Here is a 144,179-nt window from a genome sequence, read left to right as displayed (position 1 = left end):
GAGCTCATAAAGCTTAGTGCAATGATGGGCATCAGAGAGCAGCAGCATTCCAAGACAATTGGTTGGATGTAGATTTTTCTCTAGGAATTCTGCACAAGCATCCCGGATGTCCTGGAACTGCAGCATATCCCCAGCCTCCAGAAGTGACTCTGCATTTTCTTCATTAATGAGAACACGAGATGAGTAAGCATAGTCTAAGAGGAGCTCCAGAACTTCTGGGTGTATGGAATTATGGAAGTTTACTTCATTGTCTTTGCTCTCGCGTAATCCTCCACTGAACATAGCTTCAAAATATCGACTACAGGCAGCCAGCACAGCCCTGTGGCAAGGAAAGGTTTTTTCTCCAGCATGGAGGAGGACATCTGTGAAGAGTCTCTGCTGTCGTAGAAGATTCAGGTGCGTGAGAACACTGTCGGCATACGTCGTTTTGTGGAAGAGGTAAATATTCATTGAACCATTGCTGGCTCTTGATTTCCGATTCTCATGCATGCTGACTGACATTGTCATCAAACACTGTGGAAAAAAATGCAGAAATCCAGTACATTCATTTCTTTCTTTCATGCAAAGTCTCACAAGTTTTTTTTTATTGGAAATAGAAGCATGTATTATGCAAAGAGAAGTTTTAGTAACATTTGTTACAGGTCTCCCAAATCTACCACCAAATCCCACCCCCTCCTATTTCAGCCCAAAGGCAGGGAACTGCTTTACCGTAACTGAATAAGTCAAATTCCAATTCAATTATTTGGGATTCTGGACAACCAGTGTTGTGGAAGATTGCATTCCACAATTCTTTTGGTTTTTCTGCATATACTAAAAACCAGAGGCCTAGTTTTAATGTTCATAAAGATTATTATTCCCAATAATCAGGACCATTGGTTTATAGTGAATGAATAAGCCCACTTTCATTTTTATTACATTGCAAGGTTTTATTAGTGTCTTAGGGATTGCATTTGGCAATGTTTGTACATTATGCAGGGAAAAACCTGTCCAGCCAGTTTCCGCAGCCACCCCCCCCCCCCCCCACCCCGCCCCCCCACCCAACCCACTTCAACTGGAGTGCTCCATCTAGTGGTTCCTTGTAAGAACGATAAAAGGCAGTTGGAGTCTGCGTTTTGCCATCTAATGCCACACTGTTAAAGCTATAATTATATAGTGCTCAACCTTATCGCTAAGATTCCAATATAAAGTAGCAGCAACTGTGTAATTTATGTATTATGTTCACTTGAACGGTACACACAGCAGAACAATTATAGATGTTGCCCTTCCACACCTTGGTTATGTCTGGAGAGATCATATTAATAACAGTGTGCAATATTGATGAGGTCTGTCACTGGTGGTACTGGTGGGAGTAATTAAAGGTGATGAATTGACAGTATGTGCACAAGAGTATTGCACATTATAGTGTATTAAAGTGGCATCTTATCCCTATAATGTATTGATATCAATATGCTGATTAAGCTAGTGGAAACAATTTTAAACCTTCTTCTCAAGATAAATAGTGTTAATAACTCTCAAATGAGTGTCAGCTTTGCATGGTTAGTACGAAGCTCATCTCTGAGCCAGAAAGCATGGGTTCAAGCCTTACTCCAGCATCTGAACAGAATCAGGCTGACACTCCAGTGTGGTGCTAAGGAACTGCTATCCTTTAGATAGACCAAGACCTTGTCTAATGCTTCAGGTGAGTGCAAAAGATCCCAAGACACTATCTGGAGAAGTTGTCTGATATTCTGACCAACATTTTCCCCCTCAATCCATACCACCAAAAATCAATTAACTAATCATTCATCTCACTGCTTTATGTAGGAGAGTGCAGTGTGTAAAATAACTGCTACATTTGCCAACTTTCTGATTGTGTTTCTATTTTGGTTTTACCCCAGAGCTTAAACTGATCTTTTTTCTTTAAAAAGTATGTTGATATTTGAGTTAAAATAGTACTCATATGAACTGGACCAACATAAAAGCACTTTTTACCACAGCCAATTACTGGAATATTTCAAGCCTGCACCAACATCGGTGTCATTAAGATGCAATTCAAGCCATTTGAGCTATTTTGCATCACACCTTTGTACAGTATGCACACATATGTTGGGTCACAGTGATTTTACTCTAAAAAATAAAATGTGAAATACATTCGTGAAACCGAGGTAGATTGTACAATTAAAGAATGAGGTAAATAGATTTTATTTTGTATAAATTTATACAAAAATCAAATAACCAGTATATTCTCAGCTATATGATCTAATGAAGAAAGAACACAAATTCTGTCGTCAAGGCACCTTTTACTCAAGTAGTTGGCAGAAAACTAACTAACTTTTTTTTCAGCTTTTTTTCAGCTTTTCTTGCAACATCTCGCTATTTCTTTCAGGGCCTGCTTTTTTTTTGGAATTGTTTATTTAATATTCCACAACGCCTCTAAGGTGAAACGCCCTGCCCTTCGAAGGACACCTTTTCCATCTAAAAGTAATTAGAACCAGTAACTGTATTAGAGGGAGATCTCGTGTCACATGTATTGTTGCTTTGCATAGTGCGCAGTCTTGCAGCCCATTAATGTCGACCATATCTGGTAACTAATGTGCATAGTGACACAGCATAGTGCTGGATACTAAAGTCATGCCTGCTGCTGTAACTTGCTGATCATCTTGGGATGTAATAGCAAGTACAAAGCGGCAGTCCTTTGCTTACATTACTTAACTATGCTTCATTAAAAAAAAACTTTGCCATTTTTTCCATTTCGTAATGAGGTAAGTTATATTGAGGCATCATTGTCTCGTTTGCAAAGTGATTTTTTAAAAAACTCACTCCTTTTTCCCCACACAGAAACTGTTTGCCAGGGTTTTATTTTTGTGTGAAGGCAGTACCCCTTTAACTTAGTGAATTATGTGTAGCCACCTTTGACTAATGAAAAGCAGAACAGGTACAGGCAGGTGTGCAGATGGTTAACAGACCCCGTTACCTGTCCTGTCATCAACGTACTGCTCTGCATCTCCAAAACAAAGTGAAACGCAGTGGCATTAGGCCGCTTTCCTTCTGGTGGTGCTTCTCTAACGTTTACTTTGAACTGAATAAACACAATCGTCGCTGTTACTGTACCTCAGAGCGCTAGCAGCTGTAGCTGAAAGCAGTCATTAAGCAGGGTCCCTCACCCGTGCAATTTACTGGGGTGCCTTCATGTGTAAAAGACCAGTGCACTTGTAATTTGCAGTCTTTGGCAGCAGTCAAAGAAATGCCTGGACCAATTGTCAGTTATGATCCATTTTCTTCCTTCTACGGAAGTGGCCGATTCCTCAAACCCAACACAATCTTGGCTTCTCACCAAAACCAAATCCCAGAAGAAGTGATAACTTACACGTGTGAAGCGGCAAGTTTCACCTTTGATTGAATTGTATGAATTTCAACCGCACCGAGGGTTGGAAAGAATTCTTCACGTCTCTATGGCGGGGGGTGGAGGGGAGCTGCCTTGACTTTTTAGAAGCTGCAATAATTGTTGCCGGATTTTTTAAAATGAATTTAACAAATTTCATCTATTCCTCCCGTCAAAGTAAACAAGAGATCTGAGTCTCGTCTGACAGGGGTGCCTCATCTTAAAGAAATGGTTTGTTTCCAGTCTGTGCTCCCTCACATTTTACTTCACAGCCAATTAAAATCGTTCTAATGAATTAATATAAAGTCATTATAAATACAATCATGGTGATACTCGCAAGAAAATCATTTGCACTTTTCTACCGGGGATGGGGGAAATGCAGGTTTTCATTTTATGACAGAGATCAAGTTCAACCCTGATACAAGACAACGTGTAATCGTGTCACAAGCATCTGTAAATCATTTAAATCCCTCAATTACACCCACTATCTTCCTACACGGGCAGCTCCATCACTGCATGTTCCTTTGCTGCAGAAACTGGGGCTTTTTGCGTTCAGTTTAACCGCTAACGGTTTCCCAATGGTCCGATTGTACAGATCTTGGATCTTATCCTCTGGCTTCCTTCCGCTCCGGAACTGCGAGCTAGAGTGATGCTCAGTACCCTCATCAAGTTGGAGCATGGAAAGAGCGGGATTAGGACACACAAAAGAGACTCCCGAGTCCGAAATTGACATTAACATGTAAATTACTGTCTGATGTACCAAATGTTACAGCCACAAAAGTCCTGTTTGATGGGGTTTCAGTAATGGGATTTCAGTAATGACATTTTAAATGCGACTTAAGTCCCCAATTTTACTTACATGCAAACTAGTCGATTCACAAAGGGTCAAATGACAAAGTTTGTTTAAGTTTTACAACGTGCATCCGCTCGCCGGCACCTCGGCTCTGTGCTGGAAGATGGCAGAGAGGCAGCGTGGAACAGCAGCTGCTCAGACAGGGCAAACAGCGGCTCTTTTCAAACACGCTGCTGCGCACAGGCAAGACTAAGGAGCAAATAGGCAGCCTCACATAGATAGGATCACAAAGGAGCCTAAAGAGGCAGAGAGAGAGAGAGAGAGAGAGACTGTACTGCAAACAGCCAAGCAGACGGAGCTTGCACAGTAGCTCGGAACTGCTGCATTGTCTAGCCAAAGCCAGACTGTACAGCAACCAACAAGTACAAACTAGTACAACACCGCACACACTGGCCCACCCTGTAACCCCAGTTCACCCTCACTCCCACCCTGTAACCTCAGTTCCCTCAGTCTCACCCTGTAACCCCAGCTCCCTCAGTTCCACCCTGTAACCCCAGTTCCCTCAGTCTCACCCTGTAACCCCAGCTCCCTCAGTTCCACCCTGTAACCCCAGTTCCCTCAGTCTCACCCTGTAACCCCAGCTCCCTCAGTTCCACCCTGTAACCCCAGTTCCCTCAGTCTCACCCTGTAACCCCAGCTCCCTCAGTTCCACCCTGTAACCCCAGTTCCCCTTCACTCCCATCCTGTAACCCCGGTACCCTCAGTCCCACCCTGTAACCCCAGTTTCTCCCTCACTCCCACCTTGTAACCCCAGTTCTTCCTCACTCCCACCTTGTAACCCCAGTTCCCCCTCACTCCCACCCTGTAACCCCAGTTCCCCCTCACTCCCACCCTGTAACCCCGGTACCCTCAGTCCCACCCTGTAACCCCAGTTCCCCCTCAGTCCCATCCTGTAACCCCAGTTCCCTCTCAATCCCACCCTGTAACCCCAGTTCTCCCTCACTCCCACCTTGTCACCCCAGTATCCCCTCACTCCCAACCTGTAACCCCAGTTCCCTCAGTCCCACCCTGTAACCCCAGTTCCTCAGTCCCACCATGTAACCCCAGTTCCTTCAGTCTCACCCTGTAACCCCAGTTCCCTCAGTCTCACCCTGTAACCCCAGTTCCCTCAGTCCCACCCTGTAACCCCAGTTCCTCAGTCCCACCATGTAACCCCAGTTCCTTCAGTCTCACCCTGTAACCCCAGTTCCCTCAGTCTCACCCTGTAACCCCAGTTCCTCAGTCTCACCCTGTAACCCCAGTTCCCTCAGTCTCACCCTGTAACCCCAGTTCCTCAGTCTCACCCTGTAACCCCAGTTCCCTCAGTCCCACCCTGTAACCCCAGTTCCCTCAGTCTCACCTTGTCACCCCAGTTCCCACTCAGTCCCAACCTGTAACCCCAGTTCCCTCAGTCCCACCCTGTAACCCCAGTTCCTCAGTCTCACCCTGTAACCCCAGTTCCTCAGTCTCACCCTGTAACCCCAGTTCCTTCAGTCCCACCCTGTAACCCCAGTTCCTCAGTCCCACCCTGTAACCCCAGTTCCCTCAGTCTCACCCTGTAACCCCAGTTCCCTCAGTCCCACCATGTAACCCCAGTTCCCTCAGTCTCACCTTGTCACCCCAGTTCCCACTCAGTCCCAACCTGTAACCCCAGTTCCCTCAGTCTCACCCTGTAACCCCAGTTCCCTCAGTCTCACCTTGTCACCCCAGTTCTCCCTCACTCCCACCTTGTCACCCCAGTATCCCCTCACTCCCAACCTGTAACCCCAGTTCCCTCAGTCCCACCCTGTAACCCCAGTTCCCACTCAGTCCTACCCTGTAACCCCAGTTCCCTCAGTCCCACCCTGTAACCCCAGTTCCTCAGTCCCACCCTGTAACCTCAGTTCCCTCAGTCTCACCCTGTAACCCCAGTTCCTCAGTCCCACCCTGTAACCCCAGTTCCCTCAGTCCCACCCTGTAACCCCAGTTCCCACAGTCCCACCCTGTAACCCCAGTTCCTCAGTCCCACCCTGTAACCCCGGTTCCCTCACTCCCACCCTGTCACCCCAATTCCCCCTCAGTCCCATCTTGTAACCCCGGTTCCCTCAGTCCCACCCTGGAACCCCAGTGCCCCCGCCACCCCAAGTCCCACCCTGTAATCCCAGTCCCACACTGTCATCCCAGGTCGCCTCCAGCCCCACACTATGACTCCAACCCCACACTGTTACCCCAGACCCACAGTGATCCCAGTGCCACACTGTAACTGCAGTCCCGCACAGCTCCAGTTAATCCCACACTGTGATACCATCACAGTAACCCTGCCTCTCTGTCAAACTTCCTTTTTTTAAAAATTACAACTATCATCATCAGATTACCTGATGCGGGGCGTGGGGGTGGGGAGGAGGGGAGAGGGAGCTCGAGCGAAGAAGCATGGACTTACCGAAACTTGTCAGCAGATGATCCGGCGAGGAACAGCATAGTCTTGTGCCAGTTTAGGGTGTTGTGGTGTTTGGATTTGCTGAGTCCCGGAGCTGGGCGCAGTGCTGCGAGCTGGCTGCTATTCAACCGAGAAATAATCTGCGGGGATTTCAGCCGCTGCAAACTGACTGTCAAAAGAGGGCGAGCTGCCACAGTCAGTGTCTAGCACCCTCTCCAGTCAGTGTGGACACTGTCCAGTATAATGCAAAGCGCCTGGCACCCAGGTGACTGAGAGCAAGCAATACAATGCGCACTGTTCAGATGGCACACACTGACTGAGACTGAGAGTTCACTGGGACTGACACTGGCGAGTAACAGCGAGGCAGTGAATGCGTTTACAACCCGCACATAGCCGGTGCCGTCTCTCTGACACTCACCACGGAGACTGAGGCTGAGAGAGATCACATTGTGATTGCTGCCGACCTGCAGAAACTGCGGGACTCTGTGCCTTTGTTGCCGCAATCAGCTGTTCAAGCGCTGTTTGTGTCCGATTCTGCAGCGCTCTGTCTGTCTGTGAACCGGTTAGTGCTGCACTGACATCACGAGCAGCGAATTCCCAGCCCAAAGCCAGAACAGGAAACGTCCTGAGGACCAGAGCTACTTATTAGAGAGCTGATAAGGAGACACTCTTCTCATAGGCTGTTCTTTCCAAATGTTGAGTACTCCCCTGTTATCTATTTTCTTCCTTTCACAGAAGAAAACGCTGACAGTGAACAGTCTGACAGGAAAGCATCTGCTATGTAAATACATTCACCCACAAGAGAGCTATGCTGGCAGATTATTTCCCGTAGCTTTGACCATTTTGGCTTGAGTATAGCCTTTACATTTAAATATAAGGCGACACACAAACTCTCACAACCTCACTCAAACACTCTCACACTCACACACTCTCACACTCACACACACACTCGCACTTTCACACCTTCACACACACCCTAATACACACACTCTCGCACACACAATTACTCACTCTCACACTCACACACACGCACACTCAAACTCTCACTCTCACATACACTCTCACGCACGCTCTCACCCACACACACACCCACGCACAGATTAATTTTTTTAATTTCACAGATGCCATCTCCATCAATGAATGTCTCATCTTCGTCAGCATGAATAACATTGTATCTCTATTCATTATTGTTCCATGGATAAGCATGAACTATCGGTATAAACACAGTTGTGTCCATATCAGTCACTGTAAACAGTAGCAGTTCAATATTAACCTGTGTGGATAGTGTTGTATCCATGTTAGTTAATGCAGTGATATTTCTCTCAGTGAATGTGTTTGTCCTGTATTTGTGAGCATGAGTAGAATCTATCCATATCAGTCAAAATGAGCATACTTTCATACTCTGAGTAACTCTGCCTATATCAAGGAAATGTTGGTTACAGAATTGGATAAGCGGGAATCACAATGTGCGATTAACCCACGCCCGTTGCTTTTGATGCAGACAGCACGCAAACTTGATGCTGCTTGCTCATTTAAATATTTGCAGCTTGCAGCCAGCGCAAAGCACACTGTTGAGTGGCTGCACCCATGAGCAGGGGGCGCAAAATCCTGAGAGGCTAGCATGAATTCAAACTAGCTGCAATCCTTAAAGCCAGCCTGCACCTCTTAAAGGAGAGGTGCATTTTAGATGGAGCAGGTGCTTGAGGTCAAAGTGAGTTTGACCTGGGAAAAATCCAAGAATGTCATAACATGGTAAAGAGTGGGCTCCAAGATTTTCCAAAGTTGCACTGGAGGCTTTGGTGCAGGAGGTGGAGAGCAGGAGAGATCCTATTTATCCACAGGGGGCCACAAGGCCCCCCAGACAAACAGTTAAAAGATAACGGGACCAGATATCCATGCAGGTCAATGCCAGGATTCTAGCCCCGAAGACGTGGATGAAGTGTCACAAGAAGTTCAATTACCTCACACAAATGGTCAAGGTAAGTAAATGTATTTTCAAATGCCAAATCCCACCAAATCCTCAGATATTGCTCAATGCAGCACATCCCTATCACTCACCTAACAACATTCTCTATCATCACAACTCATACCTAACATTCATAATCTCACCTCACCCTCATATCCTTTGCACTGCTGCGAGTCTCACACCCACAACTCACAGTTTTCACATTATGCCAGCTATTCAACCACAACAGCCACATCATCCAAATGCATTGCACAATACTCACTGACACACTTCCCTCACTCTTGCAGGACAAAGTGGTAAATAACTGGAGGCAGCAGCACCTAACTAGTGGAGGATAGGCACAGATGCAAGCCTTCAACCCAATGGAGGAGACGGTGCTCACCACTGGAGTGGCCATGACTGAGGTATACTCATACCTAACCCTCCTCCTCTTCACATCCCACTTGTCCCTCATCCCACAGTCTCTTCTGAAGCTGCAGATGGTCTAAGCATACACCTCTTGCATTTTACCTTCCCCTCACCACAACTCTACCCTTGTGCCTTTCTCCTTTCAGATACTCAAGAACTGCAACCTGGCTACACAGTGATGCAAAAGAAGGAGATGGAAGAGCAGAAAGACAGTGATGAAGAAGAAACACCATCACTCGCTTTCACATTCACAGCCACCAACTCAGATACTGACTCTGCGCATGCTTTAGAGGATAACTTAGAGATGGGATCTTTATGTGGTGACACACCCAGCACGAGTTGCCTGCAGTCAGTGTAGGGGACAAGGGTAGCACAGGTGCAGTTTGCTGGAGGCGAGGTCGCACATGACTTCTGTAGCAGAGGACTCAGATGAGGACTTCGATGGAGCTGCCAAGAAGGCTGATGGGTATCCACAATGAAATGTTTGCCAGAAACCTGCAGGCCTGCCAGAAAGCTTGCAGTCAAGCTTAAGGAGCATGGAGGAGTCTGGCAGCAACTTAGCACAGGGCTTCATTAAAAGCTTGGAGCCCATCCTTTCCAGCGTCAAAGTGGTAGCGAGCTCCATGAGAGCACTTGCGGATCCAACCATGATGCAGCATCTGATGGCCGACGTCTCAGTTTCTATTGCAGCACAAGCAAAAGTCACCCAATGTTTGGATGCTGCCACACAAGCTCAGACTGCTCGCATGAAAACACAGCTTTAAGATTGCTGAAGCTCCGCCCCGGGGAGTGTTAGAGGGAACGCGGAGCATGAAACCTGCTGTCTTCGCTCAGGGTGACAGCATTCATCCTCTTACCCTTGCAACTTCACTAGTGACCTTGCTGGTGCCTGACAGCCAGCCAGTCCAGACTAGTGGTGCAGTCCCAAGCCAGTGCTTCTAGGGCTACAGCTGCTTGGCATTGTCCTCTAAGGCTCTCTGCAGTCTCCCACACTGAAAATCAGCAGCTTTCCACCAGCCATGCTACAGTCACTGGGGTAGCATTGCATAGGAGCACTAGGACAGGCAAAGGCACATGAAATGCAGGCACTAAGGGAATGCACAAGGGTGATTAGTTGACATTTATATGCAATATGGCATACTCTGATTTATAAATTTGCTTTGGAATGTGGTTGTTTTTATTTTTGCATTGTGGCCAAACAGATGTTTTGATGGTCAGTACCAAGGGATGGGATGGTGTATGACTATTGGTGAATGGGGAATTAGGGTTGCGTTTACTGGTATCACAATCCAATGAGTCAATCACAGACAGCTGGCCAGAAAGACACTTTGTTGATTGTCTCCTCCCTTCCTTCTCCTCCTCAGCTGGTTACTGCATAGCTGGTGGCAAGGACCATGCCCTCATGATGGTGAAGTTGTGCAGCAGTCAGCGGACCACCATGAGTCTTGATACGTGCTCTGCTGAGTATTACAGGGCTCTTCCAGAGCAGTCCAGGCTGCGGAAGCATTGTTTAAGCACCCTGATGGTCTGTTCTATTACATTTCCAATGACAACATGGCTTTCATTGTATGCATGCTACCTACATGGGCTGGGCACTGGAGTCAGCAGCCATGTTGTCAATGGTCTCCCATCCCTTATCATCCAGCAGCCACCCTTAGGTTTGTTGTGATGACTCAAATGCAGATGGCACAGCGGACTGTCATAGAATGAAGGCATCATGACTGCTGCCAGCATGTCAAGCATTGACCTGCATGATACACTGCATATGGTCACACACCAGCAGAACCAGTTGAGGGAGTGGAATCCCTTCAAGTTGCGGTATCAGAGTTGATATGTGGTGCCGACAAAGCTATGTGTGTGCAGTCAATGGCACCCTGCATTATGAGGATGCCTTCAACCCAAATGAATCGTGCTCACTCTGCCTGTTTCTCTCTAGCAAGAGAGAATGAAATGTAGTCAGCTCTCTTGAAATACAGGGTGGCACAGTGGCGCAGTGGTTAGCACCGCAGCCTCACAGCTCCAGCAACCCGGGTTCAGTTCTGGGTACTGCCTGTGCGGAGTTTGCAAGTTCTCCCTGTGACTGCGTGGGTTTCCGCCAGGTGCTCCAGTTTCCTTCCACAGCCAAAGACTTGCAGGTTGGTAGGTAAATTGACCATTGTAAATTGCCCCTAGTGTAGGTAGGTGGTAGGAGAATGGTGGGGATGTGTTAGGGAATATGGGATTAATATAGGATTAGTATAAATGGGTGGTTGTTGGTCTGCACAGACTTGGTGGGCCGAAGGGCCTGTTTCAGTGCTGTATCTCTCTATGACTCTATACCAGAGACTCAGAGATCTCACTTATGCAACAGTGGGACAGCGAACTATGCAATATCACCTGCTCCAGCCTAATAGGAGTTGATGTCTAAACGTTTATGGCCCTGGTTACTTTCACAGCCACTGGCAATGCCATCCTAGCCCTGCTCTGCAGGTATGGCTGCTGGAGGGGACAGATTTTAGTGAGGACCTCCTTTGTGAAGCAGTGACATCTGACATACTGTTCCTCGTGGAGGTAGGAGAAGTGTTTCCTGAACACCATGGGCAGGTGTGGCCTCTTGTTGAGAGTCTTCTCTCCTTCCTCTTCCAGCCGCTTGTCCTACTCTGTGCCATCTCTGCTCATTCTCCCTGCCATGGTGTAGGCCAAGGGGGATGTAAACTACTGCACACATGTCTGAAGTGATTTTTGCAGAATGCTTGAAGTCGGGGCAAAGACCTTCATCATGTGCCACACCACTCTCTATAGATTTCAGCAATGCTAACCAACTCTGGAAACCACCAAAAACTTCTACAATTCTAGCAAAAGCTAATAGAAATCAATCAGCAATTAACTGGAACGTAGTTGATGATCCTTTTAAATAGGGTTGGTGGAGGGGTCATTCCTGCAGCTGAATATATGTACAGCTATGCATGTTTAAAAGATGGCATTAGTTAGAGTGCTGAGCTCCAAAATGGCAGATCTGGCATCAAGCCAACATTGCAAGCTGATTGATGTCACAATCTGCCTATGCTGCATACTTCGATGGAAGCTCCCTGCGCACATGCTATCGCCTTCACCAAAATGGCATCCAACTCAGTTAGCATCAGAAGTGTGCACGTGTGCTGAGGACACCATTTTGGAGGCAAAATGGCACCCATTATGTTTATTTTACAATTAGTGTGAGCAGCACTGGTTCTGTATCAGTGTGTGCACCTTTGCGTCTGCATGAGTCAACACAAATCATACAGTGTCCATGTTTGTCAATGAAAATAATGTCAGTTGTATTTGACAATACAGGCCATATTCTGGGTATGTGCTCCAGGCTTTAATGGTTGATAAACAGAACATGCAGATATTATTTCACTATCCTGTACCTGTAGTCTTAAATACCAATGCTGCAAATTCATTATTCTTCAATACTGAAATTTTCTGCATGTGCATAGTCAATTCATCATTCAGCAATAGCCATTTCCTTTGAAGTGAATCAACATTAACGCTGCATCTCTCTCCACAGATGCTGCCAGACCTGCTGAGTATTTCCAGCATTTCTTGTTTTTATTCCTCTCAGTAATCCATGTTTGCATTATCTCCTATTTATTGCATTTGCTCTCTGCCAGGAGACTGGCAGGTGATCTTGACTCAGGTTTTTTTCTAATGCCATTCCTCAAGTGTGAAATTGTCACTGGCTGACCTGCTCCAAATTTTCTCTGCCTCATTAGAGAGAAGGGCTAGACTTCTATTCAGAATCTCCTCGGGATGATTCAGCAGAGATCAAGAATCTGTGGAAAGATGTCAGTGTGAATCAAGGCGCAATACTTTGGATCACTAATGCACAGAGCCACTTTTCCATTTTGTTATAATGTAAAGACATACCTGTATGCATTGTAAACCACATTTGAATCACAAGATCCTTTAGTTGAAGAATCAGGTCTGTGACAATAGAAATACTGTATTGTAGACATACTGGTTCAGATGTATAGCATCAAAATAGCTTCTAAACATCCAATAATTCTGTCTGTTATTGTGCTAGGCTGAACACATCTTCGGCTAAGTGCACCAAGTAGGACATTTGTAGCATTTGATCACATGTTTATATTCGTAGATTAATGGTGAATGCTGCATTGGATAAAAGATTCATGTAAAGCAACTTTATCTCACATGGATCTCAATACAGTCACATGTATCATTGAAAAGATCACATGGACACATGGAACAATGGAACCAAACTGTACCTAGAAAGTTTCAAGACATTAACTGTTTCCTAATAAAACATTCAACAACATTTTAGCACATTCTAGAACTTAAGAAAATAACTAAGGAGCTTTAACTAAATTATATTTTATCCTTTTGCACAATTATAGTGAACAACCCATCAAGATTATGCAAAACAATGGTGTTTCAGGGGATGAGCTACATGGGATAGTTCCTTAAAACTGGAGGATGTTTGCATCTGTAACTGAATACACTGGATCACATATATGGCTCTAGGTTATCACCATATAATTACACCAATATTAATATTAATAGAATGTCACTATATTTGCCATGCATTTAACAAAATACAATTCATATAGGGAAATAAAAACAAGAAAGGCTGGAAATACTCAGCCAGTCTGTGGAGAGAGAAGCAGAGTTAACATTTCAGGTCAGTGACCCTTCATCAGAACTGACAGAGGCTAAAATGTAATATGTTTTAAGCAAGTAAAGTGGGGGTGGGGCAAGAGATAACAAAAGAGAAGGTGTTGGTAGGACAAGGTCACAGAGAATAACTGACCGGAAGGTCATGGAGCAAAGGCAAACGGTATGTTAATGGTGTGGTGAAAGACAAAGCATTAGTACAGAGAGGGTGTTAGTTGACAGAAAACTGAACAGCCTAACCCCAAGCACAAACTTGATAAAAACATTGGGCAGGCACAGTAGAAACAAACTAAAATACAATAAACACATAAAAAAGAAAAAAGAAAAATGAAAAGATAACTAAAAATAAAACTAAAAAAGGGGGGGGGGGTTCCTGTCACGCTCTGAAATTATTGAACTCAATGTTCAGTCCAGCAAGTTGTAGCATGACTAATCGGTAAATGAGGTGCTGTTCATCGAGCTTGCGTTGATGGTCACTGGAACACTGCAGCAATCCCAGGACAGAGGTGTGGGCATGAGAGCGGGGGAGTGTTGAAATGGCCAGCAACCAGAAGCTCGAGGTCATGCTTTCAGACTGAGCAGAGGTGTTCCGCAAAGCGGTCACCCAATCTGAGTTTGGTCTCCCCAATATAGAGGAGACCACATTGTGAGCAGCGAATACAGTATACTACATTGAAACAAGTACAAGTAAATCACTGCTTCACCTGAAAGGAATGTTTGGGGCCTTGGATAGTGAGGAGAGAGGAGGTAAATGGGCAGGTATGACACCTCCTGCGATTACAGGGGAAGGTGCTGTGGGAAGGGGATGAGGTGGTGGAGGTAATGGAGGAGTGGACCAAGGTGTCACGGAGGTAACGTCTGTTTATTGCTTATCTGGAATATTCTCAAAAAGTGAACAAAGACATTAAAAGCTTCAAAATGAAAGAACAACCTGATTAGTACATCATAGAAAAATGGAACAAATTAAAAGAGGTAATAATTAGGACAAGATAGAAACAAATCACTAGGAAGGATTGTGAGACAGACACAACCACAAAGACAGGAAACAAGAAAAAAATGGTAATGAAATAAATTAAGAGATGAGTGAAGATTTCAGAGAACAATGGAAGACATGAATCTTTGTTCAAAAATATTGTATGTCTTGGTTTGGAAATATATGGATGAAACTATGCAACATAAAACAGGATATGGGTAATGATGTGTGTTATAATTAGTCCCAATAAATATAATAAAGATTGCTTAAGACACTAGAATATGCTACAACAGAATAAACTTGCTCAGTACGTAATTATGTCACTGTCAATTTATAAAAGTTTAATATCCGGGTGCATATTTATGTTTAATTGTATCTGATTACATATGTTTTATAAATAATCTCTGTTTGACAGGGTAATGTGATTTTATTTTCTTTCCAACATTGTCAGGGTGTTTCTAGGTCAACTTTTTGCTTTCATTAGGATTTATGACAAGGTTAATGTTCCAGTTAATAATAAGCGTTGGACAAGTTATTAGATGTAGTGCTAGAATCTTGCAATTTTTGCATTACTGACATCCTTGTAGGTTTGTTAAGATTGATGTGGCTGTTTTGCACAGCCTGAAGAGAACGTAGCATACAACTATGAACCATAATCCATAACTCTCAAATGCTTTATAATGTGCTTACTTTGCATACTCTGTAAATCAATGGATAAATTTATCCTTCATTTGAAAGTCTGTATTACAACTGCAAAGAAAAGCAATGTGGAACACAAGGCTAAGTTTGAAAACTAAATGCATTAGAATATTTTTTCATGTTTTGTAGTAAATTCCCTGTGGTTTCTAATCTCCGTTAGATTAGTTAATGCTATACAGTATATGAATGTTAAAATAATCTCCAGTTAATATAATCTATAAATGCTAAAGCAGCCTTTAGAAATGCAAATAATGACCTTTCTTTAGCATATTTAAGGATAGGGAAAGGTCACAGGGCCTGATCCAGATTAGCATATTTTTATTATTTTCTTCCCATTTTTATTTTTCTCCTGACTTAAAAGGTCATCTTCCTTTTCAACTGGGCAGGCAAAATGGTCTGAACAAAAGAATCTTCCATAAATTTTATTAATATAGTACCATAATTTCCATGGAAGAAATCCAATCTGTGTAAAAAGGAAGCCATACATATTTTTACAGCATAATTTTGCTGCTTTCCCCAAGATGGTCTTCTAGTTTCAGGATTCTTCCCGTTACTTGGCGAGACTGGAGAAACACTTTCAACTGACAACAGGTTTTGAGTGTCAGGTCATTTTGGTAAAGAACTCTGCTGAACTTTTGATTGGTAGCCAATTGCTAAACTGTTCAAGTTCTGAGATAACCAAATGAATATTTTATTTCTTAAAATTAATACAATATTTTCACTAGGAAATATCATGTGAAAGTATACATTTGTCTTTATTTTGCTGTCAATGTGACTGAAAAGACCATTTTTCGCTTCCACTTGCTTCAAAAATGTAAGATTGCTTTACATGTACTTGCTTAGACCTTTCAACTGCCCTTTTTGATGCAAAATAAGGGGAGAAGGTGCCAGCTATACCAAATAAAGAATTTATAATGATCACCCTTTCCTCCGCTGCTTCTTCTAACTTACAGACTAAAGCATAGAAACCTCCTGCCATTCATTAACTTTCAGGTAATATGATCATTAAGGTCCAAAGAGTCCTCACTTATAATCACCCACTAGAGCTAGGAGTTTTCCAGAGACCTAATTGGCTGTAGATGAGCAATGCAACTTCAAGTAGGTTCTCTCAATTGGGCACAATCAATGGTTGTTACTGAAAAGCTCTGTTGTCACCAGAGCCAGTTCAACCCCAATAGAAAGCTACGAAAACGACTTCTCCAGTAAATAAAATGGTAGCAACATCTGTGTTGTGACTTGAGATTTATTGCAGGCTTAGTTGACAACCATAATGATGCAAATAATCAGAGTGCTTTGAGATCAAGAAGATATACATTTTTAAAAGATGGTTCCATTTTAACATATTTCCATCTGAGTGTATAAATGACAATGTAGCACATTGGTGAACTAACATGCTGCGCTGCAGAGTAGCACAATAAGGACTTAACCATTTGCTTCCTTACATATTGGGTATCTGATTTCAGTCATCTTGGAAAGGTATTGAGGCATTTTTCTAGAAGTAAGGAAAATTAAAGAGCTTTAGCAGAAATCAGCATTGTAAACAGTGGGCTCAATTTCTGTTTTTGCTGTTGGGTGGTAATCTGGTGGAGCAGTTCACCTCCACCCTTTACGGTACCTGCCTAAATTTCATTCCACTGAAATCAATGGAATGTGTTCCTTAAAAGGCAGGCAAGATGCTCTGAGACATTGCCACTCAGCCAATGAAGACGAAAAACTACCTCAGTGCTTATTTTGTTGAATGGAACATCTTATTGAAATAGAATGAAGTTCCATTTGTAATGGCCACAAAATCATCAGACATGTCTTGGCTAATTGCACTGTATACTACCAACATTTCCCTTCAGCATTAATCTTTCAAGAAAGACTCAGGTTTGCAATTCTAGTAGGCTTAGTTTATTGTTTTATTAACTAGGTACAAAAATTATAAATAAACCATACTTCTGATACCTCTGTTTCTAGATTGGCATTGTTATAGTCCAATGTCTAAGCTGATGACTCAACAATGAAATTCATAAATGCCTTTTAAGATATTATCAAGCATGTTTCTTTTCTTTGGAGAGTGCTTAAAAAAACATTTCATGTCCTGAAGATGTATTTCAGATGCCTTGATTGATTTGATGATATGGTACAGTTTATTCCTCAGAATATTTGCCAAAGAATTCTGAAAGACTTTCAAGCCACAGTGTTGCCACTCCCCACATGAGTTTTGTACATATTCCAGAGAATAGTTTAAATACTTATCGTCAGTTAGCAGCTGAATGCTACTTGCCTGCTATGGCATGTGTAGCACCAGCTGGGTAGGATCATTAAGTCAAGGTAAGGAGTGTCAGTTCTGTGGAATAAAACATTTTCTGCATTTTATATCCAGGGTCAGTATCATAAAGTCCCAGCATAGGCTAACTATTGCATTAATACCTATTTATACTACCCCAACAAGATATTTTGCTTCCTTCAAACTCAGAAGACCACTCTTTGCGCAGCACTTTAACATTTTCCACATGAAGCACATTTTGATCTCTTTGTGATACTGACAACTTTTAATGCCAAATTGCTGTTGTGTTGGCACATGTCTGTTAAGATTGGATTAAGGTTACCTGACCGCATTTAACTTAGAATGTTTACAGGCATCAGGGAGAAAACACTTTGATCTGGGTTTGAATCTAGGTGCCAGCCGGTCCTTATCGAGGACTGTATTTTAGTTAACAGTATGTGTAATAAATCTCGGATACAAGCTTTGATTTTGTGGATAAAGATAAAAAGAGAAATAATGAACTTGCATTTATGTAGTGCCTTTCATGTTCTCAGGAAACCCCAAAAGCTTCACAGCCAATGGAAAAATTCTGAAATGTAGTCACTGTTGTAATGTAGGCAAACATTAATGTTACTATTGTGACTACTAAGAAAATAAATTTATATGATACACTTGTGTTTTATTTTAATTTCGCCTTTTCTCTGCAGCCACGAATAAATTTCCCTGAATCCATCGAAGAATTAATAATTGTTGATAATTTTCCATTTTCATTTTGTTTGCAAGTCCTTTGGGTAAATATGGCCATTACACACCATCAAATAACCTTATACAGCTGATATAATACAGATTGAGGAATATAAAAGCAGTTTGGAAAAGGAAACTGTTGAGGCACATAAACTGATTTTTTTGATGTTGTCCTTCATGTAATTTTTCAAGACCATAGGAAGAATGTTATGAATTGAATTTTATGAGCAAGTGATAACTTCTTTTTTAATTCTCTTCTTGATTCAAGAACCAGCAAATGCTTCTCCCTGAGTGTGGGAGGAGTCCTGCAAATGGGCAGAATCACCATAATCCATCTCCTTTCTTTGTAGATTGCAATACTGGAATTCGGTCTGACAATATTTGGCATCAGCCTGACCAAAAAGGACTACCAGTTTTCCTGTATCCAGGCATATTTGATAGGTTACCTATCATTAAACAGTCCTTCAGCCTGCCCTGCACAAGAACAATCAGCAGATAAATTTATTGTTCAAACACTATGCAATTTGATGGTCTGATTGTAGTTGTATGACTTGTTTATCAATAGGCCATTATTCACAATGGATATTGATAGTCCTTGTCTCTTTAATCCTCTGACAAATGCTGAAAACATATCTTCCACAGTTCAGATGAAATGTTCAACCATGTCATCTGACAATGCAGAAGAGTTATTACAATCAATAACAATAACAAATTGCATTTAAATTGCATTTCTAAAATAGAAAATCATCCCCAGATGCTTCACATTGGCATATGGAAAATTTCTCCTGTAATGTTTTGAACAACCAAAAGTTGGAATAATTTCTGACTCCCAAATTCCTAAAGAAGCACAATCCCTAACTTGCAGCAGGACTTTGAACCATAGAACCATGGGAGTTTGCAGCACAGAAGGAGATTATTCAGTTAATTGTCTCTTTGTCAATTCTTTTCTGGAGCAATCTAAAACTAATGCCCTCTGCTCTTCCTACAGCCTATATTTTGCTTTGCTTCAAATATGTAACAAACTTTCCCTTAAAAGATATATTGGTCATCTTTTCCACAACTCCATATTTGAACCTGTCAAACCAGTTTTTCCTCCTGGACATAGCACTGAAATGGCCCTAATCAAAGTGACATCCTCTGTCACTAACCAAGGTGCACTATCCCTCCTCAACCATTCTGTAGCCTTTGACATGGTTGGCCACATCATCCTCTTTTAATGCATCTCCTCTGTTGTCCAGCTTCCTGGGACCGTCTTCACTTGCTCCCACTCTTAACTATTCAATCACAGCTGGAAAAGCTGAACACGACAAGTTGTATTTATATAGAACCTTTAATATAAGAAAATGTTCCAAGTCACTTCACAGGAGCATTATCAAGCAAAATTAAACACTGAGCCAAATAAGGAGATATTAGAGCAGATGGCTGAAAACTTGGTCAAAGAGGTAGGTTTTAAGGAGCATCTTAAAGGGAGAAAGAAAGGTAGAGGGGTGGAAAAGGTTAGGAAGGGAATTCCAGAGCTTAGGGCCTCAGCAGCTGAAGGCACAGCCACCACTAGTGGAGCAGTTAAAATAGGGGATGCTCAAGTGGCCAGATTTACAGGAGCACAAATATCTTGGAGGGTTGTGGAGTGGAGGAGATTACAGAGATAGGGAGGGGTGAGGCCATGGAGGGACTTGAAAACAAGGATAAGAATTTCAAAATCAAGGAGTTGCTCAACCAGGAGCTAATGTAGGTGAGCAAGGATAGGGCTGATGGGTGGATGAGACTTGATACGTAAGGACATGGGCAGCAGAGTTTCGAATGACCTCAAGTTTACGAAGGGTAGAATGTGGGAGGCTGGAGTGTGTTGGAATAGTCAAGTCTAGAGGTGACAAAGACATCGGTGAAACATGTTGCTGGGGCGATGGGTGCAGTAGGTAGCCAGGGAATAGATTTTGGAGTGGGGACCAAAGACAATGATTAGTTGGAGGAAATTTGTACTTATCCAGTACTGGATGTTGGACAATCAGTCTGATAATTTGGCGACAATGGAGAAGTCGAGCGAGGTGGTGCTGAGGTACGGCTGGGTGTCATCAGCTTACATGTGAAAACTAACACTATGTTTTCCGATAATGTTACCAAGGGGCAGCATGTGAAGGAGAAATAGGAGGGGCCAAAGATAAATCCTTGAGGGATACCAGAGGAAGAGAAGCCATTGCAAGTGATACATTGATTACAATTAGATAGACAACAATCTCCTGCAATGATTTCTCTTCCTGCCCCCTCACACCATTCGTTTTGGAGACTCGCATAGATTCTATTCCTATCTACATACTGTCCCATGGCAATATAATCCAAAGACATGATGTCAGGTTCCATAGGTAAGCTGACAACATCCAGCTCTACCTCACACATTGTGTTATTTCTGTGCTTTTCTAAAACTGAGCTTGTATGTTGTTGGTGTAGAGAAGCGAGAGCTTTTCTTTACATTGTGTTATATTTCACTGGCAATAATCACCCAATGACCACAAAAATTCACCAAAATATATAAACATGAAGAAAATTACTATGGATATAGCTTTTGTGGCAGACTGAACTGAACCCTGGCAACAATAATGCCAAAAGTTTCAGTGCAGGCTGTTCTTAGCAGGTCCATACATTAAGCAGGCTAGAAAATCTTCCTGAGAAAATGCCTCAGAACAAATTTAGAAATGAATATTAATGATGTGCAATCATTTAAAGGTTGTATAATCAAAAGAAATGTGCATTAGGGTCCTTTCAACACATAGCTTTGCTGGGTAATTTGTTTCAGTTTTTACTCTAATGACTACATTTTAATTAGTTACATCTTCCCCTCCCATGGTATTTTACATTATAAACCTGCAGATTATCTGCAGATTTCCAGCTTGCAAAGTGAGTTTCCATATTACCATAATAGTTGTATGAAGAGATGAAGCATGTGTCGAAATTCAACAGTATGAAACTCATTTAATACATGATAAAGAGGCATAATTTTGTGCACCTTATAAAGTCACCCACAAATGTAATTTGAGACAATGTAATTTACGGATTTCAGTAATGTAAATACTAAACCCATTAAATAGCCTCAAATTTGATTAGTCATTATTCTGGCTTCATTTGCACCTTTCTATGACAATAACAATTCAGAATGATCTAATTAGCACTATTCAACACTGTCTGAACGACGTAACACAGAATAGGATGTCTGCTAATGTAACAGATCTGGCATATGTTATCCCTTGCATTGTTGTTACATTTTGTTCCATTTTTAATTAAAATTTCATCTTGAACGCTCCTGCTAATCACAGACCTTTTGAACATAGGCTTTTATGCTTTACTGAATTTATAATGCACTGTCGAGTTTATTCTATCATTCTAATCCTTTCTGGAGCTCTTGTTTGTCAGTTGTAGTACTGTTTTGTATAGTTTATATCTAATTTACAGTTTGGTTGTATGTACAAAGACAGCATAGGGATTAGCTGTAGTACATGATCAAATGTATAGGTACCTCTACATTTCTAGGTACACAATCAACCTTGAGCAGAGCCCTTCTAATATTATTTGTATTCCCTTCTGTAAGACTTAATTGCCAACAATAGTATTGATAAAAATGTGAACAGATAAATCCTTGAAAAAGCTTTTTGACTCTAATTCTTGGTGACAACACAAAGATATTTTTAAGTTTCTTATTTATTCTGCAATTTTTCCTCCATATTGCTCCCAGGTTTGATTTCTGATGTATATGGAATTAGGGAATCTCAGCCGAGGCAGAAGTTCTAAAGTAGGGGGTTTCACAACATGAAGGAAGACCGTAAAAGACTTTAGAAATTGGTGGAGACATGTGGCAGATTCAATTTACTGTGGAAAAATGTTGAGGTCATAAATTTTGAGAGGAAAAATAAGGAATTGGACTATTCGCTCAAAGGAAAGGTGCTGAAGTATGTGGAAGAACAGAGAGACACTGATTTTCAAATACTGGGGCTGACTTGTCTTCCATGATTATGCTTGAAATCAGTGCTGGCTGCTTCCTTCCCACCTTCCACATACAAATGGCAGCAGGAGTCTATGGCCCCAGTGGACTTCCCTCCCATTTATCTGTGTTACCACCTCTTCCAGATAGGGGCCACCAGAGGAAATGTGCCAGTTGGCCCCAGAATGCAGTGGTAGTAGCCGTGAGATCCCTGCTGGCGGGAGAGGGATTCTTTCCATTCATTTAGCTCCCACTTACCTTGCTTTCTAGGCATTAGTCATTGGCATCTTCTGTCACCTTAACTGCTGAACTGCTTCTTCTGCTACTGAAACGGTTATCCTAATTTAGCACCACCAGGACTTTGCAGCTGGCCAATGATGGGCTCTCTCTTAATATTAGGAATACCACCAGATCACTGTCATGTATGCCAGATGAACCCATCCTAGGACGCTAGGTTGGATCGTGGTGGTATCAAAGGGCAGACAGAAGTCTCATCCCACCAGAATGAGATTGGTAAGAGGAAAATTTTGGGCATAATTTGTTGAAAGTGCAACTGCAGGGAGAAAAGCCATAAAAGGGAAAAATAGCTTATTGGGTTTTATAAATAGTGGCATAGAATACAAGAGCAAAGAGATTATGGTAAATTTGTACATGACAATGACTAGGCCCTGTTAGAGTATGGTGTGCAGTTTTAGGTGTTCTATTATAGAAAAGGCAGTAAGACCATAGACACTATAAATTCAGCAGGAATGATACAAGGGATAAGAAGAGAGGTTTTAGATACCAGAACTATATACAGTGAAACATAGAAAGCAATCTAATAGAAGTATTTAAAATTAATGAGATGTTTTTAATGTTGCCTGGTGCAACATAAATGAGATGTGTGGAGTTCGGTTGATTGAAGATCTCAAACAGGTTTATCAAACAGCAAGACTATCTATTTACAGGACCTGTACAGAACTATCTATATACAGGACCTGCCTCTTGGTGTTACAGTTACAGAGTGAGACTGGCATGTAGTCACATGACTGCATCCTGGCACGTAGCTCATTAGCATACTAAGATCTTAAAGGGACATCACTCTTAAAGGCAATCACACAACATTCCCCTTATTTCCAAAGATACGTCTCATATGCTACAACAATGAAGAATTTTGATAAGGTGAATGGGAAGAACTATTTTCTTGGAGTGTTGGGAGTAACCGTTATGAGGGGTTATTAATTCAAAGTTGTCACTAAGAGAGTAAGGAGAAAGGTTGTAAGAAATGTATTTATTCAGAGCTGTTACAGCATCAAATGCTTTTCCACAGGAGTATTAAGGGAGACACCAATCCAACTTCTAATAGAAAAGTGGATAAAGATTTGATCCCTCTCTCCTACCCTCACTAAACTCCCGATTGCCCAACTTCCCTTCCTGGTATCTATTTTAGCCGATTTTATAAATGATCCCTCTCCTGTCCTCTAATTTTCAAAACCAGTCATCACCACCCCCACCCCCACCCCCCCCCCCACCCCAACCTTTGACTTATTGTGCATCTCCCTCCTTTCACACGACAACATGGGCCACGCCTTCAGCCTCCTATGTCTGGCTCTCTGGAATTACTTTTCTATGCCCCTCCATTTTCCGATCTCCCTGCCATAAAACCCACTCTTGACACCCCTCCTAATCTCTCCACCTTTGGCTTGGCATGTTTTCCTTACACCTCCATGATGCATCTTGGGACATTTTTAATATTAAAGGCACTATATAAATGTAAGTGCTGGACAATTAAACAACTAACTGGAAGAGGAGGCTCCACAAATATCCCCATCTTCAACGATGGGAGAGCCCAGCACATCAGTGCAAAAGACAAGGCTGAAGCATTTGCAACAATCTTCAACCAGAAGTGCCAAGTGGATGACCCATCTCGGCCTCCTCCTGAACTCCCCAGTATCACAGATGCCAGTAAACAGCCAATCCGATTCACTCCATGTGATATCAAGAAACGGCAGAAGGCACTGGATACTGCAAAGGTTTTGGGCCGACAACATTCCGGCATAGGACTGAAGACTTATACTCCAGAACTAGCCGTTCCCCTAGCCAAGCTGTTCCAGTACAGCGGCATCACTGACATCTACCCAGCAATGTGGAAAATTGCCCAGGTATGTCCTGTGCACAAAAAGCAGGACAAATGCAGCCCAGCAAATTACCGCCCTATCAGTCTACTCCCAATCATCAGCCAAGTGATGAAAGGGGTCGTCGACAGTGTTATCAAGCGGCACTTGCTCAGCAATAACTTGCTCACAGATGCTCAGTTTGTGTTCCGCCAGGGCCACTCCGCTCCTGACCTCATTACAACCTTGTTCCAAACATGGACAAAGGAGCTGAGCTCAGGAGGTGAGGTGAGAGTGACTGCCCTTGACAAAAAGGCAGCATTTGACCAAGTATGGCATCAAGGAGCCCGAGCAAAACTGGAGTCAATGGGAATCGGGGGAAAACTCTCCATAGGTTGGAGTCATACCTAGCGCAAAGGAAGATGGTTGTCATTGTTGGAGGTCAATCATCTCATTCCCAGGACATAACTGCAGGAGTTCCTCAGGGTAGTGTCCTAGGCCCTAACATTTTCAGCTGCTTCATGAATGCCCTTCACTCCATCATAAGGTCAAAAGTGGGGATGTTCACTGATGATTGCACAGTGACCAGCACCATTCGTGACTCCTCAGATATTGAACCAGCCCATGTCCAAAGCAGCAAGTCCCGGATAATATCCAGGCTTGGGCAGATAAGTGGCAAGTAATCTTCGTGCCACACAAGTGCCAGGATGCAATGACCACCTCAAACAAGAGAGAATCTAACCATCTCCCCTTGATGTTCAATGGAATTACCATCACTGAATTCCCCACTATCAACATCTTGGAGGTCACCATTGACCAGAAGCAGAACTGGACCAGCCACATAAATGCTGTGACTGCAAGAGCAGTTCAGAGGCTGGGAATTCTGCGGTGAGCAACTCACCTCCTGTCTTCCCAATGCCTGTCCACCATCGACAAGGCACAAGTCAGGAGTGTGATGGAATACTCTCCACTTGACTGGGTGCGGCTCCAACGACACTCAAAAAGCTCGACACTATCCAGGACAAAGCAGCCCGTTTGATTGGCACCCCATCCACAAACATTCATTCCCTCCACCACCAATGCACAGTGGCAACAATGTGTACCATCTACAAGATGCACTGCAGCAACTCACCAAGCCACCTTTGACAGCATTTTCCAAACCCTCAAACTCTACCACCTAGAAGGACAAGGGCAGCAGATGCATGGGAACACCACCACCTGCAGGTTCCCCTCCAAGCTTCACACCATCCTGACTTGGAACTATATAACCTTCACTGTCGCTGGGTTAAAATCCCATAACTCCCTTCCTAACAGCACTATTGGTTTACCTACACCCCAAGTACTGCATCGGTTCAAGAAGGCGGCTCACCACCACTTCCTCAAGGGCAATTAGGGATGGGCGATAAATGCTGGCTTAGCCAGTGACACCTACAACCCACGAACGAATTTTCAAAAATCAGTTGTTATTGTAGTTGCAGAGGAAAATAGAAGGTAATGGGATTAGTTTTGGATTGCTGCAGAAAAGAGCTGGAATAGACAGAATAGACCAAGTGAGCTTCTGTTTTTTTAAATTTGTTCCTGGGATGTGGGCATCGCTGGCTGGGCCAGCATTTATTGTCATCCCTAATTGTACTTGAGAAGGTGGTGCTGAGCTGTCTTCTTGAACCGCTGTAGTCCATGTGGGGTAGGTACAAATACAGTGCTGTTGGGAAGGGAGTTCTAGGATTTTGACCCAGCGACAGTGAAGGAACGGCGACATAATTTCAAGTCACGATGGTGTGTGACTTGGAAGGGAACGTGCAGGTTGTGGTGTTCCCATCAATCTGCTGCCCTTATCCTTCTAGTTGGTAGAGGTCACGGGTTTGGAAGGCGCTGTCGAAGGAGCTTTTCTGCATTGCTGCAGTGCATCTTGTAGATGGTACACACTACTGCCAGTGTGGGTCGGTGGCGGAGGGAGTGAATGTTTGTGGATGGGGTACTAATCAAGCAGACTGCTTTGTCCTGGATGATGTTGAGCTTCTTGAGTGTTGTTGGAGCTGCACCCATCCAGGCAAGTGGAGAGTATTCCATCACACTCCTGACTTGTGCCTTGTAGATGGTGGACAGGCTTTGGGGAGTCAGGAGGTGAGTTACTCGCCGCAGGATTCTTAGCCTCTCACCTGCTCTTGTAGCCACGGTATTTTATGTCTACTCCAGTTCAGCTTCTGGTCAATGGTAACCCAGGATGTTGATAGTGGGGGATTCAGCGAATCAACCTGCAGAATTGTACACCAATTTGGGCCTTTGGGAAAAGATCATTTAAAAATACTCTTAAAACATTTAATATTTAAAATTCATGTGAGGGCTTTTCCAGGGGGAAAAAAAACAAAGGATGGATTCCTACAGGAATTTTGGATCAGGATCAAGATTAAGTTGCTATTGGGTAAAGCGAGCAGCTGACTTCAGAATAAAAAGAAGTAGAAAGGGGATTCATGCTTTAGGAGTTTGTTGTTGAATGAAATTTATTGTAGAAGTCAGACATTCTCTTTCGTACCTTCTTGTGCCTATCCTTATATCAACAAAAAAGTAATGCACGAGTGCCCCCTGCTGACAGAATGTGGAATACATAAATAGAAGCGGGTGCCTTGACTTCAGGTTGGCCCAGAGTGCCCTTCAGATAATGATCCCTTCTGAAGTATGCTCGGTGGTGTAATGTAGGGGTGGAATCGAATGTTAAAATTAAAATACATGGTAGCACAATTTTTACAATCATTTTTATCTAACTGTCATAGCAAGTCCCTATTATAAGGCTTTAAAACTTTAAAACAGTCCTCATCAGGGAACTCCTCTTTGCTGACGATGCTGCTTTAACATCTCACACTGAAGAGTGCCTGCAGAGTCTCATCGACAGGTTTGCGGCTGCCTGCAATGAATTTGGCCTAACCATCAGCCTCAAGAAAACGAACATCATGGGGCAGGACGTCAGAAATGCTCCATCCATCAATATTGGCGACCACGCTCTGGAAGTGGTTCAAGAGTTCACCTACCTAGGCTCAACTATCACCAGTAACCAGTCTCTAGATGCAGAAATCAACAAGCGCATGGGTAAGGCTTCCACTGCTATGTCCAGACTGGCCAAGAGAGTGTGAGAAAATGGCGCACTGACACGGAACACAAAAGTCCGAGTGTATCAGGCCTGTGTCCTCAGTACCTTGCTCTATGGCAGCGAGGCCTGGACAACATATGTCAGCCAAGAGCGACGTCTCAATTCATTCCATCTTCACTGCCTCCGGAGAATACTTGGCATCAGGTGGCAGGACCGTATCTCCAACGCAGAAGCCCTCGAGGGGGCCAACATCCCCAGCTTGTACACACTACTGAGTCAGTGGCGCTTGAGATGGCTTGGCCATGTGAGCCGCATGGAAGATGGCAGGATCCCCAAAGACACATTGTACAGCAAGCTCGCCACTGGTATCAGACCCTCCGGCCGTCCATGTCTCCGCTTCAAAGACGTCTGCAAACGGGACATGAAGTCCTGTGACATTGATCACGTCGTGGGAGTCAGTTGCCAGCGTTCGCCAGAGCTGGCGGGCAGCCATAAAGAAGGGCTTAAATGTGGCGAGTCTAAGAGACTTAGTAGTTGGCAGGAAAAAAGACAGAGGCGCAAGGGGAGAGCCAACTGTGCAACAGCCCCAACAAACAAATTTCTCTGCAGCACCTGTGGAAGAGCCTGTCACTCCAGAATTGGCCTTTATAGCCACTCCAGGCGCTGCTTCACAAACCACTGACCACCTCCAGGCGCGTATCCATTGTCTCTCGAGATAAGGAGGCCCAAAGAAGAAAAACTCAATTATTACCCAGCACAAAATATGACCTATTAGGTTACAAGGTACCCTGTTTATCAACAAGGAAACTCTTTTTCCAACTAAGCTACTGAAATGGGAATACTTAGACCGCAAAATATTTTGTGATCTTTTTAAAAAATGCAATACATAATATTTAAAGAATATCTGAACCAGAAAAACAAGAGAGAAAAACTGGAGGATGTGAGAGAGAAAAACAGATTTGCCTCTGGATGAGGGAGTGGAAGAGGAAAATTGATAAATATTGACCAAACCTTCCCAATTAATTTCACCATGAGTGAATCCAAAAGAATGGTTCTGGACAGACCATTTCGAGGGGAAAAGAACAAGGGATGGATTCCTACAGGAATTTAGGATCAGGATCAAGATTAAGTTGCTATTGGGTAAAGCGAGCAGCTGACTTCAGAAGAAAAAGACATAGAAAGGGGATTCATTCGTCAACTGAAGTTTCGGCTGAAGATAATTACTGTTCAGTTGAAACATTTTCTCACACCAGCTGTGTCTGCTAGTTTGGGAGACGAAAGGAAGTCAAGAGTGATAAGGAGAATGATTCCTGTAAGGAGCCAACAGAAGTCCAAATTTTGGATCTTAAATTTCTGGAAGCAGCTCAAAACAAAAACTGGGAGGTGTTGTGAAATGTTGATGTAGCTCGTAAAATGTGTTCATGGTGTCATGTTGACTTTTGTCTCTTAACTAGAATGTCTTTCTATACAGGCTTAAGTAGATATTTCACTTCTAAGGCACAAAGATTGCAAGAAACCTTTAGGTATGAAGAGTTTGTTTTTCAGTCTGGAATCAAATTTGTTTTTTACTCATCAAAGTAACAACAACCTTAAAAAAAGGGATCCTGATTTAAAAATATCTCTAGAATAATATCTTTTTAGAGAAACAGTGTGAGGAGTAACCCCCAAAGGACAAAACTGAAGCTGAAAATATTAAATAAAACCAATAAATGCTGGCAGGTCTGGCAGCACCTGTGGAGCGAGAAGCAGAGTTAACGTTTCAGGTCAGTGACCTTTCATCAAAACTGACAAATGTTAGAAATGTAATAGGTTTTAAGCAAATAAAGCAGGGGTGGGGCAAGAGATAACAAAAGGCAAGGTGTTGATCGGACAGAGGATCACATAGAATAACTGACCAGAAGGTCATGGAGCAAAGGCAAATGGCTGTTAATGGTGTGCTGAAATACAAAGCGTTAGTGCAGAGAGGGTGTTAATTGACAGAAAAATGAATAGCCCTGGCCCAAAGCACAAACATGAAAAAAAACAGTGGGTAGGCACATGGTAAAAAAAATGAATGATGAAACAAACTAAAATAAAATAAACCAAGAAAAAATATAAAAGAAAAAAATAACTAAAAATAAAAAGGGGCCGCCTTTATTCAAATTATTGATTAAATATTAATATTGGAAGTGGTGACTGTTTATATCATTAAACTGAAAGACTGTTTCATAAGCTGAATGGTAGATTTAGTTATATATTTTGAAATTTGTAATTGGATATTTCTCTGCAGATTATAAATCGAATAACTTTTATCGAAGATTGCAAGGAACAGTGTGCTACTGAGCAACAGGCTTCTATGGCGATTTTGAAAACTATCCTCGCTGTAGTAGCTCATTGTAAATTAGAAAATGCTAGAAATGCTCAGTAAGTCAGGCAACATTTAGAAAGGGAGCATTAATATTTCAGGTTAATGACCTTGGACGGAATTTTATGTTGGGCGGGAGGCCCTGCCCCCGGCCAAAAAGTTGGGGGCAAGCCCACCTCGTTGGGCCTGGGAGCCATGCCAGGATTTAACGTGCCCCAGGCCCTTAATTGGCCTTGAGCGGGGCTTCCACCACTCTGAGGCAGGAAGTCCCGCCTCCAAGAGCTGCCATCCAATCAGCATGCTGGCAGCTCTCAGTCCCAGCAGCGCAACCGAAAGTGATGACCACAGCTGGAACTGCACCCAGCCACAGCAGCAAGAGGGACATGGCCCAGAAATAAAGGCTGGAATTTTAAACCACCCCAACGAGCCGGATGGTGGCAGGGGCGGGGTGGTGTAAAATGAGGCAGGAGGCTCCAGGAGGCCTTCCTGACTCACTCCCGCCTCCACCCCACTTTATGTAGGGCGGAAGGGGGCGACGAAAAACGGGCCGCCCGCCCCAGGCCAATCAAGGCGCTTAAGTTGCCAATTAACGGTCTCTTAAGTGCCTTCGCCCGCCTCCACATGGATTTTAGGCATGACAAGTGTGTGTGCTGGAGCCTGGAAAGGCCGCCCAGGAAATACTGTCGACCTCTCCGCGCCCCGTGGGTGGACCCTGAGAATCAGGCACAGGGTGCCCGATTGAGGGCTGTCACCGCTTCTCCAACCACCTCCAGGACCCAAGATGCCCCCCCCACCACACTTTCCCCCCAAACAACCACCCTTGCCTCACCAGGGCCCGACCAATGACCTCTGGCGAGGCAACCCAAACATGCCTGGACTCCTGGCATCATGTCCTCGGCTGAGCTGCAGTCCCAGCATTGGCCTCCCAGTTGCCATCCCCCTGATTGGCCAGCAGCTCAATGAGGCGGGACTTCCTCCCTCAAGCAGGTGCAGCCTCGGAACAATTAAAGCCTGGGAACCCGTAAAATGCGGGCTGGATCCCCAGGCTAGGCGGAAGCGGGTTCGCCACCGCCTTTTATGTAAAATCCAGCCCTAAGTGTCCCAGGTTGGGCGGGGGACCCAGCGTGGCAAGTGTTGGGGGGAGGTGGTAGCGGGAGTTTCATTGCTACTCTCCAGATCACGGTATTCTAGCAGTTATTGAGATCTGCATACGGGTGGAAATTGGAGGGAAAACTAGACTCTACTTTCTATTGTCCACAAAGCCAACTTTGAAGAAAAGTTATATCTAATAAAGGACATCAAGTGCTGGGTAAAATTCCATTTTGTTTTTAAAACAATCCCACCAAGATTAAGATGGTCTCAAATATTTGTGCATAAGACTACAGGCTATATCAAACTAAGGGAAATTGGAAGAGGGCACTCAGACATTAAAGAATTGGATAGACCATAGAAAGATTAAAGCACAGAAGGAGGCCATTCAGCCCATCGTGGCCGTGCCAGTCAAAAAAACTAGCCACCCAATCTAATCCCACCTTCCAGCACCTGGTCCATAGCCTTGCCAGTTACAGCACTTCAGGTGCATGTCCAGGTACCTTTTAAAAGAATTGAGGATTTCTGTCTCCACCACCACTCCTGGCAGTGAATTCCAGACACCCACCACCCTCTGGGTGAAAAAGTTTTTCCTCATGTCCCCTTTACTCCTTCTACCAATCACCTTAAATCTGTGCCCCCTGGTAATTGACCTCTCCACTAGAGGAGACAGATCCTTCCTGTCTACTCTATCTAGGCCCCTTATAATTTAGTACACCTCAATTAAGTCACCCCTCAGCCTCCTCTATTCTAAGGAAAACAACCCTAGCCTATCCAATCTTCCCTCATAGACGCAACTTTCAAGCCCTGGGAACATTCTTGTAAATCTCCTCTGTACTCTCTCCAGAGCAATTATGTCGTTCCTGTAAAGTGGTGACCAGAACTGTATGCAATACTCCACCTGCGGCCTAACCAGCGTTTTAAACAGTTCCAGCATTACATCCCTGCTTTTGAATTCTATACCTCGGCCAATAAAGGAAAGTATTCCATATGCCTTCTTCACCACTCTATCTACCTGTTCTGCCACCTTCAGGAACCTATGGACATGCACTCCAAGGTCTCTCACTTCTTCTACCCCTCTCAATATCCTCCTGTTTATTGTGTATTCCCTCGCTTTATTTTCCCTCCCCAAATGCATTACCTCACACATATCTGGATTGAATTCCATTGGCCACCTTTCTGCCCACTCAACCAAACCATTGATATCTTTTTGGAGTCTATTGCTATCCTCTTCATTATCAACTACACGACCAATTTTTGTGTCATCAGCAAATTTTCCAATCATGTCTCCCACATTTAAGTCCAAATCATTAATATATACCACAAACAGAAAGGGGCCCAGCACTGAGCCCTGTGGAATGCCACTGGAAACAGCTTTCCATTCATAAAGACATCCGTCAACCATTACCCTTTGTTTCCTGTTGCTGAGCCAATTCTGGAATCAACCTGCCATATTCCCCTGTACCCCATGGGCTTTCCTTTTACTAATCAGTCTGCCATGTGGGACCTTGTCAAATGCCTTACTAAAATCCATGTAGACCACATCCACTGCACAACCCTCATCAGTCCTACTTGTTACTTCCTCAAAAACCTCAATTAAGTTAGTAAGACATGACCTTCCCTGAACAAATCCATGTCAACTATCCCTGATTAATCCCTGCCTTTCTAAGTGGCAGTTTATCCTGTCCATCAGAATAGATTCTAACAATTTACCCACCACTGAGGTCAGACTGACTGGCCTATAATTATTTGGCCTATCCCTCACACCCTTTTTAAACAATGGTAAATGTCTGCAGACCTCCAATCGTCAAGTATCTCTCTTATATCTAGTGAGGATTTGAACATGATCCTCAGCGCATCCGCTATTTCCTCCCTGGCTTTCTTTAACAACCTGGGATGCAATCCATCCGGCCCTGGCGATTTATCCACTTTCAAGGATGTCAGACCTTCTAGTACTTCCTCTCTCATTATGCTTATCGTATCTAATATTTCACACACCTCCTCTTTAACTACAATGTCTACATCAACCCTCTCCTTTGTGACGACAGGGACAAAAAACTCATTAAGAACCCTGCTCACATCTTCTGCATCCATGCATAAATTCCCTTGTACATGTCTGATAGGCCCTACCCTTTCCTTAGTTATTCTCTTGCTCTTAATGTACTGATAAAATATCTTTGGGTTTTCCTTGATTTTACCTGCCAATAATTTTTCATGTCCTCTCTTTGCTTTTCTAATTTCCTTTTTTAGTTCACCCCTGCACTTTGTATACTCCTCTAGGCTTTCTAAAGTTTTCCGATTTTTGTGGTCATCATAAACTTTCTTTTTCTGCTTTAACTTACCTGTAAGCTTCTGGATATCCAGGGGGCTCTATATTTGGCATTACCACCCTTTATATTTATGGGGAAATGCCTACACTGTGCCTGTAGTATCTCGCTTTTGAATGCCTCCCACTGGTTTGCCACTGATTTTCCTTCAAGTGGCTGTACCCAGTCCACATTCGCCAGGTCACCTCTCAGTTTCTTTAAAATTTGCCTTCCCCCAATTTAGAACTTTTACTCCTTTGTCCTTTTCCATGATTATGATAAAACTTACTGTATTAGGGTCACCATCTCCAAAATGGTCACCCACTGCTACTTCATCCACTTGCCCAGATTCATTACTGAAGACTAAATCTATAATTGCGCCTCCTCTCATTGGGCTTGTTACATGCTGGCTAAAAAAGTTCTCAGAGTGATACAGCACCAAAACAGGCCCTTCAGCCCATACTGACCATCAGCCACCCATTTATACTAATCCTACATTAATCCCATTTTCTCTCTCACATCCCCACCTTCCCTCAATTCTCCTACCACCTACCTACACTAGGGGCAATTTTTTACAATGGTCAATTTACCTATCAACCCACAAGTCTTTGGCATGGGGGAGGAAACCAGAGCACCCAGAGGTAACCCACACAGTCACAGGGAGAACTTGCAAACTCCACACAGGCAGTACCCAGAACCGAAACTGGGTTGCTGGAGCTGTGAGGCTGCGGTGCTAGCCACTGCGCCACCCTACTGCACCACTGAACGCAGGTCAAGAATTTTGTCCCCTCTGTGCCCTTCACACTTTTTGTATCCCAGTTGATTTTGGGGTAGTTGAAATGCCCAACTATTATTGCTCTATAGTTTTTGCACTCATAAATTTGCCCACATATTTGTTCTTCTACCTCTCTCACTATTTGGGGGTCTATAGTAGTGTGGCTGCCCCTTTTTTATTTCTGAGCTCCACCCATATGGCCTCATTTGATGATTCATTTAGCAATATCATCCCTCCTCAAAGCTATTGTTGATTCCTTAACTAATAATGCTACACCCCCTCCTTTTTTATCTCCCTCTCTATCCAGCCTGAATACATATATCCAGGGATGTTGAGTTGCCATTCTTGCCCCTCTTTAAGCCAAGTTTCCATTATAGCAACGATATCGTATTGCCATGTGTCTATCTGTGCCCTCAGCTCATCGGCTTTATTTACTATACTCCTTACATTTAAATAAATACCCTTTAACACTGCCAAATACCCGTGCTGCACACTTTTTAACCTTTGCTTTTTCTGTCTTTCAGAGTCACTCGCTAATTTTCTGCCTCTTGTTCCCTGCCCTGAAATTATCCTATCTAAGACTGTGTTCAGGTTCCCATCCCCCTACCAAGCTGGTTTAAGCCATCCCCAACAGCACTAGCAAACCTTCCTGCAAGGATATTTGTCCCAGTCCTGTTCAGGTGCAGACCGTCCGGCTTTTACAAGTCCCACCTTCCCCAGAACCAGTCCCAATGCCCCAGAAATCTGAAGCCCTCCCTCCTGCACTATCTCTCCAGCTACACATTCATCTGGTGTATTTTCCTACTTCTATACTCGTTAGCACACGGCCTTGGGAGCAATCCGGAGATTACTACCTTTGAGGTCCTGCATGCTAATCTTGTTCCTAACTCCCTAAACTCAGCCTACAGGACCTCATCCCTCTTTCTTCCTATATCGTTGGTACCAATGTGGACCATGACCTCTGGCTGTGCACCCTTGCCCTCCAGAATGCCCTGTAGCCGCTCGGTGAAATCCATGACCCTTGCACCAGGGAGGCAACATAATAGATGAAATAAGTCAGTGGACAGAATAATGGCAGAAGACAGTTAATGCAGTCAGTTGTAAAGTACTACAAACAGGAAGAAAAATAGAGGACATACTTTGTCAATGCATGATATTGAAATAACTAAGGATGAAACTGAAAGAACCTTAAAAGTCTTTATAGACTTAATGCTAAACATGCCACAATGAATGCAGAGCAGCAACCAACAAAACTAATAGAATGTTGAACCACATAGCTAAAACAGTAGAGTAAAAGTCAGAGGAAGTAATGAGCAAATTTTATCGTGCTCTGCACTAGATCATACCTTGGATATAATGTCTGGTTCTAGTCATCAAGAAATGAGAGGTATTCAAGTGCCTGGAGACAGTGCAGAGAAGACCACATCCCCAATCTGACTGGAACTACTTGAGCTTTTCACCCTAGACAGACAATACCTGACTGAGACACTTTGGGTCCAATTTTAAGTCTGTAAGTGGATGATTCTGAATGAGTTAAAATCTCGCTCATTTTTACCTGAAGAAATTTTATTGTACTGGATTGTTGAGCTTGGTTTCTACTTGAATGGCAATCCCAGAAGCTTTAGATTATTTTTTGGCCGTAGAGGATAGTTGTGTTTAGTTCCCACCACTCTCTACCCCGCTTCAAATTTAGTCATAATATTTCTTCTCAGTAAGATATCTGTTGTTGATATTGCATTATAAACTTCAATCACATATATACATGCTCTTCTCTTCTATTTTTAGCTTACACCAGTGGCTGATTACACTAAATATTTTCACAAACATGGTATGTACTAGGTGTTGGAGTACACCATGCACAGATCTTACATTTTAGAGCCAAACTTTCTGCCGTTAACATTAGCTTGCAAACGCTTCTCTAAACTCTCTTGCCTAATCTATGGAATAGACCACATCTTGGAAATTTAAATCATTCAAACTTATAGGGACCATGGGATTTTAAAAGGATTAGCAGTGTCCTTTCTGAAGAATGAGAAATAGAGAACTGATTCCCTAGAAAACTGTTTAATTCCTTTCAAAGCTGAATAAATTTTTGTAACGAATGGGATTGAAGGCTGCAGGGAGCTGTAAAGACAATGAATTCCAGAGGGTTGAGATGGTGGAAATTAACACTCTTCTTTGTACTACCGCCAATGTTGTAATGCCTCCCATGTTTAAGTGACTGGAACTGGATGCAGGTGTGGCCTGATCAGAGCATTATAAAGTTTGATAATTATTTTTAATCTAGGGTAGGAATGCAGCCTGAGAGGGTCAGGAAAGGAGGGAAACACCCACAGAGGTGACAGTGTGGGTTTCATGCCCTTTGTCCACACTGACCCCTGCCCGAAGTCAGCAGACGTGTAGGTCCGTGGGTGGGAAGTGATCCAGCTGTGGGCCACTAGGGACTCAAACAATCCCTGGCAATGTAAGTGACAGGCTGGGTCCAAGATAATGGTGGTCAGGGGAAGGGATGCCCATGGCAGATTAAGCCCATGGATTCCTTATGGAGCCAAAGGAGCACTCCTGATCTTCCTGTCCCACAAGCAAACCTTTAAACATTGATTTAAAAGAGCTTACCTGGACTGTCTGTGGCCCTGGAATCTCTCTGCCATCAGCTTTCCCTGGCAACTTTGGGTTTGGGTGTCTGATCTATGATCCGAGGTTAAGATCGAGTCAGGATCTGAATGATGTCATCTGACCCCAATATTTCAATATTAATGAGCCCCTGCCTGCCTGTGACTGGTGGCCTTGATGCTCCTACAAACCTGGAAGCTAAAGTGGTGGGAGGGTGAAAACGCAATGAGTAGTGCTGGTCCACCATTCCAACCCCTAGCCTGCTACGATCCTGCTGGACGGACAGAGTTAAAATCAAGTCTACAGCATAAACAAAAAACTGCAGATGCTGGAAATCTGAAAAAAAAATTCTGGAAATATTCAGGTCGGGAAGCATCTGTATCCAATAGGTGTGACCCATTGAGCATTATGTTTTTCTTTTCGTATTCTATTTTGGTTGTATACTACAACATTTTATTGGCTTTGTTGATTGTAGCTTTGTACCAGTTGGTAATATCTCCTGATTCCTGGGGGTTTTTTTCAACTTCATCTTGGATATTTCAATGCCATTCATAGTATGTATGTAGCTAATTTCTCCTCCCAGTAAATTTTGTCTTTCACCTGCTTACATAATTCAGCAGCTTATTCTGTAGTTGGATACCTCCTCCCAGTTTAGTATTATCGGTAAACCTGATCTGTTTAATTTCGGTTTGAGTTCAAATCACTGATTTAAGTAAGAAACAGTAATGTTCCCCACGCTGAACCTTGGGACACCCCATCAAGTAATTCTCCTCCCCCACTCAGCACGCGTGTGCACACACACACTCCCTAATAAAAAAAAAGTAATATTTCTGGTTGATTGTTATAGTCATAAAATTGAGAATAGAAATTTTCTTTCCACCTTGGCCCTCTTGCACAAAAGGATAGCGTAAATCTGGAATTCTCTTCCTCAAAAAGTTGTTGAGGCTGGAGGTCAAATGAAAATTTCAAAATGGTGAATGACCGATTTTTGTTACGCAAGGGTATTAAGGGATATGAAACCAAGGTGGATAGATCAAGTATTATGTGCCTCCATACAGAAGTATCATATCCAGGCGTTGTTCTGAAGGACAGAATGGTAAGCTGTGGCCCCTAATCCCTAGCCCTCAAAGCCCAAGCAACTTACCTCTATTTACAATTATTTCTTAATTGCAAGTTTATCCTGCTTGAAAATGTAAGCTATTTGTGGGCTTCATCCTCGAGTCTTAAAAGAGGTGGCTAATGAGGTAGTAGATGCGTTGGTGTTAATTTTTCAAAATTCACTAGATTCTGGAAAGGTTCCATCAGACTGGAAAGTAGCAAATATACCCCCTCTATTCAAGAAGTTGGGAGGGGTGGGGTGGAGGCAGAAAGCATGTAACTATAGGCCAGTTAGGTTTTCGTCTGTCGTGGGGAAGGTGTTAGAATCAATCGTTAAGGAGGCTGTAGCTGGGCACTTAGAAAAACTCAAGGTAATCAGGAATAGTCAGCATGGTTTTGTGAAAGGGAAATCATGTTTAACCAATTTATTGGAGTTCTTTGAAGAAGTGACATGTGCTGTGGATAAAGGGGATCCCGTTGATGTACTGTACTTGGATTTCCAGAAGCCATTTGATGAAGTGCCACATAAAAAGTTATTGCGCAAAGTAGGAGGTCATGGTCTAGGGGTTAACATATTAGCATGGATAAAAGATTGGCTGGCTGGCTGACAGAAAACAGAGAGCATGCATAAATGGGTCCTTTTCTGATTGGCAGGATGTGACGAGTGGAGTCCCGCAGGGGTCTGTGCTGGGGCCTCAACGTTTTATAATTTATATCAATGACTTAGATGAGGGGAGCGAAGACATGTAGCTAAATTTGCAGATGGCACAAAGATAGGTAGGGAAGTATGTTGTGAAGAGGACATAAGGAGGTTGCAGACTGATATAGATAGGTTGAGTGAGTGGGTAAAAATCTGGCAGATGGAGTATTATGTGGGAGGAAGAATAAAAAAGCAGAGTATTACTTAAAAGGAGAACGACTGCAGAATTCCAAAGTGCAGAGAGATCTAGGTGTTCCAGTTCATGAGTCACAAAAAGTTAGTATGCAGGTACAGCAAGTAATAAAGAAGGCTAATGGAATGCTATCCTTTATTATGGGAGGAATTGAAAATAAAGGTAATGATGCTATGCTCTAGTTATACAGGGCATTGGTGAGACCACATCTCAAATACTGTGTGCAGTTTTGGTCTCCTTATTTAAGGAAGGATGTAAATGTGTTGGAGGTGGTTCACAGGAGTTTTACTAGATTGATACCAGGAATGAGAAGATTGTTTTATGAGGAAAGGTGGACAAACTGGGCTTGTTTTCACTGAAGTTTAAAAGAGTGAGGGGAGACTTTATTGAAGTATATAAGATACTGAACGGTCTTGACAAGGTAGATGTGGAAAGGATGTTTCCTCTAGTGGGTGAGTGCAGATCTAGGGGGCACTGTTTTAAAATTAGGGATCACCCTTTTAGGACAGAGATGAGGAGGATTTTTTTCTCTTGGGTTGCGTGACTTTGGAATTCTCTGCCTCAGACGGTGGTAGAGGTGGGGTCATTGAATATTTTTAAGGCGGAGGTAGATAGATTCTTGTCAGGCAAGGGAATCAAAGGTTATCGGGGGTAGGTGGGAGTGTGGAATTCAAGACACAAATAGATCAGCCATGATCTTATTGAATGGCGGAGCAGGCTTGAGGGGCTGAATGGCCTCCTTCTGCCCCTTATTCTTATGTTCGTATATTCCCTCATTAGTGGATAAATCCTAAATCTGAACACTAGATTTATTAATATGCACAATTTGATATGTATGTAAATGAGTGGGAACATATTTAAACTTTATATATACGTACAGGTACTCAGCATTGAGACTGCTAGGAGTGACAATATAATGAAAGAGTGAAATCCAGACCAGGGCACCACTGAGCAAGGGACTGTACAGGAGGGAACAGCAAAATGTAGAAATGCCATTGTTATAGGAGATTTCATAGTCAGGGGGACAGACAGGCATTTTGGTAACCATCAACGTGAATCGCGCATGCTGTGTTGCCTTCCTGGTGCCAGGGTAAAGGACATCATAGAGAGGGTGCATGATATTCTGCAGGGGGAAGGGAGTGAGTCAGAAGTTGTGGTACATGTTGGTGCCAACAACATAGCAAAGGCAGGTACTGAGGTCCTATGTTCAGATTTTCAGGAGCTAGGGATGAAGTTAAAGAGTAGGACCTTGAAGTTAGTAACTTCTGGATTACTCCCAGTACCACCCACTAGTGAGAGTTGAAATAGGAAGATGAGGGAGGATCATTGCGTGGCTTGAAGCATGGTGCAGGAGGGAGGACTTCAGATTCTTGAGGCACTGGAACCAGTTCTGGGGCAGAAGATGCCTACTCAAAAGGAATAGGTTGCACCTCAACAGGACTAGGACCAATGTCCTCGCAGGGAGGTTCACTAGTGTGGTTGAGGAGGGTTTAAACTAAATTGGCAGGGGGATGGGCAATGGAACAATGGATTGTCTTTAAAGAAGACATGCTTCAAGTACAGGCTAGGTACATTCCAACAAGGGTGAAAGGTAGGGTAATCAAAAACAAGGCTCCTTGGATGATGAGGGAGACAGCGATTATGATGAAACAAAAAAAAGATAAATGCTGCATATCAGGTGAATTGTTCAAGTTAGAACCTAGCCAAATACAGTAAGTTGGGAGAGGAGGTGAAGAGGAAAATAAGACTGGCAAAGAAAGAAAATGAGAACAGAATGGCAGTCAACATAAAAGAGAACCCAAAAATCTTCTACTGGCATGTAAATAGCACATGGGTAGTAAGAGGTGGAGTGGGACCTATTAGGGACAAAAAGGATAATATATGCTTAGAGGCTCTGGGCAAGGCTAGAATACTTAATGAGTACTTTGTATCGGTGTTTACCATTTCCACTTTATTTCTTCTGCTCTTTTCTGTCTCTATCTGCATGTGTATATTACGTACGCATGCTAGGGTGGGCATATCACGTTTTATGTAGGCGTTATCCGAATTAGAGTTTAAGTTTAATAAAGTGCAACCTTTCTTCTTTAAACCTAAGAAAACCTGTTTGGCTGGTTTCTTTGCCTTACAATTGGACAGCAGTGAACAAGGATTCAATAAGGGGGAGCTAAAAACACAGTCTGTTTAAAATTAAAGCCTGTTACGGTAAGACCAGGTGAAGGCTAAGAGGGAACCCTAGACCCCTTCTCACTGGTCGTAACAATACCAAACTTGGAGGAGTGGCAAACAGGGAGGATGATACGAACCGCCTGCAACAGGTCATAGATAGGCTAGCAGAATGGGCAGACAAGCAGCAGTTGGAATTTAATACAGACATAAGAACATAGGAGCAGGAGTAGGCCATTCAGCCAACTGAGCCTGCCCCGCCATTCAATAAGATCATGGCTGAGCATCCTCTTCAATGCCTTTTTCCCCACACTACCCTCATCCCATTACGTCATTGGTAAATTTTAAATTCCAGCAGCTGCTGTGGTGGGATTTGAATCCATGGCCTCTGGATCACTAGTCCAGGGACATTACCACTATGCCAACATCACCCCATCTAAAGTGGATATTGACACAATGGCCTCAGTCTGTTCTGCTACTGAGTGCTTTTTTTCTTTATTTGATTGCCTTAAATGATAGAAAGCTTGGATATTAAGGCACATTTGTTGGTTGTAGTATTGTTGTTATGTACATGCTCATTACATGTATATATTCATCGCATGTATGCATTTCTCGCAAGTATTGGACACATTTCTTGTGCCTATACATTTATTTCTTTTTATTTATTTGTGGGATGTGGGTGTCACTGGCTGGGCCAGCACTTATTGCCCATCCCTAATTGCCCTTAAACTGAGTGGCTTGCTAGGCCATTTTAAGAGTCAACCAAATTGCCTTAGGCCTGACCAGGTAAGGACAGCAGATTTCCTTCCCTAAAGGACATTAGTGAACCAGATGGGTTTTTACAACAATCGACAATGGTTTCACTAGATTAATTCCCAGATTAATTGAATTCAAATTTCACCATCTGCAGTGGTGGGATTTGAACCCATGTCCCCAGAGCAGTAACCTGGGTCTCTGGGTTACTAGTCTAGTGACAAGTGTGAGGTGATGCATTTTGGCAGAAGGGAAAGGGTGAGGCAATATATATTTAATAGCACAGATCCAAAGAGCGTACAGGAACAGAGTGACCTGGGGATGCATGTGCATGGATCTTACGGACATACGAACTAGAAGCAAGAGCAGGCTATTTGGCCCCTCGAGCCTGTTACAACATTCTATAAGATCATGGCTGATCTGTACAACTCCACTTTCCTACCTATCCCCAATACCCTTTGACTCCCTTGTTTGTCAAGAATCTGTCTACCTCTGCCTTAAAAGCATTTAATGAACTTGCCTCCACCACTCTCCGGGGAAGAGAGTTTCACAGACTCACGACCCTTTGAGAGAAAAAAATTTCTCCTTATCTCTGTCTTAAATGGGTGACCCCTATTTTTAAACTGTGTCCCCTAGTTTTAGTCTCTGCCACAAGGGGAAACATTCTTTCAACACCCACCCTGTTAAGTCCCCTTAGGTCTTGTTTCAATAAGATCACCTCTCATCCTTCTAAAGTCCAATGAATACAGACCCAACCTGTCCAACCTTTCCCCATAAAATAACCCTCTCATCCCAGGAATCAGTCCAGTGAACCTCCTCTGAACTGCTTCCAGTGCAATTATATCCTTTCTTAAGTAAGGAGACCAAAACTGTACACAATACTCTAGATGTGGTCTCACCATTGCCCTGTACAACTGTAGCAAAACATCTCTACTTTTATATTCCATTCCCCTTGTAATAAACAACAATGGCACAGTGGCGCAGTGGTTAGCACCGCAGCCTCCCAGGGACCTGGGTTCAATTCTGGGTACTGCCTGTGCGGAGTTTGCAAGTTCTCCCTGTGACCGCGTGGGTTTTCGCCGGGTGCTCTGGTTTCCTCCCACAGCCAAAGACTTGCAGGTGGCAGGTAAATTGGCCATTGTAAATTTGCCCTAGTGTAGGTAGGTGGTAGGGAATATGGGATTACTGTAGGGTTAGTATAAATGGGTGGTTGTTGGTTGGCACAGACTCGGTGGGCCGAAGGGCCTGTTTCAGTGCTGTAACTCTAAATATAAATAACATTGCATTTGCCTTCTTAATCACATACTGTACCTTCATACTAATGTTTCGTGTACTAGGATACCCAGATCCCTCTGCATAGCATAGAGTTCTGCAATCTCTCCATTTAAATAATATGTTGCTTTTCTATTTTTATGGCTAAAGTGGACAAGTTCACACTTTCCCACATTATATGTCATCTGCCAAATCTTAGCCCACTCACTTAACCTATCTATATCCCTTTGCAGACACTTTATGTCCCCTTCACACCTACTCTCCTACCTATCTTTGAGTCACCAGCAAATTTAGTAACCATACATTCTGTCCCTTCATCCAAGTCATTGATATAGATTGTAAATAGTTGAGGCCCCAGCACTGATCCCTGTGGCACTCCACTACTGACAGCTTGCCAACCTGAAAATGACTCATTTATGCCTACTCTCTGTTTCCTGTTCGCTAACCAATCCTCTATCCATGCTAATATGTTACCCCCTAGACCATGGGCTCTTATTTTGTTTAGAAACCTTTCATGTGGCACCAAGTGCATCACATCCACAGGTTCCCTTTTGTCCACATTGCTTATTTCTTCCTCAGAGAACTCTAATAAATTAGTTAACAAACTGACTCCTGACAATGCAGTCGAGTGCCGATGTCATCAGAGCGTTCCCAGCTGCACACATGTGCAGAACGATTTCTTCCTGCCAGTGTGGTGCTGCACATGTACAGCCTACATCAGCACCCGGCTTGCTAGGACTAATTCATGCATGCGCTCTAAAATGCACGCTGGAATGGGGCCGTTCACTTCCCACCTCACTGCTGCCTTCCCTCAGCCACTCGCTCACCGCTTCCCCCCCTCCGGGCGCTCACTTCTCACGTTGCCGCTTCTCCCCCTGAGCCACTCATTCCTGCCCTTGCCGCTCCCCCCACCCTGGCCTCTTGCTCCCTGCCTCGTCGCTTTCCCCTTTGGCTGATCGATCCCTGCCACGCTGCCCGAAAAAGTGGCGGGGAGAGGCGGGGAACGAGCTGCTGAAGCGGCAAGGCAGGAAGCGAGCGGCTGAGGGATGACTCAGAAGTCAGTGGCCAAGAAGAAGGAACTGGCGAGGTCTGGAGTGAGAGGCCATGGTGGGGTGGGGTGGGGTGGGGATGAGGGGGGCAGGGAGTGGGCAGCAGAAAGTGGGCAGTGGGGAGTGAGCAGCCGAGGTGGGGAAGCGACGAAGGCAGGAATGAGTGGCTGAGGGGGGAGAAGCGGCGAGCAAATGGGCGCGAGAGGGACCGGCGAAAAGAAGCGCAATGGCTTCTCTGAATTATAGCCCAGGATCCGTTTGCACTGCTGTAATTGTGCAAGAGGATAAGCCACATGAATTGATTTCCAAAACCAATGTGTTAGAATAATAAGTATCACACAAAGAGCAAATTGAAAGATACCTTACCATGAGATTATTTGGTTCTGAATAGCACAGGTACTGTTGGGGGCGGGATGGAGGTGGTGATCGCAGCCACTGTGGGGATTTGGGTTTAAGGCTGCGTTTACTTTTTGTGACAAATTGAGCAGCGCCATCTTTATTCCTGGCAGCTGCCAGCAAAGTTGCAGACAGTGACGTTTCAATGGATGAGGCCACATGTGCCAGTACTGCACCACCTAGTGGTTGCATTGTCAGAGAATGCAACCTTTTGGAAAATTAAAACCAATGCATCCATTATCTGAGCAGCCACTTCTTTTAAGACCCTAGGATGAAGTCCATCAGGACCTGGGGACTTGTCAGCTCTTAGTTCTAATAATTTTCTCAGTATCCTTTCCCTGGTGATAGCAATTGTTTTAAGTTTCTCCCTCCCTTTCAACTCTTGATTCACAATTATTTCTGAGATGTTATTTGTATCCTCTACAGTGAAGACAGATGCAAAAATTCTGTTCAATTCCTCCGCCATTTCCTTGTTTTCCATTATTAATTCCCCAGACTCTCTCTCTAGAGGACCAACACTCACTTTACTTACTCTTTTCCTTTTTAAATACCTGTAGAAATGCTTACTTTTATATTTATACCTTGCTTTCTCTTGTACTCTACTTTCTCTCTCCTTATTCTTTTAGTTATTCTTTGCTGTTTTTTATATTCTGTCCAATCTTCTGACCTGCCACTACTCTTCGCTGAATTGTACACTTTTTCTTTTCAATTTGATACTATCTTTAACTTCCTTAGTTAGCCATGGATTGTGCATCCTTCCCCCAGAGTATTTCTTTCTCAATGGAATGTATCTTTGCTGAGTGTTATGAAATATCTCCTTAAATGTCTGCCACTGCATCTCTAATGACCTATCCCTTAACCTAATTTCCCAGTTTACTTTAGCCAGCTCTGTCTTCAAACCCTCAATTACCCTTATTTAAGTATAAAACACTAGTCTTAGATCCACTCTTCTCACCCTCAAACTAAAATGTGAAATTCAACCATGTTGTGATCACTGCTACCTAGGGGCGTCTTTACTACGAGGTCATTAATTAATCATGTCTTGTTGCACATTAATAGATCTGGAGTAGCCTGCTCTCTGGTTGGCTGTAGAACATGCTGCTCTAAGAAACTGTCCCGAAAGCACTCCATAAAATCATCTTCCACAAGCTACCTTTGCTAATCTGATTCATCCAATCTATCTGTAGATTAAAATCACCCATAATTATCGCCGTACTTTTCTCACAAGCCCCCATTATTTCTTCCAGTATACCCTGTCCTATTGTGTGGTCACTTTTAGGGGGCCTATAAACTACTCCCACAAGTGACTTCCTACCTTTACTATTTCTTATTTCTACCCAAACTGATTCTACATCTTGATTTTTAGAACTAAGTTCACCTCTTTCTATCGTACTAATGTCCTTGAATATTCAGGTCCCAGCCATTGTCCTTGAGAGGGTGCAGAGGAGATTTACCAGAATGGTTCTAGCAATGGTGATTTTAGTTAGAAGGATAGGTTGGAAAAGCTGAGATTGTTCTCCCTGGGGCAAAGGAGATTGAGGGGAGATTTGATTGAAATGGTCAAGATTATGACTGGCTTAGATAAGTTAGACAAGGAAAAACTGTTCCCATTAACTGATGGTACAAGGACTAAGGGGCACAGATTGAAGGTTTTGGGCAAGAGATGCAGGGGGAATGTGAGGAAGAACTTTTTTTACACAGCGAGTGGTAATGACCTGGAACTCTGTGTCCACGAGGGTGTTGGAAGTAGAGACAATCAATGATTTAAAAAGGAAATTGGATGGGCACGAAGGAAATAAACCTGCAGGGCTACGGGGATTGAGTGGGGGAGTGGATTGCTCTGTGGAGAGCCAGCATGGACTCAATGGGCTGAATGGCCTCCTTCTATGCCATAAATGACTCTATGACTCTATACGCCCTCTTGAGGCTCCACTGTATACACTGAGCACAGCGAAGACTACAGGCCCCCAAAATATCCCAGCTGTATTACTGAAGACCTGTGCTCCAGAACTAGCCATGCCTCTTTTTGTTTATTCATTCATGGGAAGTGGCTAGGCCAGCATTTATTGCCCATCCCTAATTGCCCTTGAGAAGGTGGTGGTGAGCTGCCTTCTTGAACTGCTGCAGTCCATGTGGGGTAGGTGCACCCACAGTGCTGTTAGGAAGGGAGCTCCAGGAGTTTGACCCAGTGATAGTGAAGGAACGGCGATATAGTTCCAAGTCAGGATAGCGTGTGACTTGGACGGTGGTGATGTTCCCATGCATCTGCTGCTCTTGTCCTTCGAGGTGGTAGAGGTCGCGGGTTTGGAAGATGCTGTCTAAGGAGCCTTGGTGCATTGCTGCAGTGCATCTTGTAGATGGTACACACTGCTGCCACTGTGCGTCGGTGGTGGAGGGAGTGAATGTTTTTTAGTTTTTTAGTTTTTAGAGATACAGCACTGAAACAGGCCCTTCGGCCCACCGAGTCTGTGCCGACCATCAACCACCCATTTATACTAATCCTACACTAATCCCATATTCCTACCACATCCCCACCTGTCCCTATATTTCCCTACCACCTACCTATACTAGGGGCAATTTTATAATGGTCAATTAACCTATCAACCAGCAAGTTTGTGGATGGTTTGCCACTCAAGCGGGCTGCTTTGGTCCTGGATGGTGTCGAGCTTCTTGAGTGTTGTTGGAGCTGCACCCATCCAGGCAAGTGGAGAGTATTCCATCACACTCCTGACTTGTGCCTTGTAGATGGTGGACAAGCTTTGGGGAGTCAGGAGGTGAGTTACTTGCCGCAGGATTCCTAGCTTCTGACCTGCTCTTGTAGCCACGGTATTTATATGGCTACTCCAGTTCAGTTTCTGGTCAATGGTAACCCCTAGGATGTTGAAAGTGGGGGATTCAGCAATGGTAGTGCCATTGAATGTCAAGGGGAGATGGTTAGATTCTCTCTTTATGGAGATGGGAGAGCCTCTAGCTAAGCGATACAACTACAATAATTGCACCTACCGATACTGGCATCATGCGCCTCCATACTGGAGTATCATATCCAGGTGTTGTTCTAAAGGGCAGAATTGGTAAGCTGTGGCCCCTGATCCCTAGCCCACGAGGTCCAAGCGATTCACCTCTATTTACAATTATTTCTTATTTGCTAGTTTATCCTGCTTGAATATGTGAGCTGTTTGTTCCCTCATTGGTGGGAAAGTTCTAAATCTGAACACTAGATTTATTAATATGCACAACTTGATATATATGTAAATTGGGAACATGGATTTAAACTTTATATATGCCCTCTTGAGGCTCCATCATATGCATTGAATACAGCAAAGGCTATGGACCCCAAAAATATCCCAGCTGTATTGCTGAAGACCTGTGCTCCAGAACTATCCATGCCTCTAGCTCAGTGGTACAGCTACAATAATTGCATCTACCTGGACAATGTGGAAAAATTGCTTTAGGTATATCCTTCCACAAGAAACAAGACAAATCCAATCCAGCAAAATAGCTACCTATCAGCCTGCTCCCAATCGTCGGCAAAATGCTGGAAGGAGCTGTCAACAATGCTATCAAGCAGCACTTACTCTGCAATAACCAGCTTCCTGATACTCATTTTGTGTTCCATCAGGATCACTTGGTTCCAGACCTCTTTACAGCCTTGATCCAAAACAGCTGAATTCCAGTGGTAAGGTAAGAATGACATCAAGGCAGCATTTGACCATGTGTTGGACCAAGAAGCCCAGTAAACATGGGGAAAAACTGTCCAGTGCCTGGAGTTACAACTGGCACAAAGGAAAATGGTTGTGGTCATTGGATACCTATCATTTCAGCCCCAGGACATCAGGAGTTTCTCAGGGCAATGCCCCAGGCCTAACCATCTGTAGCTGTTCCTTAAATTCCATCCATCATTAAGTCCACTTGACCAGCGCTTCACACACTAGCCTAAACATTCATCCTCCACTGCAACCGGAATTCTATGTACTATCTAAAGGATGCACTGCAGAAACATGCCAAGGCTTCTTTGACAGTAACTCTCAAACCTGCCACCTCCATGCACAGCAGTTGAATGGGAACACCATCACCTCTAAGTTCCCCCTCCAAGTCACACACCATCCTGAATTGGACCTGTATTATCAATCCTGCAACATCATTAGGTCAAAATCCCAGAACTCCCTATCCAATATCATATGGGAGCACTTTCACCACATGGACTACAAGGGTTCAAGGAGAAGGCCTGCCATTACCCAAGTGCATCTAGGAATGTGCAATAAATGCTGACATTGCCAGTGTCACACACCCCAACAATGAATATATAAGCCTGTGTGGCCCACGAAGAAAAAAATTCGGACGCATATGGTCTGAAATGGAGAAAGTGGAAGTGTGCTTTTGACATTAGTACTTCGTACTGGGCTTCTTGGTCCAACACATGGTCAACACATTAGTACCACCATTCCCTTTTCCTTGTTTCCATAAGTAACTTGCACTGTACATCTTTCCTGTAGGCAGAGTAATCTCAGTTACTGCAGAATACTGTGTAATGAGTATGAAGTTCCACATGTGCTATAGTCATGGATAAACTTTGCCTCTAGAGAGCCCCTTTGAAGCTTCAGATATTTGAACAATCATAAGATGAGCAAACCCAAACTTTGTTGATTTCTCCATTCTGAAGTAGATCATAACTTGATTTTATTCCTCACGCTGTCTTGATGTGGAAGGATGTATTTGTACAAGATTCTAAATGCACTTTTGCGCTACATCCTAATATTCCAAACTTTCCTTTAATAGCCAGTTTAAGGACTAGATTGTCAACCGTGGGTTGGTTGGTAGACCTCCTGCCTCTGAATCAGAAAGTTATGGATTTACGTCCTGCTCAAGGACTTGTACACAACAATCTAGGCTGACATTCCAGTGCAGACCAAAGGATTGCTATATTTTTGGAGGTGCTGTCTTTCAAATGAGAAATTAATCTGAGGCCCCTTTTGCCCCCTCAAGCAGATGTAAAAGAGCCCATAGCGCTATTTTGGAACAGCAAGGGAGTTATCCCCATTGTCCTGCCCAATCTTTATCCCTTAATCAACATCAGTTTGTGGGAGCTTGCTGTGCGCAAATAGCCGTTGTGTTCCCTACATTAAAACAGCAACCACATTTCAAAAGTACTTCATTGGCTTTCAAGTGCTTTGGGACGTCTGGTGGCCGTGAAAGACACCATATAAAAAAGTGTTTTTATCAAGGGAGCAGTCTGGATTGCAATACTATTGATATTTAAGGCCTATTTTCTTTAGAAGAATGTCCACATTTGGCTTCATTACTTTTTACAGAAATATTTTGTACCTTTTTTTAAGTTAACTAACCATAGAGGCAAATTTTGTAATTGGCAATGTTTTGTTTAGGTTAAACTTAAACTCTTTCAACCCTCTATCCTGAATGAATGCTATATCAAAACAAATCCAACAGACACATTAATCCTATTTTCATTGTCGGGGTCTGTTATCTAAACATTTCTAAAGATTAAACTCTGGTAGAGTGTTGGGATGTAACTGAGATTAATTGAGTACAAAGAAAGACAGGATAATTCCTACAGTTAAGCATTTACGAGTTGCATGATTTACATATAAAACTATTCTGTGAAAGTCTTCACTTGCCTTGATACCCTGGGTTTAAAAAAAAGTTGTCACATAGCAGAAATTAGAATGGAGATAAAGGCTTTCTTTTCCCATAAATGCTGTAAAGAGATTTTCTACAACACACACTGGTGATTTGCTGTACTATTTTAGCATGCTAAAACTTAACTAACTTAATGATCTTTTCTATAAGGCTTTCAAATTTCAGGAAAAGCTGCCATTGAGAGCTGCAAAATTCCTTAATGTTAATACTTAGTGTTATTTGTGGCATATCTTGAAATCTTAACCGATGACTGGAAAATACTAGCAAAATATGAATTCTACACTAAAGTAACTGATGCAAAATTAATTTTCTTGTACAGATATTGTGGCAACATTCATATTGTTTGTAACCTATGCCTAGTTAATTGCTATTGATGGAAGTGGGGCTATCTTTAGTTATGGGTAAGAACTGGCTACATGACATCCTTAATTATTCTTTTGCACTCCTTTAGCTCCTCAATTGCTTAACCAAATGAGCCTTCAAGGAAATTATCTTTTTAACTCAGATCCAATCTCCCATCCATTCGAGCAAATCATTATAGACTGCTATAGAAAATATTCATTTAAAGGTGAATTGGAAAACAGTTTCTTCAGTTGATGTTTTTAAATGGATCTATTACTTTCAGTTCTAAACTTTGCCCTTTAACACAACTTAGAACATTTATTTATACAGGCCCAAGTAAATAAAGTGCTTGGGTCAGTTTTGCATGTTTTGGTGTTCTAAACTATCCATATCTATCTACCTTTTCCCTCTTCTCTCTCTAGCCCACCTCACCGCCCTCCTCCCCCCACCTGCCCACACCAACTCTGAATCCATTTCGGCCATCCTTCATATAAAATTATTTCGCTATCTCATTCACTGTATCTACCTTTAACCACAGGACCAAGTGGCTATTCCTATCAGATCCTGTTAAAATTTTGTGAAATAGTATTTGATGGACCTTGGATCTGGCCAATTTCAATTCATTAGAAATTCAGTATTTTACAATGTGAACTAAATTATGCCCCCTGGTAAACTTATAGTTAAGCCAGTGCTTTGTTTTTTAAGATGTCTTTAGTCAGTGTTTCACTAGGGGGAAGCTATTAGGCTGCATTTCAACTTTGTGACACGCTGCAAGTGGGTGGCGCGGGTGGGTACAATAGTAAGCAGGAAACCTGGAAATAAGTGCAGTGTGTCCATCAATGGCTTTTTAACTCAACCACTGCAATATCATATAATTTCCAGATTTCTCAACCAATTAGCGTAAGTGGGTGTGATGACAACCCGCACGAGGCGATTTCAACCCAGTATTTAAAGGGACACTCCAAGCATGCAAGTTGATGGAATTAGAAGTTGGAAGCACAGCAGAATGAATTGGAAGACTGCAGTCTAGACCTTTTTAATGGCCATACCTCATTTTAGTGATGCTTCCCTAGATGCGCTGCTGCGGATTGTAAGGGCCTACAGCGATATACTCTTTAGAACTGATGGGAGGAACAAGCCTGCAGATGAAACAAAGAAAATGTGGCTAGAACTTGCCCATGAGGTCAGCAGCAGGAGTGCAGTGCTATGCTGTGGATTCAACGCCGAAAGCGGTTTAACGACCTAAACAGGGCAGGAGAGTGCAGTGGCGCGTTCACCTTCATCCTGATGTGTGTATCACCCCAACCCCATCACTCTGCCTTTTGAAGCCTACTCCAGCATATCACTCCTCACAACTCCACATGATATCAAGAAATGGCTGAAGGCACAGGACACAGCCAAGGCCCAAACACCATTCCAGCAGTAGTACTGAAGTCTTGTGCTCCAGAACTGTCTGCGCCCCTAGCCAAGCTATTCCAGTACAGCTGCAATGCTGGCATCTACCCGACAATGTGGAAAATTGTCCAGGGATGTCCTGTCCACAAAAGGCAGGACAAATTCAATCCAGCCAATTACTGCCCCATCAGTCTACTCTCAACCGTCAGCAAAGTGATGGAAGATGTCGTCAACAGTGCTATCAAGTGGAACTTACACAGCAATAATCAGCTCACTGATGCTCAGTTTGGGTTCTGCCAGGGCCACTCAGCTCCAGACCCCATTATAGCTTCTGCCCAAATACGGACAAAAGAGCTGAGTTCAAGAGGTGAGGTGACTGCCCTTGACATCAAGGCAGCATTTACCTTGAGCGTGGCATCTAGGAGCCCTAGCAAAATTGAAATCAATGGGAATAGTGAGGGGAAAACTCTCTGCTGGTTGGAGTCATACCTAGTACAAAGTACAAAGGAAGATCGTTGTGGTTGTTGGAGGCCAAACATCTAAGCCCCAGGACATCACTACAGGAGTTCCTCAGGGTAATGTCCTAAGCTCAACCATCTTCAGCTGCTTCATCAATGACTTTCCCTCTATCATAAAGTCACAAGTGGGGATGCTCAGCACCATTCATGACTCCTCAGATACTAAAGCAGTTCGTGTCCACATACAGCAAGACCTGGACAACATCCAGGCTTGGGTTGATAAGTGCCAAGTTACATTTGTGCCACAAAGTGCCAGGCAATGACCATCTACAAAAAAAAAGTTCTAATTCATGTCTTTAATCTCCCACAAGATTTCAAGTGTTCCGCAGGAGGTGGCCCAGGAGGACAACAATGATGACTCAAAGGAGGTCACTACCTCTGATGGTGCACCATCACAGGACCCATGCAGGCCATTCACCAGCTCAGATACACTTCAGTGGGATCAGTAAGAAAGATTTTCACCTGGTGACTCAAGTGAGCAAGAGAAGATGGTGGAGATAGGGATAACAGTGGAGAGTCAGCATCAGAGAACACAGGATGATCCAAGCTCTGCTCAGCTGGATGCAGATGCTGAAACTCCTGGGCAGTCGACAAACAGGATACCTGGGCAGCGGCAGCAAAGCACACTTACAAAGAGATTGGAGGAGTCCTTCACAAGCATGAATGGCATGATGCCTGCATCCATGGAAAGCGTGGCCACCTGCATGGAGCATCAAACAAGTGCATGCAGGCCTTCACCAATGGCTGGTACACTATGAATGCTAACTTAAATAGGATGAATGATACCCTAGCCTTAGCCGTTCATTGTCCAGGTGATCTGCAGCAAATAGTTCTCCAGTTCATTGCCAGCGGGGAAATGCAAGTGGGCCATGAAAGGGGAGATGAAAATGGGGGCTCAGCTCGGTGCATCCACTTCTCAGCTGTTGCCAACCTCCGCCTCTCTGTCAGCATCCCACATGCTGCCTTGTGTCCCGATGACTGGGTCTGCCGCTGCACAGGCGTAGGTGGAGCGGTATTCGTTGAGGTCCTCATGGGTTCCAAAACACAGAGGATGTTGGCCAAGAGCATCTCAGCAGCTAGCAGGGATCTGAGCAACCTGCCTCTACCTCTGCTGAAGCCACAGGGGCTACACCATGTTGAATTGCTAGGGAGGAAGAGTGAAGATTTGTAGTAGCACTAGGGTATGCACGTGTGTGTTACACAACATTAGATTGTTAAGTTTCTATGTTATTTATTATTCCTTTCCACCAATTTCCCGTCTTGCACATTTTTGGTTGCTGTCTGGAAAGTGGCCATTTCCCTTGTGATGAATACAAGACATGATCTGATGCCGAGCAATGGGGAACTGTGAAAAGGATGCTTGGCTGTTTACAGGTCTGCTTTGTGTTAGTGTCATTGGGACTGTGGGGAATGGCTTCTGCTTATGGTTGTCAGATGGATGGACTGGTGGAACGCAAGTAAACCTTACAATAATGAAGGCATCCTGGGCAGTAATGAACACCGCTGCTGATGCATAGGCCACATCATGTTCCACTTCCGCTGCCCCCTCCTCCGAATTGTCTGAAGAGGCTCTGTGTTCCCTGCCTTGCTCCTCCTGCAGGTCTAAACCTCACTGCTGTGTAATGTTGTGCAGAACGTAGAACACCACAACTATTCTGCAGACCCTGACTTGTGCTTACTAAAGGGCACTTCAGATATGTCCAGGCACTTGACTCACAACTTCAGCATGCTGATGGCTTGCTCAATGACATCTGATTATCATATGGCTTTCATTGTGTTGCTTCTGGGCCTCATTCGATGGCTTCCTCACGGGTGTCATCAGCCACATTTTAAGTGGAATCCCTGATCTCCGCCAGTTGGTAAGTCTGCCTCGAGATGCAAAGTGATCAGGGAGGGTGGACTGCCGCAGGCCAGAAAGAATCATGGCCGCTGTCCAAGAATTTTGTGAACATGCACACCTGCATAGACATCTTTTGTGGTTGCACACCAGCTGCATGTTGACTGAGCCAGTGGAAGCCCTTGCGGTGATGAATACTCCTGGAGGATATGGGGGTGACTTAACTGCCAGATGTGTGCAGTTGATGACACCCTGCACCTATGAGAAGCCAGCCAGAGCCAAAACCCGAACGTCCGCTCATTCTGACTGGCGCCAAAGAAAAAGTGTACATGATTGCCAGAACTGACAAACAAGCCATCAGTCACCTGTCTTATGGCTTTGTCAGTTACTGACTGCGAGAGCCTTTAAATGTCTCCAGCAGTATCCTGGAAGGATCCAAAGGCAAACAGGTTGATTGCGGTGTTGACTTTGACAGCTGATGGTAAAGCGTGGCCACCAGGACCACTAGGCAGCAGGTCTTGTTCCAGAAAACTGCAAATATCTGCCACCACCCCACACGACACCCTAAAACACTGGTGTCCTGACATGTTGAAGAAACATATCCTCTGTCTGTTGAACCTATGTGCTGGATATGGCCTCCTGCGAGCTGCACCACTCTGTGGAGCTGCAGGTCTCTAAGCAGCAGCCTGCTACTGCTCCAGCTCATGATGTCAGTCATCTCAGTCCTTAACTGAAGTCCAAAGTAACACAGCATAAAGTGGCACCCATCCTAATCTGTTGGATCAGAGCTCCAAAGCGCAGATCAGATGGACAAACCTCCAGTGTAGATGACACCATCAAAGTTGTAAAAGTAACCTCACAAGTACAGTGAACAAAGCCTTTCACACAAGCAGACAAGAAAGCAGCTGAGAGGTGTCAGTACCTATTGGCATATTTCCCTGTCATGTCTTCAGTGCCCTCAACTGCCACTGTGTTGTCATCTTACTCTCACTGAATGCTCCAGGAAGCCTGGGAAACCTGTGCACCCACAGTTAAATTGCAAAAGCCATGTTAACATCGCTGTAAATGAGCGTTTAATACTGAAATGGACAACCCAATCCTCCTGAGGGGATTGCACGCACGCAGTCAACGTGCTGGAGTTAAATCTATTTAATAGGTGTAACCCCCTCCCCCACTCAACAACATTAAAATTTCCCCCATTGTTTCTGAGATTAGAATACAAAACTAGGTTATTTGGTTTGAAGGCCTGTTGGAGAAAATCCAGTTAAAGCCCAATTATTCAACAAGTTCTCCGGACTCAGACTTTGAGAATAAACACTTTATTCATGATATCATGGGGAGTACACCTTACCTAAAAGCGGTCCAGTGCTACTCCCTAGAACAAAGGAAATCCACAAAGGATATACAGTTACTCAGCCTATCCCGGCTGGACACAATCCAATCAGAATGGTTATTGATTACATATATTACACATAGTACCAATTAAATTACTGATTAGGCATCATGTGGCAACATGATCAGCTTATGCCGGCCCTGATCATCAATTGATGAGCTCAGGTCCCATCCATTATCCTGAAGTCTCCCAACTGTCACTTTTAAATGGGCCTGCATTCCTGAAGGTGCCGTGCAGTCTGCAGTTACACTGATAAGAGGGGCCCCCTCTCGTTATCTGTGTCATGCTGTACCAAGCTCCAACTGTGAGCTAACTAAATCTGTCCCACAGTGCCTCGGTCGAAAACTCCATTTTGTATCAATATGTGGCTATACTTTCAACTCATATATGAAAGAATATATGTATACGTATTCACCAGGATTATATTAATCTACTTACTCAAACAACAGTTATAGAAGCAAAGACTCAGCAAAACTGCTCCCACAAGGCCAGGGGCTTTTTAAAATTATAACACATCAAATGATGAATCAACTTCACCTAACTTGAATCCTGCATGACTTTGAACTAGCCATGTCAGATGAATGTTTACTCATCAAATTGTTTGCAACATGATGTCGGGGTTGTGGAAACTACAGAGGGTAGGCTATGTGCTTTATCCTGCAGCCTGGTTAGCTGTCTCTAGATGTAATCTGATTTATGTTTTAGCAAAGCATAAATTGGGGTTGCAAAGCCTACGTGAGGTATTAAAAATTAGTTGACTAGTGCAGGGGTCAGAAACCTGTGGCTCTTTATCATCACATTTGCGGCTCCCAACCTTTTCCAGTTGCATTATGAAAAAAGCCTTTAAAAAAAAGTCAAGAAAGTGACATCAAAGAACTAGATGGCAACACAGTTTTCCTTATTCAGTTATTCATTTGCTTAATAAAAAATTAAGTTACTCTGTCGGGCTTCAAAATAGCATTTTTAGGGACTATTTTGAAAAATATGGTAATTGTCGTCTTAAAAAGATAAATTAAAAGTCCAAACTGCCCTTAACAGCGCAGTTCCCTAGTTGTTGACAGTTTATCTCATGATTCAATTCATAGATGTTAAAGAATTTAGCATTCACAATTATTTAACGCTAGAATTTACTGTTACATAAATATTAGGCGAAATATCATGGGGGATCTGTTTCACTTGCTGAAGAAATAAAAGCCATATTTTATTGTTGGGATAAAAAGCTAATCATTATGCTGCACTTTACGGTTTCAAATTATTGTGCTCTAAATAAACCTGTTGGAGTGGTATAGCTGAACCATAATGCCTTTGGTTTGAGGAACAGATTTTATGGTTGTGACCATTGTGGTTTCTAATATAGCTGAGACGTTAAATTATTCTGAATATGGTATTAGAAGCTATTCTTTACTCATGAGAATCAATAGCAGAAAAAATTCTTAATTCTACACGAAAGAAAACATACCGATATGATTCTCCAGGAAGAAGTTGATGAAGCCAAAGGCAAACTTAAGATTTGGGTGGCATCAAGATTCAACTTTGAAAACAAAAATAACACTTTTTACCTATTCCTGGGATGTAGAAACTGGATTTTTGCCTGACCTATATACAAGATTGAAGTAACATGAAATTCATTAGTAATTGCAGTCGTTCTTAAGCGTCAGAGAAGTTAAAGCAAATTACTTTTTATAGCATGGGTAAGTACATAATGTTTCTTAGATTCTCAATAAACAATTTTTTCCTCTTGAAGTATGCTTATACCTTTACTACATTCCTTATTTTTACATCTTGCACCTCCCAATAGTTTTTATTTTAGACAATGTTTTTTAAAAAAGGCTCTACAGGTAAAAAATATTGCCGACCCCAGGTACAGTAGCTCCACCCATTCCACTGTCACTTTGAAATTGACAGTTTTGCAGCTCAAAGCCACTTGTATAAAAATTAATGACATGCATATTACTACTTTAATTCATGTATTTCACTAGATGAGCTGCACAGTTTCAGTATAATGTTTTTCGGCCAATTTAGAGAGAGTGAGTATACAGTGGCATCCCATTTCATGTTGTTCCTATTGCATACCCAATGGTATACTGATTGTTTTTCTTCACACTCCAATCCCTTATCCTAGAAATTTCTGACGTAAGGTTATGTTTTGGTTCATAGGAATTGCAGTTTTGCCTGTAACACCTGAGATTTGTAGACAGCATGAATGGAGTATTGGGTAGTACACCACATTATAAACGTCTGTATCTCCAAATGTTTCATTTCCCCTCCATTTTCATGGCAAGTGGCCCATCTTGGGCGCAAGGTTTAAGAGGCATAATCTCTGAATCGTCCCAGTTGAACTAATTTGATCTTTGTCTTGAGAACCAACATTTGCAGGTACCTCTCTGTTTTGATTTCTTGAAGCCAAAAGAAAGTTGACATATGAACATTTTAATTATCTCCATCTTTAGTTCCAAGAAAACTACGGACAGCCTCCGTTTGTAATTCTAAAGCTAAAACACAATTAATATGTGAGGAAAATATTGCTGAATATTTGAAAATATTCAGCAATCTGTCAGCAGTTCTGATGAAAGGTCATTGGCCTGAATGGTTACCCCTATGGCTTTTCTTCCACACATGCTGCCTGACTTGCTCATCATTTCTAGCACTCTGTCATGTTCTTTAACCTGCATGTCAGATGTTAAAGGTACCAAATCAACACTTGCTGCATGGCAGGCTGTCATGTTTGAAAATCTATTTGCCTTGATCTTATCCTGAAAAGGAAGCTTTTGGTGTGACAAAATTCATAATGAATTGTCAAAAGTTCAATGATGGTCAACAAAAACAATTACACTGCTAACGGGGAACCCAAAAATGGATGCGTAGCTGGTGAACTTAAAAAGCAATAGTGTTGGTTGTCAGGTGGAACAAGGAAACAGTAGTGCAATGGTCATGGAACTAAATTAATAAATCCTACCATGGCAGGTTGTAAAATTGAATTCAAGAACCTGGTAATATATGGGCTGGTGCTCGGAATGATGACCATGAAAACTGTTGCATTCTCATTAATGTCCTTCAGGAAATGTAGCCTGTCATCCTATCTATTTTGCTTTTATTTTAGTGTTTAATTCACTGTCACTTCTCTTCCAGGAATGCCTACTTTGAAGAAGTTCTGCTCTTTTCTCCGACGGGATTTTCGTTTGTCTCTTTTACTTTGTTCACCTTCATTGCTTTCTATTTCCCTCCTGGTGTTTGATAAAGTGTCTATCAAAACTCATTTTAACAGCCACATCTCCTTCCTCAGTGAATGTCTCCAGCTCCGAATTATTCCACGTGGATTCCAAATGAAGTTTCATCCTTCATGTTTTGAATCCACCCAGGATTATAAGTATCTCCGAGAAATACAATGTTCCTTGGACTGCTGTTCTCGCCGCATTCTGAGATCCACTCTCAGTGCCATGCACCGCCACATGTACACACTGGACCTCTCTCCCCAGAAGCTGCGCCTCACCTTATCTCAAAGCTGTTCTACTCCACAGTTTCATTTCATCCTTCGTCTTATCCGACGCATTAACAAAAAACTTTTTTTCTTCCTTTCAGGTGTTAAGGAACGCAAATTCCAGCAGCTGATGGGGGACTAATGCCCCTCCAGATCCTTCTCCCCTTCACTTCCCTCTGACCCCACCCCTTCAATCTGACCCCTTGCCGTGTATTCACTATACCCTCTGACCTCCCCCTCTCTGATGCTGAGCGTTCTGTACTCAGCAAAGGACTCAATTTTATCCCCTTACTCCCCCACCTCAATGAATTTCGCGCTTGACAGGACGTTGAGCTCTTCTTCCGTTGCCTTCGCCTCCGGGCTCACTTCTTTGACCAGGAGTCCTCCTCCCCGACCAGCAGACCCATTCACTCACCTCCAGCATTCTCTCTCCAGCTAGATCCCACCCCTGGCCTCTTACCCCCTCTTGATCTTTTCATTGAAAACTGTTGGCAAGTCATCGGTCATCTCAATTTCTCTGCCGCCCTCACTTACTCTAACCAGTCCCCCTCTGAACTTGCTGCACTTCGTTCTCTCAGGTCTAACCCCGACATTGTCAGCAAACCTGCAGACAAGGGTGGTGTTCTTGTTCTCTGGCGTACCAACCCCTACCTTGCAGAGGTTCAGAGCCAACTCTCAGACATTTTTCCTACCTCCCCCTGGACCATGACCCCACCACCAAACATCAAGCTACTGTCCACAGGACTGTCACTGACCTCATCTCCTCTGGAGATCTTCCCTCTACAGCTTCCAACCTCATAGTCCCACAACCCTGGACAGCCCGCTTCTACCTCCTTCCCAAAATCCACAAGCAGGACTGTCCCAGCAGACCCATTGTTTAAGCCTGTCCCTGCCCCACTGAACTTATTTATTCCTATCTTGACTCTATCTTTTCTCCACTAGTCCAGTCTCTTCCCACCTACATCCGTGACTCTTCTGACGCCATTTTGGCAATTTCCAGTTTCCTGGCCCCAACTGCCTCCTCTTCACTATGGACGCCCAATCTCTCTACACCTCCATCCCCCGCCAGGTCGGTTTAACGGCTGTCTGCTTCTTCCTGGAACAGAGACCCAACCAGTCCCCATCGACCACCACCCTTCTCCGCCTGGCTGAACTTGTTCTCACATTGAACAACTCCTCCTTCAACTCTACTCACTTCCTTCAAGTAAAAGTGCTGCTATGGGTATCCACATGGGTCCTAGTTATGCCTGTCTTTTTGTGGGATATATCGAACATTCATTGTTCCTGTCCCACTTAGGTCCCCTCCCTCCAACTCTTTTTCCAGTACATTAATGACTGTATCGGTGTCGTTTCCTGCTCCCACCCCAAACTGGAAAACTCTATCAACTTTGCTTCCAATTTCCACCCTTCTCTCACCTTTACGTGGTCCATCTCCGACACTTCCCTTCCCTTCCTCGACTTCTCTGTCTCCATCTCTGGGGATAGTCTGTCTATTAATATTCATTATAAGCCCACTGACTCCCACAGTTACCTCGACTAAACTTTTTCACACTCTGACTCCTGTAAGGACTCCATTCCATTCTCCAGTTTCTCCGTCTCCGACGCATCTGCTCTGGTGATACAACCTTCCATGACAGCACTTCTGATATGTTTAGTTTAGTTTAGTTTAGAGATACAGCACTGAAACAGGCCCTTTGGCCCACCGAGTCTGTGCCGACCATCAACCACCCATTTATACTAATCCTACACTAATCCCATATTCCTATCACATCCCCACCTGTCCCTATATATTTCCCTACCACCTACCTATACTAGGGGCAATTTATAATGGCCAATTAACCTATCAACCTGCAAGTCTTTGGCATGTGGGAGGAAACCGGAGCACCCGGAGGAAACCCACGCAGACACATGTCTTCCTTTTTCCTCAACTGAGGATTCCCCCCACTGTGGTTGACAGGGCTCTCAACCGTGTCCGGCCCATTTCCCGCACCTCTACCCTCACCACTTCCCCTCCCTCCCAGAACCGCAACAGGGTTCCCCTTGTCCTCACTTTCCACCCCACCAGCCTCCACATCCAAAGGATCATCTTTCGCCATTTCTGCCACATCCAGCATGATTCCACAGCCAAATGCATCTTCCCCTCCCCTGTCAGCATTCCGAAGGGATCGTTCCCTTTGCAACACCCTGGTCCACTCTTCCATTACCCCCACTACCTCGTCCCCTTCCCACGGCACCTTCCCATGCAAGCTCAGGAGGTTTAATACGTGTCCTTTTACCTCCTCTCTCCTCACTATCCAAGGCCCCAAACACTCCTTTCAGGTGAAGCAGTGATTTACTTGTACTTCTTTCAATTTAGTATACTGTATTTGCTGCTCACAATTTGGTCTCCTCTACACTGGGGAGACCAAACGCAGATTGGGTGACAGCTTTGCGGAACACCTCCGCTCAGACCGAAAGCATGACCCCAAGCTTCTGGTTGCTTGCCATTTCAACACATCCCCCTGCTCTCATGCCCACATATCTGTCCTGGGCTTGCTGCAGTGTTCCAGTGAACATTAACACAAGCTCAAGGAACAGCATCTCATTTACCGATTAGGCACACTACAGCCTCCCGGACTGAACACTGAGTTCAATAATTTCAGAGCATGACGGGCCCCCATTTTATTTTCAGTTTTTTCTTTTTTATTTGTTTATTTTATTTTAGTTTGTTTCATCATTCATTTTTTTTTTTACCATGTGCCTGCAAACTGTCTTTTCATGTTTGAGCTTTGGGCCAAGGCTGTTCATTTTTCTGTCAATTAACACTCTCTCTGCACTAATGCTTTGTCTTTCAGCACACCAATAACATGCCATTTGCCTTTGCTCCATGACCTTCTGGTCAGTTATTCTCTGTGACCTTGTGCTATCAACATCTCTTTTGTTATCTCTTGCCCCACCCCCACATTATTTGCTTAAAACCTATTACGTTTCTAACCTTTGCCAGTTCTGATGAAAGATCACTGACCTGAAATGTTAACTCTGCTTCTCTCTCCACAGATGCTGCTAATTTCCAGCATTTCTTGTTTTTATTTCAGATTTCCAGCAACTGCAGTATTTTGCTTTTATATCATTATTATGTCACCCTATGTAATTTGTGCTACACATAACTCTAGTCCCACCTCCATGCTGTCTGAATTGGTCTCAAATTGTACAAACAATTGCTAAGACCATATCATCTTCTTAAACAACTAGGGATAGACAATAGGGATAGGCCCTTGCCAGCATTTTTTAATAGTTAGCAAATGGCATCTTTTGTCTTTGGCGCTGGAATAGAATGAATATGTTTTTTGTTGAACTTCCTAGTGACAATCAGACTGAGGAAAAACATCTGAAGCAGTGAACTGTAACTTTGCCCCTCCTTCCTCTGCACAAAGAGCTTTTAGGCTAAAAGAAAATGATTCAATTTTTATAGCTACAATAATCCATTTCATACTTGAAAAACAAAATCAGACCTGAATGGGAAATAAAACAGAAAGCGCTAGAAATATTCAGCAGGTCTGGCAGCATCTGTGGAAAGAAGCCGAGTTAGGGTGGCACAGCGGTGCAGTGGTTAGCACTGCAGCCTCACAGCTCCAGTAACTTGGGTTCAGTTCTGGCTACTGCCTGTGTGGAGTTTGCAAGTTCTCCCTGTGACCACGTGGGTTTCCGCTGGGTGCTCCGGTTTCCTCCCACAGCCAAAGACTTGTAGCTTTATAGTTAAATTGGCCATTGTAAAGAGTCCATAGTGTAGGTAGGTGGTAGGAGAATGGTGGGGATGTGGTAGGGAATATGGGATTATGTAGGATTAGTATAAATGGGTGGTTGTTGGTCAGCAGAGACTTGGTGGGCCACAGGGCCTGTTTCAGTGCTGTATCACTCTATGACTAATGTTTCAGACCTGAAATGTTAACTCTGTTTCTCTCCACAGATGCTGCCAGACCTGCTGAGTATTGAATGAGATTGCCTGAGAATATTGCTTGCTGTAAACTTTCTTTGACAGCAGAGGATGTTCATGCAATTTTTGCTCTCCAATTTCCTCACTTTGCAATTATTTGCACAATGGCAAAACAATTTAACATGATCTGCATGACATACGCAAGTATATATATTTTTTGAACTAGTAGTAATATCGTCTAACATTTTGTAAATAATCTAATTATTTCATAATCTACTTACCACTTTCCTATGCTGTTGGGTTTCTTTATATTGTTCTCTTGAGAGCTACCCTTTACAAATATTCTAATTTGAGTTGGCTGCCCCAATGTAGGGGGGGAAATCCTTATTCTTCTTCCACCTCTCCAACTGTTGGTATAATGTAGTAATTTGGAAGCAGGTTGGAGAGCATTTAGATATTTAATTATTCATTTAGACATTTAGTAAGGTAACTTTGATTTTAGCTGTGTACAATTTTTTGCTGATATATATTGATGGCTCAGTTGTAATTTGCAATAACATTACTTGAAATTTAACCTCATTTTGTTTATTGTGCCTAAATTATTATACCAAAATTTAAGGTTTGGTCTGGAGATTTTTAATTTAGTCTCATACATTGTTTGCAGTTCACTTTTAAAATAGTGACACTAAGGAGGTATCTTTCAGAGTTATTTTTAGATTTTGAGGATGCAGAAAATCATGAAGTGGCCTTTTATAGTGTTTATTTTAGTCAGTAAAGTGTAAGTATGCAGTCTTTTAAAATTGGAAGTTCACGATGTAAGTGCAGAATAATATACAGTTCAGCATTTTAAGGAACAACTTATTCTTATCATGCTTAGACATGAGAAACTTTATATCTTTACCACAAAATATGAAAATGAACTAGTAGATATTGCATGGCATTTGTCTTTGGAGAAAAGTGAAGAACTTGGGAATCTTTTTAATAGTATTTGTACAAATATATTGTAGTGTTGCTAATGGGAAGTTGGAGAATGTGTTTGATTAAAAAGTGGGTTATATGTTGTAATGTAAAAGCCATTAGTGTGGAGTACATTTTAGGTGTTTTTTGAGAATAAACAGAACTTGTCATGATTTGAATAAAAACTTCATGCAGGAGTAAATACATATACTGAGAATCTAGGGGTGAGCTATGCTCAATGCAGATCAAGGAGACTACATGGAATTTTATTGAAATAGAGCCAATTGCAGCAGAGGATGGGGGGAGCGGTGGGGGTGCAGCAGCAGGTTAGGAATTCGTTTGTCAAAGAATTGGGCTTTGCTGTGGCTGTTTAACTCAGCCACAGTATTAGCATCTCGCTTCTGGGATTCCTAACTAATGATAGAGTGCAGGCGTGATGATGATCCACACTGTCATAGGAAGGATTTCTACTTATAGGGACCCTGGCAGGGGTCAGAGTGGCTAAATTCGACATTGCTTCCTGACGCTTCAGCAACCACATGAATGGAAAGTAGATGTGCAAAGGATGCCCTCTGAGTCTCTGATTCCTCCCTGGAGGTCCTGCTGCAGGATCTGAGGGATTGAAGTGAAGTGCTGTTTCTCATGAATGGAAGGAAAAGGTCAGCCTCTCAAACCAGTCAGACAAGGATGATAGCAAGCAGCAGAAGTGTGGTTACTGAAACCTGGATACAGTGCTCAAAGAGGTTCAATTACCTCATGAGAGCAGGAAAGGTGAGTGACATTCTTTCAGGAGCCAACCCCCACACTCTGACTTCCCCAGCATTCTCCTGTACAGCACACTTCACTTACAGCTCCATTCATTCCTCTCTCCAGGCAATTCCTCACATCCCATCTGAACAGCCAACATTCCCACTAACCCTCATCTTATTGCCATCTCACACCCATGCCTCACAGTCACCCTCCACAAATATGATCATTCCCTCCTCTTCACACCATTCATTTCTCACATTCCTAACTCTATACTTTTTCTCCTTGCGGAAGAGAGCACACAACTCCAGGGAGAAGCAGAGAACTGGGGATTGGCTCTCCAGTGATAGCTACCTTGACAGTGTTGTGGTGAAATTGATCACTCACCAGCCCACGGGATTCAAGTAAGAAAAGACCTTTACTTTGATCATGCCTGGGAGAAGCTCTCAGTCACCCAAAGAATTTCTCAATAATACAAAGTTTGCAGCATGTATTTATAATTGGTTTTGCTACAATGTTTGCGACAGTCATTAATCCTTAACCATATTATTCCAGTGCTTATACCACATAACCAGTTTACATTCCCCTTATCTCCTTCCTCTGTGCAGCAATGAATGGGATGTTTACTCAGGCTGTTAAGGCTGTTATTGTTACAACTGCTGAGCTAGCATCCCCAGATCCGTCCTGTGTCAAGTATCCCATTATGCTAGGAAGGAATCCTCATAAGTACATTAACCCTACTAGTATTAACCCTCTAGTCCCCACTTCAGTCCCTCCTTTTGGAACCCTGGTCAGGCGCAACTTGGCCCAGGTAGGTCATTCCCGAGATCCTCCACCCATCAATTGCTCCAGGGATCCTACTGAAGTTCAGTGGGCTTCAGATCTTCTAATCTACAGTTCTCTTACAGCTTCACTGAAGTCCTAATGACCTAGACTAAGCCTGGAACTGCCATCTTGTTAGATAGCAAAACCTTCACAAATGTTCACAATTTTTTTATTCCCTTAGAGGGGAGCTTCAGTTGTGGTGTATCCTTTATTAGTCAGCCTTACCATCTGCACCACTTGGGATATCATCAGTCTCTGGTAGCAGCAAATACAGAGATTGACCAGCAGGACCCCAATGGATACAACAGCCGCTGCCATCCTCTCTACTTCCCACCAGTTATACTGCATTCTTGTCATCTTCGCTCGATTACTAGCCGAGTCCTCCAGCTACGCCCTTGGCTAGGTTCACCTGCACCCTACCCCTCGTGATTGGTTGACGGCTTTGCTCTATAAATCTATTGGCTGTGACTCGGGTACTTTCCACTGTTACCCGGGCCATTCTTCCCAGGGCTTCATCGATATTTACCGCACCATCCCACCACGGGCTGAATACATATCTAGTGAGGGCCCGGCCTGCAAGATGAAAGTCCCCCACAGTAAAGGAGTCAGTGATCTGTAAGCAGAAGGTGTCGTTGTTGTCACACTCCAATTCTCCATATAAGTACCTTGTCCTGTCTGTCAAAAAGCCCCTCCGCGTAGGGGAGATTTGGACTGCCTTGAACGCCTTTTCAAGAGGAAAATAAGAAATACCGGATCATCCCGTTTCTTTCAGCATATTCGCTGGAGATTTCTCCTGGGTTCTGGGTGACCCCTATTATCATCCCCAATTGCTTTGTCCATTACCTGACGCTCCCTGTACTGCATTATTAAACCTATCATATCTCTGCTTAGATGTAGTATTTGCTGCCATTGCCCACGATCTGTCTTGGATATTAGCTGGACATTGGTCCCATTGTTGGTGGGGCCACTTCGCTCGTACGAGGATGTGTATGTCCTTTGTGTGTATGTTATGAATCTCTTTCATTTCCTCTAATTGTCTCCAGAACCCGGTATTAACACAATTGGACCAGAGAGTGCCAATGTCTTTTAATATCATCTGCTTTTTGCCGGGGGTGAAATGCTTGTGTATGGTCGTGGTAGCAGTCAGGTTTTGTCCTGGATGGTTAGGATCGGGCGTCTGTCTGTGTCTTGTCTCTATGGGGGCCACTTTGACATTGTCCAGACCCTTCCCACCCAGAGGAAGGGCCAGATAGATGGGCATCAGCGGGGCTGTCAGTACCGGAGGCTCGTACTGGGGAGGAGCTCCCAAGTCAGGTCCTGGACTGTAACTACCCCAATGTTCATGCTTATAGGCCTCGTTTTCTAAGTTCCCCCAATCTACTTTTCCCAAATCTGAATCGTCCTGGGGGAACAGTTGCCCTGCAGAGGCCCCAGCCACTTTTCAATAAAGGTGGGCAAGGCTAGTGCAAAGTACTTCTTGCTCCTTTAACAGCTTTCCCTTCTCCTGAGTTAGCCTGCCTACCTCAGATTTTCCTGATTCGCACATACTAAGATAACACTGGTATAAGATAATTATTCCCTTTTCCTCCTTTCCTTTCATCTGTCTTTCCCACCATTCTTTATGCTTGTCTGGTGTCCATGAAGGATTCAGCATTCCTTAGCCATTTTACTTAAAACCTCTATGTTTTTATTGGCCAGAAATTCGGTGAGTGACCCTTTGGGTCCCCACTCCGAATCCTCGTCTGCCATGGCTGGGTATTTTAGTCTGACTCTTGTCACTTTCCTGTGGAAAACGGATCTCTCCCATTTTACCCTACAATCATTCTTATTTCTTGTGTGAAATGGACCTCTCCTGTTTTACCCTATGCTCATTCTTACTCCCTGTGGGAAATGGACCTCTCCCATTTGTGGGGCCAGAGGAGCATATTTACTCCGCAGCATCCCACTATTCTTGGGGCCGTCCACCATCCCTGGCCTTGTCTATCTCTTATAGTACAGATATCTGCTTCCAAAGCCATTGCTTAGAACCAACATTACGCCAGGGAACATTCACTTGGGTCTCTGGTGTCCTCAGGCTCCCAACTCTTTTTTTAACCAAATTTCTAGAGTCCGTATTATGGGATGAAATTAGTGAATATTTAGGCATATATTTGAAAGAAAAGGTCATAATTTAATTGAATTTTTAAGAAAACCATCATGTGTAGACAAGGGAATGCAACAGATGTTGGAATTTTCAGAAGGTGTTTGATTAGGTGACACAGAGATTAAGAACAATAAGTCACACAATATTAAAGAGAATGTCTGTGCATGACTAGAGGGGTAATTAGGGAGAGAGTAAGAGTAAATGGATGATTTTTGGATTGGCAAAATGTGGATAGTGGTGTGCTCAGGCATCTGTATCTGGACCTCTTAGTATTTTATATAAATGATTTGAACATAAGCACAAATGGAATGATACAAAGTTTGTTGATAATCTCACATTAGGGGTATGACATACTGTGGAGAAAAAGGTAGTGACACAAGGCAATGTAACTCAGCAGGCAGATAAAGAAATGTGAATTAGCACATTTGATGGTTGTGGAATAGTGAAAGGAAATATACTCTAAATGGAATGGATCTTAATGGAGTGAAGGATATAGGGATGCACACAAACAAATTATCTTAAGGAGAGAGTGCAAGTAGAAAAGGCCAAAAGACGAATGGGATTCTGGGTATTAAACGTGCAAAGGATAAATATAAAAGCAAGGATCTGATATTGAATTTGTAGGTATTGATAGATTCTGGTTGGATGCAATTCTGAGCATTCCATTAAATGAAGGTTATTAGTGGTGTGGAAGGAACACAACAATTATGAAGAAAGGTTTTTTAAAAAAATAGTTTGTCACAGGAATAGAGACGGTTAAGGCGAGCGAAAAGAGGTCTTCAAAATTATGAAAGGTTTTAAAAAGAAAATTAGTGAAAATTTGTTTTGGTCCCTTCACCTGGTGGTTGATATAGAGACTTTGGAAAAGGTTCAGAGGTGGGCAAAAATGATTACCAGTTTAAAGCATCTTAATTACCAAGATAGGCTCAAAGATATTTGAGAGAAGCATAGATCTAGTGGTAATTTGATAGAGGTTTATAAGATGAAGGGACTAGGTTGTGTTTGTGTGGGCATTCTTCTTCAACTTTAACTAGGATAGGGAGTCACAATCTCAAGTAATGTAAAGGCAGAACGAGGTTAGATGTCAGAAGGTTGACAATGCATGAAGCGTACGTTGATTTGCCGCATATCTTCAAGCATGAACTCTACCTGTTTATGGTTGGGGTGTAGATCATCTCCTACAAGAGGTAGGTACCACATAACATTAATCAGAACTAGAGTGGTCTCCTGGGCTAGCTTCAATTGCCAAAAGGGATTGGAGATGCAAGTTCGAGTAAACGTTTGGGACCTTTAATTCTGACTAGTCACTGACCACTTTGGCTACGAGGCATTTGGTATAAGCAGTAGTAAGTTTATTAAGTGGAAGCACAAATAGTATAACAATGTGGTACTTGGTAAGGCAGTACAAACACCAGCTCCGGACTCTCCAGAGATTGAGGTGCTGTCTCCTGCTCTGTTCTTGTTGCTGCTGTGTTCTTGTCGACCATAGTCTGTCTATCTCTTCTCTTGCTTGTGTGTTGAGCGTCACAAGACTTATACCCTTTTTGAGTCTAGGCTTGTGCTGTATTAGGGTGACTGATTAGTTCACACTTGAGTAGGGTGAAACCTCATCTTAGCCAATGTGATTAGTTTACTATTATTTTATTATTGACCTGATTAGCTTACCATTATTTCATTATTGTCCATTACTGTACTGTAAATTTACATGTCCCTCATGCATGGTGTTATTGTTTACTAAGCAGGAGACCCTTTAGCTAACATAGTTAACATAGTTTTTAATCTGAGCTATTGTCTTATTATAGCGTTCAGCAGACGAAAATGCATATCCAAGCAGCCAAAGGTCAGAATATTTCCTGACCTAAGCTGTTATAACAGCTTGACATTTCTTTCCATCATACTCCATTCATTGGAATCTTACATTATTTAAAAATTATGCCTCACTTCTCAGCATTTTCCGAATTCATACTTCTACACTAACCTACAGAGAGGAACTTTCAAGACTTTTTCCCTCTAATTGACCTGGGGTTTTATCTGGTTTTTCACCTCTCCCAGGAGATTACATTGCTTCTGGAAGTGGTGGAAATACATGTCTGGTGATATACACATCATATTTTTGTGGGATAGGCCGTCATTTTTCGTATGGTCCCTGAAGTTGTTGTTAATTGGCAATTTGGGTATAAACTCAAAGGACCAAGGTAGAAATTTGATTTTATTTCCCGCAGGGCGATTGGAATATGGAATGATTTATTATATGTCTATGACTCTAAATGTATATTGAGGCAAAGACGATAACCTCATTTAAAAGGAAATTAGGTCAATGTTTTTAAAAGGAATATAAATTTATACTGGAACAGGGTACAGAAATGGGATTAGAGTATATAATTCTAGTTAAAGAACTAGCACAATGAACTGAATGGCCTCCTCCTATGCCATAGTTTGCAAAGGATTATTAGAAATATAGAATTCTCTGTCATGAACTGCTGTTGAAGCAGAGGCCATAAACTTTCTTAAAAGGATATTAGGCAGTTTCTGGAAACAAGATAAATGTTAAAAAGTATGGGGGCAAATGAAAAATTGGCTTCCTGGAGAAAAATATCAATATACTTAGTGATTAATGGACTTGTTCCTGTACTGTGACATAGTTGTTGATATTAGGGTGTTAGTTCAGGGTGACATTTATTTTAATTAAAAAGGCAGTTCCCACTCCCTCTAGATCTATCGAGCTGTATTAGTTTATCAATAACACCTGATCCCCTCCAGGCCTATCTGGGATAAAAACAAGAAATGCTGGAAATACTCAGCAGGTCTGGCAGCATCCATGGAGAGACAAGCAGAGCCAACATTTATCTGGGTGTTCGTTAAAGAGAGCAATCCAAATGTCCAGGATAAACAGAACCCAAAGCGGGTGGGTTACTCTGGTTGCCAGCCTCTTTTCTATGGTATTGCTTGTGCTCAGGTGGCCCTGGAGAGGGAGCACGTGGTGTCAGCAGGTACACTTGAGGCCTTCCGTGACTGGTGGGCATCACAGGGTACAGTTTGCATCCTGAATGTTTACAACAATATTATCATTTAATTATTCCATGGGCACTTGATGGAAATAAACTTGCAGGGCTATGGGCATTGAGCAGGACTGATTGGATTGCTCTACAGAGAGCTGTCATGGACTCCATAGGCGGAAAGGCCTCTTTCTGTGCCGTAATGACTATAATATTTACATTCTGTGATTCTCGTTTGTTTTTATTGCAACTGTGGTGCCCGAGAAGGCGCAAGCTTTGTTAATTTTTGTTGTTGCCGGCCGGTGGCGCTGGGGAGGCAACTGTGCCACCCCAGCAGGTGCAATTATGTGAAGGACATAGGCAGGGCGCTAGGACCCAGCGGAGGAGGGTGGCGGCACCTTCCGACCGTTGAAGAGGTTTTTAAAAGTGCGTCACGTGGGCGGCGCTGCTCACATGACCTTTTGCTGAGGCTTGTTAAAGCGGGCGCAAGCAGGGCGGACCCCACTCAGAGCAGCGATGGTACGGCTGTGGAGTGTGTCTTTGCTGCTCATAGAGCTACTGCTCTGGCCCGGCTCCGCTTTGTCCCATCAGCCCTGGGAGGAACTGTTGTATGAGCCCGAGTTCCCGCTGGAGCTGGACTCTCCCTCCGGTTCCCTCTGGCCCCTGCCCCAAAGCGTCCACATCGCCCCCGAGGTTTACCGGCTAAGCGCCGTCACTTTCCAGATCGTTCACTCGCCCTTCTCCACCGCCTGGGTCGGCTGCTCCATCTTGGACAGCGCCTTCCGCAGGTACTTCTACTACATCTTTAGCAGCTCTGCCCAGAGTCGTCAGCCAGGGCCGGTTGGTGGCGGCGGCACCGGCGCCGTGGAACTCGAGCGCCTTCAGGTCACTGTTACCGCCAGTGACCCTGAGTGCAACCAGCATCCCAGCATCACTTCCAACGAAGTCTGTGAGTAGTGTTCCGCACCCTGGTGTGTACCCGGAAAAGATGCCCCAGGGCGTCTGCGGCGCCGTATAAATACAAAAGAACAAAGAAAATTACAGCACAGGAACAGGCCCTTCGGCCCTCCAAGCCTGCGCCGATCCAGATCCTCTAGCTAAACATGTCGCCTATTTTCTAAGGGTCTGTATCTCTTTGCTTCCTGCCCATTCATGTATCTGTCTAGATACATCTTAAAAGACGCTATCGTGCCCGTGTCTACCACCTCCGCTGGCAACGCATTTCAGGCACCCACCACCCTCTGCGTAAAGAACTTTCCACGCATATCCCCCCTAAACTTTTCCCCTCTCGCTTTGAACTCGTGACCCCTCGTAATTGAATCCCCCACTCTGGGGAAAAAGCTTCTTGCTATCCACCCTGTCTATACCTCTCATGATTTTGTACACCTCAATCAGGTCCCCCCTCAACCTCCGCCTTTCTAATGAAAATAATCCTAATCTACTCAACCTCTCTTCATAGCTAGTGCCCTCCATACCAGGCAACATCCTGGTGAACCTCCTCTGCACCCTCTCCAAAGCATCCACATCCTTTTGGTAATGTAGCGACCAGAACTGCACGCAGTATTCCAAATGTGGCCGAACCAAAGTCTTATACAACTATAACATGACCTGCCAACTCTTGTACTCAATACCCCATCCGATGAAGGAAAGCATGCCGTATGCCTTCTTGACCACTCAAGAAATAACAGTATATTCTCATATGGCAACACTGAAGCAAAGGATCTATAATTGGGGAGAATGATAAAACTGCATGCACAACCTTGAAAGAAAAATTGTGTTTTTACAATGTCTGCCCATCCGTTTTAAATTCTTCACATTATGAGGGTAAACGATTGTAGCAAATAGAATGAATGGATCTTGAGAAGATGCAATATATTTTTAAGAGAAAATGGGAAATGGTGAGAAGGCAGGTATTGCAGTTTAGATCAATTAACAAGGGAGCATGATGTATGTTATCTGCTATTTTGTGCTGATCATGAGATCTCTGACAGTGCCATGGAGCAGGACAGATATAGCCCAAGACCCATTCTCCTCCATCTTTGATCGGAGTCCTGTCAAGCGATGAAATGTAGCTTCTAAATTTAAGACGAGCATAAAGACTTTTTATATAGCGCCTTTCAAGCACTCGGGACGTCGTCAAAGCCTTATACAGCCAACGAAGTACCTTTTCTTATAAAGTATAGCCGTTGTTAAAATGTGGGAAATGTTGCAGTTTGTGTAAAGCAAGCTCCCACAAACAGCAATGTGATGAACAGCAAAATCTGCCATATTATCTGAAGTAGGGTTTCTGTCGTTAGTGAGACGTTTCCTTGCACCTTTCAGAGTTTAGTGCAAGTTGCTCAGTGAGTTGATAACTGCAGTGAGTGAATCTAGGACCTGAGGCATCAGGACACCTCACCACCTTAACTAATCAGATTGAAGGATTGTGAAATACACAGTGGGAGAACTGAGAAGGAAGTCTAAATTAGAGTGGGTAAATTCAATGTCAAATTAGGTATAGAAAGAGAATTAGAGACTCAAAGACAGGATAAAGAGTGAAAAGTTGAACTTTTCTTTGACTTTTGTTTAAAAAGGGAGGAAGGGGTAGATTGAGTAATGACAGGCCAGTGAGCCTAACCTCTGGGCAAATTATTGGAGAAAAATTGAGTGACAGTATAAATCATTTTAGAAATCTATGCCCATCAGCATAGATTTGTTAAGGGGAAGTCATATCTGTCTGACTTCTCGTTACCTTCTCAAAAAATTCAATGAGGGTAGTACGTTTGATGTAGTCTGTGGATTTTAGCAAAACTGTAGACAAGGTGCCACTTGGCAGAACAGAAAAAAAATAGGAGCAAGAGTGGACCATATGGCCTATCAAGCCTGCTCTGCCATTCAATATGATCATGGCTGATCTTGGACTTCACCTCCACTTTCCTGCCCACTTGCCATATCCCTTGAATCCCTGAGAAACCAAAAATCTGTCTATCGCAGCCTATAACATATTCAATGATGGAGCATCCACAACCCTCTGGGCTAGAGAAGTCCAAAGATTCACAACCCTTTGAATGAAGTAAGTTCTCTCCATTTCAGTCCTAAATGATTGGCCCCTTATCCTGAGACTGTTTTAGATTTCCCCCCGTGTTTTCGATTTCCCCAAATAGCAGAAACAATATCTGTATCTACCCTACCCAGCCTCTTCAGAATTTTGTATGTTTTAATGAGATCATCTCTCATTCTTTCTTAAATGTGGAGATTAAAACTGCACACAGTACTCCAAGATATGGTCATGCCAAAATCCTGTACTGACTGGTCAGAAAAGATAAAAGCAAAATATTGTAGATGCTGGAAATCTGACTAAAAACAGAAAGTGCTGGAAATACTCAACAGTATGGCAGCATCTGTGGAGAGGGAAACAAAGTTAAGGTTTCAGGTCTGTGACCTTTCATCAGAACTGGCAAGGGTTAGAACTGTAATTGGCTTTGAGTGAGTGAAAGGGGGGGTGTGGGGTAGAACAACAACAAAAGGGAAGGTGTGTGATAGGGCAGAGGCTAGGAGAGATCAAATGACAAAGCTGTCATGGAATAGAAGGCAAAAGGAGTGCTAATAATTGTTGTAAAAGACAAAGCATTAGTCCAGGGAGTGTGTTAATGGCAGAATAATGAGCAGTTCTGTGCGAAAGTAAAAACTTGAAAATCCAAGTTTAAGATGGGCACATGGTTAAAAAGTAAAATATTATAAAAGAAAAAAAAATGACAGTCAGGCTCTGAAATTGTTGAACTCAATGTTGAGTCCAGAAGGTTGTAGAATGCCTAATTGGAAGATGAGGTGCTGTTTCTCAAGCTTGCGCTGAACTTCACTGGAACACTGCAGCAGGCCAAGCACAGAAATGGGAGCAGCATGGTGAATAAAAATGGCAAGCAACCAGAAGCGCAAGGTCATGCTTGTGGACTGAGCGGAGATGTTCCGCAATCTGTGTTTGGTCTCCCCAATTTTGAATGACTGCATTGTGAGCAACGAATACACTATACTAAATTGAAAGAAGTACAAGTAAATCGATGCTTCACCTGGAAGGAGTGTTTGGGGCCTTGGATGGTGAGGATGTAAAAGGTGTAAGACCCCCTCTCTGGTCTAAAGGTTCTTGTCTTTACTCTTTATCAATTGCACACAACAACCTGGATACTGTTTCACTAAATGTGATACACCTTTATTAAATCTCTCAGCAATAGTACATCTTCTCAATGGCACTGGTTGCTTAGGAATCCCACAAGCTATGGTCCATCTCAGGTGGTCAGTCCTTTGACAGATCTCCAAGCATGACTTCGGAATGGCTGACCAGGCCTTTCTACCTATTGCAGTAACAATGTCCTTGAGGGCTGTGGCTTTATATACCTTCCTGACCCTGGCCCTTGGCATATAAGGCAATACCTTAAATCGGATTATCCGATTGGGTTATTAATCCCATCCTGGCCATCCAGGACCACTCCCATGTGGTCATATCCTGCCCTCAGCCAGGGGTGTCTCTGGGGACAAACAAATAATGAGTGTGATTCTGTATCTTGGGGCAGGAAGAAGGCCATTCGCACACTTCTGAGTGGCCGTTGTCTAGTTCAGTTTCTGTGTGCGTGTGTGCATTCACCACAGCCAGCTTATGTTCATTAATATGAAAGAAATGAAAGCATGCTTTACGTGATTAACACTGATTAATACAATTAAGGTAAATGGTACAATGGCTTACAGCATCCACCCTTTGTGTATAATTTCAATTTTGGAGAACATTTCTATGCTTACTTAAGCTTTTCCTGCTCTGCACGTAGCTTCTAGCCCATTATGACAAGAATCAACTGCAGAACAACTAACACGAGAGATGATTTGTATCCAGGGGTGGACTTCAACATTACTCGTCCAGACCCATAACATTTCCCACAAAGGCCATTGTTTAACAGTCTGCATTTCCTGCAGGATCTCCTGATTTATCTGATATATTTTCTGGGATTTTTCAATCTCTTCCTGCAGCTCGACCAGATGTTCTGGTAGTGGGGGAATATCATAACCAAATCTTTCCACGTACTTCTGCAATTTTCCTTTTACCTGTGTCCCTGGCTTTAATTTCAGTGCTGTTATGATGGTAAATATTCACCAATTCTCTTTTTCCCTTACCCTTGCGGGTCTCGAGTAAAACAAAATTTAGGTAGGGTTACTGGGCATTTCAAATTCAACCCATACTGATAGCATTTCCTGTTCATGGTAACATGATACTCTCCCTCCCTGACATAGGCTACCTGAATAGGCTTAAAGATTGCCTTCACTATCTCCTTGGTGCAATTTACTTCTCTGACGTCAAACCCACAGGTCAATTGACCATGCTTTTCCATCCTATAGGGACACACCACTTTACCCCTTCGAGTGTTACAACCCTTCAGACAGGTTCCCATTATATAATCACATAAATTCACTGCATCTGGTAATATATCATAATACTGTCCAGTGTTATCCTCTTCTATAATCTCTATTCTAGACCCTATATATCGGAAGTGGTGTCACTCCATGCGGTATTACCGGAAAGTAAAGTACCAATCCCATCACCTTAACACTTTCCTTTATACAATCTATCTGTACAGGATATACCTGCACTAAACCTCTGGATTTTACCAGCCCCCCCGATGTCGGGGATCGTGGTGGGGCGGGGGCTGGAAAATACCTCCGGGAGAGGCCCGCCATGGGTCTCGATGCTGGGAAGGCCCCGCCCCATTTTACCAGCAGTGGCAAGGCCTCAGGGCGGCCTCTTTCTCTTTTCCCCCCCCCCCCCCCCCCCCCCACCCCGCCGCTCAGCAGAAAAGACTTCATTTACATGTTTAAATAAATGATAAACAAATAATTACCTCGTCGCGATGGCCGTCCCAGACCGATATTCCGGCTAGCTGCTGGAATTCCTGCGCCTTCAGATCTCCATTTGGAGATCCAAGGTGGGACACTGGTGGGGTGGGGGAAGAAGTGAAGTCTTTGGGGTGGGGGGGGTGTGGTGGGAAATGGCAAAAACAAATGCAATTGGTTGAGGTGGGAAGTGGTTCAAGGTTAAAGTAATGAAAGTTAGGGGGAAAAGGTAATGATCAAACATTTACTCTTTTTTTTTGGGGGGGGTGGATAGGGCAAATAATCAACTGATTATTCATGGGGGGTGGTGGCAGAAGGTATTGGAAGTGTGGATACATTTTTTTTTATATATGTACCTTTAAACAGAAGGGGCTGAAGACCTTTAAAAATGGTGCTTGCATGGTGGTGCCAGATGCCATTGCCTGGTAAAGAGTCCCCGCCCCCTCTACATCATCAGGGATGGGCAGTCCACCCCCTCCATGTTAATGAGTCGCCGTGCACATTTCGCACATGTGCTGCGTCTGTTTTGAAGCTCACCGCAGAGCTGACTATCCCTGATTAATCTGTGCCTTTCTAAGCGGCAGTTTATATTATCTCTGAATTGATTCCAATAATTTGCCCACCATCAAGGTCAGACTGACCGGTCTATAATTATTTGGCTTATCCCTCTCACTCTTTCTAAACAATAGTACAATGTTTGCAGACCTCCAATCCTCTGGCACCTTGCCTGTATCTAGTGAGGGTTTGAAGGTGAACCTCAGAGTATCCACTATTTCCTCCCTGGCTTTCTTTAACAACCTGGGATACAATTCATCCGGCCCTGGTGATTTATCTGCTTTCAAGGATGTCAGACCCTCTAGTACTTCCTCTCCAATTATGCTTATCGTATCTAATATTTCACACTCCTCTTTTTTACTACAACGTCTGCATCATCCCTCTCCTTTGTGAAAACAGAGACAAAAAACTCATTAAAAACCCTGCCCATATCGATGGCATCCATGCACAAGTTCTGTACATGTCTGATGGGCCCTACCCTTTCCTTTAGTTATCTTCTTGCTCTTAATATACTGAAAACATCTTTGAGTTTTCCTTGATTTTACTGTAATCTTACTGTAAATCTTTTTTAAAATTGCTAACAGCAATTAATAGACCCCATACTTGTAATAGTTCATTTTCTGTGCCAGATGTTTGGCAGTAATTAACAATTGCGGTGTAATTAACACAACAGAAAAGGAAAGCTTATGTCCGACACCAAGAACTCAATACTACAGAAAGCTGAGAGAAGTATAGAAAGTGGAGGGGTGAAATCAAAAAGGAAATGAGGAAAGCAAAGAGAGCATGCAAGCAAAATCAAGGTGAACCCAAGATGTTTTATCAATACATTAAGACTAAGAGAATAACTATTGAGAGAGTAGGGCTCATAAAAGACCAAAAAGGTAGCTTATGTGTAGGGGCGGAAGATGTTGGTATGGTTCTTAATGAATACTTTGCGTCTGTCTTCACAAAAGAGGGGGATGATGCAGATATTGTAGTTAAGGAGAAGGATTGTGAAGTATTAGATGAGATGAACATAGGGAGAGAGGAAGTATCCTTGAAAGTTGATAAATCACCAGGGCTGGATGAAATGTACCCCAGGCTGTTAAAAGAAGCAAGGGAGGAAATAGCAGAAGGTCTGGCCATCATTTTCCAGTCCTCACTGGATACAGGTGTGGTGCCGGAGATAACATTGTACCTCTGTTTAAAAAGGGAGTGAGGGATAGACCGAATAATTACAGGCCAGTCAGTCTAACCCCAGTAGTGGGCAAATTTTTGGAATCAATTCTGAGAGACAGGATAAATCAAGGATAGTCAGCATGGATTTGTTAAAGGAAGATCTTGTTTGACCAACTTGATCGAATTTTTTGAAGAAGTAACAAGGAAGATAGACGAGTCTAGTGCAGTTGATGTGGTCTACATGAATTTTAGCAAGGCTTTTGAAAATGTCACATGTGGCAAACTGGTTTAAAAAAAAAATAAAATCCCATGGGATCCAGTGAAATGTAGCAAGGTGGATACAAAATTGGCTCTGGCAGGAAACAAAGGCTAATTGTTGATAGGTGTTTTTGCAACTGGAGGGCTGTTTCCAGTGGCGTTCCGCAGGGCTCGGTACTAGGTCCCCTGCTTTTTGTGGTATATTAATGATTTGGATGTAAATGTAGAGGGCATGATCAAGAAGTTTGCAGACGACACAAAGATTGGTCGTGTGATAGATAGCGAAGAGGATAGCTGTAGGCTGCAGGACGATATTGATGGTCTGGACAGATGGGCAGAAAAGTGGCAAATGGAATTCAACCCAGAGAAGTGAGATGATACATTTGGGGAGGTCAAAAAAGGCAAAGGAATACACAATTAATGGGAAAATTCTGTGAAATGTAGAGGAAGTGAGGGACCTTGGTTTGAATGCCACAGATCTCTGAAGGTAGCAGGGCAGGTCAACAAAGTGGTTAAAGCATATGGAATCCTTTCCTTTATTAGCCAAGGTATAAAATATAAGAGCAGGGAGGTTATGCTGGAACTGTATAACTCATTGGTTAGGCCACAACTTGAGTCCTGTGTGCAGTTCTGGTCACCTCATTACAGAAAGGATGAATTGCATTTGAGAAGGTACAGAGGAGATTTACAAGGATGTTGCCAGGACTGGAAAAATGCAGCTATGAGGAAAGATTAGATAGGCTGGGGTTGTTTTCCTTGGAACAGAGAAGGCTGAGGGGAGATCTGATTGAAATGTACAAAATTTTGAGGGGCCTGGATAGAGTGGAGGTGAAAGGTCTATTCACCTTAGCAGAGAGGTCAGTGACGAGGGGGTATAGATTTTAAGTGATTGGTAGAAAAATTAGAGGGGAGATGAGGAAACACTTTTTCACCCGGAGAGTGGTGGGGGTCTGGAACTCACTGCCTGCAAGGGTAGTTGAGGCAGAAACTCTCAACTCAGTCAAAAGGAATCTGGTTATGCACCTCGAGTAATCTGCAGGGATACAGACCAAATGCTGGAAGGTCAGATTAGAATAGGTGGATCGTTTTTCGGCCGGCTCAGACGCAATGGGCGAAGTGGCATCTTTCTGTACCTTTTAAACTTTCTATGATTCTAAAACGGTACTTCTGCTTGAAATGACGAGACGACTTTCTGTGGCAAGTTTTTAGTTCATGTACTTGTACCAATACAGGAATTTTGTGACATTGAATGCATGTTAATGCTGACACAGGTACACCAACAAAATGCTATTTTTGCAAAGCTAACAGTGGAGCAAGTTGGACAGCAGCTTTTCAAAATTGGCATTTAACCCCACATCTCGCCTCAAGTTGCTGTACCATTTGCCCATAAATAATGGCATGTCCTTAGCCTCGCTATTTATAGCAAAATCTTGGCCATCTGGAGTGGGACTGTAATGCACAGCCTTCTGATTCAGTGGTGATAATGCTACCAGTCAAGTGGTGACCTCTGCTATATTTGTTCAGAATCTGTGAATAAACGTATAGCAGGAATTTTTCTGATTTTGGAGGCGGGCTTCAAAAACAGTGGTGCGCATGTGCGGGATTCGCTGTGCGGAGCGGCCGCGATATTTAGCGTGCTAGCTCATTTACATGGCGGGGTTGGAATTCCCACCCCCAATGTCGTCATCAGGGTGGGTGCTCCATCTCTGGCAAGGGCTTCTTGCCCTTCACTTAAATTAAAATATTTAAAGTTACCTGACCTGAAAAATTGACATGTGGGAGTCTTTCAAACGTCAGCTGATTAGAAACCAGGACCAGCATCTTCCTGTGAGGAAGAAAGACAAGTTTGGCAAGTTTCGGGAAGCTTGGATAACATGGGATATTGTGAGCCTAGTCAAAAAGAAAAAGGAAGCATTTGTAAGGGCTGGAAGGCTAGGAACAGATGAAACACTTGAGGAATATAAAGACAGTAGGAAGGAACTTAAGCAAGGAGTTAGGAGGGCTAAAAGGGGTCATGAAAAGTCATTGGCAAACAGGATTAAGGAAAAGAGCAAGAGGGTAACCAGGGAAAGGGTTGGCCCACTCAAGGACAGAGATGGGAATCTATGCGTGGAGCCAGAGGAAATGAGTGAGGTGCTAAATTAGTACTTTGCATCAGTATTCACCAAGGAGAAGGACTTGGTGGATGATGAGCTGAGGCAAGGGAGTGCAGAAAGTCTGTCATCTCATTATCAAAAAGGAGGAGGTGTTGGGTGTCTTGCAAAGCATTAAGGTAGATAAGTCCCCAGGGCCTGATGGGATCTACCCTAGAATACGGAGGGAGGCAAGGGAAGAAATTGCTGGGGCCTTGACAGAAATCTTTGCATCCTCATTGGCTACAGGTGAGGTCCCAGAGGACTGGAGAATAGCCAATGTTGTTCCTTTGTTTAAGAAGGGTGGTAAGGATAATCCAGGAAATTATAGGCCGGTGAGCCTTACGTCAGTGGTAGGGAAACCTGGGATTCTTCGGGACAGGATTTACTCCCATTTGGAAACAAACAAACTTATTAGCGAGAGACAGCATGGTTTTGTGAAGGGGAGGTCGTGTCTTACTAATTTGATTGAGTTTTTTGAGGAAGTGATGAAGATGATTGATGAGGGAAGGGCGGTGGATGTTGTCTATATGGAATTTAGTAAAGCCTTTGACAAGGTCCCGCATGGCAGACTGGTGCAAAAGGTGAAGTCACACGGGATCAGAGGTGAGCTGGCAAGATGGATACAGAACTGGCTCTGTCACAGAAGACAGAGGGTAACAGTGGATGGGTGTTTTTCTGAATGGAGGGATGTGACTAGTGGTGTTCCGCAGGGATCAGTGCTGGGACCTTTGCTGTTTGTAGTATATATAAATGATTTGGAGGAAAATGTAGCTGGTCTGATTAGTAAGTTTGCGGACGACACAAAGGTTGGTGGAGTTGCGGGTAATGATGAGGATTGTCAGAGAATACAGCAGGATATAGATCGGTTGGAGACTTGGGCGGAGAAATGGCAGATGGAGTTTAATCCGGACAAATGTGAGGTAATGCATTTTGGAAGGTCTAATGCAGGTGAGAGGTATACAGTAAATGGCAGAACCCTTAGGAGTATTGACAGGCAAAGAGATCTGGGCGTACAGGTCCACAGGTTACTGAAAGTGGCAACGCAGGTGGATAAGGTAGTCAAGAAGGCATACGGCATGCTTGCCTTCATTGGTCGGGGCGTAGAGTATAAAAATTGGCAAGTCATGTTGCAGCTGTACAGAACCTTAGTTAGGCCACACTTAGAATATTGCGTACAATTCTGGTCGCCACACTACCAGAAGGACGTGGAGGCTTTGGAGAGGGTACAGAGGAGGTTTACGAGGATGTTGCCTGGTCTGGAGGGCATTAGCTATGAGGAGAGGTTGGAAAAACTCGGATTGTTTTCACTGGAACGACGGAGGTGGAGGGGCGACATGATAGAGGTTTACAAAGTTATGAGCGGCATGGACAGAGTGGATAGTCAGAAGCTTTTTCCCAGGGTGGAAGAGTCAGTTACTAGGGGACATAGGTTTAAGGTGCGAGGGGCAATGTTTAGAGGGGATGTGCGAGTCAAGTTTTTTCCACAGAGGGTGGTGAGTGCCTGGAACTTACTGCCAGGGGAGGTGGTGGAAGCAGATACGATAGCGACGTTTAAGAGACATCTTGACAAATATATGAATAGGAAGGCAATAGAGGGATATGGGCCCCGGAGGTGCAGAAGATGTTAGTTTCGGCAGGCATCAAGATCGGCGCAGGCTTGGAGGGCCGAATGGCCTGTTCCTGTGCTGTACTGTTCTTCTTTGTTTATTAAAAGTTTTTCAATCCCCTCTCCCACCACCCTAATGACTACACACTTTTTATTAATTGCCCGCTACCCCTCAAAAAAAGTAAACTCTCAATCCCGACCTTCCCCCACTGAACTTTCTTCACTTTAACCTTCAACCCCAACAATCGCAATGGTTTTCCACACTCCCCACCCGGTCCTGAAAACTTACCTGCTCCCCCACTCCCCCCTCCCAACCAGTGTTCTGTCTCGGATGTCTGAATAGAGATCCAAAGGTGGGGGAGTTCCAGCAACTGGTGATGAGGTAAGTATTAATTGATTAATTTAAATACATTGAAATATTTAAATTAAAGGTCCTGCTGCCGAGTGACGGGGCGTGGGTGGCTGCCACAAGGCCTCACTGCCGCTGGTGAAATGGGGCAGGGCTTTCTTGGCATCGAGGCCCGTGGCAGGCCTCCCCGGAGGCATTTTCTGGGCCCCCCTGCCACGAACCCCGACGTCGTGGCGGGGGGGGGGGGGGGGGGTGGGTGGGGTGTGGCTGGTTAAAATCCCGCTTAATGACAGGTTTTTTTTGTCTACTTTTTAAATTTTTGTTCCTCCTTTTCAGATGAAATCAGCATTACTCAACCTGTAGCTACTCTGAAAGCAGAAAATGTGTGGGGTGTTCTGCGAGGTAAGAATGCTGCACCACTTTTATCTTGCTGAACTGGCTATTTTGTCTGTATTGTACAAGTTGGTTTGAAATACACTGGGTTGAATTTTACAGACCTCCCCAATGTCAGGGGGAGCGGGGGGTGGACCTGAAGATGCCTCCGGGAGAAGGCTGCCACCTACTTGAAGTCCCGGCCCGATATTGCCGGCGGCGAGGCCTTTTGGCGGTATTCCCCTGCTGCTAGACGATGGGAACAATATTAACGTAAATTAATTAATTTCAATTAATGAATTAATTACCTTTACGCTCCGCCGTCTGTTTCGGTGTGATATTTGTGCTGCTGGGTGGCACTCCTGCGCCTTCGGATCGCTGTCTGGGAACTGAGGCGGAACACTGGTGGGGATGGGCGAGGAGGTAGATTTCTCGGGGGGGGGGGGGGGGGGCGTGGAATGGGGTCAAAGTCATATCATTGGTGGAGGGGTTGGTGGGAAGGGTTATAGTGTGAAGTTTCTGCACATTGGAGGGAGGAGAGGGCAAGTAATTAATTTTATGGTTATTGGGGGGGGGGAGGTGGGAGAGGGGCACAAATAACTTATTTAATTTTTTAGATCAATATATCTTTTAAATATTTAAATTGAACAGCAGGGTTCGAAGCCCTTTAAAAATGGTGTCAGCACCTGTTCACAGGCAGCTGACTCATTGCTGGGGATGGACAGCCCACCCCAGCTATTTAAATGAGACGCCGTGCTTAATATCGCGGTGGCTCTGTGACAAGTGGCCCGTGCGGACATGCTGCCATTGTTTTCGCCTGCCGCTGATTTTGGCGGCGGGAGTATGAATTTCAGCCCACTGTGTATCTTTTACATTGTTCTGGGTGTGCAATATATTTGGTTCCTCTGGGTAAGAGAAAGAAGATAATGTGCTTCTAAAATTAAGTAAAATTTGCTTATTAGTATTAATGGATATTTGCTCGCACCAGGAAATACAGGCAACGTATTTTTTTTTAAAGATTGACATTCATATCAAAATGACATCTGCCTGAGCAGAAAGGCACACTGGGTTACTTACTGAGGAGAATTCTAGTATATTTTATTTAATGTAAATAATTGTACTGTGTGTTGCACACAGTCACTGACATATTACTTTATAATGAGTGGAGCATTATGCCATCTAACTGCATTATTTTTCTGCTAAAATGTAGTCCTTAAGACTACAAGTTGCTGTGCCTTTGGAGGTCAATTGGTTTTGATTACTTTTAGGCAGATCCTGAAGTCCGAAGAAACCACAGGCTTCTTTAAGTGTGACTTCTGAAGTCAATACGTAAACTTTTGGGCTGGTTAAGTAGGAAAAGGTTGAGAAATTAAATATACAAGTGATCTGCAGTAAATGGAGAAATAACAAGTTTAAAAAAAAAAGCCAGATGTTCTGTATGTGCTTCTCAAAAGGGGGAAGATAGTGTCATTAGAGCGAAATGGGCAATATGTAAGGGTGAATGACTATGTTCCCTGTAAGCTGCAGCAACCTGAGGGTTCCCGTGTAGGCTGCACACAAGTTGGCCCTTTTAAGTTACCACTTGTGCACAGCTGTGCAAAGTAGTTTAAAGGACCCACACACTTTAATTTTTTTGTACCGTGCAGGAAATTTGAGGGTCAGTTGGTGAATAGCCATGAACCTGAATCTTAGCTCCATCTGTTCCTTTCCTTAAAAATATATTCATGTAGTCATAATTGTGTCAAGTCAGACTTAGTCTAATATTAAACTGTTCAGTGTGGGAGAAAATTACAAAACAAATTTTTTTTTCACAAGGATTTCTTGTTACTGTTAGACTTTTTATGGGCTAGCTAAACTGTTAATTCATTTTGGTATTTTAAGTGGTAAATATTTGTATAATTAAAATTTGTTTCAGGACTCGAGACCTTCAGCCAATTGGTCTATGAAGATGAATATGATACTGTAAGCTATTTTCAGAAATTTTGCTTTGTGAAAATTTTAGACACTAATAGTTTTTCTATTGCTCTCTTTCTGTCGTAATGTTTCACAGATTGTAGTTTGACACAATTGTGCTGCGACCTTTAGGTTTTTTCAAGTATAGGCCTTATTTAACACGTTTAGCCAGCTAAGCGAATAATCAATTACCACCTATTTGTGCTTTAAACTCATTGCTGACCATAATGCATTTGTGTACCAACTCTAGAATTGATGTATTGTCTTTGTTTCGTGGACAATGGGGTTCATCCTATGCTTAACCCTATATTGTAATTCTCTACTTTTCTAAAGAATTTGCTGATGTGTAATTTATCATTTGTATGGGATTACTTATCCATGTTTGTCTTTTTACATGTTTGAATTAGGCACCTAGCTCCAGAGATTACTACTGTAAATGGCAGAATAACAAGTTTTTTTTTTAAAAAAGCTACATGTTCTGTGTGGGGTTCTCAAATGGTAGATAGTGTAGTAAGAGCAAAATGGGCAATATGTAAGGGTGGATGACTATGTTCCCTGTAAGCTGTAGCAACCTAAGAGTTCTTGTGCAGGCTGCGCACAAGTTGGCCCTTTTGAGTTATTGCGTGTGCATGGCTGTGCAAAGTATTTTAAAGGACCCAGACACTTAAATAAATTTCCTACATGCTACAAAAAAAATTCAAGGGTTAGTTGGTGAATAGCCATGAACCTGAATCGTAGCTCCATCTGTTCCTTTCCTGAAAAATATATTCATGTCCTGTATATTTGAATTTGTTCTTGTGAACCACATGATGCCTGATGTATTATTTGATATGTTGGGCCAGGAAAAAACTCAGCATTCATTTACTGAAGTTCATTCTGCAACTAGTCACCTTGCTTTAAAGCAGTAGTGGTGGTTGGAATCACTGCTCCAGGGCCAGTGCAATAGTTCTGATGTCAATCCAGCCGAGGATGGGGGCCTCCTATACCCTTTCTGCCTTTTTAAATGACTGGGCTCCGGTGCAGTGAAGTTAGTACCAGCATTGCCACTTTTTTCTTGAAGCTACTTTTATGCTACAGATCTGGGATAAGATCGTATAAGTCCTGCACAATGAATTATTCGGAACTACCAAGAATGCTCGTGCAGCTTTTAAAATAAACATTGGATGGGGAGATGAAGTAAAAGTTAAAAAGTTTATAGTTTCTTGTCCTTAGCATAATGTGACTGAGTCTGCCTCACTTTAGGGTCTTTGACTATTCACAATTTTTGTACGTATTACTGTTTCAATTCCTTTGCATCCCCTCTTTCGCACACCTGGTTGCATTCCTGCTTAGCTAACGTTCTTTTAATCCCGATTTATGATGGTGTATAGAATACTTGTTCTGAGATTTGCTACTTTTGCCAAAATAAATTGCTTATAGTGAACTTGTTTTTGTTTCCTTCTCTTCCCTAGCCCTCTCGCCTTTCCTGAGACCTTCAAATTATGAACAATACCCAAACTTGATTTATAAGTATAAACAAAACTACATATCCTGTGTGAAGGAATCTGTATTCAGTGACTGGACTGAGGTTATAAGTCCCCGGGAGTTTAGTGTGGTAAATGTGTACCAATTGATCCACTTATTCAAAATATATTTCCTTTCAGCATCTCATTAATAAAACTGAGATTGTGGATTCTCCACGATTTGCTCACAGAGGAATTTTGCTTGATACATCTCGGCACTATCTACCTCTTAAAGTAATCTTTGAAACCTTGGTAAGTAGCTCTAGTGAATGTTGCTAAACTCCTTTTGTATATAAAGAGCAGTTGTTTATAATTCACTCTCCAGAAAATAACCTGAATATGAAATGAAAATCGAAAATGCTGGAAATATACAAGCCTACCTCTTAAAAAGGTGGGTTAACTGAAGGGGCTTACTTAGCTCCAGTTTCTGGTATGTTGAAAGTCTGCACGCGGCAATATTAAGGTTTTTGTTCTCTTCAGATGTTAATACAATCATAGAATAGCACAGCACAGAAGAGGCCATTTGGCCCATCCAACCTTCAGCCAATGGAAACAGTCTTACTTTTTTTGCTTTGTGCAAGTCCTTCATGATTTTAAAGACCTCTAACAAATCTCCTCTTGGCCTTCTCTACACTAAGCAACCCCAGCTTCTCCAGTCTACCCACGTAACAGGAATCCCTCATGACTGGAACCATTCTAGTAAATCTCCATACATTCTGCAAAGCCTTCGTATCCTTCCTAAAGTGTAGACACAATATTCCAGCTGTATTTCATATCTGGTTAGTGTAAATTCCCTGTTTTTTTTGTACTCTATGCCTATATTTACTAAGCTCATGTTATGTAGATCCAACCTTTTCTGTTTACACTTTGGATCTGAAGTTTTTTTTTAATGAACCTTACAGAATGAATACTTCATGCATTTTGGAAATATACTAGACGTTTCACTGTTTCTGAGCCAAGTAATTAGCACCCAAGCTTTACTTTAGAGAGCAGCTTTTAAAAAGAAAAGGAGCAAGCTATGGGAACAGTAATAGATATTGGGTACTTGTGCTCAAAAGTGAAGGGATATTTCAAACAGAGTGGCAAATAATAGCTGACTTGATTGGGGCAAGTGTGATACTGGACAGTTGAGTTACTTTGCACTGTCTTATTCATTTATTACAGTTATGGCCTCTTTATAGCCTTTTGTGCTAATGTCAGTATCTTTTTGTTATTAACAATAAGGTGGTTAAAGTTGACTATCGGTAATTCTAGAAGTTATATCTCCTAGTTTTAACACATTTTTGTTCTGTTTCAGGATGCTATGTCATTCAATAAGTTTAATGTTTTCCATTGGCATATTGTGGATGATCCATCATTTCCTTATCAAAGTATCACCTTTCCTGAGCTGAGTGCACAGGTTAGTAAAGACATTTTACCAAAGTGACTTGAACACTGGTTTCTTCTTTGGCCTCCTTATCTCGAGAGACAATGGATAAGCGCCTGGAGGTGGTCAGTGGTTTGTGAAGCAGTGCCTGGAGTGGCTATAAAGGCCAATTCTAGAGTGACAGGCTCTTCCACAGGTGCTGCAGAGAAATTTGTTTGTTGGGGCTGTTACGCAGTTGGCTCTCCCCTTGCGCCTCTGCCTTTTTTCCTGCCAACTACTAAGTCTCTTCGACTTGTCACACTTTAACCCTGTCTATATGGCTGCCCGCCAGCTCTGGCGAACGCTGGCAACTGACTCCCACGACTTGTGATCAATGTCACAAGATTTCATGTCGCGTTTGCAGACGTCTTTAAAGCAGAGACATGGACGGCCGGTGGGTCTGATACCAGTGGTGAGCTCGCTGTACAAAGTGTCTTTGGGGATCCTGCCATCTTCCATGCGGCTCACATGGCCAAGCCATCTCAAGCGCCGCTGACTCAGTAGTGTGTATAAGCTGGGGATGTTGGCTGCCTCGAGGACTTCTGCGTTGGAGATACGGTCCTGCCACCTGATGCCAAGTATTCTCCGGAGGCAGCGAAGATGGAATGAATTGAGACGTCGCTCTTGGCTGACATAGGTTGTCCAGGCCTCGCTGCCATAGAGCAAGGTACTGAGGACACTGGTTTAGTACTGTGTATAATATGTACAAAAACTTAGATTTCCAACTTTACTGCATTTGTGCCACAAGTTCATGGAAATTTGTTCTTAAGTGGATTAATAAACATTTGAGGAAAGTGCTTCTGTATTGACCAGCTTGGTGCTCAAGACTGGCATCTATCTAACCTCTGCTTTCATTTCATTGAGTTATATTTGTTTAACACTTACGATTCAAAAAAATGGTGCTTTACTATAGAGCTTCTGCTCCTTGCCTTTTTGGTAAGTTATTGATCTTTCAGTATCTTCAGTGAAGAGCTGGGAAGGCAAGCTTTGTATTTCCTATTGGGGAAAGAATTTGTGATTGAGCTATGATGTAGAAGGCTACAGTTTGCTGTAGCAAAGTACTTTGGTGTTCAAACTTAGACCTGTGTTTCTTTAATCAAAAGTATTGCTTTTTAATGAATAATTTCTTATAAAATACATGAATTGTAAAAATTGTTAATTTTAAGCCCATGCTTAAACATGTCTTAACATGCATTGAAAGCTACTGCCGTACAAGTATCCAAATCCACCTTCTCTTGCAAGTTTGGTTTATCTTACAAATCCAGGTTATCTCACCCGATGTGGAGTGCACAGTCTATGTTCATACTAAACCTAGAGAGTTTAAGCATGGGTTGGTAAGTGCTAAAGCTTGGTGACCCTCAGTTCTCCTGAATGCTAACCAGTTAAATACAGTACTGGCAACATTTCTGCTGCTGCTTCAGTTAAGACTACCAAAGTAGCAGTGGCTTGACCATTCGGTGCTGGATCCCCTCCATCTGTCTGGTTTGTGACAAGAATAGCACCATGCACTTTTTGTTTCTGTCACAACTCAGTTTTACATGTTTATAATCCAGCCTATTGCAAGACAGCTGTCCTCAAGTATAGTTGCAATTGTACAGACATAATAGTTTGCCTTTGCTTGGTTAGTAGGAACAGGGCCAAGAGCAGGAGGTGGGTCTTGATGGTGAGGTAAACTCTGAGTGCATGTGGGGTGATGTGTGAAAAATAAAGATATGGAATCCGGGCTCGGGCGGGGTGGGAGATGGGTATTTGGTGGACAAAAGTGGATGCAACAAACAACCGAGCAAATTGTCTCAATTTTGGTGTCATAGTCCATGAGTTCCTTGCACTTATTCTTGGGAAGTTTGTAGGATAGGGAAGAGGGGTTTGTGGAGACAGTCATTAGTGGAGAAAAGAAGCTAGAGATTATTTCTGTCAAAACCACTCGCTACTCCAGGATTGTCCTAGACAGTACTTGATGTGGTCCATTGAAATCTGGCAATAATGACTGAATCAGTTGTGTGCATAATGTATTCAAAATATGTCCCTTGGAATTGAGAACGTGGGAACCTGTAGTCATTGAGCTACATTTTATCGTGGGTCCAAACATCTGAAATATATAATTCTCATACTAGTATTTTGCCTTTTCGTGACCTCACCCCTCTTTCTAACTTTCTATCAGCTCCATCACATCCTGAAACAGATTGAAATCTGACTTCAAATGCAGTTCCCTTGGCTCAGCAATGGCTGTGCTTTGGGTCTATGGCCTTGTTTTGCCTCTCCTGTTCTGCTGACAGTGCTTCTGTTGAAATATCCCATTTGTTGCTTGCAGTGGATAGCAACCATTAACTTAAAACTGTAACTTTTTTCCTTACTCTGTAGTCTAGTATCTCACCACTGGTCCAGGTAGCAACATCTAACTCAGCACACATCAGGAATGCTTCCTTTTTAAAAAAAAAAAATATATCATTCAGGAGCACATTTACTCACTGAATTACATTTTCTTTGATAGATGTGATATTTTGCTTTTATTAAAAAAAAAAGTCTGAACTAAGTGTGTCAAAGGCTGTCTGGCATCCTTGTTCCTGTTGGGATTTTTCAGTTTTAATGCTGCGCTGATTTTTTTTCCCCTTTTTTATTTTGTAGGGTGCATACCATCCAGTCACTCACATTTATACAATGGCAGATGTCACAATGGTTATTGAGTATGCCCGTGAGAGAGGAATTCGAGTCGTTCCAGAGTTTGACACTCCAGGACACACACAGTCGTGGAAAGGTTACTGGATTAGCACCTAAATAAGAAATTGTATTGCCATTTTAGTGACTTTACTATGTTTCATTTGACTAAGGGAAACAAGCAATGCAGCTGAGGCTACTGATGAGCATACTGGTCAGCAGCAGTCCTTTCTGACTTGGGCAGTTTAGGTATCATAGCCTGTTTGATTACAAATGCATTTGTAATCAATCTTCAGAATCTGGACTCTTGCTTAACTGAAACTTTTTTTCTTAAAAGCAGAAACTTACAAATTACAGATAAAGGTGAGAGGAAAGCTTTTAAACTTAAATAAAAATGGGAATTGGCTGATCAGAGTATTCCTGGATATTTACTTTCGTAATTGAATGAAGATAATTTGGACAAGCAGATGTGTTTAATAAAAAGTAAATTATCCAATCTTCATTTGTAATTCTGGACCCCTTTTTTAAAAAAAAAATAAGCTCTGATATTTATGCCATGTCTCCACATCCAGTGCAGTAGTGATAGAGACCTTCTGGCCAGGAGTAGAAGTGCAACCCGGCTGTTGTACCCTTTCTTTAGTGCCCAGGGTGAGACCAGAGTTATTTCTGCAATTGAGAGTTGAGCTCCAATTCTAATTCCAGGTCTCAAGAAGGGAGGAGATCTTTTCTTTTTGTCTGAGCAATGCCATAAGATGATCAAGTATATTACAATTCATTCTTCTCCCAGTAAAAAAAAAAGTCCAGCTAAATTCTTAAATGAATTTCATACCAAAAGCTTGTCCAATTCAGGATCAGGCTATTTAACAATTTTGCTTTAATTCTTTAATCTCCTGGATTGGTTTGAATTCTGGTCCCACAGGTTAAGAAAACAGCCACTCTACAAGCCTGTCCTCAAACACTTTTAAAAGAACAATAATATTATTCAGAGTTCTCATTTTAGTAATTTCGTTAAAAACCGAGGTAATTCTGTGTGGAAAATGAAACTGAAGAGCAATGCTATGCAAAAATCTGGGTTATGTTAAGTTTACTATTGGATTGTAAAATGCTACTTTAGGTACTGGTGAAACAGTAAAATGTTGCCCTTTCACCAATTTTCCTCTGGGCTGTATTTGAGGTATTATGTACATGTAGATCAAGTCTCTTCACACTCCTATAGGGAGGAGAGGCCTTGGCAATGAGGACAGAAGAGAAATTACTGTAGAGCAGTTTAAGTGGAGTGTTGAAAGTTTATCAAAATTGTGAAGGATTTTGGTAAGGTCAATTAAGGGGAGACTATTCTCTGCAGAGTGAGTGAGAACTAAAAGGCAGAGGATTGTTGGGACCTGGATTGTTCTGCCAGAATAGCAGTAGTGGGCAAAATCTGGATGGTTATTAAAAGTTGAATGGATGAATATTTGAAAAATTTGAAATGGTATATGGGGGGGCAGGGGACACCATGAAGGTAGGGGAATGAGTTACATGGATAGAAGTCTCTCAGGAGCTGAGTTAAATGGCTGTCTCCTGTGCTTCAAGTTTGAGCCTCAATTCTAAAGGTCTAGGCCAGCAGCATGAGACTAATGTTTTAGCAACAATTAGCTGCCTTGTGCAAAGACAAAGGCTGGTTGGTGTGGGAAGTGCAAAGGTTTTATTAAGAGGTTGTAATGTGTGTCGAGGAGGAGGAAGAACAGGGTTATTCTTGGTTTCAGCTGTAACTTTGAGGCATAGTGGATGGGCCACCCCTCTGCATCTAGCCATGCTGGCCTAACCTGAATGTTTGATAACACTGGATGGAAAAGTGTGCTGTTGCCCAACACAGTTCCTTTTGCTTGGAACGTAAAAAATCACTATTTCAGTGAATACTGGGTTGTTAAAACTTAATGAGGTTCATGTGCCCACTTTAATGGGTAGATTTTTTAAAAATTGAGGAAGAACTATAGCTGACTAAACAGTGTTTTGCTAACCTCACTTGTGTAATGCAATCTTCCCCTTCCCTCTTTGTCTAGGCCAAAGAAACCTCCTTACTCCTTGTTATAATGGTGAGAAGCTTAGTGGAACCTTTGGACCTATAAATCCCTCTTTAAATACAACCTATGATTTTTTGAATCAATTCTTTAAAGAGGTCAGCTTAATGTTTCCAGATGCTTACATCCATTTGGGAGGAGATGAAGTGAATTTTGAGTGCTGGTACGTAAACTTGTCACTTTCTGAAATTTATACCTTGCTTTATTTATTCACTATCTCAATTGAAATATCTAGTCATTACTGCTGCTTAATAGCAGTAATAATTTATTAATCATATGGAGTGTAGGCTTTCTTAATGCAGTCAACCCCCAAAACTGCAAAGCACAATGAGTGGCCTTTTCAACAATACAACTGTACAGCTGTTTGTTCAAGCATGTAGTCAGACAAGGTCAGGAAACCTGCTGATCAACTATAGCCTCTTTCGCAACTGATGTATCACTGTTCCTCCAAGTGATGTTTAAAAGAGAAAATTCTGAGTGAAGCAAGAGCAAAGAATGCACTCGAGTAGGGAATTTGTGTTTCCTACCAAGAATGGCTTGATAGCAAGACCAATGGCTGAGTCCTGAAGGGTGTTGTTGCCAGACTGGGTCCGCACCAGATGGTTTTTAAAAAAAAACTGCAAGTATCCAACTTGCTCTTGTCCTCACCAACCAATTTGTTGCAGACATGTCTTTCCACTGCATAATGACCACTGCAAAGCCCTTTAGAAGCCTTTTCTCCACAGTGAGGACATTATGTAATGTGGTGCTGCTGCCATGCTACGTGCGATGGATCCAGCAGCCCAATACTTGGCATCCATCAGGTATCATGGGCTAACAGCGGTGCCAGAATGTTGCACCATCTAAAGCTGTAACAACTTGGTTGGCACATCCCTCACGCTCTTCTGTTGCCATCAACTCTAGTTAATTTTGTGGCAGGTGTTGAAGCAGATTCCAGAAGCAACACTAGACCTACCCTTGAGTAACTGAACCCTGGTGAAGTTACTACTAATGGCTACCAGCATGCTAAACACTAAACATCCAGTTACATACAGCTGAGCTGTTCCGCAAAATTGGAACAGGCTAAAATTCTGTAACCAAACAACATGCAGCTGAGAAAGGTGAGGGCTATCAAAGAAACTAATGATTCTCAACCAAGGTGGAACCCAACAGAATTAAAGGTGAACTCTTTGCAGAAGTCTTCAGTCAAAAGTGCTGTGAATAATCCTGTTCAGTCTCCTTCTAAGGACACTATCATTGCCAGTGTCCATGCACTTCCATTCGCTCCATATGGCATTAAGAGCTGAGTGTACCTGTACCAGTCACAGCAAAAGTTATGTACGCTGATAACGTACCAACTTTGCTGAACATCTGTGCACCAGAAGTAGCTGCTCCCTATCCAAGCTGTTCTTGACCTTTTAACAGCACGATAATCACCAAGTTTCTCCCTCATCAACATCTTAGGGGTCCATCGTTAACTGCCTTAACTGGATCAGCATTATCCATGCCAAGGATACAAGAGCAGAACAAAGGCTGTGTGCAATGAATGAATCACCACCTGGCCCATCAAAGCCTCTGCACCATCGACAAGGCTCCACTCAGGAGTATGATGGAACATCTGTTGCCTGGATGGTGCAGCCACAACAACACTTAGATACTCCACATCATCCAGGGTGGAGCATAGAATGGTTACAACACAGAAGAAGGCCATTCAGCCCATTGTGTCCTTGCCAGCTCTCTACAAGAGCTACTCAGCTATTCTCACTCCCCCGCTTTTTCCCAGTAGCCCTGTAAATATTTTCTCTTCAGATAATTATCCAATTCCCTTTTGAAAGCCGCTATTGAATATTCCTCCACCAGACTCTGCACTTCAAAAAAAAAAAAATTCCTCATGTCACCTCTGGTTCTTTTGCTGCTATCTCATGATTTTGAACACCAACCTTCTCTTCCTTGTCGAGAGCAGCCCCAGCCTTCGCCGATCTATCCTCATAACTGAAGTGTCTCATCCCCAGGACCATTCTCTTAAATCTTTTCTCCACCCTCTCTCTAATGCCTTCAGATCCTCCCTAACGTGTGGTGTCCAGAATTGGCACCATACTCGAGTTGAGGCTGAACCAGTGTTTATAAAGGTTTACCATAATTCCTTGCTTTTGTACTAATGCTTCTATTTATAAGGTCCAGGATCCCGTATGCCTTATTAACTACTTTTTCAGCCTGCCCTGCCATCTTTAATGATTTGTGCATATATACCCCAAGGTGTCTCTAGTTCCTGTACCCACTTCAGAATGGTATCTTTTTATATTGCTTCACATTTCTCTGCATTAAATTTCATCTGTCACATGTCTGCCCATTTCCCCCAGCCTGCCTTCTTCAAGTCTACCACTATCCTCTCAGTTCAGTGTCCTCTTCAAATTTTGAAATTGTGCCCTGCAGGCCCAAGTCTATGTCGTTAATATAGATCAAGGAAAAACAGGGGTCCTAACTCCGACCCCTGGGGAAGCCCACTATATGGGCTGGGTTTTGCAGCATCCCCACACCTGACGTCAGGGGCCATAAAATGTCTCCAGCACAGGCCCAGCCCGATATTGTCAGTGGCCACCCCACTCTGGAGCCAAATCTGCACGTTAAAAAAAAAATGTAAATTAGTGAATAAGTTACTTATCCGTTCCTACTGTCAGGCCCCAAGCCATATTGGTGCAAGTTGCTGGCACTTTCGCACCTTCGGGTCGTGGTCTGGGGATCCGAAGTGTGACACTGGTGGGGAGGGGGCAGCAGGTAAGGTTCTCGGTGCAGGGTTGGGGGGTGGATGTTGCAGGGGTTTGGGGTAAAACTAATATCATTGGTTTGGGGATGGTGGGAAGGGGTAAATTTTAAAGTTTATGAACTTTCGGGGGGTGGAGCTTAGGTGGGCAGGGGAATTGTTTTGGGGGTGGAAAGGGAAAGTTGTTAATTACATGGTTATTGGAGGGGGTGGGAGAGGGGCAAATTAAATGTTTACACCATTTTTTTTTAAAAAACAACATCTATCTTTAAAAATTAATATTATATTGAGGGGCTCGAAGCCCTTTAAAAATGGCGCCTGCGCAGTGGTGCTTGGCGCCATTGTCGGTGACGGACCGCCTGCCCCCTCCATGTCATTGGGGGGGGGGTAGTGGGAGTGGTCTGCCCTGGCCACTTAAATGAGCCGCCGCGATTAATATCGCACCGGCTGCGCGACATGTGATCCGCATGAGCGGATCACCACTTTTGAAGGTAGCAAGCTTATAAAATCCAGCCCCATATCTTCCTCCAGTCCAAAAATAAAAGTTCATCATTACTCTGTTTCCTGCCAGTCAGTCAACTTTGCACCCATGCCACCCCGTCCCTTTTATTCCATGGGCTTCAACTTTGCTGACAAGTCTGTTACGTGGCACTTTATCAAACACTTTTTGGAAGTCCATGTATACTTCATGACCTTTATCAATCGTCTGTTACTTCATCTAAAGGCGCGATCAAATTAATTAAACATGATTTACCTTAACAAGTTTGTGCTAGCTTTTCTTAATCCACATTTGTCCAAGTGACTGTTAGAAACATTAATCTCGAATAAAATTTAACAGCTTTCCCAACACTGATAAGCTGACTGGTCTGTAGTTGCTGGGTTTATCTTTACACCCCTGTTTTAAAAAAAAAAAAGTGCAACATTTACAATTCTCCAATCCTATGGATCCACCCCTGTAGCAAAGGAGAATTGGAATATTATTTTCACCTTTACTTCCCTCCGTATTCTCAGATGCATCCCATCCAGTCCTGGTTACTTATTGACTTTAAGTACAGCCAGCCTTTCAACAAGCAAACTGCTTGTTATCAATTTACCTCCACTGTCACTACGACTTTGGCAGCATCTCCCCTCATGAAGGCAGATACAAAATATTCATTTAGTACCCCAGTCGTGCCCTCTGCCTCCATGTGCAGATCCCCTTTTGGTCCCTAATCCGTTCCACCCCTCTTCTTACCACCGTTTTATGGTTTATATACCTGTAGAAGACTTTTGGATTCCCTTTCATGTTGGCTGCAGGCTCTTCACATACTTTCACTTTGCTGCTCTTATTTCTTTTTTCATTTCCCCTCAGAACTTTCTATATTCAGCCTGGTTCTCACTTGTATTATCCACCCAACATCCGTCATACGCACCCTTTCTCTGCTTCACCTTATTTTCTATCTCGTCATCCAGGGAACTCTGGCTTTGTTAGTCCTACCTTTTCCCTCGTGGGAATACAGGAACACAAGAATTTGGAGCAGGAGTAGGCCACTCTGCCCCTTGAGCCTGCTCCACCATTCGATAAGATCAGATTGTGGTCTCAACTCTACTTTCCTGTCTGCCTCCCAATAACCCTTGACTTCCTCGTCGATCAAAAATCTATCTAACTCAGCCGTGAATATATTCAGTGACTCAGCCCCTGCTGTTCTCTGGGGAAGAGAATTCCACAGACTAATGACTTAGAGAAAAAAATTCTCCTCATCTTAGTCTTAAATGGAAGACCCCTAATTTTTACCCTATGTCCCCTAGTTCTAGACTTCCCCCACAAGGGGAACCATCCTCTCAGCATCCACCCTGTCAGATCGCTTCAGAATCTTGTATGTTTCAATAAGATCACCTCTTTTCTTTTTAAAACTCCAATGGGTATAGGCCCAAACGACTCAACCTTTCCTCATCAGACAACCCCTTCATCCCAGGAATCAGTTGAGTGAAGCTTCTCTGAACTGCTAATGCATTATACCCTTAAGTAAGGAGACCAAATCTGTACACCGTACTCCAGATGTGGTCTAACTAAGGAATGTACTGCAACTGTACTTGAACTATCTCCTCTTTTAAGGCAGCACATTGTTCTGTTACAGTTTTGCCTGCCAATCTTTCATTCTAATTTACCTGCGCAGATCCATTCTCACCCCATTGAAATTGGCCCCCTCTATTTCAGCCCCCACCCCCCAACTTAATTATTTTGACTTTGGATTGTACCTTGTCCTTCGCCCATAGCTAACCTAAACCTTATGATTGCTGTCTCCTAAATGATCCACTTGTCCCAACCCATTCCCTAAAACCAGAACCAGCAATGCCTTTTTCCTTGTTTGACTAGAAGCATACTGATGTAGAATTCTCCTGAACTTCAGAAAATCTTTCCCCCTCTCTGCCCTTAACCCTATTACTATCCCAGTCTATTTTAGAATAATTAATCTCCCATTATTACTACACCATAATTATTGCACCTCTTTATAATTTCCTTGCAGATTTGTTCCTGTGTATTTTTCCCACTAGTTGGAGGCCTACAGACTACACCCAGTAGTGTAATAGTACCTCTCTGAAATCTTAGCTCTAACCAAATAGATTCTGTCCTTGACCCCACTAGGACATCCCAGCATTGTAATATTCTCCTTAATTGATATTGCCACCACCCCTCCTTTCTTTCCTTCCCTATCTTTCCTGAACACCTTGTATCCAGGAATATTTAGTGCCCAGTCCTGCCCTATTTTTGAGCCAGATCTCCGTTATCACCGCAACATCATACTCCCATGTGGCTATCTGTGCCTGCTGCTCATCATCCTTATTTACCCCACACTGTGCATTCAGATACATGCAATGTAATCCTAATTTAGACCTATTGCACCCCTCTTACTATTTCTTACTCTAGTGTTATGTCTCTTCCAATTCTTGGTGCATCTTATTTTTCCTCTCTAATGTTGCCTTCTGGTTTCCATCCCCTGCCAAGTTAGTTTATATACCCTCCCCAATAGAACTAGCAAACTGCCCTGCAAGGACATTGGCCCCAGCTCTGTTCAAGTGCAAACCGTCTGGCCTGTATAAGTCCCATCTCCCCCAGAACAGGTCCCAATGTCCCAAGAATCTGAAGTGCTCCCTCCTGCACATCTGTCCAGCCACACATCCATCTGCTCTGTCCTTCTATTTCTCTATCCACTAGGACATAGCACCAGGAGTAATCTGGAGATTACTACCTACGAGGTCCTGTTTCTTAATCTCTATCCTAGCTCCCTAAAATCTGCCTGCAGGACCTACTCCTTCTTGTCTATTTGCACTGGTGCCTATTGATCAATATGCATCCTCTCTATCGCTGGTGCATTGTGGCTGCAAGATGTCAGATCTGCAGGATGCACAACAGCAACTCACCATGGTTACAAAGACCATCATCTCCTTTTCTTTACAGCCTTTACTACCAAGCAGGACAAGAGCTACTGTATAATTCTCTACCACCATTGTGGAAGCACCATTGCTACTAGCATTGCAGTAGGTTAAGGGGAAGGACAATCACTGCCACAGGGAAACTAGGGGTGAGCAATAAATGCAGCCTTGATGGGTGTCACTCACCTGAGTTATTTTTATTAAAAAATCTGCAACAAACATTTCCTAAAAGAAAACTGGATCAATGCTTTGCTAAGGGGTTTTTAAAAAGGCATTTGGATGAGTTTGTGACTTCACTGTACATGTGCCTGCAGAGTTACTGGTATGTAATTCACGTTAGCCATGACTGGATGGACTTGTTCAAATCTGTGGGTTGTCTTATGAGGAAAGATTGGACAGGGTAGGCTTGATTCCGCTGGAGTTTAGAAGAGTAAGAGGCGACTTGATTGAAACACATAAGATTCTGAGGGGTCTTGACAGAGGAATGTGGGAAGGATGTTTCCTCTTGTGGGAGAATCTAGACTAGGGGGTCACTGTTTAAAAATAAGGGGTCACCCATTTAAGACTGAGATAAGGAGAAATTTTTTCTGAAGCTTGTGAGTCTTTGGCATTCTCTTCCTCAAAAGGCAGTGGAAGTAATCTTTGAATATTTTTACGGCAGAAGTAGATAGTCTTGATAAGCAAGGTGGTGAAAGATTATTGGGTGTAGGCGGGAATGTGGTTTTGAGGTTACAATCAAAACACCCATGATCATCTTGAATGGCAGAGCAGGCTGGAGGGGCCTAGTGGCCTACTCCTGCTCTTAATTTGTACCTGCACACCTGTTTTGTGTTGCATCAATATTGGAGTGTACTTTTGGTTTAAGCATGCATACTTGTAACCAACAAGGTATTTAACATAAGTATTGGCTAGAGCAAGGCTGTATTTTAACTCCATTTTTGTTTTTCTTGTAGGGAATCCAATCCTGCCATTACACAGTTCATGCAAGAGCAAGGCTTTGGTAGTGACTACAAAAAACTTGAATCTTTCTATATCAAAAAGTAAGCATTTTTGGTGCATTAAATATGTAACTTTGTTATTACATCTATTTGTATACTAAACGATAATATGGATCAATCTGGATGTTTTGTGCATTATATTAAAATTTACTGTCGATGAGGCTGGATTTGCACATGTGCCAATAGCGTGCCACCTTGTGGTTGCCTTGTTGGCAAACGCAGCCTTGTATTAAATACTTGTTTGAAGAGGCTATTGCTGCAATCAGTGCTAAATATCTTTACCATTTTGAATTAAGTTAATCTTGTTTAACTGAACTGGGGATATCAAATTACACTATGCAACAGCACTTGTGATTAATAGCGCATATTACAGTTTGTATGAGGAGGCCATTCAGTTCAAGCTTATTGTGCCTTTGTTACCCAAGGTACCTCTTTTAATCACCTAATTCCCTACTTTTTCTCATCCCTTTTTGATAACTTCCCAAGTACTGCTTTCCCTTCTAAAATGCCTCAATTCATTTCACATTCTCTGAAACACTTTTTCTGCTTAGTTTGAATTCTAAGGTTGTTCTGAATTCCTAAGCTCAAGGAGAGGGTCAACCCTATCTGCCCTTTTAATCCCCTTTGTTATTTTAAATATTTCAATCAGATCACCCCCAATGCCATCCTCAGTGGGGTAGAATGCTAGTTTACCCACAGCATTTAAAACAAGCAGTTTGGGTGCTTTACCTTAGGAAAGATATCACAACTGTGGGTGGTGGGGTGGAGAAGGAGATTTGGAGAGCTAGCTCTGGTGTGAAGGGTGGAATGACAGCTTGCTATACGGTACAATTCTATGGTTCCTAGCTAAGTGTCTTCGTCCCAGGCCTAGTTGATCATTTCTGGGCTATCTTTAAGATCAGTAGATTTTCCAGAGGTGTGATACCCAAAACCTGAACAAGGTTCCAAATGTGGTATAACCAGCACACATTCTATTACAGTAGTGCCTTATTCCTTTACGTCCTATATTTCTTGTGATGAAGCCAATAAACCCCATTTGGCTTATTGAAACTGCAAGTTATTCTTTTTAATACTACTGTAGATGGACTCTTAAATTCTTTGGTTCATGTATGACCCCTACTTCATTTTAGAATTTTAGTTTGGGTACAAGGATGGTGGCTGTGAATACAAAGTGTATTTGACTGCATCTGACATCATTCTGCCCCATTCACTTCACCTTTGTCCATTTTCAGTGTTTTTTAGAATGTATAAGAATGTACAGTTCTGAAGACGTAGAATATAAATTAATTAATTATTGTAGTAATTTAAAAGGGAACTGTTCCCAGTTTGTTGCTGGTGTCATGTCACCACAAGTGTTTTCATCTTATTAACATGAGACAGGCATTTTATTTTGCTCACCCTGAAGTTCTCTTCCACTGACTTGGGAACAGCGAGATGTGAGCAGCATTTGTTCATATCAGTGAAGTGGAATTTTGTGGGGTTTTTTAAAAATAAAGCGGGAATGGTAAAGCTTAAAATAGTAAATGGCAATAAGCAAACCATTAATATGTTAGTGATTTGTGGGTATGGTGCAAGTCTCTAATGTGAAATGTTGGGGAACATAGGGTCTAGTGAGAAGGAGGAACTGTATGAAATCTGTATTGGTAGGGAAATGGTGTTGGGGAAATTGATGGGATTGAAGGCCGATAAATCCTCAGGGCCTGATAATCTACATCCCAGAGTACTTAAGGAAGTGGCCCTAGAAATAGTAGATGCATTGCTGGTCATTTTTCAAAATTCTATAGACACTGGAACAGTTCCAACTAGCTAATGTAACCCCACTATTTTTTTTTTAAAAAAAGGTAGAGAAAACAGGGAATATAGTAGACCTGTTAGCCTGACATCAGTAGTGGGGAAAATGCTAGAGTCCGTTATAAAAGATGTAATCGCAAAGCACTTGGAAAACAATGACAGGATAGGACAAAGTCAACATGGATTTACGAAAGGGAAATCATGCTTGACAAATCTATTGAAATTTTTTGAGGATGTAACTAGTAGAATAGATAAGGGAGAACCAGTGGATGTGGTGTATTTGGACTTTCATAAGGCTTTCGATAAGGTCCCATATAAGAGATTAGCATGCAAAATTAAAGCACATGGGACTGAGGTACTAACATGGATAGAGAACTGGTTAGCAGACAGGAAACAAAGAGTAGGAATAAACGGGTCTTTTTCTGAGTGGTAGGCAGTGAGTAGTGAGGTACCGCAGAGATCAGTGCTAGGACCCCAGCTATTCACAGTATATATTAATGATACAGATGAGGGAATTAAATGTAATGTATCCAAGTTTGCAAACGACACAAAGTTGGGTGGGAGTGTGAGCTGTGAGGAGGATGCAGAGAAGCTCCAGTGTGATTTGGACAGGTTGAGTGAGTGGGCAAATGCATGGCAGATGCAGTATAATGTGGATAAATGTGAGGTTATCCACTTTGGTGGCAAAAACAGAAAGGCAGATTATTTGAACGGCGATAGATTGGGGGGAAAGGGAAAGGTGCAGCGAAACCTGGGTGTCCTTTTGCACCAGTCGTGAAAGTAAGCATGCAGGTGCAGCAGGCAGTCAAGAAGGGAAATGGTATGTTGGCCTTCATAGCGAGAAGATTCAGGAGCAGGGATGTCTTGCTGCAATTATACAAGGCCTTGGTGAGACCACGTCTGGAGTATTGTGTGCAGTTTTGGCTTCCTTATCTGAGGAAGGATGTTCTTGCTATGGAGGGAGTGCAGCGAAGGTTCACCAGACTGATTCCTGGGATGGCAGGACTGATGTATGAAGAGGGATTGGGTCGATTAGGCTCGTGTTCGGTAGAGTTTAGATGAATGAGAGGGGATCTCATAGAAACCTACAAAATTCTAACAGGACTAGACAGATTAGATGCAGGAAGGATGTTCTCTATGGCGGGGGAGTCCTGGACCAGGGGTCACAATCTAAGGATAAGGGGTAAGCTGTTTAGGACTGAGATGAGGAGAGATTTCTTCACCCAGAGAGTGGTGAACCTGTGGAATTCTCTACCATGGAAAGCAGTTGAGGCCAGATCATTAAATATATTCAAGAAAGAGTTAGGTACAGTTCTTCGGGCGATTGTGATCAAGGGATATTTGGCGGAGGCAGAGAGTATCGTAGATAGCATGTATAGAGAGGTCGTCACAACGCAGGCTCAGACTCCACAGGCAGGAAGGGAATGGCTGACCACCAGGCAGAGCAAGAGGACTAGATAGGCAGTGCAGGAATCTCCTGTGGCTATTCCCCTACAAAACAGGTATACTGCTTTTGGATACTGTTGGGGGGAATGGCCTCTCAGGGGAAAGCAGCAACAGCCCAATTTGTTGCACCACGTTTGGCTGTGCTGCACAAGGGAAGAGTAAAAAAGTGTGGAAATGCAATAGTTAGGGGATTCAATTGTAAGGGGAACAGATAGGCGTTTCTGTGGCCACAAATGAGACTCCAGGATGGTATGTTGCCTCCCTGGTGCTGCGGTCAAGGATGTCTCAGAGCGGTTACAGGGCATTCTAAAGAGGGAGGGTGAACAGCCAGTGGTCATGGTACATATTGGTACAAACGACATAGGTTTTAAAAAAAAAAGGATGAGGTCCTAAAAGCAGAATATGGGGAGTTGGTAAGTAAGTTGAAAAGTAGGACCTCAAAGGTAATGATCTCTGGATTACTACCAATACCACGTGCAAGTCAGAGTAGAAATAGCAGGATATATTGGATGAATTCCTAGGACATTGGGACCAGTTCTTGGGGAGGTGGGACCAGTACAAACTGGATGGGTTACACCTGGGGAAGTACTTGCTAGAGTGGTTGGGGAGGGTTAAAACTAAAATGGCAGGGGGATGGGAACCTTTGCAAAAAGTCAGAGGAGGGGGGAATCAAAGACTAGGGGAATAAGAGAAGTGATAGGCATAGAAATCAAGGGCCAGAATCAAACAGGGCCACAGTGAAAACTAGTGGGAAGGGGACAAGTAATGTCAAAAAGATGAGCCTTAAGACTTTGTGCCTTAACGCGCGGAGCATTCACAACAAAGTGGCTGAACTAACCGTGCAAATAGATGTAAACGGAATTACAGAGACATGGCTGCAGGGTGACCAGGGATGGGAAATGAACATCCAGGGGTATTCAGTATTTAGGAAGGACAGACAAAAAGTAAAAGGCGGTGGAGTTGCATTGCTAGTTAAAGAGGAAATTAGTGCAATAGTGAGGAAGGATATTCGCTCTGAAGATGTGGAATCTGTATGGGTAGAGCTGAGAAACACTAAGGGGCAAAAAACATTACTGGGGATTGTATATAGACCCCCAGACTGTTATGGTGATGTTGGGAATGGAACAGAAAATTAGAGACGCATGCGATAAAGGAACATCTGTAATTATGGGTGACTTTAATCTGCATATAGATTGGACAAATCAAATTAGTCACAATACCGTAGAGGCGGAATTCATGGAGTGTATATGGGATGGTTTTCTGGACCAATACGTTGAGGGACCAACTAGAGAACAGGCCATCCTAGATTTTGTATTGTGTAATGAGAGAGGAATAATTGACAATCTAGTTGTGTGAGACCTCTTGGGGATGAGCGACCATAATATGATAGAATTCTTCAAGATGGAGAGTGACGTAGTTGATTGAGACTAGGGTCCTGAAGCTTCAAGGAAACTACGAAGGTATGAGGCGTGAGTTGGACATGATGGATTGGAAAACATTACTTAAAGGGATGACTGTGGATAGGCAATGGCAAACATTCAAAGAGCGCATGGATGAATTGCAACAATTGTTTATTCCTGTCTGGCGTAAAAGTAAAACGGGAAAGGTAGCCGAACAATGGCTAACAAGGGAAATTAGAGGTAGCATTAGATCCAAGGAAGAGGCATACAAGTTTGCCAGAAAAAACAACAGACCTGAGGATTGGGAGCAGTTTAGAATTCAGCAAAGGAGGACCAAGGGATTGATTGATGAGGGTAAAATAAGAGTACGAGAGTAAGCTTGCGGGGAACATAAAAGCTGACTGTAAAAGTTTCTATAGGTACGTGAAGAGAAAAAGATTGAAGACAAATATAGGTCTCTTACAGTCAAAAACAGGGAAATTTATTATGGAGATCAAAGAAATGGCTGACTGACTAAATGCATACTTTGGTTCTGTTTTCACAAAGGAGGACACAAATATCATACCAGAAATGTTGGGGAACACCAGGTTTAGTGAGGGGGAGGAACTGAAGGAAATCAGTAGAGAAATGGTGTTGGGGAAATTGATGGGATTGAGGCCGATTAAATCCCCTGGGCCTGATAATCTATATCCCAGAGTACTTAAGGAAGTGGCCCTAGAAATAGTGGATGCATTGGTGGTCATCTTCCAAGATTCTATAGATTCTAGAGCAGTTCCTACAGATTGGAGGGTAGCTAATATAACCCCACTATTTAAAAAGGGCAGTAGAGACAAAACAGGGAAGTACAGACCATTCCACCAGTGGGGAAAATTCTAGAGTCCATTATCAAAGATTTTATAGCAGAGCACTTGGAGAACAGTTGTAGAATCGGATAGAGTCAGGATGAGTTTACGAAAGGGAAATCATGCTTGACAAATCTACTAGAATTCTTCAAGGATGTAATTAGTAGAGTTGATGAAGGGGATTTGGACTTTCAGAAGGCTTTTGACCCACATAAGAGATTAGCATGTAAATTAAAGCGCATGGGATTGGGAGTAGTGTATTGTGATGGATAGAAAATTGGTTGGCGGACAGGAAACAAAGAGTAGGAATAAATGGGTCTTTTTCCAAATGGCAGGCAGTGACTAGTGGGGTACCGCAGGGATCGGTGTTAGGACCCCAGCTATTCACAATATATATTAGTGATTTAGATGAGGGAACTAAATGTAATATCTCCAGATGTGCAGATGACACAAAACTGGGAGGGAGGGTGATTTGTGAGGAGGATGCAGAGAGGCTTCAGGGTGATTTGGACAAGCTGAGTGAGTGGGCTAATGCATGGCAGATGCGGTATAATGTGGATAAATGTGAGGTTATCCACTTTGGTAGCAAAAACAGGAAGGCAGATTATTATCTGAACAGCTATAAACTGAGAGAGGGGAATATGCAGAGAGACCTGGGTGTTCCCGTACACCAGTTACTGAAGGTAAGCATGCAGGTGCAACAGGCAGTAAAAAAGGCAAATGGTATGTTAGTCTTCATAGCGAGAGGATTCGAGTTGAGGAGCAGGGTTGTCTTACTGCAATTATACAGGGCCTTGGTGAGGCCACACCTGGAATATTGTGTGCAGTTTTGGTGTCCTTATCTGAGGAAGGATGTTCTTGCTAAAGAGGGAGTGCAGCGAAGGTTTACCAGACTGATTCCTGGGGTGGTGGGACTGACGTATGAGGAGAGATTGAGTCGGTTCGGATTATATTCGCTGGCGTTCAGAAGAGTGAGGGGGGGAATCTCGTAGAAACCTATAAAATTCTAACAGGACTTGACCGGGTAGATGCAGGAAGGATGTTCCTGATGGTGGGGGAGTCCAGAATCAGGGGTCATAGTCTAAGGGTATGGAGTAAACCTTTCAGGACTGAGATGAGGAGAAATTTCTTCACCCAGAGATTGGTGAGCCTGTGGAATTTGCTACCACAGAAAGCAGTTGAGGCCAAAACATTGTATATTTTCAAGAAGGAGTTAGATGTAGCTCTTGGGGTGAAAGGGATCAAAGGATATGGGGGGAAAGTGGGAACAGGTTACTGAGTTTGGATGATCAGCTATGATCGTATTGAATGGCGGAACAGGCTCGAAGGGTCGAATGGCTGACTCCTATTCCTACCTTTTTCTATGTTTCTTTTATCTTAGATCTCATATTTTGGGAAATTCATATCAATGTGAGAATATTGGCCATAATTTGCTGCAGCAGGGCATCTAACTGCATTCGCTATTAGTTAGACTTACTCTTGAGTGTTTAGGAGTTTCATTTTTTTTCCATGGCAAATGGCTAAAAGTGCAAGTTGATAATGGTGCAGTGAGGGAAAGTGAGTATCTGGGCCCAAGTGAACTGGGCCGTCTTAACCAATTACATTGAAGGACTGAGAAGGAAGTATAAATTTGAGTGGGTGAATTCAACATAAAATGAGGTACAAAAAAGGCTGAGAAAGATTAAAGAGAGAAGGGGACAAAGAAAAAGTTTATGAAAAAATTAAGTTCTTAAATTTTACATTTTAAAAGGCTCCTACAATTGATATCAGAAGAACTGAGACTCCACACTTCTTTAATTTTCAGTGTCAGAGAAGTTGACTGGAAGCAATTATCACTGATCAAAGGTGCACTTAATCTAAATAAGACTTGATTTTCTGTGGAGAGATAATTTGTATCTACTGCCGAAATGCAGCAACTTTGCACGATTCAATGCTGAGGCAGATGGTCAGTTGCTGTTTTCACAAAGCTAAAGGATCAGCACAGCAGGGATGACAATATTTGGATATTTGAGTCTAACCGCACATATGCTCCTTGCCTGAAATTGCTGTACCATTTATGTGTAGGTAACAGTGAAAGCCATTAGCCCCACCATTATTTTTACAGCAAACTATGACCCATTGACATTTTGCCCAAACTGGCCTAAGGCCACATTTGAAACTTGTCATTTCCCAGCAGTGGCATCAGAAACCTGACTAGTTACAATTCAAGTGTATTTAATGGGTAAAGTTGGGAAAACAGTGTGTAGATTGCAAGCTGAGTGTGGAGATTAGAGTTTGGCGAGTGGGAATTTTAAGTGTTATCTTTATAAAAGTCTGGTCTGCAGTTGGCGTTTAACTAGGATTTGCCCTCGAGACAAAGTAGGGTTAAGAAGGTAGTGAGTTTCTTAGTTTTAGGCAGGGATTAACCGGCTGTACTGCAGAGTAGCTGATTAGTTAAGTAGCTGACCAGTCAAATATGGTTGCTGCAGTTTCAGCTTCAAAAGGTAGAAATACAGAGGTCTGAGTGCAGATTGTAAGCTGAATGTGGAGATTCGGGTTTGGTGAGTGGTGTGTTCGGTGAAGTGGGGAGGAGATGCTCCATTTTTCTATTTTTTTCCCCCACTCTTTTAACTCTCGTGTTTGGTTCTTGCTTCAGTGTAGTGGAAAGAGCTAGTTGGTGAGTAACTGGTAAGCTATTCTAATTATAATAAATAGTCTGTAAAGTTAAGGTATGGCAGTGCAATTCCTCCAAGTGGCATGTGGGAAGTCCTAGACACACCATGTGTCCTAGACAAACACATCTGCAGGACGTGTCACCAGCTTGAGCTCTGGGTTTCAGAATGCGAACGGCGCTGGAGTCACTGTTGTGCATCCACGAGGCAAAGGACCACATGGATAGCACGTTTAGGGAGGTGATCACACCACAGGTTAGGAGCATGCTGGCAGATAGGGAATGGGACGTCTAAGTGAACCAAGCAGGTAGTGCAGGAGTCCCCTGATATGATCTCTCTCATCGATTTTCCATTTTGAATACTGGTGAGGATGATGATTCCTAGGAGGAGTGCAGTCACAGCCAAGTTTGTGATACCATAGGTGGCTCAGCTGCACAGCAGGGGAGGAAGAGGAGCGGAACACCAGTAGTGATAGGGGACTCGTTAGTTAAAAGAACAGACAGGTGTTTCTGCGGCAGTAAACATGACTCCAGGATGGCATTTTGCCTCCTTGGTGCCAGGGCCAAGGATGTCACAGAGCAGCTTCAGGACATTCTTGTGGGGGAGGGTGAACAGCCAGAGGTCGTGGTCCACATTGGTACCAATGACATAGGTAAGAAGGGGGATGAGGTCCTGAAAGCAGATTTTAGGGAGCTAGGAAGGAGATTAAAAAGCAGGACCTCAAAAGCAGTAATCTCAAGATTAGTCCCAGTCCCATGTGCAAGTGATCATAGGAATAGGAGAATTGAGCGATTGAACATGTGACTGGCAAACTGGTGTAGGAGGGAGGGCATCAGATTTCTGAGACATTGGGACCAGTTCTGGGGCAGTTGGGACCTGTACAAGTTGGACGGGTTGCATCTTAGCAGGACTGGGACGAACATCCTTGCAGAGAGATTTGCTAGTGCTATTGGGGAGAGTTTAAACTAAATTGTCAGGGGTGGGGGGTGGCGGTATTGATTAAGGAGAGTATTGCAGTGCTGGAGAAAAAGGATGTCCGAGAGGGGTCAAGGACACAATCAATTTGGCTTGAGCTAAGCAACAAAAAAGGTGCAGTTACATTGCTCGGTGGTATCTAGAGGCTGCCAGTTAGTGGGAAGGACGTGGAGGAACAAATTTGCAAGGAAATTAGAGAGGTGCAAATATTATAGAGTAGTTATAATGGGGGACTTTAATTATCCATACATAGACTGGGATAATAGTAGTGTAAAGGGCACTGAGGGGCAAGAGTTCCTAGAGTGTGTTCAGCAAACTTTTCTACAACAGAATGTGGCTAGTCCAACAAAGAAAGGAGGCACTGCTAGACCTGGTTCTTAGTAGGCCAAGTGGATCATGTATCAGCAGGAGTGCATTTAGGGAATAGTGATCATTGTATCATAAGGTTTAGGCTGACTATTGAAAAGGGCAAAGAGCAATCCAGGCTAAGAATAATTAATTGGGCCAACTTCAATGGGGTAAGAATGGAGCTGGAGCAAATAAACTGGAGTCAAAAGCTGGCAGGAAAACCAGTAGATGAATAATGGGTGACCTTCAAAGAAGAGATCGTTTGGGCACATTAGGAAATTAGGGCAAACAAATCCAGAGCTCCCTGGATGGCAAAAGAGATAGGGATTAAGATAAAGAAAAAAAAGTGTACTTATGACATGCCAGGTAGAAAATACTATTGAGAACCAGGATAAATATAGAAGGTCCAGAAGGGAAGTGAAAAAGCAAATGAGTGAAGCAAAAAGAGAGCATGAAACGAGCTAGCATTAAAGGGAATCCCAAAGTTTTCTATCGGCATATAAATAGTAAAAGGGTGGTAAAAGGAGGAGTGGGGCTGATTAGGGACCAGAAAGGGGATTTACACACGGAGGCAGAGGGCATAGCTGAGGTATTAAATGAAGACTTTGCATTTGTCTTTGCCTGGGTTTGCATCTTCTTCCTTGGTAATGTTGAAAGAGGAGATAAGTCAGACACTAGAGGGGTTTAAAATTGATAAAGTGGAAGTATTAGATAGGCTGTCTGTACTTAAAGTTGATAAAGCACCAGGACCAGATGAGATGCATCCAAGTATACTGAGGGAAATGAGGGTGAAAATTGTGGAGGCACTGACCATAATTTTTCAGTCTTCCTTAGACTTGGTGCCAGAGGACTGGAGAATTGCAAACATTACACCCTTGTTCAAAAAATGATGTAAAGATAAGCCCAGCAACTACAGACCAGTCAAATTTAACTTCGGTGGTGGGAAAACTTGTAGAAAAAATAATTCGGAACAAAATCAATAGTCACCTGGACAAATGCGAGTTAATTAAGGAAAGCCAGCATGGATTTCTTAAGGGGAAAAAATCATGTTTAACTAACTTGCTGGAGTTTTTTGAGAGGGTAACAGAGTGTTGATGTGGTGTACATGCACTTTCAAAGGCGTTTGATGCAGTGCTACCTAACAGACTTGTGAGCAAACCTGTAGCTCATGGAATAAAAGGGATGGTAGCAGCATAGTACGAAATTGGCTGAGTGATAGGAAACAGAGTGTTGGTTAGTGGATGTTTTTCAGACTGGAGGAAGGTTTGTAGTGGAGTTCCCCAGGGATCAGTGTTGGGGACCCTTGCTTTTCCTGATGTTTATTAATGACCTAGACCTTGGTGTATAGGGCATAATTTCAAAGTTTACAGATGCGCCACAGGGTGGCACAGTGGTTAGCACTGCAGCCTCACAACTCCAGGGACCTGGGTTCGATTCTGGGTACTGCCTGTGTGGAGTATGCAAGTTCTCCCTGTGACCGCGTGGGTTTTCGCCGGGTGCTCCGGTTTCCTCCCACAGCCCAAGACTTGCAGGTTGATGGGTAAATTGGCCATTGTAGATTGCCTTTAGTGTAGGTAGGTGGTAGGGAATATGGGATTACTGTAGGGTTAGTATAAATGGGTGGTTGTTGGTCGGCACAGACTCGGTGGGCCGAAGGGCGTGTTTCAGTGCTGTATCTCTAAATAAATAAATAATGATACGAAACTTGGAAGCATTGTGAACTGTGAGGAGGATAGTATAGAATTTCAAAAGGACATAGACAAGTTGGTGGAATGGGCAGACAGGTGGCAGATGAAGTTCAGTGAAGTGATTCATTTTGGTAGGAAGAACCTGGAGAGACAATATAAAATAAAGGGTACAATTCTAAAGGGGGTGCAGGAGCAGAGAGGCGTATATGTGCATAAGCCAATGAAGGTGGCAGGACAGGTTAAGAGAGTGGTTAATAAAGCATACAGTATCCTGGGCTTTAATAATAGGGGCACAGAGTACAAGAGCAAAGAAATTATGTTGAACTTGTATAATACACTAGTTTGGCCTCAGTTCTGGGCACTGCACTTTAGGAAAGACGTGCGGGCATTGGAGAGAGTCCAGAAAAAATTCACGAGAATGTTCCAGGGATGAGGAATTTCAGATAGATTGAAGAACAAAGAAAATTACAGCATAGGAACAGGCCCTTCGGCCCTCCAAGCCTACGCCGATCCAAATCCTCTGTCTAAACCTGTCGCCTATTTTCTAAGGGTCTGTATCTCTACTTCCTGCCCATTCATGTATCTGTCTAGATACATCTTGAAAGACGCTATCGTGCCCGCGTCTACCACCTCCGCTGGCAATGCGTTCCAGGCACCCACCACCCTCTGTGTAAAGAACTTTCCACGCATATCCCCCCTAAACTTGTCCCCTCTCACTTTGAACTCGTGTCCCCTTGTAATTGAATCCCCCACTCTGGGGGGGGAAAAAGCTTCTTGCTATCCACCCTGTCTATACCTCTCATGATTTTGTACACCTCAATCAGGTCCCCCCTCAACCTCAGTCTTTCTAATGAAAATAATCCTAATCTACTCAACCTCCCTTCATAGCTAGCACCCTCCATACCAGGCAACATCCTGGTGAACCTCCTCTGCACCCTCTCCAAAGCATCCACATCCTTTTGGTAATGTGGTAACCAGAACTGCACGCTGTATTCCAAATGTGGCCAAACCAAAGTCCTATACAACTGTAACATGACCTGCCAACTCTTGTACTCAATACCCCGTCCGATGAAGGAAAGCATACCGTATGCCTTCTTGACCACTCTATTGACCTGCGTTGCCACCTTCAGGGAACAATGGACCTGAACACCCAAATCTCTCTGGACATCAATTTTCCCCAGGACTTTTCCATTTACTGTGTAGTTCACTCTTGAATTGGATCTTCCAAAATGCATCACCTTGCATTTGCCCTGATTGAACTCCATCTGCCATTTCTCTGCCCAACTCTCCAATCTATCTATATTCTGCTGTATTCTCTGACAGTCCCCTTCACTATCTGCTACTCCACCAATCTTAGTGTCGTCTGCAAACTTGCTAATCAGATCTCCTATACTTTCCTCCAAATCATTTATGTATATCACAAGCAACAGTGGTCCCAGCACGGATCCCTGTGGAACACCACTGGTCACACGTCTCCATTTTGAGAAACTTCCTTCCACTGCTACTCTCTGTCTCCTGTTGCCCAGCCAGTTCTTTATCCATCTAGCTAGTACACCCTGGACCCCATGCGCCTTCACTTTCTCCATCAGCCTACCATGGGGAACCTTATCAAACGCCTTACTGAAGTCCATGTAGATGACATATACAGCCCTTCCCTCATCAATCAACTTTGTCACTTCCTCAAAGAATTCTATTAAGTTGGTAAGACATGACCTTCCCTGCACAAAACCATGTTGCCTATCACTGATGAGCCCATTTTCTTTCAAATGGGAATAGACCCTATCCCACAGTATCTTCTCCAGCAGCTTCCCTACCACTGACGTCAGGCTCACCGGTCTGTAATTACCTGGATTATCCCTGCTACCCTTCTTAAACAAGGGGACAACATTAGCAATTCTCCAGTCCTCCGGCACCTCACCCATGTTTAAGGATGTTGCAAAGATATCTGTTAAGGCCCCAGCTATTTCGTCTCTCGCTTCCCACAGTAACCTGGGATAGATCCCATCCGGACCTGGGGACTTGTCCACCTTAATGCCTTTTAGAATACCCAACACTTCCTTCCTCCTTATGCCGACTTGACCTAGAGTAATCAAACATCTGTCCCTAACCTCAACATCTGTCATGTCCCCCTCCTCGGTGAATACCGATGCAAAGTACTCGTTTAGAATCTCACCCATTTTCTCTGACTCCACGCATAACTTTCCTCCTTTGTCCTTGAGTGGGCCAATCCTTTCTCTAGTTACCCTCTTGCTCCTTATATATGAATAAAAGGCTTTGGGATTTTCCTTAACCCTGTTTGCTAAAGATATTTCATGACCCCTTTTAGCCCTCTTAATTCCTCGTTTCAGATTGCACCTACAATGCCGATATTCTTTCAAAGCTTCGTCTTTCTTCAGCCGCCTAGACCTTATGTATGCTTCCTTTTTCCTCTGAGCTAGTCTCTCAATTTCACCTGTCATCCATAGTTCCCTAATCTTGCCATTTCTACCCCTCATTTTCACAGGAACATGTCTCTCCTGCACGCTAATCAACCTCTCTTTAAAAGCCTCCCACATATCAAATGTGGATTTAGCTTCAAACAGCTGCTCCCAATCTACATTCCCCAGCTCCTGCCGAATTTTGGTATAGTTGGCCTTCCCCCAATTTAGCACTCTTCCTTTAGGACCACTCTCGTCTTTGTCCATGAGTATTCTAAAACTTACGGAATTGTGATCACTATTCCCAAAGTAGTCCCCTACTGAAACTTCAACCACCTGGCCGGGCTCATTCCCCAACGCCAGGTCCAGTATGGCCCCTTCCCGAGTTGGACTATTTACATACTGCTCTAGAAAACCCTCCTGGATGCTCCTTACAAATTCTGCTCCATCTAGACCTCTAACACTAAGTGAATCCCAGTCAATGTTGGGAAAATTAAAATCTCCTATCATCACCACCCTGTTGCTCCTACATCTTTCCATAATCTGTTTACATATTTGTACCTCTATCTCACGCTCGCTAGTACAGCCCCAACATTGTTACCGCACCCTTCCTATTTCTGAGTTCTGCCCATATTGCCTCACAGCTCGAGTCCTCCGTAGTGCCTTCCTTCAGCACAGCTGTGATATCCTCTTTGACCAGTAATGCAACTCCTCCACCCCTTTTACCTCCCTCTATCCCGCCTGAAGCATCGGTATCCTGGGATATTTAGTTGCCAATCATGCCCTTCCCTTAACCAAGTCTCAGTAATAGCAATAACATCATACTCCCAGGTACTAATCCAAGCCCTAAGTTCATCTGCCTTACCTACTACACTTCTTGCATTAAAACAAATACACCTCAGACCACCAGTCCCTTTGCTTTCATCATCTGCTCCCTGCCTACTCTTTCCCTTAGTCACGCTGACTTCATTATCTAGTTCCTTACAGGCTTTAGTTCCTACCTCCTTACTCTCCACTGACCTCATTTGGTTCCCATCCCCCTGCCACATTAGTTTAAACCCTCCCCAACAGCGTTAGCAAAAGCACCCCCAAGGACATTGGTTCCAGTCTGGCCCAGGTGTAGACCGTCCAATTTGTAATAGTCCCACCTCCCCCAGAACCGGTCCCAATGTCCCAAAAATCTGAACCCCTCCCTCCTGCACCATCTCTCAAGAAGTTAGGACTTTTTTTTCTTTTGGAGAAGAGAAGGCCGAGAGGTGATTTTAGTGATTCAAAATCCTGAGGGGTCTGAACAGAATACATAGAGAGAAACTGTTCCCATTCGTGAAAGGATCACGAACGAGAGGGTACAGATTTAAAGTAATGGGCAAGAGAAGCAAAAGTGACATGAGGAAAAACTTTTTCACAATGAATGGTTAAGGTCTGGAATGTGCTGCCTGAGAATGTGGTGGAGGCAAGTTCAACTGAAGCATTCAAAAGGGAATTAGACAGTTATATGAAAAGGAAGAATGTGCAGAGTTATGTGGAGAAGGCAGGGGAATGGAAATGAGGGAATGTGTCTTTCAGAGAACCAGTGTGGACACAATGGGCTGATCGGCCTCATTCTGCACTGTAACTATTCTGTTGTGCAAATGTTTCCTGTAGTCAGTGCTGTAGCTAGACACAAATACTCCTTGGTAATTTTGTTTCCCTTTTGCAGATGGATATACTGACTTCATATGTGCATTACTTGCAGAGTTCTGGATATTGTAACAGCCAATCTGAAGGGTTACATGGTCTGGCAGGAGGTCTTTGATAATGGAGTGAAGGTAAGTATGTAACTGGCTTGGACTTCATATATTTGAAAAAAAAGTACTAAATGCAGTATAGTCTTGGTGTTTCTAGTATTTAAAGCAGTAGCTAGTACTAGAATTGTATTTGTCTGATTAATGGATATTAATTTTGTTAATGGTGTGGTGTACTTGCACTTATGGGAGCAGCTGTAGTTAGAATGTCAGATGTGCAAACTGTTTCATAAAGTCCACTTCCAGGTACTTAAAGAATTTTGAACTTTGATAGAGGCTTGAACATTGCATGTTTTTTTAAATTAGACTCCTATCTTTTTTCAGTTTCTGACTCTGCTCTGATGCTTGATATTGCATGGCTTGATTGCAGCTTAATTGTTTTTCGCTGTATTCATAAGGTTTCTTGGTATAACTTAAGAGAAAAAAGACTAAGTTAACCAAATTGTTTAAACTAAATACTTTTTAATTTTAAAACAAATAACTCCTGTTCTTCAAAATAATATGTATTTCAGTATTTTCTAAGCAACTTTGAGGTAACATGGTACTTGTGGAACAGATCTACCAGGCCTGAGGACTCTTGAATTGTAATGACCTGTAATCTACATATCTAGATTAAATAAAGCAGTGTGGTACATTTGTAAAATGCCCTTTTTTAATGTGTATATACACATATCAAATACTATATTGTTGTGATCATGCTTTATTTTCCCATTGTAGTGACTATGCTACACTAATCTGCATCAGCTGGTTAAGGGCAATAGAACATAGTGTTTCATCAGGTGGGCTGTTCCAAATTTTTTTTAAAGAATGCAGTTATTAAAGTCACAGGCTTCACCAAATATAACTTTTTTTCTGCTTTTAGTAGTTTTGAATATTAGTTTTTCCAAGGATGTTTTGAAATTATATCTAGATCGTAACTTATCCTGCATAGGACAGCCTCAATTGTAAATCTTCTGCACCTCTCCAATTTCTTCACATCCTTCCTAAAGCGTGGTGTCCAGAATTGGACATAACCCTCTAGTTCAGGCTGAACCAGTGCTTTATAAAGATTCACCATAACTTCCTCGCTTTTGTACTCTAAGCCTCAATTTATAAAGGCCAGGATCCCGTATGTTGTCTTAACTGCTTTCTCAACCTGCCCTGCTACCTTCAATGATTTGTGCACATATACCCATAGGTCCCTCTGCTCCTGCACCCCCTTTAGAATTATATCCTTTCATTTATGTTACATTTCCATAGGAAGAATGAGGAAAGGCATCACTTCACACTTTTTTCCATTAAATTTTATCTGCTACATGTCTGCCCATTCCTCCAACCAATCTGTCTTCTTGAAATCTATCACTATCCTCCTCACAGTTCATAATACACGCAAGTTTTTATCATCTGCAAATTTTGAAAATGTGCCCTGTACACCCAAGTCTATGTCATTCATATAGATCAAGAACAGCAGTGGTCCTACCCCTGGGGAACCCCACTAGCTACGTTCCTTCAGACTGAAAAACAACTGTTTACTACACAATTTCCTGTCACACTCACCCAACCTTCTATTTATGCTGCCACAGTCCCTTTTTATTTCTTGAGCTTCAACTTAATAAATCCATAATAAAAACAAGAAATGCTGGAAATACCTTTCGTCGGAACTGGCAAATATTGGAAATGTAAAAGGTTTTAAGCAAGTAAAGCGGGGGTGGAGCAAGAGATGACAAAAGAGATGTTGTTAGGACAAGGTCACAGAATAACTCACCAGAAGGTCATGGAGCAAAGGCAAACGGCATGTTAATAGTGTTAAAAGACAAAGCATTAGTACAGAGAGGGTGTTAATTGACGGAAGTAACAGCCCTGGCCCTAAGCACAAACATGAAAAAAACAGTGGGTAGGCACAGTAGAAACAAACTAAAATAAAATAAACGAATAAAGAAAAAATAACTAAAAATAAAAAGGGGGGCCCGTCATGCTCTGAAATTATTGAACTCAATGTTCAGGCTGTTAGTGTGCCTAATCGGTAAATGAGTTGCTGTTCCTCGAACTTGTGTTGATGTTCACTGGAACACTGCCCAGGGCACAGATGTGGGCATGAGAGCAGCTGGCGGGGGGGGTGGGGGGGGGGGGGGGATAGGTGGGGAGAGGGGAGGGGTGTTTAAATGGCTAGCAACCGGAAGCTCGGGGTCATGCTTTCAGACTGAGCGGAGGTGTTCTGCAAAGCGGTCACCCAATCTGCGTTTGCTCTCCCCAGTGTAGAGGAGACCACATTGTGAGCAGCGAATACAGTATACTGCATTGAAAGAAGTACAAGTAAATTGCTGCTTCACCTGAAAGGAGTGTTTGGGCCTTTGGATAGTGAGGAGAGAGGAGGTAAATGGGCAGGTATTGCACCTCTTGTGGTTGCATGGGAAGGACGAGGTGGTGGAGATAATGGAGGAGTGGACCAGAGTGTCGCGGAAGAAACTATCCCTTCAGAATGCTGACAGGAGCGGGGAGGGGAAGATGCGTTTGGCATCATGTTGGACGTGGAGGAAATGGCGCAGGATGATTCTTTGGATGTGGGGGCCGGTGGGGTGGAAAGTGAGGACAAGGGGAACCCTGTCGCAGTTCTGGGAGGGAAGGGATGAGGGTCGAGGTGTGGGAAATGGGCTGCACACGGTTGAGGGCCCTGTCAACCACAGCGGGGGGGAATCCTCGGTTGAGAAAAAAAGGAAGACCTATCAGAAGCGCTGTCATGGAAGGTAGCATCATCAGAGCAGATGCGATGGAGACAGAGAAACTGGTAGAATGGAATGGAGTCCTTACAGAAGGCAGGGTGTGAAGAAGTGTAGTCAAGGTAGCTGTGGGAGTCGGTGGGCTTATGAATATTACACAGCCTATCCCCAGAGATGGAGACAGAAGTTGAAGGGAAGTGTCGGAGATGGACCTTTTAAAGATGAGAGAAGGGTGGAAATTAGAAGTAAAGTTGATAAAGTTTTCTAGTTCGGATGGGAGCAGGAAATGACATTGATACTGTAATCAATGTACTGGAAAAAGAGTTGGGGGTGGGGGCCTGGGTAGGACCGGAACAAGGAATGTTCGACATATCCCACAAAAAGACAGGCATAACTAGGACCCATGCGGGTACCCATAGCAACACCTTTTACTTGAAGGAAGTGAGTGGAATTGAAGGAGAAGTTGTTCAATGTGAGAACAAGTTCAGCCAGGCGGAGGAGGGTGGTTGTGGATGGGGACTGGTTGGACCTCTAATCAAGGAAGAAGCGGAGAGCCCTCAAATCATCCTGGTGGGGGATGGAGGTGTAGAGAGATTGGACTTTCATAGTGAAGAGGAGGCGGTTAGGGCCAGGAAACTGGAAATTGTCAAAATGATGTAGGGTGTCAGAAGAGTCACGGTTGTAGGTGGGAAGAGACTGGACCAGGGGAGAAAAGATAGTCAAGATAGGAAGAAATAGGTCAGTGGAGCAGGAACAGGCTGAAACAATGGGTCTGTCAGGACCGTCCTGTTAGTGGCTTTTGGGAAGGAGGTAGAAGCGGGCTGTCCGAGGTTGCGGGACTATGAGGTTGGAAGCTGTAGAGGAAACATCTCTAGAGGAGATGAGGTCAGTGACAGTCCTGTGGATAGTAGCTTGATTTTCGGTGGTGGGTTCATGGTCCAGAGGGAAGTAGGAAGAAGTATCTGAGAGTTGGCGCTGAGCCTCTGCAAGATAGAGGTTGGTACGCCAGACAACAACAGCACCACCCTTGTCTGCTGGTTTGATGACTCTGATGCTGCCAGACCTGCTGAGATTTCCAGCATTTCGTCTTTTTTTTATTTCAGATTTCCAGCATCTGCAGTATTTTGCTTTTATTTTAACAAATCCATGCTGGCTTTCCTTAATTAATTCACATTTGTCCGTGACTGTTAATTTTGTCATGAATTATTGTTTCTAACAGCTGTCTCACCACTGAGGTTAAGCTGACTGGTCTGTAGTTGCTAGGTTTATCCTTGCACTTTTTTTTTTTTTTGAACAGGAATGTAACATTTGCAATTCCAGTCCTATGGCACCATCCCTGTGTTAATGGAGGATTGTAAGATTATGGCCAGTATCTCTGCAATTTCTAGCCTTGCATCCCTCAGTATCCTTGTATGCACCCCACCTGGTCCTGATGACTTATCAACTTTAAGTACAACCTTTCTAATGCATCCTCTTTAGCAATTTTTAGCCCATCCAATGTCTTAACTACCTCCCTTTTACTACAACTTTGGCAGCATCTTCTCCCTTGATAAAGACAGATGCACAGTACTTATTTAGTACCTCAGGCATGCCCTCTGCCTCGAAGTGTAAATCCCCTTTTTTTTTGTCCTTAATCAGCCCTACTTGTCCTTTTTATTATTTGTGCCTACAGAAGACTTCTGGATTCCCTTTTATGTTGGTTGCCAATCTCCTCTTATACTCTCTGCTGCTCTTATTTCCTTTTTCACTTCCCCTATGAACTTTCTCTATTCAATCTGGTTCTCCATTGTATTAATCTGACATCTGTCATTTGCACCCTTTTTCTGCTTCATCTTACTCTCTCTTTGATCATTCAGGTAGCTCTGGCTTTGTTTGTCCTACCTTTTCCCTTTGTGGGAATGTACCTCGACTAGCCGAGCTACCTCGTCTCTGAAGACAACCCATTGCTCATCCTAGACTTGATTAGTAAATTTAAAAAAAAACTGGGATTTACATATATTGGAAAATGTAAATTTCAAATTTCTGCGAACTATCCTGATTTTCCTATTTGTTACTGTTTGAGTTCTCAATTTGAGACTCGATTACAAAGTCCTTGTGTATTTCTGGCTATCTTCTTTATCACTGGAGCCTCAGATTTGAGTAACATTGTTTTCTAGAAATATGGCAAAATATGTAATTAGGTATTGAGACCAGAATATTTTTCTAAAATCTAATAGAATCACAAGGAATACAGAAAGTAAGGTAGAAATTAAAAATGCTAAAAGGAAATATGAAGAAAGCTAGCAGGTAATGAGAGGGGTTTATAAAGGATTTTTATGAAGACAGTTGAAGGAGGATTTAATGGGCTGAATGGCCTCCCGTGCTGTAACTGTCATAATTCTATATTTTGCTGTATTTTAAATTTTGTTTTTATTGTAAGAGCTTCCGCAGCCATCCCCTGCAGTTAGAATTTAATGTGGTTTCCTTCCTGCCATGCTCAGATTTGAATCACTTCTTGCTATATCAAATTTGAAGCTACCCTAAATGTGATCAATAGTTCATTTAATTACCTATGTATGATTTATGACTATAGTAACACTGAAGTAAAATATTTTATAGTGCAAATTTTACATAAAATATCATAATTGGCTAGTTTAGATATCCTACATTTAAATTTTGGAATGTAGTTTCTTCCAATTAACTGTACAGCAACACATCAAAGACAAGGACTGCCCTCCTAAAATGAAATGAACACACAGTGGGTTTCTGTTTAACACAGCTTGTACTGTAACTGCTTTGCTGTTCAACGTCTTGGATTTTATGCCAAATCAATATTTTGTAGGAATGCAGTTTTCACTTGATAAGCTAAGTACACAAAAATGATGCCCAGAATTAGAATTGCCTTCAATTTTTTTGGTACACCTTTTTAGATGGAAATATCTTTCATGTTAATTATAGTTGGCCTTAAAAAATTTTAAATATACTTATTTTTGCAGATTAAGCCAGACACTGTAGTTGAAGTGTGGATGGAGAGAAATATGAAGGCAGAGCTATCTAAAGTAACACTAGCTGGGTTCACAACCATTCTGGCAGCACCTTGGTACTTAGATTACATTACCTATGGACAGGACTGGCAAAAGTACTATCGAGTTGAGCCCCTCAATTTCAATGGTTGGTTAATTTCATTATTAATGTGAGGAGTGATAATGCTATAGCGTGTTTTGCCCCCTTCCTAATTATATTGGTACTTTTGAATATAAAATTCTTAAATTTTGGATGCTCATTTTAAGAGTTGCATTCTTATTTAAGTATGCACAATATGAAAAATAAATTGATCACAAATATTTAGCCTACTTCAGTATCACTCAGTTAACACCATGTTTCTTGCATTGTGTTATGTCTTTTTGACAGTAATTTATTTTCTTACTCTGGGCTCAAGCAGTTGCCTTCAGAATTTTAAATGATCAACATGAATCGATGGTTCTTTCTGTACTGGTGTGTGCCAAGGAACATGAATTCTCTGCACATGATCTCATCTAGCTGTTCTGCTTATTGGGTGAAACCTTGTTCTCTATTGAGCAAACTTTGAGCTAATTCAATGCTTGACATTTTAGATGAATGCTTTTTATTCTTGCTCATCCGATTTGAATATTTTGTTAAGAAAAACCATGTCTTGTCTGCTGTTGTGCATGTCTGATTTTTTTTTTCCTACTAAATTTGAAGGAATGTGGGGAGTGATAAACCTAGAGTTCTAGAAGTTTTAGTGCACATCCTGACTTCCTAAGATCTCATGTTTCAGTATTACAAGTTAGAAGTCAGACTGTAATTGTCGTATTGGGTTCTTGTCTATGCACTTTTTGTTTTGGTTTGTAGTTGAAGCCGGACACCATTATCCATGTGTGGAAAGGTGGCTACCAGCAGCAAATGGCAGCTGTAACGGCTGCTAAGTTTCATGCTCTCCTGTCCTCTCCATGGTACATGAATGTCATTTCGTATGGTCAAGACTGGCAGAAGATATACACAGTGGAGCCATACAACTTCAATGGTGTGTTGTTCATGGAGCTACAATTGTCCACCTACATAAACATTCATCTATGCACTGTTTCTACATTAAGTAAATGAGTGTTTTGGATAAAGTGTTTTGAGCTTCAGTTGTATTTTTAGCTTCAATATAACAGTTTTTTTTTGAGGATGATTAAGACATAGAATGTCTTGCCAAAAATAATGATTTGAGACAACAGACAATCCCTTTTTTAAAAATAGGAAGTAACTAAATGGGGCTAAAATGAAGGGGAGGAGAGGAACAGTCTACTTTGAGATGCCATGTCTGGTTTCCAGCTATTTTATCTAAGTCTTATGCTTACCCATTAAAACCTTTGTGTCAATTTCTGTAGTTTAGTTTCAGCCTAAATTCATATCTAGTCTTAAATTTCATAGAAGCCATTCAACCCATTGTGCCTGTGCTTGTTCTTTGGAGATTCTTTTTCCCAAGTAGTCTGACTCCCCTACTCTTCCCCATTGCCCTGCAAGGTTTTCTTTTCAAGTATGTATTCATTCCATCTCTTCAGGCAGTGCATTCAGATCATAACTCGCTACATAACACACGTAAATTCCTCCTCTCCCTTTCAGATGTTTTGCTAATTATTGTAAATCTGTTTCCTGTAGATACCAACCCAGTAATTTCTCCTTGAATTCCCCAAATAATTTTGAATACCTATTAAATTTCCATTAACCTTTTCTGTCGTCAGGAGAACAATCTCCACTTCTCTGATCTCTCCACATTAATAAAATCCCACATTACAATTTATCATTCTAGTAAACATCCTCCACACCCCTTCGAGGCCTTGGTCCTAAATTTATTTAACACATCAGTCATTATTCTCATGGAATTAGCTCCCATTCCTAATCTTCACTTGCTTAGAACTGCAACAGAGTAAGTTAAAATGAACTAGAAAGGTGGGCAAATATAGGAAACGTTGAGCTTGAAACGACAAATCTTGCAAGTAAGTAATTTTATACTTTTCTACCTCTTGTATTGGGCTGCCTTTCTTAACAGATGGAAAGCTATCTTAAAATGCTGTGTTCTACTTTCCCCCCTCAAAATATACGTTCTACAATTCAACATTTTAAATTGACATATCAGCCAGTCAGCATTCTCCTCTGCAAACTCAGCCTTTGAGTGAATGCACCATGTCGTTTTGTTCTTTTAAAAAAAAAATTCAGCCACTGATTTTTTTTTTTTGATGAGCAGCGCTATGGGTCATTCATTATTGCAAAAACAGTTAAGACTGCATGCATTTGCTGTATAGGACACGGTCACATTTTAACTTGGGCAACTTTAACACACTACATTATTTGCTCAAATTGTATGAAATGGCTAACTTAATATGCAAATCTTCTTAGGCAGTCCCTCGGGAACAAGGATGACTTTCTTGCACGCCAGGGTTGTGGGTCCTTGGGTGACTGAATAGTCCAATTCTGGATCTGCACGCTCTGCCGCAGGTGGTGTTTGGTGAAGCGAGTGAATGGGATGTTCAAATTTCCTTCAGCTGTTTGCACTTGGTTGCTGCCTGGGCATGTCACTGTTGTTTGAACTGGCTGACATCTTTGTGGATTCTTCTCCATTTTGGGCAGTCTCGGGCAAGGGATTCCCACGAATCAGTGGAGATGTCACATTTTTTTTCAGGGAGGCTTTAAGGACATCCTTGTAGCGTTTCCTCTGCCCTCCTGGTAGCCTCTTGCCATGACAGAGCATGGAGTAGAAAGTTTGTTTTGGGAGTCTTGTCAGGCATGCGGACGATGTGGCCCACTCAGCGTAACTGACCAGCCATGACCAGTGTCTCTATACTGGAGATGTTGGCCTGAGAGGACACTGACATTGGAGCGCCTGTCCTGCCACCGAATTTGCAGGATCTTGCAGAGGCACAGCTGGTGATCTCTCCAGGGCTTTATGCAAATATATTTATGCAAATGTGACGATAGGAACAGGAGTAGGCCATTCAGCTCCTCGAGCCTGTCCCGCCATTCAATGAGATCATGGCTGATCTGCAGCCTAACTCCATATACCTGCCTTTGGCCCATATCCCTTAATATTTTTGCTTAACAAAAATCTATCTCAGATTTAAAATTAACAACTGTTCTGGCTTCAACTGCTGTTTGTGGGAGAGAGTTCCAAACCTCTACCACCCTTAGCGTGAAGAAGTGCTTCCTAACATCTCTTCTAAACAGTCTGGCCCCCACTTTTAGACTCTGCCCCCTAGTTCTAGAATCTCCAACCAGTGGAAATAGTTTATCTTTATCTAGCCTGTCTTTTCCTGTTAATACCTTGAAGACTTCGATCAGAACCCCCCTTAACCTTCTAAATTCTAGCGAAAACGGGTTAATTTGTGTAATCTCCCCTCGTAACTTAACTCCTGTAGTCCAGGTATCATTCTTGTAAAGCTATGTTGCACTCCCTCCAAGGCCAATATATCCTTCCTAAGGTGTGGTGCCCAGAACTGCTCACAGTACTCCAAGTAGGGTCTAACCAGGGCTCTGTACAGCTGCAGCATAACCTCTGTGTCTTTGTACTCCAATCCTCTAGATATATAGGCTAGCATTCCATTAGCCTTTTTGATAATTTTCTGCACTTGCTCGTGGCATTTTAAAGATCTATGCACCTGAACCCCCAAGTCTCTTTGGACACTCACTGTACTTAACCTCTTCTCATTTAGAAAGTACCCTGCTCTATCCTTTTTTTGGTCCAAAATGGATAACCTCACACTTGCCTGCATTGAAATCCATCTGCCACAGTTTTGCCCATTCACCTAGTCTGTCAGTATCTCCTTGCAATTTTATGCTATCATCTAGACTGTCTACAATGCCACCTAACTTTGTCAGCAAATTTGGATATATGACTTACTGTGCCATCATCCAAGTCGTTAATGAATAATGATGTAATATGCAAATAACTAGTTATAATTCAGCATATTCATAAACTCTAAAGTCTGTCACACTTACATAGAGCATACAGCACAGAAATGGGCCATTTGGCCCAATTAGTTGGTGCTGGTGTTTATACTCCATTTATCTCCTCCCATTCCATTTGCCTCATCTCAACCTTTCAGTATATCTCTCTTCTTTCCTCGTGTACTTTGTCTAGTTTCCTTTCAATTTGGTACATGTGCAAACAGCAGCAAATTGCAACTCAACAATCTTCCCCATGTGGTGCATGAGCAAGCTCCAAAACTTTTTCCCTATCCTCATTCATGAGGGGAAAAATACTATCTTATTAGTTGCTTATAATGAATCATTGACTACCCTCTCTGTATTCTTTCAGCCCAACGAGTTTGTGCCAGCTCTACAAAGCGCAATCTAGTTAGACTCACTCCCTGGCTCTTCCCCCAATCCATGCAATTTTTTTTTTCTCCCAAGTATTTATCCACTTCCCTTTTGAAAGTTACTATTGATTTTTCTATCCAGCAGCACCATATAAGGCAGTGCATTCCAAATCCTAACCCCTCACTGCATTTTTTTTTTAAATTCTCCCGTCACCTCTGGTTCTTGTGCTAATTACCTTAAATCTATGCCCTCTAATTATCGATCCTTCGGCCATTGGAAACTTTTTTTTTTTCTCTCTTTATTTACTCTAACTAAACCCTTCACGATTATAAACACCTCCATCCGATCTCCTCTTGGCCTTCTCTGCTCTAAGGAGAACAACCCTAGCTTCTCCCTTCTATTCACATAATTGGTTGCAGGCATGAGGAATTACATTGTAGTAAATTTCTTATGTACCTCTCAAGCCTGCTCGCTCTTCCTAAAGTGTGTCCAGAATTATTTTGGGTAGTGTTCTCGGGTGTTCTGATGAAAGATCATCAACCTGGAACATTTAACTGTTACTCGCTCCACAGATGCTGCCAGACCTGCTAAGTATTTCCAGCACATTTTGTTTTTATTTCAGATTCCAGCATCTGCAGTATTTTGTTTTTGCCTGAGGAATAGAACTTTGGTCCCAAAGAAGCAAATAGTTACAGATTGCACTTGCCTGTTTGAGGATGCTGCAGCTCAGCTGCAGTAATTCAAGAATTGACTGAAATGTAAATTTGAGTCTTGATTAGCTGTAGCATGGCACACGGTCAAGCTATATGTAGTGCAGCTAATTTTCATGCGTAAACTTGTTTCCGCAACCTTGAGCATAGCGCATCAAATGTCTAGTTACAAACAATCCATTATATGTGGCTTCCACTGTATGTTGGAATAAATATATCCACACCAGTATGTGAAAGGTTTCCCCCCCCCCCCCCCCCCCCACCCACCCTGCTAGGAATACCATTCTTCCCTTTTCCTCACTCTTGTTTGGGGAGGGAGTGTAGATAGTCTGGGTCATGTCCATATCAAAAAAGAGGAGGTGTTGGGTGTCTTGCAAAGCATTAAGGTAGATAAGTCCCCAGGGCCTGATGGGATCTACCCCAGAATACTGAGGGAGGCAAGGGAGGAAATTGCTGGGGCCTTGACAGAAATCTTTGTATCCTCATTGGTTACAGGTGAAGTCCCAGAGGACTGGAGAATAGCCAATGTTGTTCCTTTGTTTAAGAAGGGTAGCAAGGATAATCCAGGAAATTATAGGCCGGTGAGCCTTACGTCAGTGGTAGGGAAATTATTGGAGAGGATTCTTCAGGACAGGATTTACTCCCATTTGGAAACAAATGACCTTATTAGTGAGAGGATGTGACTAGTGGTGTTCCACAGGGATCAGTGCTGGGACCTTTGCTGTTTGTAGTATATATAAATGATTTGGAGGAAAATGTAGCTGGTCTGATTAGTAAGTTTGCGGACGACACAAAGGTTGGTGGAGTTGCGGATAGTGATGAGGATTGTCAGAGGATACAGCAGGATATAGAGACTTGGACGGAGAAATTGCAGATGGAGATTAATCCGGACAAATATGAGGTAATGCATTTTGGAAGGTCTAATACAGGTGGGAAGTATACAGTAAATGGCAGAACCCTTATGAGTATTGACTGGCAGAGAGATCTGGGCATACAGGTCCACAGATCACTGAAAATGGCAACCCAGGTGGATAAGGTAGTCAAGAAGGCATACGGCATGCTTGCCTTCATCGGTCGGGGCATAGAGTATAAAAATTGGCAAGTCGTCATGCTGCAGCTGTACAGAACCTTAGTTAGGCCACACTTGGAATATTGCGTACAATTCTGGTCGCCACACTACTAGAAGGATGTGGAGGCTTTGGAGAGGATACAGAAGAGGTTTACCAGGATGTTGCCTGGTCTGGAGGGCATTAGCTATGAGGAGAGGTTGGAAAAACTCGGATTGTTTTCACTGGAACGACGGAGGTGGAGGGGCGACATGATAGAGGTTTACAAAGTTATGAGTGGCATGGAGAGAGTGGATAGTCAGAAGCTTTATCCCAGGGTGGAAGAGTCAGTTACTAGGGGACATAGGTTTATGGTGCGAGGGGCAACGTTTAGAGGGGGTGTGCAAGGCAAGTTTTTTTTTTTATACACAGAGGGTGGTGAGTTCCTGGAACTTGCTGCCGGGGGAGGTGGTGGAAGCAGGTACGATAGCGACATATGAGAAGCATCTTGAGAAATACATGAATAGGGGGATACGGACCCCGGAAGTGCAGAAGATTTTAGTTGAGACAGGCATCATGATCGGCGCAGGCTTGGAGGGCCAAATGGCCTATTCCTGTGCTGTACTGTTCTTTGTAATGCCTAAAAAAAAAAAAAAATTGCAGTTGCATAGCATAATTCATGTCCTTCAGGATATTCCCAAACACTCTAACATTTTTTTTAAAGTCTAGTCTCTGTTAAGCCTTCTATCTTCAAAGAATTCCAAAAGCCCTTGTTTAGTGCAGTACCATAGTGATCACATCCAATGGAATAATTCAGCATGCAATTATCGGGGGATCACAACATATTTACAGACTTATCTTGATTCATCAGAAGAAGCCAAATGCTACTCTGAGTGACTGCAGGATTTTTGCTTCCACTAGTCTATTTGTAGGTCCATTACAAGTGTTGTTTGAAGAATATCCTGACATCAGTCTTGCGTTTTACCAATTTGAACTGGTCCTTTTTTTTTCCCTGCAGTGGCAATTTTTATATATATCTCAAAGATCACCTCTTGCTTCTTCCGAAGGCTTTTAAGTCCTCCTCATAACTTGATACCTCTGACATCAGAAATCAGCTTTTTGGCTCTTTGCACTGCCTCCAAGCCTTTAAAAATGCTCGTCTTCCTTGATAGAACTGGCACGATATATTACTTTCTGGCAAGAGTATTATCAAGTATGGCCATCACCTCCCCTGAATTAATCTGCATCTATTTAATGTAGAAAAAGTTCCAAGATGCTTTACAGTGACATAATTGGGCAAACCCGAAACGCTGAGCCAAAGGAAATATTTAGTGGAATGACAATAGCTTGAGCAGAGATGGTGTTTAAAGAGGAGGAGGAGGTGGTGAGAGAAGGACTTTGAGAGTGCGGCCTAGGCAGCTGAAGGCACAAATGCCAATAGGTTGGGGATGGGGGTCAAAGGAGTCACGAGACTAGAGTTTGAGGAAGTGTTTTTTGGCATGGGTGGAAAATGAGAATTTTAAAACTAGCAACGGGGGATCGTAGTTGTAGATCAGCGAAGACTGGTGTGGGATAAGATGTGGGCAATAGAATTTTGGATGAGCTGAAGTTTATGCTGGGTGGGAGGCAGCTAGCCAGCCAGATTGTGGGAGTAATCAAGTCTAGAGGTAACTAAAGTATAGATGAAAGTTTCAGTAACATATGCAGTTCAATATTCTATGTGCTTTGGTTATTGCTCTGCATTGCTTGCACATATTGAGCATAAGCCTGCTAAAACTCCTGGATTTCATTCAGCTTCACTCAGCTATTTAAACACAATTCATGGACTATGTATTGTCTATTCTTCCTATTTTGCAGCACTTAATATTTGTATTAAATATCATCTGCCATTGTTCTGCCTATATACATATTCCCACCTTATTTCAGAGCTGCCTCTTCTGATTTGACCACTTTACATCAAATTTCTAAGTTCAAATCATTTTTGAAAACTGAATAGTAATGATACCAATTGTGAGCTTGGAGATGCATAAGCTAGTACTTTATACAACTCTGGCATGACCCCTCTAACAAATACTCTCGGTTTCCTACCCTTCAAGATTTTTAAAATCAATTTTTGTTTATCTCTTTGGCTTTCCTGTTTAGTTGACTGCTGGTATGTGTAAGGTATTGGGGAGGGGAAGGGCTGTTGTGCTGCCTAGTTGCAATGTGACTGAATGGGTCAGACTTGATGAAACAGCTGGGGCTGAATTTTACCAGCTCGCCAAAGATGGTGAGGTGCTGGTGCCACTGTGCAGTTGCCGACGCCATTTTTAAATGACTTCAAGCCCTTGCATTTCATTTAAAGTTTTAAAGGCACATTGCTTTAAAGTTTATTACAAATTATTAAATTAATATTCCCAGCCCCTTCCCCACCTCCCCAATAAACTTACATTTCATCCCTTGATCCTTTTTTTTACTACCTCTTCTTTCTCCCCCCCCCCCCCAAAAAGGTCAGAAACTTTTAACTTTACCCCTTCCCATCACCCCCTAGACCATTCAGGGAAATTTGACCCCACACTCCCCACCCCATCTCCTGCACTGATATACTTTCCTCCTCCTCTCACTACCAGTGTTCTGCCATCCATCACTGGTCGGAGTTCAGACGATACAGGAGCGCTGGCCGCTGACCATGATATCTGAGCATGACGGCCGGCGGCACCAAGTAATTCATTAATTTACATTGATTACCATATATAGATGTGTCTCCTGTCACAAAGCAGTGGGGAGGCTGCCATGAGGCCTCTCCATCACCAGAAATATGGGACAGGGCCATCCTGGCATCTAGGCCCATGGCGGGCCTCTCCCAGAGGCAATTTCCAGGCCCCCTACCATGTCACCTGACATTGCAAAATTCAGCTCCGGGTCTTTTCCTATGTTTAATACCCTAGAAGTACAATGAATCCCTGCAGCTTTGAGTTTAATAGCCTTCTGTGTGGGACTCGGTACAGCATATCATCGAGTTTCCAACAGACAACAGATTGCCTCTGCATATTCTTTCTAATTTAAGCACTTCTCTAAGAGCAATATATTTACTGCCTTCTATCCTACATCATTTTATCTGGGATTCTATTTCCTTGCTTTATATCTCCCACCCTCCCAAACCTCGCTAGTTTACATGATTTGCTATTGCTGTCTCAACATTTTTTTTTGTCTTTATCAAGTTTTTATTAAGTATCAGCTGTGGCTCAGTGGGTTGCACTCTTGCCTCTGAATCACCAAGGTTCCAGGTTCAAGCCCTGCTCTAGAGCACAAAAATCAAGGCTGACACACCATGCGGTACTGAGGGAGTGCTGCATTGTCGGCGGTGCTGTCTTTCAGGTGAGACATTATGCCAAGGCCCTATCTGACTGCTCAGGTGGATGTAAAAGATTCCATGGTGCTATTTCAAAGAAGAACAGCGGAGTTATCCCTGGTGTCCTGGTCAATATATATCCCTCAATCAACATCACAAAAATAGATTATCTGGTCATTATCAAATTGCTGTTTGTGCACAAATTGGCTGCCGTGTTTCCTACACCACAACAGTGTCTCCATTTCAAATGTACTTCATTGGTTGTAAAGTCCTTTGAGATGTCTGGTGGTCATGAAAGACTCTATATAAATGCAAGTCTTTCTATCTTTCTAGCTATCTACATGGTTTGGGGACATTCTTCTGTGGAGGTTTTTTTCCCCTCTCCTGAATGTGTCCCCAATTATTCATGCAGACATTATTATTCATTCTGCCTCAATATTCCTGTTAATTATTGCTTTGAAAAATGTGGAATTACAACCACTTGCTTTTCCATTGTACCTTTAATGTCTCAATGTCCCAAAATGCTCCAAAGTGGTAGAGCCAGACAAAAAAATACTGGATGCTGATGTTAAGGGTGCAGTGGCCAAAAGTTTTGTCAAATGTGGACATTTTTAAGCAGGGCCTTGATGGAGAGGGAGATGGTTGTGTTTAGGGAAGGAATTTCATCACATGGAGCCTAAACATTGGAAAATGTCTAGATACGTGAGGACTGTGGACTATGCTCAATTATTACAAGTGAATGTAGATGTGTTGGGAGATTGAACACATGACTGGCAAATTATTAACTTGGAAAAGTGAAGTGTGTGACAAGGAGAATGCTTTGTTAACATACATAAACCCTTCAGGGAAAAGTACTAAAGCCAGTGGAGAAAGAAAGATTGGGGCATTCTGGTGCACAGATCTCTTAAAGGTTCATAAACAGTGCTATGAACTGATGGCTAGAGTGAAATGGTATATTTATAGGGCAGTTAACAAAGCATACAATTCTGTATATAAGGCCTTGGCTTGAATATTGTGTCCAGTTTTGGTATCTTCACAAGGATAACCATTGAAGCTTTGGAAAAAGTGCAGAGGAGATTACAGAGGGGAACAGCAAGTCCTTAAGGGATTTAAACACCATGATGAGAATTTTACATTTGAGACATTTGCTTTCAGTCCCCCAATGTAGATCAGCAAGATAGAGGTGTGGGCAAGCTGGACTTGGTGTGGTGCAACTATGAGATGCAGAGTTTTGGATGAGCTGAAGTCCACAGCAGGTGGAGAATGGGTGACTGGCTAGAAGAGCAATGGAATTGTTTAGAGGTAACTCCAGTATGGATGAGGGTTTCAGCTGCAGATGAGCTGAGGTGAAAGTGGGAAGTCTTTAGTGTGTATGCAGGGGCTTAAACAATGCAAAGCATCTCTTTGCATCCTTTGTCTGAATTTTGAATCAATAACTTAGAACCAGCATTTTAAATGCATGACTTTGGGTTTTACTAAGGGACTCCTGTATCTTTTGAGGATGTATCTTTAAAAGTGCATGCTATCGTATTTTTCTAAATCTCTTTCCCCAAACTGCTCACCATGCACTTTTACCGTCATCTAAGAAGAATGTGTTTGGTGCCTATGGTATTAGAGCTGCTGACTATAACCTTTCTCACGCTAGCCAGTAGTGCTGAATATTTTAGAAGAAATGGCATAATTTGTCATACTATTGCATCCTTTTACCATTATGATAAATCTGAGGTAAGTTTAATCTCAAAATTGCCTAAAAATGAATTTCAGCATTGTATTTTCTTGGTTTCTGGGTGTCAAATTCCTTTTTGCTAAAGATTCTGTAAAATGTAGTATTCTATTCCCTTATGGTTTCAATCTTCATCCAATATTGACATTGTCGTGTACTATCCTTGCACTATTTGATTCTGCTAAGTGTTGACTACTGGTATCTATCTTTACGATGCTAAATATGTGCTGTATTAAAATAAATAGTTTCAAGGTGATAATCTGTTCTACAATATTATAATAATCCTGACAACAGTTTCTAAGGACCCAATTAATTGACTTGGAGAATTGAACTAGTCACCAGGCTTAGCAGTAGTTATGTCCCAGTCGTAACCTTCCCATTCCCTTTTTTTTCCCCCATTTACAGGAACTGCAGCACAGAAGAAGCTCGTGATTGGAGGCGAGGCTTGTCTTTGGGGCGAATATGTGGATGCAACTAATCTTGCTTCACGATTATGGTAGCAAACCTTTCTGCTTACGTAATGAATTTGATCTTTGTCAACCCAGAGGAATGGGTTTATTTGAAAATGACAGATAAATAAATGTTGACTGTATTAATGTAGCGCAATATAATTCAATTGGGCTTATCTAGTTCTGCTTTAAAAAAAAAAGTTGGGTTTAGATTTTTATATCCTTTTTAAGAGATTTTAAATATGTCCAATTCCTTTAGTCACCAAAGCTGTTGGCAGTGGGGTATGTTATGGTGCAACCAGTCTACATTGAACACTAGCTTATTACATTTTGAATTGTACTTGCATCATGCCAAAATTGTCCATGCTTCAGATTACTGCAAATTGCAGAACATTGTAAACCTAGCTGCTCGAATGTTCATGTGTAAGGTTTGACACTTAAAGCTTGATTTCTTGGTAGTACATGCTTAATGGTTTTCCCAACTTTCCTTCTAAACAATGAGAGTCCTGAATTTAAATTATCCTTTTCCTCTCTTGCCTTTAAGTACCTGTGTTGAGTGAGGACCTTGAGACTTCTCGTGCTATTGGCCTACCTATGAGCATTCACCAATTGACTTGATACTTAAAGGGTAGAATATATAATCCAATTAATTCAAGAAACCAAATGTTACAAAAAAATGGATTAAAAGTTGAAATAGGAAAGCTGAAATACATTAGCAATTAACAGTCTAAGTGTAAGCGGCTTCAAACTCTCAACTTTTGGACAAGAAAAATACACTTTTATATCTTGAACTTTTTATTCATTACTTCGGGTACATTGCAAACATCAGGTGGGGACAGCTCAGCTGAAGGGACTGTTCCTCCCCTCCAGGGGTGGTTTTGGATTTGGTCACTTTGTTTTGTTTTATAGTTAAGATATGTATTCTTAGTGGTATTAACCATCACCCCACCTGTGCAGGGCTTTGTAATGAAGCTTGATAAAGGACCTATTATTCCAGGTAAAAGGGATTCTGGCTACTTGACACTTTTCCAGTTCTGGGCAGAATCTGTATACTACAGATGCTGAATCCACATTTATGGGGAGAGTAGGGTTTCACCATAGTAGAGATTGTGGGATACAAATGGTTGCTAGTTGTGCCATTTTTGGCACCTCAAATGTATCTTGCATCCCTGGAGACAGACCTGTTGTACTATCTGTATTGCATGCTAAAATAGTTTTTAGGGGCATGACCCAAAAATGTGCCAGTCTTGCCACATCCTCCATCAGTTGTCTGACCACATAATTTATGAAATGTGGTAGATTCAGTATGCAAGTTTTGAGCTGATCACTTATTTTGAGGGTTTCTCCCCAGATTCCCTGACCCGAAACGTTAACTCTGCTTCTCTTTCCACAGATGCTGCCAGACCTGCTGAGTGATTCCAGCATTTCTTGTTTTTATTCCCTTCCACTTTTCTGTTTAGCGACTCACTCCAATGCTCCTTTTTTGCTTTTCTATTTATTCTATGAAGATGAGCACAAGTATATAGGGCAGAGATGCTTTCCAGTATCTTGGAGAGTTAGTAGCTGTAAAGAGGTTGGCTTTTGGCTTGCAAATCATTGCTGCTTCCTGGAGGGAATGCTTAATTTGGAATAAGTGAACAAATCCTACTGAGTCAAGTGGAGTTTTTCTGTTCGTTGCTGAAAGCATAAGATTTCAGTTTTGTAAAGAGTGCTAAGCCTCTCCAAAAATAAAACTGCCTGTCTCTGATTTGCATTTGCCTCGTGCATTTTAAGCCCTCCTCGTATCAACTGTAGGGAACAGAATAAAGTGGCATAAAAAGTGATGTGATTCCTGAATTTTGGGCTCCTAATTGATGCCATGCCATATCATTTGCTTAATTTTGTTTATATACTATTAAACTTTGAGCAACATTCTTATCAAACAAACATTTCTTATTTTTCTCTTCCCCGAAGGCCTCGGGCAAGTGCTGTTGGTGAACGTCTTTGGAGCAGTACAGAAACAACAGATTTAAAAGATGCATATAAGAGGCTAGCCAAACATCGCTGCCGCATGGTCCGGTAAGGAATGAATCAATTATACAGCTAATTGTTAAAGTATTTCACATCGCACTATAAGTGCAAAATATTTTTTAAAATTACCCTCTCACCAATTCCTGTTGTATCTGTAATAAAATTAGGAGATTCTAATTTGTATTTCAAGATTGTGAGTAGTAGTCTTATACATAGTAGCTGTTGTTGGAGCATATTGAAAGACTCCCCCATCTCCTCCGATATGTGCTACTGTTTGCTAAATCGTAGAGTTTGTACAAGCAAGTGACTTTTTTTTTCTTGCAGACGTGGGATACCAGCTGAACCACTGTTTGTTGGCTACTGTGATAATGAGTACAAAGGGTAACAAAGTTCAACTGAATTGTGTCTGAAAAAAGGAAACTGGCTGTAACTCTGTACAAACCAACATAACTTTAAATGAAAATTGATATTCTGAAGTTATGGAGAACTGTTGATGTTTTTGAACAAGAATGAATGTTTGATTTTTTTTTTTAATAAAAGTTCAGAAGTATTGTACAATAAAGTTCATTTTTATAATTTAGAATTTTATTGTTGCCCTCTTCTGGACCTTGCTTTTTTTTATGCCGCGCCCAGCTATTGGTGAAAATGTTATAATGTCTGCTTACTTTTAATCTTGCCAAATTGATCTAAAGTTTTTTTTTAAACTTGAAAATAATTTGATACATGACCTAAATTTTGAGCTTTTGTCACATTTTAATATCTCTGGGCTATATTTCCTGTGAAAAGTGGTTAAGTATCCCCTTTATCCATTATGTACAACCCAATGATGATTAGAATGTGCTGCAACCAAATGTGTGATCCAATTGAATATAAATAATAAAAGTTGACCATGACACACCTGTAATAGTTTTCCTTTCCAATGCTCAACAAGCAGTTACAGAGCCACTTTTAACTGGTGCAAAAACAAAAGTTTGGTAATCTGGCAGTGGAATACCCAATTGTTTGGAAAATAGCTCAGCAATTTCAATAGAAACAGAAAATGCTGGAAACACTCAGCAGATCAGGCAGCGTCTGTGAAGAGATTGTGTGTGTTAACATTTCTGGTCTATGACCTTTCATGAGAACCCTTAAGACAAGAAAAAAGGCAGTGCTGCATCTAGGTAACAAAGTAGGGCAAGTAGATAATGTGAGGGATGGGTTCACCTAGGAAGCAGTAACCAAAGCATAATTAAGTTTAATGTCAAAATTGGAAAAGGAGAGGGTAACCACACTTGATTTGCAGAAAAAATTCCAAGAGAATTGGTCCAGAGAAGCGGGTACAAAAAATAGTTCAGTTCTATAGTTGAAAAGAGAGTGCACCATTACATTACACAAAATTACATAGAAATTACAACACTGAAAAAGGCTATTGAGGCCCAAACAGTCCATGTTGGTGGTCATTTTCTGCACAAGCAATAATAGTCTTAATCCTATTGTTCCCATATCCCTTTATTCCCCTTCAACCACCTAACTTATTAAATGTTCACCTAGCTTTTGCTTCAATCACTAACTGTGGTTGTCTATTTTACAGCCTTATAAACCCTCTAAAAATGTTCCTCTTGCTCTCTGTCCTAAATTTAATTTAATCATGTGTCCCTCATTCATTGGAAGTAGTTACATTGGAGAGTTTCCTTTTGGAAATCTTCCAATCAGCCTCCATAACTGCAGTGGCACATCATTGAAAACCTGGATAAAATGTAAATGGAACTTCTGCTGGAGTTATGGCAGTCAATCGGGAGTATCTCCAAGGAAATTCCTAATGTGATTTGCAAAGCAACAGACACAGCACTACTACTTACCAGTTCCGGGCCAGAATAGTAGACTAGGAGGAAGGTACTTCCGAGGGACATTGGAAACTGGGAGGTGGGAGCTTAGGGTGGCAGCAGCCCACATTTTTCCCATGGAGGCTGAAGGTGCACTCTGCTGCTGCTCTTTTTTTAAAAAATATTCCTTCATGGGATAAGAGCGTCACTGCTAAGGCCAGCATTTGTTGCCCATTCCTAATTGCTACAGTCCATATGGTGTCAGTATATCCACAGTGCTGTTGGGGAGGGACGAGGATTTTGACCCAACAACCGTGAAGGAATGGCAATATGGTTCCAAATCAGGATGGTATGTGACTTGGAGAGGAACTGACAGATGGTGGTGTTCCCAAGCACCTACTGCCCTAGTTCTTCTAGGTCGTCGGTTTGGAAGGCTCCGTCGAAGTAGGCTTGGCAAGTTTTTTTTTTTAAATTCATTCATGGGATGTGGGTGTCAGTAGCTAGGCCACCATTTATTGCCCATCCCTGATTGCCCTTGAGAAGATGGTGGTGAGTTGCCTTCTTGAACCGCTGCAGTCCATGTGAGGTAGGTACACCCACAGTGCTGTTAGGAAGAGAGTTCTAGGATTTTGACCCAGCGACACTGAAGGAACGGCAATATAATTCCAATTCAGAATGGTGTGTGACTTGGAGGAGAACTTGCAGGTGGTGGTGTTCCCATGTGTTTGCTGCCCTTGTCCTTCTAGTTGGTAGAGGTCGCGGGTTTGGAAGGTGCTGTCTAAGGAGCCTTGTTGCGTTGCTGCAGTGCATCTTGTAGATGGTACACACTGCTGCCACTGTGCGTCGGTGGAGGGAGTGAATGTTTTTGGATGGGGTACCAATCAAGCGGGCTGCTTTGTCCTGGATGGGTGTCGAGCTTCTTGAGTGTTTTTGGGGCTGCACCCATCCAGGCAAGTGGAGAGTATTCCATCACACTCCTGACTTGTGCCTTGTAGATGGTGGACAGGCTTTGGGGAGTCAGGAGGTGAGTTTCACGCCGCAGGATTCCTAGCCTCTGACCTGCTCTTGTAGCCATGGTATTTATATGGCTATTCCAGTTCACTTTCTGGTCAATGGTAGCCCCTAGGATGTTGATAGTGGGGGGTTCAGCGGATGGTATTGACATTGAATGTCAAAGGGAGATGATAGATTCTCTCTTGGAGATGGTCATTGCCTGGTACTTGTGTGGCACAAATGTTACTTGCCACTTATCAGCCCAAGCCTGGATATTGTCCAAGTCTTGCTGCGTTTCTACATGGACTGCTTCAGTATTTGAGGAGTCACGAATGGTGCTGAACATCGTGCAATCATCAGTGAACATCCCCACTTCTGACCTTATGATTGAAGGAAGGTCATTGATGAAGCAGCTGAAGATGGTTGGGCCTAGGACACTACCCTGAGGAACTCTTGCAGCGATGTCCTGGAGCTGAGATGATTGACCTCCAACAAGCACAGCCATCGTCTTTTGCGCTAGGTATGACTCTAACCAGCAGAGAGTTTTCTCCCTGATTCCCATTGACTCCAGATTTGCTAGGGCTCCTTGATGCCATACTCGGTCAAATGCTGCCTTGATGTCAAGGGCAGTCACTCTCACCTCACCTCTTGAGTTCAGCTCTTTTGTCCATGTTTGAACCAAGGCTGTAGTGAGGTCAGGTGCTGAGTGGCCCTGGCGGAACCCAAACTGGGTATCACTGAGCAGGTTATTGCTAAGCAAGTGCTGCTTGATGGCACTGTTGATGACACCTTCCATCATTTTGCTGATGATTGAGAGTAGACCGATGGGGTGGTAATTGGCCGGGTTGGATTTGTCCTGCTTTGTGTGTACAGGACATACCTGGGCAATTTTCCACATTGCAGGGTGGATGCCAGTGTTGTAGCTGTATTGGAACAGCTTGACTAGGGGTGCGGCAAGTTCTGGAGCACAGGTCTTCTGTACTATTGCTGGAATATTGTCAGGACCCATAGCCTTTGTAGTGTCCAGTGCTTTCAGTTGTTTCTTGATATCATGTGGAGTGAATCGAATTGGCTGAAGTCTGGCATTTGTAATGCTGGGGACTTCAGGAGGAGGCCGAGTTGGATCATCAACACAGCACTTCTGGCTGAAAATTGTTGCAAATGCTTCTGCCTTATCTTTCACACTGATGTGCTGGGCTCCCCCATCGTTGATGATGGGGATATTTATGGAGCCACCTCCTCCAGTTAGTTGTTTAATTGTCCACCATCATTTACGGCTGGATGTGGCAGGACTGCAGAGCTTAGATCTGATCCATTGGTTATGGGATCGCTTAGCTCTGTCTATTGCACGCTGCTTATGCAGTTTGGCATGCAAGTAGTTCTGGGTTGTAGCTTCACCAGGTTGACACCTCATTTTGAGGTATGCCTGGTGCTGCTCCTGGCATGCCCTCCTGCACTCTTTATTGAATCAGGGTTGGTCTCCTGGCTTGATGGTAATGGTAGAGTGGGGGATATGCCGGGCCATGAGGTTACAAATTGTGGTTGAGTCCAATTCTGCTGCTGCTGATGGCCCACAGCGCCTCACGGATGCCCAGTTTTGCATTGCTAGATCTGTTCGAAATCTATCCCATTTAGCACGGTGATAGTGCCACATAACACGATGGACAGTATCCTCAATGTGAAGGTGCGACTTCGTCTCCACAAGGACTGTGCGGTGGTCACTCCTACCAATACTGTCATGGACAGAAGCATCTGCGGCAGGCAGATTGGTGAGAACAAGGTCAAGTATGTTTTTCCCTCTTGGTTCACTCACCACCTGCCGCAGACCCAGTCTAGCAGCTATGTCCTTTAGGACTCGGCCAGCTCGGTCAGTAGTGGTGCTACTGAGCCACTCTTGGGGGACTTCAATGTCCATCACCACCCAGAGTACATTCTGTGCCCTTGCCACCCTCAGTGCTTCCTCCAAGTGGTGTTCAACATGGAGGAGTACTGACTCATCAGCTGAGGTCGGTGGAGGTAGGAGGTTACCTTGCCCATGTTTGACCTGATGCCATGAGACTTCATGGGGTCCAGAGTCGATGTTGAGGACTCCCAGGGCAACTCCCTCCCTACTGTAGACCACTGTCCCGCCACCTCTGCTGGGTCTGTCCTGCTGGTGGGACAGGACATACCCAGGGATAGTGATTGCAGTGTCTGGGACATCGTAAAGTATGATTCCGTCATTATGACTATGTCAGGCTGTTGCTTGACTAGCCTGTGGGACAGCTCTCCCAACTTTGGCACAAGCCCCCAGATGTTAGTAAGGAGGACTTTGCAGGGTCGACAGGGCTGGGTTTGGCGTTGTAGTTTTCGGTGCCTAGGTCGATGCCAGGTGGTCCGTCCGGTTTCATTCCTTTTTATTGACTTTGTAGCTGTTAGGAACAACTGAGTGGCTTGCTAGGCCATTTCAGAGGGCATGTAAGAGTTAACCACATTGCTGTGGATCTGGAGTCACATGTAGGCCAGACCAGCTACGGACAGCAGATTTCCTTCTTTCAGGGACATTAGTGAACCAGATGGGTTTTTAAAACAATCGACAAATGGTTTCATGGCCATCATTAGAATAGCTTTTAATTCCAGATTTATTAATTGAATTCAAATTCCACCTTCTGCTGTGGGATTTGAACCCATGTCGCCAGAGAAATACCCTGGGTCTCTGGGTTATTAGTCCAGTGATAATACCACTACGCCAGCGCCTCCCCATGGTGGTGAGCTTCTCGAGTGTTGTTGGAGCCGCACCCATCCAGGCAAGTGGAGAGTATTCCATCACGCTCTTGACTTGTGCCTTGTAGATGGTGGACAGGCTTTGGGGAGTTCGGAGATGATTTACTTGCTGCAGGATTCCCAGCCTCTGACCTGCTCTTGTCACCATGGTATTTATATGGCTACTCCAGTTCAGTTTCTGGTCAATGGTAGCCCCTAGGATGTTGATAGTGGGGGATTCAGCAATGGCAATGCCATTGAATGTCAAGGGGAGATGGTCATTGCCTGGCACTTGTGTGGCACAAATGTTACTTGCCACTTATCAGCCCAAGCCTGGATATTGTCCAGGTCTTGCTGCATTTCTACACGGACAGCTTCAGTATCTGAGGAGTCGTGAATGGTGATTTAGTTACCACAGTGCATCTTGTCGATGGTACACACTATACGCCAGTGGTGGTGGGAATGAATGTTTAAGGTGGTGGTTGGGGTGCCGGTCAAGCGGCCTGCTTTGTCCTGGATGGTGTTGAGCTTCTTGACTGTTGGAGCTGCACTTATCCAGGCAAGTGGAGATTATTCTATCACACTCCTGACTTGTGCCTTGTCGATGATGGAAAGACGTTGGGGACTCGGGAGGTGAGTTACTTGCTGCCCCCACAAAAATGATTTGAAAACTTTTTGGACATCTTGTGCTCTACTGACAGGCTTATAGAGTGGAGTGTTGACATTGTAAACTCTGCCCAGTAGGTCAGTAAAATTGCATTGTGGTCCTATATGTTATTTGCAGAGATTAATAATACTTGCCAAATTCAGGTCCCTGGGCACTCAGTAGAAGGCCCTGGGAGAAATGGCCTTCACCTCCATTTTAATTCCTCTACTGCTCCATTTCCATTAGACGAATGGTGCTAATTCTCCAACATTTTTGAATGTTATTTTTAACTTTTAAAATATTTTTCAGTTTGGTCTTGCAAGTTGGCCCTCTGGAAGCAATAGGGTCTTGCTTAAGCCTTGCCCTGTTAGACTGATTTGAAAAAGGTCAGGGAACACCACCACCTGCAAGTTCCCCTCCAAGCCACAAACCATCTCGACTTGGAACTATATCTCTGTTTCTTCACTGTCGCTGGGTCAATAACGTGGAACTCCCTTCCTAACAGGGTGTGCCTACACCACATGGACTGCAGTAGTTGAAGAAGGTGGCTCACTGCCATCTTCTCAAGGGCGGCACAGTGGTTAGCACCGCAACCTCACAGCTCCAGCGACCCGGGTTCAATTCTGGGTACTGCCTGTGTGGAGTTTGCAAGTTCTCCCTGTGTCTGCGTGGGTTTTTTGCTGGGTGCTCCGGTTTCCTCCCACCACCGAAGACTTGCAGTTGATAGGTAAATTGGCCATTATAAATTGCCCCTAGTAGAGGTAGGTGGTAGGGGAATATAGGGACAGGTGGGGATGTTGTAGGAATATGGGATTAGTGTAGGATTAGTATAAATGGGTGGTTCATGGTCGGCACAGACTCGGTGGGCCGAAGGGCCTGTTTCGGTGCTGTATCTCTAAATAAAAATAAATAAATAATTCGAGATGGGCAATTTGACTTGAATACGCACATACAAACATATGAATTAGGAGCAGGGGTAGGCCACTCGGCCTCTCAAGCCTGATCTGCCAATCAACAAGATCATGGCTGAACTGATTGTAACCTCAACTCCACATTCCTGTCTACCCCTGATAACCTTTCACCCCTTTCTTATCAAGAAGCTATCCACCTCTGTCTTAAAACTATTTAATGACTCTGCTTCCACTGCATTTTGAAGAAGAGTTCCAAAGACTCCTGAGCCTATGCGAGAAAAAATTTCTCCTCATCTCTGTCTTACATGGGTGACCCCTTTTAAACAGCGACTCCAAGTTCTAGATTCTCTCACGTGGAAGCATCCCTTCCACATCCACCCTGTCAAGACCCCTCAGGATCTTGTATGTTTCAATCAAATCACCTCTTACTCTTCTAAACTCCAGCGGTTACAAGCCCAGCCTTTCCAATCTTTCCTCATAAGACAACATGCCCATTCCAGGTATTAGTCTCGTAAACCTTCTCTGAACTGGTTCCAATGCATTTACATCCTTAAATTAGGAGACCAATACCGCACACAGTACTTTCAGAGGTGGTCTCACCAATGCCCTGTATAACTGAAGCATAACCTCCCTACTCTTGTATTCAATTCCCCTCGCAACAAACGATAACATTCTTTTAGCTTTCCTAATTACTTGCTGCACCTGTACACTAACTTTTGTGATTATGCACTGGGACACCCAGATCCCTCTGCAATCTCTCACTATTTAGATAATATGCTTGTTTATTCTTCCTGCCAAAATGGACAATTCACATTTTCCCATATTATACTCCATTTGCCAGGTCTTTGCCCACTCATTTAATCTATCTATATCCGTTTGTAGCCTCCTTATGTTCTCTTCACAACTTACTTTCTACCTATCTTTGTGTCACCAGCAAATTTAGCAACCATACCTTCGGTCCCTTCATCCAAGTGATTTATATAAATTGTAAAAAGATGAGGCCCCAACACTGATCCCTGTAGCACACCACTTGTTATATCTTGCCAACCAGAAATTGACCCATTTTTGCCTACTATCTGTTTCCTATTAGCTAGCTAATTATCTATCCATGCCGAAATGTCACCCCCTACACCATGAGCTTTTATTTTCCGCAAAAACTTTTGATGTAGCACCTTATCAAATGCCATCTGGAAATCCAATACATCCACCGGTTACCCTTTATCCACAGCATATGTAACTCCCTCAAAGAACTCCAATAAATTGGTTAAACATGATTGCCCTTCAACAAAACTGTGTTGACTCTGCCTGATTACCTTGATTTTTTCTAAGTTCCCTGCATTCACGTCTTTAATAATAGCTTCTAGCATTTTCCCTGTGACAGATGTTAAGCTAACTGGCCTGCAGTTTCCTGCTTTCTGTCTCCCTCCCTTTTTGAATAAAGGAGTTACATTCGCTATTTTCCAATCTAATGAAACCTTCCCCGATCTAGGGAATTTTTGAAAATTAGAACCAATGCATTAACTATCTCACTAGCCACTTCTTTTAAGACCCTTGGATGTAGTCCATCAGCACCCAGGGACTTGTCAGCCCACAGCTCCAACAATTTGCTCAGTACCACTTCTCTGGTGATGGTAATTTTCTTGAGTTCCTCCCTCCCATTTCCTGATTTACAACTATTTCTGGGATGTTACTTGTATCTTGTACAGTGAAGACCGATGCAAAATACCTGTTCAATTCATCTGCCATCTCCTTATTTTCCATTATTAATTCCACAGACTCACTTTCTAGAGGATCAACACTCACTTTAACTATTCTTCTTTAAATATCTGTAGAAACTCTTACTATCTGTTTTTATATTTCTAGCTAGCTTTCTCTCATACTCTAATTTTCCCCTCTTAATCTTTTAGTCATTCCTAGCTGTTTTTTATATTTTGTCCATCTTCTGATCTGCCACCCATCTTTGCGCAATTATATGCTTTTTCTTTGTTTGATCCTATGTTTAACTTTTTTAGTTAACCATGGATGGTGGGTCCTCCCCTTGGAATTTTTCTTTCTCATTGGAATGTATATATTCTGAAATATCCCCTTAAATGTCTGCCACTGCATCTCTGTTGACCCATCCCTTAACCTAATTTGCCGGTTCACTTTAGCTTGTTCTGCTTTTATGCTCTCATAATTGCCCTTATTTAAGTTTCAAATACTAGTCTTAGACCCACTCTTCCCTTCCTTAAATTGAATGTAAAATTCAATCATATTATGATCACTGCTGCCTAGGTGCACCTTCACTATGAGGTCATTAATTAATTCTATCTCATTGCGCAATAAATACCAGGTCTAGTATAGCCTGCTCTCTGGTTGGCTCCAGAACGCGTTTTTCTAAGAAACTCTCGAAAACATTCTATGAATTCATCATCTAAGCTACTTTTGCCCATCTGATTTTTCATTCTATATGTAGATTAAAATCCCCCATGATTATTGTGGTACCTTTCTGACAAGCTCCCATTTCTTCCTTTATACCCTGTCCTACCATGTGGTTACTATTCCCACAAGTGACTTCTGTCCTTTATCATTTCTCATCTCTACCCAAATCACATCTACACCCTGGTTTCCTGAACTTAGGTCATCCCTCTCCATTGTGCTAATACCATCATTAATTAACAGAGCCACCCCTCCATCTTTTCCTAACTTCCTGTCCTTCCTAAATGTCATGTCCCCTTCAACACTCAGGTCCAATCTATGTCATCCTGCAGCCATGTCTCTGTAATGGCTATCAGATTGTACTTATTTATTTCTATTTCTGCTATCAGTTTATCTGTTTTGTTTCAAATGCTACATGCATTCAGATATAGTGCCTTTAGTTTTATCCTTTTATTATCTTTGTAACCTCTAGCCTTATCTGCTGATTTACACTTAGATTTGTACTCTCTATTCCTTCCTGTCACAGTCTGTTTATCATTTCACATATTAATACCTTTCTCTCTTGTGGAAAAATGGTGTGGAAGGCCAGAAATGGCCTCTTCTAGCTCATTATATTAATGCCAGGCCTGTGTCTACTATGGGTGTGC

At 42.9% G+C, this 144,179-nt stretch overlaps 2 protein-coding genes across 4 annotated transcripts in view; one reads left to right on the top strand and one right to left on the bottom strand.

Annotated features, from left to right (window-relative positions):
- The window catches only part of enc1 (ectodermal-neural cortex 1), a 15,386-nt gene extending 8,262 nt beyond the window's left edge, over window positions 1-7,124 (bottom strand). Inside the window, exons 1-2 of one of the 2 annotated variants that reach the window (XM_068029538.1) lie at window positions 6,613-7,124; window positions 1-513 (exon numbers count right to left, since the gene is read on the bottom strand). The exon at window positions 1-513 is cut by the window's left edge and continues 1,295 nt beyond it. In XM_068029538.1, coding sequence (XP_067885639.1) covers window positions 1-507 — 507 coding nt within the window. In that variant the 5' untranslated portion in view covers window positions 508-513; window positions 6,613-7,124. Of the gene's footprint in view, window positions 514-4,220; window positions 4,308-6,612 lie in introns of those variants that run through there. The other variant, XM_068029537.1, reaches the window with a different exon arrangement.
- A 63,725-nt stretch (window positions 7,125-70,849) lies between these two features.
- Window positions 70,850-134,913, top strand: hexb (hexosaminidase B (beta polypeptide)). Of its 2 annotated transcripts, none has more exons than XM_068029536.1 (13): window positions 70,850-71,350; window positions 82,652-82,717; window positions 84,603-84,649; window positions 86,284-86,394; window positions 87,440-87,541; window positions 90,173-90,302; window positions 92,245-92,425; window positions 99,370-99,456; window positions 114,708-114,780; window positions 121,305-121,476; window positions 131,967-132,057; window positions 133,964-134,068; window positions 134,345-134,913. In XM_068029536.1, exons 1-13 carry the CDS (start codon window positions 70,918-70,920, stop codon window positions 134,403-134,405), a joined length of 1,659 nt encoding a protein of 552 aa, XP_067885637.1. In that variant the 5' UTR covers window positions 70,850-70,917; the 3' UTR covers window positions 134,406-134,913. The 2 variants fall into 2 exon arrangements, with proteins under 2 accessions (XP_067885637.1, XP_067885636.1); XM_068029535.1 differs by lacking the exon at window positions 121,305-121,476 and adding an exon at window positions 120,428-120,602.
- The last annotated feature ends 9,266 nt before the right edge of the window (window positions 134,914-144,179 follow it).

Source organism: Heterodontus francisci, chromosome 4, assembly GCF_036365525.1.
Source record: "Heterodontus francisci isolate sHetFra1 chromosome 4, sHetFra1.hap1, whole genome shotgun sequence".
In the NCBI taxonomy this organism is placed as follows: domain Eukaryota; kingdom Metazoa; phylum Chordata; class Chondrichthyes; order Heterodontiformes; family Heterodontidae; genus Heterodontus; species Heterodontus francisci.
This window is presented reverse-complemented; position numbering and strand designations above follow the sequence as displayed.

Excerpts from the sequence above, each read along its gene's own strand:
- hexb (XM_068029535.1), top strand. The coding sequence starts at position 70,918 with ATGGTACGGCTGTGGAGTGTGTCTTTGCTGCTCATAGAGCTACTGCTC. Across the intron at positions 82,718-84,602 it reads TGTGTGGGGTGTTCTGCGAG|GACTCGAGACCTTCAGCCAA; the intron begins GTAAGAATGCTG and ends AATTTGTTTCAG. Across the intron at positions 84,650-86,283 it reads ATGAAGATGAATATGATACT|CATCTCATTAATAAAACTGA; the intron begins GTAAGCTATTTT and ends ATTTCCTTTCAG.